The 140,091-nt window shown below is 43.4% G+C and overlaps 3 protein-coding genes across 5 annotated transcripts in view; 2 read left to right on the top strand and 1 right to left on the bottom strand.

Moving 5' to 3' along the window:
• kctd17 (potassium channel tetramerization domain containing 17) overlaps nt 1-5,469 on the bottom strand; it is a gene marked incomplete at its 3' end in the record, with an annotated part of 24,212 nt that extends 18,743 nt beyond the window's left edge. The window contains exon 1 of the mRNA XM_083635361.1: nt 5,103-5,469. Within this exon, the coding sequence (XP_083491487.1) occupies nt 5,103-5,462 (360 nt within the window). The remainder of the gene's footprint in view (nt 1-5,102) is intronic.
• A 1,252-nt stretch (nt 5,470-6,721) lies between these two features.
• cby1 (chibby 1, beta catenin antagonist) lies at nt 6,722-13,409 on the top strand. 3 transcript variants are annotated; one of them, XM_083636331.1, is made up of 6 exons: nt 6,722-6,801; nt 7,365-7,551; nt 8,636-8,737; nt 9,948-10,053; nt 11,912-12,024; nt 12,187-13,409. In XM_083636331.1, the coding sequence occupies exons 2-6, from the start codon at nt 7,525-7,527 to the stop codon at nt 12,265-12,267; spliced, it is 429 nt and encodes a 142-aa protein (XP_083492457.1). In that variant the 5' UTR covers nt 6,722-6,801; nt 7,365-7,524; the 3' UTR covers nt 12,268-13,409. The 3 variants fall into 3 exon arrangements, with proteins under 3 accessions (XP_083492457.1, XP_083492458.1, XP_083492456.1); XM_083636332.1 differs by lacking the exon at nt 7,365-7,551 and having other exon boundaries at nt 6,744-6,801; XM_083636330.1 differs by lacking the exons at nt 6,722-6,801; nt 7,365-7,551 and adding an exon at nt 8,148-8,327.
• Nucleotides 13,410-42,446: 29,037 nt separating this feature from the next.
• LOC310774867 (E3 ubiquitin-protein ligase rnf213-alpha-like) lies at nt 42,447-118,433 on the top strand (the record flags this gene model as incomplete). Its single annotated transcript, XM_083634992.1, is given in 56 exon segments — nt 42,447-42,526; nt 43,009-43,215; nt 43,836-44,028; nt 45,260-45,352; nt 45,443-45,565; nt 46,952-47,141; nt 48,009-48,182; nt 49,136-49,288; nt 51,535-52,154; nt 55,073-55,232; nt 55,324-55,541; nt 55,870-56,007; nt 57,155-57,316; nt 60,941-62,225; nt 64,194-64,378; nt 64,533-64,676; nt 66,580-70,164; nt 71,200-71,330; nt 71,573-71,668; nt 71,815-71,936; nt 72,645-72,756; nt 72,758-72,800; nt 75,627-75,777; nt 75,902-76,037; nt 77,994-78,185; nt 81,822-81,952; nt 85,406-85,566; nt 87,385-87,588; nt 88,586-88,773; nt 90,073-90,193; nt 90,462-90,562; nt 90,661-90,840; nt 93,032-93,177; nt 93,343-93,445; nt 96,321-96,435; nt 97,231-97,438; nt 97,747-97,937; nt 99,463-99,585; nt 100,542-100,652; nt 100,997-101,239; nt 101,576-101,663; nt 101,963-101,997; nt 102,166-102,266; nt 102,896-103,052; nt 104,034-104,208; nt 104,719-104,807; nt 106,249-106,500; nt 107,066-107,195; nt 107,379-107,459; nt 107,648-107,828; nt 108,014-108,215; nt 109,910-109,987; nt 112,677-112,874; nt 114,160-114,249; nt 115,490-115,668; nt 116,293-118,433. Coding segments are annotated over 56 exon segments (13,212 nt in total). The 3' UTR covers nt 116,450-118,433.
• Nucleotides 118,434-140,091: the final 21,658 nt, after the last annotated feature.

The raw sequence follows: 140,091 nt of genomic DNA on the forward strand, positions 1-140,091 counted from the left end.
AAAGAGACTAGACAGATCAAATTTGTACGTGAGGGAGAAAAGATTAGACCAATTAAGGTCAGGCACAAGTTAGGGCAGCTAAGTGTAGGTGGAGCCTGGGAAATGAGGGTTGACTTGAATGAACAGCTAGTCATCCCAGCATATATAGTTAGCACCCGGCTACGTCCGGACTTGTTACTGTGGTCTGAGGTAGAGAAGAGAGTTTATTTTATCGAACTCACAGTCCCGTGGGAAGATCGAGTTGAGGAGGCTTATGAGCGCAAGAAAGCTAGGTATGCTGAAATGGCAGCAGAGGCAGAGCAGCGAGGTTGGAGGGCTCGAGTGCGGCCTGTAGAGGTGGGCTGCCGTGGTTTTGTGGCAAAGTCCGTTATTGCCTTACTAACTGAGTTGGGCATTCGGGGACGGAGCCTGAAACTTGCGGTTAGCAACATGTCTCAGGCAGCAGAACGAGCAAGTGAATGGCTGTGGATAAGGAGGAAACATGCTAGCTGGGGAGCTCGCTAAGGTCAGATTGATTGTTTGTTGTTGGTCATGATTAACGGTCCGCATCAACAGGGCTGAATCATTGACGGTGGTGGTGTAGTTAGGGATTGTTTGTTGTTGGTCATGATTAACGGTCCGCATCAACAGGGCTGAATCATTGACAGTGGTGGTGTAGTTAGGGATTGTTTGTTGTTGGTCATGATTAACGGTCCGCATCAACAGGGCTGAATCATTGACAGTGGTGGTGTAGTCAGGAATGTCATACCGAACCGACCTGGATAGCTAGGCTTAGATAGTGAGGTAATATGCAGTTGTGCGGTGGTAGCATGGAGGGGGGTGTTTCCAGGACGCTGGATTACACCGTTAAGCCTTCTTGAGGTGTCGTGGGCCTAACTTAACGAAACGTCGGTGAAGGAAGGTGCCCACTTGAAAACCCCAATGACATGCTTCATACTGCTGTTGGCTAGGGTAGGTAACTGGTGATTTGTGTCTTGTTTATTAGTTTGTTAGCCTGTTAGCTTGTTTTATTCTGGATTGGGCTTCTAAATGTGTTTTTCCTCGGATTTTGGCACAAGGGATAGTAACATCTTGTCCTGTGTATTAATTAATAAAATATAAGACTTGTATTGTATTTCATTATTGTATTGTATTTGGACCCCAGGAAGATTAGCTGGTGCCACAAGCATCAGCTAATGGGGATCCTTTAAAAAATAAAAAAAATAAAAATAAACATCTCTTATATTTTGACATTCTGAGTGAGAGCAGAATTAACTCAAGAGTTTGATGTGTATGCATGTCGTGTTAAAGTTGTCTGAACTGTCGCAGTTTTTAAATTGTAAACACGGTCGGCTGGCTAGAGTCAGACGCTCAAACTCAGGCTCCATAGGGTTCCATTGCCGTTGCCACCCAGTGACGCAGTTTGTTTACCAAAATGGCATGCTGCTGGGCTGATCCCTCGTATTCAGCATATTTCCAATGAAACGTGACCACATAGCACACAATGCAAAATGCAGTGTAGAGGCTGACAATCTTCTGAGTAGGGCTGTCACTTTTCCTTCAAATATATTCAAACACCCCCCCATGATACATTTATGTAGTCGCTGCTATACAGTTTCCCGACACAAGGTGGCTGGGCCGTTGCGATGCAGGTTACATTTACAACAGGACAGCTCTGCATGAGAGGCAGCACCAGCAGGAGCAGGCCGCTAGAGTAATATCACTACCAATATTGAATGCTGCAAAACAAATAAGATCCAAGATTCAAGAGTAATTTAAAGCTATAGTGAGTAAACAAACATGTTCCAAACGAGGAATTTGTCTTTGTGTGGAGTATGCAGCGCAGCGATCACAGAGATAACAAAAACAAAAATAGCAAAAGATGAAGCAGACAGTAGACAATCTTCAAATTATAAATTATTATAAAGTGCAAAGTAAGTAAGTAAGTATATATACACATATAGTGGAGTGGAGTCAATGTAAATATTCATGTAATACGTCTATGTAAAATGTCCAGTCCTTGGGGGGGGTCTCCGTGGGATAATGTCCATGTAAAATGACCTTATAGCTGCAACTAATGTTAGCTGCAACTAATGTTAGCTGCGGCAGAATTACTGACAGATTTGTGTCCACTGGGCCGTTTCAGGGTTTTCTCCCTCGTCTCGCAGCGCAGGGAGAAATTGCAGTGAACACTTTTTGGCAGAAGATCAGCTTTCACGGGCTAACGTCTAAAAGGGGCGATAGCTAGACAGAGAATTTCATTTCATGCCAAATTAGCCAATCCCTTCGGCCAGGTTGGTGCAACTCCACCTTTTGTTTTGCAGCCACAGGCCCCACACACACACACACACACACACACACACACACACACACACACACACACACACACACACAGGCGTGCATTTCCTCATGACACAGTCACACGATTCAGAGGGATAGCAGACAAATATTGAGGGAAAACTATACAGTATGTTCCCTTAGGGTTCAAGTGATAACCTACGAGATAAAAAGACTAGTGCACAATAAAGTCACTATAGTCACTATTCAGTGCCACAGACATACTATGAGTGTGAAAAAGATAAAGTCCTTAATGATCTTTAGTTTGGTCAGGTTGGGGCAATTCCCCCTTTTTTCCACTTTTTTATATTGAAATTTAATATATCACAATACAAACATGTGACAATGTGTATCGGGTGGGGGGGGGGGGGGGGGGGGGGGGGGGGGGGGCGAAAAATGAATCGCTAGATTAGCTACCTTTTATTCTGCCGTAGTAATCACAAATGAGATTTGACACGCTCTCCATTGAAACTATATAGCCTATTATTGACACTTGTTTTGTCAGAAAATAGTGCTGACAGAGGGTTTGATCTCAAATGTTGCAGCAACACCCCCTTCTTAAAGCCACAGAAGTGCACTTCATTGTGAAAAAGTTTAAGTATTCCGCCATTCCAGCCATTGTGGCAGGAGGATACAATACAAATACCCCACCAACACTTCACCATAGCATAGCATGCATAGCCTATTAGCCCCCATCACCCTGGGTGACTCCCCAGTCAACACTGTGGAGTCCTTCCGCTTCCTGGGACCCATCCTCAGCAATGACCTAAAATGGGAGCTGAACATCAGAGCTCTCACCAAGAAGGCACAGCAGAGGATGCACTTTGTGCGGCAGCTTTAGAAATTAAAAGTGTCAAAGGCAACGATGCTACACTTCTACACATCCATCGTTGAGTCCATCCTCAACTCCTCCTCCATCACCCTCTGGTATGCTGCTGCCACTCTCAAGGACATTAACATCCGCTGTGCTGAGAAGGTGATCATCGGATGCAACCTGCCATCCCTTCAGGACCTGCGTGCAGGCTCCAAGTTGTGGCGGACGCAGAAGTATATTTCAGCCTTTAAACTGTAACTCATATTTAATGTAATGCCTATTTAACTCGGACTGTAAATTCATATGTAATGCCTACTGAACACTCCTACTCGTGTATATGTTGTATATATTGGGCATCACCCTGCAGTGTCCCACAAGCAACTCCAGAGGGTGATACAGTAATGATGACAGCTTTTTAATCCCTTCTGGACATCTTGTTCTGATCAATTAGATTTCCTATCCAGTTGTATTTAGGCTACTAGGAAATAAATAGATGCACTGTCTGACATATAAATCTTGGCTGCTGAGGTGCTTCTCTAGGCTACATTATTCTGATGTGATTTGTGAGTTTTACAGTCAAATACATAAACATTTATTTATATGAATCAATATAGTGCACATGAGAAGCAAGTAAACTATCATGTTATATGCTCAACCAATCTGGAAAAATGCTTTCTTCAATAGGCTACTAACGCATTAACAGACCAGAAGGTTAAAAAAAAGTGTTCAGAGAAAGCATATATTTTTCTCAAATACCCATTTACTGGGGAGTTTATAGCTGAAAAGCTATATTAGTTCATTGTTAAAGTCGAACTGAACCTGTTCGTCACGTGCATAAGTGCATGAGTCCGTTTCAGACTGAAAACATAGTTTGTCTAAGATGACAGGTTGAGAGGCGGGTCATAGTATCATGTCAATGATTTTATTTGACAATTCTGGGGACTGGATTGGGCTTTGGCCAATTCTGGCGTGTTCCGCCTCCAAATCGAGTGGGATTCAGTGTGTTGTGGCGCTCCCTTCGGGAAGAGCCTTTTGACAGGAGGTGTGGAGCTCAGTGAGCCGCAGGCAGCCAGCTGCCTTCGTGTTGTCGAGTGGAGAGTGCAGCACGTCGGCCTGGAATCTCCGAAGTGCGACCCCTGACAACCAAGCTCTCGGATGCACGTGCCATTATCGCTGCTATAACGATACGATATCCCTGGAATGCACGTTTTAACGAGCCAGTTACATTTCTTTGCATTCTTAGAGATTATAGTTTTTGTTTTTTGTTCATGTTTCTAACAATTGGCCAAGTTAGTAGTTAGTTTATGGGATAGGAATTCTGCCAGATGACAGGCACTAGGCCCATTTTCTACTTCATTTGGAAGAGAACATTATCCAGAAATGAAGATTGACAGCTGCATGTCGTGATATGATTGGTTGAAATGGGGTAGGAATTTGATAGTACTAGGTGACGTCAGCAAACTGTACATTACCGTTATCAATGAAATCTTGAAAAATGAACTTTTGATGTGAAAAAGTGTGAAAAACGAAAGAAATTAGATTCTTGTGATTTGGTTTGCATACATTATTAAATAGGTGCACACTGCATACCCAGGTATTTGAACTAAAAGAAAAGAAATTTCATTTTTGGGTTCAGCTCGACTTTAATTAAGCACTGCAAACTTTAAGTATCAATCTAAATGCTTTATTGAAACAATCTAAGTTATGATTTACTACCACTGGCACCCCACCCCGCCCTCGGGCCCGTGGTGGTAGTGGCCCGGAGCGGGTCCCCTGCTGCGGGGGGCGTCCCTTATTTTTCTGCATGAAAGGTGGCAACCCGATGTTAAGTAAGTCCCTACCTACTACTAGGCTACTACCTACCTAGTATAGGAAAAGGGTATTAAATATCATGGTGACTTTTCCTCCACAAAACAGCGACAGCTCTGGTGTTGTCTGTGGCAGGCAGGCAGGCGGAAGGACAGCCTCTTACCGTGTCTGAGTGCAGGGTGTCCTGTTGCTGGCAGAGTCGATAGAGGAACGATGTCTGCTCTTTCAGTAGGGTTTGCCGCGTGGTGAGGAACACCGTGCCGCCCACGTTCAACCGAACCCACTTCCCGTTCTCCGGCCTGGCGGGGTGGATGACCGAGCCGTTCACGTTCCCCCCGGCGGGGACGGGGTGGAGGACAGAGCCGTTACCGATGCTCTGCGTCCCCGCCGGCCCGCCGGGTTCACTCGGGCTGGCGGTGGCCGTGGTCTCAGCCACCTCGCTGTCTTTGTTGTTGTTATTGTTGTTGTTATTGTTGTTGTGGCCGTGGACGACCGGTTTCCGCTGGTCGTCCGCCGTTTCCATTTGGAGGTAGCCGGTGGAAACGGGTTGACGACGAGCGAGCCGAGCGCGCCTCGAGTCCAAGGCAAGCGGATAAAGTGGAATAAATAAATGGAAAGCTGGATAAAGTGAGCGCTATGCAGGAATGTATTACTTCCGGTCAGGATTTTTCAAAGTAAAAGCAATCATTAAAACTCGATGAAATACCATACACATACACAACACAAATTTAACAGGCATAATTAATAACATTGCCATTTAGGGTTTCCGAAATTTAGGGTTTCCAGAACGAAATATATGAGTTCACGTAGGGCCTACTGGGGGCAACTTTATAATGGGACCCTATGGAGCCAGCCTTCAGTGTCTCACTCCATCAGGTTGTGCTTTTTAATCAACTAGGCACCACCACCTACTAGAGCAGAAGGGTTAATCGCTTCTCGACAGAGTGGTTTGAAAGCTCGATGCTGCTCATAAATGCCTGTTTTTATCCAAATTCTGTGCTGGTGACATTATTTTTTACCGAGCTTTCGACCAGAGTGGCGCTGTTGAGCGCTGTGACGGCTGAGTTCTAACCCGGAAAAAATAATATCACCAGCACAGAATTCTGATAAAAAGAGGCATTTATGAGCGGCATCAAGCTTTCAACCCCCTCCGTCGAGAAGCAATGAACCCTTCTGCTCTAGTGGCTTTTGCTCCACTATTGCTTTGAAATTTGCTTATCCAAACGTCAAAAGCTTCCACCCCAGATGGGACTCGAACCCACAATCCCTGGCTTAGGAGGCCAGTGCCTTATCCATTAGGCCACTGGGGCTGCTGCGACACATTTGGAGTCAAGTCCCCTTAATAGTGAAACACAGAGACATGAAAAATCTAAACTTTGATGTAGGCTATGTTGTACTTTCAGTTCAGCTCGCCACGTCATCTTTGAGGATACATATCAAATAGCATTCTAATGTGTCTAATGAGGTATAATGTTGTAAAAACCAAGCACTGGTTAGTAGTGTAAACAAAACGGACGAGTGACGCGATCACCATGGTGATGTGTCGACGTCTCATGGGCGAGCCCACCGTTTCTCCTCAGTAGGGGGGTTTATTTTAAACTACAGCGAGTTTCAGTGCTAAACTTCACACACGACACTCTAAATTGAGTAGCTACATGCTGACGTAACATTAATATTTTCCTAAACGCTTATCATCGAAGTTCCCCTCTCAACTGATTCATCTGAAGCCATGCCATTTTTCGGAAAGCTGTCTGTTTTTAGTCGAATAGGAATTTCGCACTTGCGCAGTAACAAGCATGGTAATGTAAAGAAAAGAAAAGCCACACAGCCACCAGTAGTTTTAACAAATAGTCTTTATGGAGGTAAATATAGCGTTATATAATGTATTTGAGTGACTACTAACTACTAACGTTAGTTAACCCATCAGCCGTCAATTTCAATTTCATGTCAGCTATGGTTAGTAGTACGCTAGAGTTAGCTAAGTAACGTTAGCATTAGCTTGCTAATAACCCTCCTTAAACTGGAGTGTGACGTTAACGTGAGTGCAGCAAATGTTAAACAAGTTTTACTAACCTATAGTTACAAACTGCCCTTTTCACTTCACATTGAAACTCGACCAGAGATGGCTTAGACTTGGACTTGAGTCGCACTTTATTAGACACACACACACACACACAGTGACTTGAGACTCGTCCTGAAAGACTTGAGACTTGACTTCAATGACTTGGACTTGAGGTTTGGGACTTGTGAACAATCTTTATTATTATTATTATTTTTTTTTTTTTTATTATTATTATTATTATTTTGGTACATTAACATTAAGGAAATGTCTACTAATGTCATCTAATCAATGCGGATACTGTAGCCTATTCTAATAGATGGATACAGTACATGCTTTGACTTCTTTCTTTTTTTTTTACTGCAGTGTTCTAAGCAGACTGAATGTCATCCAGCAGATGGTGGAATGCTCATCCATAAGAGACTAAAGGCTTGACCTGACTTGTGAAAGACTTGAGACTTGACATGGACTTGCAAAAAAACTTGATCTTGACTTGTATGCATCTCTGGAAGATACAGAGGTGTGAATGAGGATGAAAGAATTTGTGAATATTGTGAGTTGAATGAAGTGGAGAACAAAATTAATTTCATATATTTCTGTGTCAGTCACGATTTGTGAAGGTAGTGGTGTCATCAGTGATGTCACTTGAGCAATTGTGATGTCATTAGTGATGTCACTTCCTGGCTGAGGCTATAAGTGGTGGGAGTATAAGCAAAGACAATGGGATTTCAAGCAAGACGGCCCAACTTCAACTCACTTCCTGTCATTTTGTCATGTGGGTTTTGCCCATGGTTTCGGCAGGTCTGAGTCTATTGGAGTCACGTGACAATTTAGGAGACTTGCTGCTACCATGTGTTAGAATTGGCGGAGCCCCATCTATAGTAATATAATATCTATGGTATAAAAGAAAAGGTAGTTTCTCCAGAGTCTCCACCCTAGTAATCGAGCGTTTGTAGCGCGCAAGATTTCTAGTAAAAAAAAAAAGGTTTCTATTTTTTACTTAGATTTGATAGGCATTGAAAATGGAGCTCTAATGGAATATCTTTTTGATGATGTGTTTGCTTTTTCTGAATATATCTCTAAAGCATGGAACAGGAGGAAACAAAATAACATGCATAATAAATAATAACAAATCGCTTTAGATTTGTGTTTTGTTTCTTGTGCCTAGGCCAGCGGTTCCCAGCCTTTTCCGACTCATGACCACTTGAAAATCATAAACATGTTCATGGCCCATATCCGACTGTAAGCCGAGTGGTGCGTTTCCAGAGCTCTTCTTTGAATGATATGAGGAGCTGTCCATCAGCACCACACAGAAATCAGAAACTAAAAGTGAGAGGTTGTCTCCAATAGGATGATTAACAAATAACTCATTACAAATTATACAAATTAAATAATGTATCATTCAACCATGGCGCTATGCACTCACATAGCGTGGCCCGCCTAGGGCGTGCTGTGGATGTATTTATGTATTTATTTATATTTGTTTTATGGTTGGATGATGCTTATGCTTGGTTGATGTCTATTGTGCTGTTAGATGATGGTGTGTTAACATGCCATAATGTTTTGCATTGTTGTTATTATAATAATAATGTGTTTAGATTAGCCAATTGAATTAAGATGTGCCTTCTCTTATTTAGGAATTTAAAAGATCACTGAAGATGCCGCTGTTTGTTGGAAACACGTTCAGTCCGAAGAAGACCCCTCCTCGCAAATCTGCATCCCTGTCCAACCTTCACACGGTGAGTGCATGGGTGGCAGAGCTCAGTCTACAGACTAATTTCAGTCTGTTTTAACCCTTAATATAATTGATGCAACTGTGCTTTACTCTTAATGTCACTGACTCTTCCTTGACATTCATGTTGAGAGTATCAGAGGACTTTGAAATTGATGATGCATAAAAAAAGCACAAATTTGTGCATACAAATTTACCAGAATACAGGAATGAAGTATCTGAGTCTGACACTCAAAACCTCATGGGGAGGACCACCAGACCCCCCCTCCCCCACTTGACTGGTGTCCCGTGTGTATGGGGCCGCTGGCAAGGTATCCCTTATTTTTCCACACTAGCTAAATAAACCTGTGCAGTGTACAGAGTGTAAATGGTGCATTCTCAGCACGTCTAGTTTCGCTTGCCAGACTATCTCCATTCAGGAGAGAGTCTGGCTGCTCTTACTCTCACTCTGGTATAACAGGAAAAAGGGCTCTGTTATCTTTACAACCATCCACCAAATGTACCAAGCAGGCCTGCTTTATTGCACAATCGAAATCTTCGTCAAAACTTGCCATTTTCAGCATGTAGCAATGCTAGCTTGCTAGCTAGCGTTGTTGTTTCACAGTGGCGGAGGTTAGAACCTGCCTGCTTCCAGGCAGTCAGACTACTGCACAGCGCAGAGGCTGCCTGCAGTACTACACAAATAAAAAGCTCAGCTGATGTAGATGCAGCCAATTGGGCTCTGGAGCTTTTTGCCATTTTTCACCATAAATGTTCATAAAGTGGCACTTATTGAAACCTACTAACCTGCTTGTAGGCATCAAAAGAAATTAATTTATTGATGAAATAAAACTTTAAATTGTAAAAAACTTCCCAGAGCTTCTCTGCTGCGTTCTGCCTCCGCTTATGCCGAAATTAATGCTGGGATATGTGCCTTGCCAAGTTGACACAAGTCACCAACCAGAGCATCCTCGGTAAAGTGGGCATGTCAAGAACACATCCGGGAATTTTAAGCGTTCTTGGCGAAATGTGAACTTTGCATTGGAACAGCGACTGATGACCTCTCACTGACACAAGAACGCAAGAACACACAAGAACCCTTATTGAGAAACGGCCATGTTACTGGTATTATCGTACAGCTGCTTTACTTCCTGCTTTTACCACCTCAAAAGGGTTGCTGTGAAATGGGTCCAGAGTAGGATGTTTTGAACTTCTGGTCTTTTTCTTTCTGGCTTTAGTTGGATCGTTCAATGAGGGAAGTGGAGCTGGGCCTGGAGTATGGCGCTCCGGTGATGAACATTGGAGGCCAGAGCTTGAAGTTTGAGGAGGGACAGTGGATAGCAGGTAAAGTCTTTCACAAGTCTGAATACAGACCAACGCAGCAGCTCCTTCCACACTGTCAATGCACAGCACTTCACCAATTTGCTGCTGGTCTATAGCTCACTAGTGATAGGATAAGGGTCTATAGCTCACTAGTGATAGGATAAGGGTCTATAGCTCACTAGTGAGAAGGGTCTATAGCTCACTAGTGAGAAGGGTCTATAGATCACTAGTGAGAAGGGTCTATAGCTCACTAGTGAGAAGGGTCTATAGATCACTAGTGAGAATGGTCTATAGATCACTAGTGAGAAGGGTCTATATAGCTCACTAGTGAGAATGATCTATAGATCACTAGTGAGAAGGGTCTATAGATCACTAGTGAGAAGGGTCTATAGCTCACTAGTGAGCAGTGGCGGACTGCATAATCGGGCACGTCGGGCAAATGCCCGGTGGCCTGGCCTGGCCTGGCCTGGCCTGGCAAAAAAAAAAAAATTTTTTTTTTTTTTTTTTTTTTTGCAAGCCAGGCCAGGCCACTCACTGAACAGCAGGCCAGGCGCCGCCTACTGGTTTACTAGTGGTTTTATTACTTTATTCAGGTTTAAAGTGGGTGCATCTCATTGTAAAATTGGACTTGGCCCAAATTGGGCTTCAAACGGCCCAAATTGGGCTTCAAACGGCCCAAATCGGGCTTCAAACAGCCCAAATCTGGCTTTAAACGACCCAAATCTGGCTTCAAACGGCCCAAATTGGGCTTCAAACGGCCCAAATTGAGCTTCAAACGCCCCAAATTTTCCGCCGCCGCCCTTCGGACGCCGGCACGCGCGTCGGTATCGGCCTGGCCTGCTTGGTATCTAATGCCCGGCCTGAATTATGATCCCAGTCCGCCCCTGCTAGTGAGAAGGGTCTATAGCTCACTAGTGAGAAGGGTCTATAGATCACTAGTGAGAAGGGTCTATAGCTCACTAGTGAGAAGGGTCTATAGCTCACTAGTGAATAGTCAAGTGATGCAAAACGAGGCTTTCTGAAGCAATTCACCTTTTTCACTTACACCTAATTCACCCATTTTGTGTCTAAATGGCAGGAAGTAACACAGGTGCAAGCAAAACATTAATGAGGTTTTCCAACTTCCAATCCATTTGGCCCCTGTTAATGTTTTGCTTGCAATGATGGTAGCTTTCTGTTCAATTGCATTTAAAAAGGGTTCACTACTTGAGGGTTTCGAACAAAGTACTCAACACACAATACTCTAGTGTCACCTGGTGGTTGAAATAAGGAACAAAGTGTAGCAAAGTGAACCAGACAAAATAGTAACAGCTGTCTGTATAGTGCACGGAGTGCACTGTTGCCCTCACACACGGGAGACCCAGGTTCAATTCCATGTAGGTGGAAATGCAGTGTGCACGAGCACGAGGCGGGTTAGGCAGAAGTCATTCAGTGAAACATATTGAAACGACTGTATTTTGCCATCATGGACTGTGTTGCACAAGCACACAGATTTGTTTGGCGTCTGTTTCAAACATTAATTCAAGTGAAAGTGTTATTTAGGCAAATTGTAATATGACAATCTTGTTAGGATCAATTCAAAACAGGGCTGCTCATCCTTTCTGGCTCGGTCATGATTCATGATACATAAATCAGTTTACGCAATCTAATAATGACAACACTATACATGCTAATACTATGATCTGTTCATTCACCAATACGTTTCACATGTGACAAAGCGGGTACTCTGCACATGCAAGCAGTCGTGTGTGTGTGTGTGTGTGTGTGTGTGTGTGTGTGTGTGTGTGTGTGTGTGTGTGTGTGCGTGTGCGTGTGCGTGTGTGTGTGTGTCTGTGTGTGTGAATAAAGCAGCTCACAGCTCTCTGTCTTGTTGCAACAGACTCTGCTGGACGCCTGTCTGGAAAGGAAGTACAGCAGCTGAAGAAGAGAAACATGCAGCTAGAGGAGGAGAACAACCTTCTCAAACTGAAAGTTGAACTTCTGTTGGACATGGTGAGCCCTCAGCAGATAATTATTGTCAGAAAATATCCTTTATCTGTGATATTAAAGTCGTATTGCTATCGCTCTTGGTCAAACCTTAAAATATAAATGTAAAATGTAATTCGGTGTCTTACCAAAGCTACGAATAACTGATGTTTGCTTTGTTTTGTCTAGTTGACAGAGACGACAGCAGAGTCTCACCTGATGGAGAGAGAACTGGACGAGATGAAGAATGACCATCAGAGGAAAACATGACAGCTCTGATCAGCTCTACATCTGTGGCACCTGTTTTTTATACATTCACCAATAATTAAGAGTGAATGTTGAGTAGTACAAAGTCTTAAGATGAAGAACTTATATAGGGCCATATATATTACCTGTAATATGCTATTTTTGTAATGCGTAAAGGTAAAAAAGAAATGGCGTCAAACACCAAAAAGCAATTGGATCCTCTCAAATAATCTAACTTTAGTGGCATAATGTAAATTATGTGTAAGTTTACATCTCCTTCGTGTAGCCTAGTTAGTTATTGTATGATATATTTGATCTTTTATTTAATTATTTTATTTTATTAGTTTTTTTTATGTTTGATGTTTGATGTTTCTTGTTTGATAAATCAAGATGCTATTGAAACCCAGGTCTGGTGAATGGGTTCCAGACTTCAGGCTGTCATTGCGTGATTGCAGTGATTGCAAAGTATTAAAGCAGCTACGAGCAACTTTTTCGATTGTTATTAAACAGTATAATTACAATATTGATGCATCACATCTTACCTATAATAGTAGCTGAGACCAAAGCCGTGTGTATCTGAGATTGCTCCCTTAGGTGATTATTAACTCTGTGTCTGTCTAAACTCGCGTCAACAGGGGGCTCTCTAGAGAGACCGGACCGGGTAACCCGGAAGTGAAACGCAGCTGCCTGCCTACGCCGTTTGCGCTGCCTAGCAACATAACATAAACAATGTGAACGCCACGCATACTCTCGGGAACATCTCTCGTTATATTCTAACAGGTTTTTTGGAAGTTATTTTGTGGTTATGGCCGAAGTGGCTGCTGCAAACTGTTTCATTTCACTTCCTGATCTGCCCTGGCTACAGACAGACTAACACTGGCCGATTCACTCGGGGTTCAAGCGAGACTACTCTGCGTTGGTCTCGTCGACTATTAGAGGTAAGATGTGATGCATTGATATTAAATTTATACTGTTTAATAACAATCGAAAAAGTTGCTCGTAGCTGCTTTAAAAGTGACAATTTGATGTATGATTATGTTAGTTTTTCCAATTAATTTTGGTCCATTAAAATGTAATTTTGGGCCTTTAAAATGTAATGTAATTCCTACACGTTCAACTGATTTGGATGTAAATACCCTCAAATTAAAGTCTGCCGTTAAAGCACATCTTGTTTCACTTCAAGTCCATTGTGGTGGTGTACAGAGCCAAAATTATGTAGATTGTGTCCAATGTCCAAATATGGACCTAGACTATGGCTGGGTTTCCCAAAAGCTTCTTTGCGCTAAGAAGCTAATTCAACCCTTCTTAAGGCCCCCTTAAGAAGCAAACGCGTTTCCCAATTGCTTCTTTACGAAGGCATGCGTTTCCCAAAAGCTTCTTAGCGCTAAGAAGCTTCTTTGACACTTCTTAAGGCTCCCGTAAGAAGCCAACGAAGCCAACGCGTTTCCCGATTGCTTCTTAGCCTAAAATTATCTTCCAATTATCCTCCGTTAAGAAGGCTGCGTTTCCCAAAAGCTTCTTAGCGCTAAGATGATCTTTCGTTAAGAAGGGTCTGGAGCCTTCTTAACACCTTCTTAATGACGAAACACTGGCAGATCCAGCCGCATCAGGCAAAAGGAGATACTTGTGTCCACTGTTCCTCTTGTTTTTTTCCCTTTTTCCTTTCTTTCATGCACCCTTTAGTGTTTAAAATTGGGGAACACTTGAAAATCTCCCCTGTATGTATGGTTACTTGTGTTTTAAATGTTTTACTGTAGGCTATATTTCTCTAATCAGAATGGATTCCTTTTATAATGTTGTGGATTTATATAGCACCTTTCACAGAACCCAAGGTCGCTTAAATTCTGTAGTGTTTCTCTGTTTTGTTGTATGCTGTGTATATAAAGCAATTTGAACTGCAGTCCATGTCTGAAATAAATAATGTTTAATAAAGTTTAACATGACCATGATTAGGTGTTAACAGTGTTTCTCAACCACTGAGTCGTGGCCCACTGCTGGGCTCAGAGTGCCATCAAGTGAGCCGCTCCAGTTAAGATGCTTCTCAAGAGCCTTCTATTTTTTTTATTTTTCTCGACTGTTAAGAAGGCGTTTGGGAAACACTTCTTTGGAGCCTTCTTAACTCCTTAAGAAGCTTCTTAACTCTTAAGAAGCTTCTTTGTTGGGAAACTCAGCCTATGTCAGTGCTGGTGACCAGCATCTTGTTCTCCACTGATTCACTGAGACACTAGGGGGCAGCAGGAACACACAAAGGCATCACCAACCCAGTTTCAGAGTCCCACAGCTATTGGTGTCAGAGGAATAGCAGAGATGAAACTGGTGAAACTAGTATGAAAATTCAATCCACATGGGTGACTGATCCCATAATGTTCCCTAAACTGAACCAGGATCAGTTTAAGCTCTATGGTCTAAATGGTCTGGATCTCTCTTTTTTCTTTCTCTTTTTTCTTTCTCTCTTTTTTTTTAACATAAACTCGTTTTACCCCCCTTTAAGATCATAACGCAACATAATTATATTTCTGATGCGCCAGGACCTCGAATATCCATTTTTTCAGATTTTAATTTTTTGTCATGAATCAATGCCATTGGTCACCCTTCACGTCTCTGTGTGGTTTACCAGAGCCGTATTCAAACGAGCTTGTGAGTAAATCTCGTAACGCCATTCGCCCTCAATCTGTCAGTCAAACCTCGAAATTCGTCCCCTACCTCCGTCTGTACCCCCCCCCCCCACGCAGGACAGTAAACCCGGAAAAGTCACATGGCAGAGTGCTGTGTAATTCTGATATCGTTTTGACTAATCCTGGCTTCCTCTGACGTTACTAGTACTAGTACTACTTTCAAGATTCAAGATTCAAGATTTTTATTTTGTCACTCCATGGTACAAGTATCACGTGTGAAATTCTTGTGCTGTGGACTCCGTTTACAACATAGTACAAATATAACAGGGCATATGAGTGCAAAAACAGCAAGAGACACAACAACAATAAGGCAGTAGGCTATAGTGATAAGACAAGTCAGAGACAGAGACTACTACTACTAACTGATCAGGATTACTGTTTCTTCTTTAGGGAGATGAAATGCAGTGTGACATGAAGTTGGTTATTTGCTATACACAAGTCGGACAGAAAATGTCAAGTAGCCACACCTTTTCCAGTAAATAGAAAATGAAAGTAGATGCATGGCCCAGTATAAAATGTGCTCGACTCAGTGCAGATTTCCAGTATCGACAATGCTGTGAAGAGAAAGGTGCAAACAAGGTAGGTCATCGATCTAATTAATTGATAAGATGATCTTTCATCTTCTGAATGATCATCATATTGGATGATGTATTTACTATTTTTATAATACTTTATGACAGAGGACAACAACAGCTAGGTCTACTGCAGAGGTGCTGACCATGACAATCGTAGCATCAATGCAAATAAGTGTGCGAGTTCTGGCACGGTATTACAATATGATTTGCTGTGATACCTGTAGTACCCTATATAGTAGCCTTGTAAAATGTATTATAGGACTAGTTTTTATCTTCTTGTTATAAAAGAAACATTGAATTGCCAAGAGGGGGTGATATGGAAAGAGGGAGCTCTATTGGATTGATACTTTATACACTTCAGCCTACAGGCCTCTGAGGATTTTGATTTGAGTGTTATGCTGTAATCCAGGATGTTTTCTTTTTTTATTTTCTAGTGTAGAATTTGGGGTCTCCATAGCTCTTTGTACTATTTTTGAGAATTTCTCCTATAGATCTGGGGATCTCTGATTTATGATGGCTTAAGCCTGATCTCTCTCAAAGCCCCATTTACTGCAATTAAATTATTTGATGTGTATGTATAATACTCCTCTATGGTGTTTCCTGATTGTAGCCTACGTTATTTTTTTGTTCACTGTGTTCCAACCCCTGTTGTTGTTTTTTGTATTTGGTCTGTTCAGTACTAAAAACTACAAAACTTAAGAGACTACATTTCCCAGGTGATGGGGCATCTCCCACCCTGTCGTTCACAGGTGTTCTGCATACAGCCAATGATTAGAGTGGGGCTGACTGTCTCTTTATCTCCTACCTGTTGTATCATGTATGCTCTGATGAAGGTCGTAAGAGACCAAAAGCGCATAAAGTGAGTCTTTTGCACACATTTAAGTGTGTGGATTATTTTCTCTACGTACTCATGACTAAGCCGGGTGGAGCGGTAGTTTTTCCTGCATCTTCTTGTTTAAAAAAAAAGCTACAGCAATGGCTTTCCATTATGTTAAGACAGTTGGTCTACTATAATCATTACCCTGTAGTGCAGGGGTGTCAAACATGTGGCCCAGGGACCAGATCTGGCCCCCCAAAGGGTCCAATCTGGCCCAAAGGATGACTTTGCAAAGCGTGAAAATTGTACTGAGAAGTCCTTCAATCCAATGTGATGCACTTGTGAAGGCTAAGAGATACCAGGTTTCAGGAGCAAGTGAAATATTAAGTTTCCTATTCATGTTATCTGTATTAATCACTAAATAGTCAGCTATTTTCATTACCTTTGCTTGACTATAGAGAATTGCACAGTAGCCATCAATTGTAATCAGGGGTGTAGTGATAAATACAGAGGTGGGTAAACTATCCAAGGTGAGTAGTTTACCTACCTTGTTTGCCCTCATTGATTGATACAGTTGATCTGAAAATAGGTGAGTAAACTCTGTGCCTCATTTAAAATGGGTGGGTAAATTGTGTTTACTTGCGTTTACCCTCCACTACAACCCTGATTGTAATGCACAGTACAGACATATTTGATCATGTGCTTGATGGTAGCTGAGATAACCCTACGTGTTGTAGGGTTGTACCTGTCATTCTTTACACTAAGATAAACTGGAAAATGTTGAGGGTTTGATTTATAGGTTATTATTGATTATTGATTTTCATTGTCTGGCCCACTTGACACCAAATTGGGTCGCATGTGGCCCGTGGACTAAAATGAGTTTGACACCCCTGCTGTAGTGTAAATAAAGTCCATTAATGTAAGCTACTATAAAATAAAGAAGTGGAGGAATACTGCTTTTTAATAATGTAATATTTTAAACAGGCACATCGACATGTTTTGCCCCGAGTGTGGGTATGAAGTGGAAAAGTCAGATAAATTCTGCCGTGACTGTGGCTTCAGGTTATCTGCCAAGACCAAATTATCCACCCAAGGTAAGTTTCCTGCCGAAGTTAACGATGATCACAATGTTTGACAGAAATGATTGTTCATTGTATCATTTTTGTGGACATTTTGATCCAGACAAGTTGGTATTTTGTTATTCACCTTATGTTCCAACACAGGGGTCAGCCATTTACTTCCTATTGTGTTTACACTTCCTGTGACAGTACAGTACTAGTGACCAGGTAAAACAGACAGTGTGTTGAACAGGAAGTCATAACACAACTGGGTCAAGTGGGCGATCAAGTCCTCCACTGGCTCATGCCAAATTGATCTTTAACTTGAATGTTTGTTGCCAACTGAATAAAGTGACAACAAAAGCATATCACTACTTTATAATGGATAGGAGGGTACAGGATCCATAGCTACATTATACATAGCTACATTATACATTTTTGAATGTTATCCCATCATACGTATTGTAGATTATGACTTCTACATATAGTGAATTCTCAACCAGTTGCCATCCGTTTTGCCACCAATGCCCCTTACAGAACACATCACTGCACACTGTACTCCATGGTAAACTGGCCGCCCCTTGAATCCAGGCGCAAAATACACTGGCTTACCCTGGTTTACAAATCACTCGTAGGCCTCACTCCCCCCTATCTTGTACACCTATTGGAACGCTCAACTCCCACTTACAGCACTCGCACTGCCACCCACATTCTTCTGAAGGTCCCCAAAGCTCACACATCTCTGGGTCGCTCCTCCTTCCAGTTTGCTGCAGCCGATGACTGGAACAAATTACAAAAAACCCTGAAGATGGAGAGCTTTGTCTCCATCCGTTCCTTCAATGACCTTGTTACTAACACTATGGCACACACCTGTCATTGCTCCTCATGATGTTGTCCGTGCTGCCCCTTCTCTCTGATTCCCTTGTATTCACTGTTGGTCTTCTTCCTCTTTTAAAGTGTAGATATTGTTGTCGTCCTGTGTGCTAGCATACTATGCCAGTACACAGTTTAAATATATACATATAGTATGTGTATTGTTCTGTCTGTTCTGTCTATTTGTCTGTGATGGCCTGCTTGTGGTCTGTGCTGAATGTAATTGTTTCTTGTCCTATCTCTGTGTCACTTTTATGCTTTTATTTTTCCCCCAACCCCCTTCCCCTCAGGAGGTATTTTTTTGCCTCCCACCAGGCCGTTATTGAAAATAAGAATTTGTTCTTAATTAACTTGCCTGATTAAATAAAGGTTGATGATGATGATGTCATGTGCATACAATAAAATCTGTTGCAGAGAAAAACAGTTAAAAGTTCATTTATAAAAGCTCTCTTTACAGCAGTATGATGTAAAGCTATCATCAGCTGTTTTGATCATGTCTTATATACTGATATGCTATCTTATCTTGCCTTCGTCATAAAGCTTTCTCATTATGCAACCACAACGCAGCAGGATCATGTTTAACCAGGAGAGGATAAGTCACAGGAGTCTCATTTTTCCTGTCATTCTGTAATATTAGAGTTTCGAGCAGTGCTTCTCAAAGGAACCCCAGGGGTCCTTAAAGGGGTTCCAGGGCTCCCCAGAAAAAAAGGGGAATTATTTATTTTCACTATAATTCCATCCATAAGTAACGCAGTGACAGAATGTATGACTGTTTTGGTCATGGAACACTTTCTGTTATAAAACATTTAAAAGCTAAAATCTTATCAGATGGGGAGCCTGCAACAAAATATTATCAGATGGGGGTACATAGTCTAATTTGTGTCAGTTTATGGGTCCTTGATGTGAAAAAGTTTGAGAACCATGTTTAGAGACAGACACAACATGGTATACAAATGTAGCCTATCATTCAAGGTCTTTAGTTTTATTCCTAATTTGTCACATATTGTTATCAGATGTGACCACCTCAGCACATCAAGCCTCAGTCACTGGTGAGGGGAGGCACCAAAGAGAGGATGAAGACCAGTGTCCACCCCACAAAGACTCTACAGAACCAGAAGACAATGCCCTGAAAAAGGTGAAATTGCAAAAAAGAGAGTTTAATGATTTCTTCTGCTCAGTGAAACTATAATTATAAGCTTTCGATTTCTATTTCTTCTTTACCCACTATGACACAGCATAGTGGTTTAACCACTATGACACAGCATAGTGGTTTAATCAGAAATCGAAAGAGAGAGGGAACATTCCATTCTAGTGTGGTGTTCTTTCACAATCATTTACAAGCCACTTACCATTACCACAATACAAGTTTACACTAACGTCCAGTTATACAAGCAGTCTGTTATCTAGGGCAGTAATCAAGGTCATAAAGAAAGGGAACAAGTTTCTCTTGGAATCCCCGTGTTTTCCAGCTAAAGCACATTATTATTGGATGATTAATACAAACATATCTCAGAGGCAGAGCTGTGCTGGAGGCCAAAATAATCTCTTTGGTTGAGTTAAACCTCAGTGGGTGGAGACAAAGAACCCCCCCCCCCCCCCAAGCTAAAAAGCCAAGTGAAAAAGACAAGAGGCAACAGAGGAGGAAGCTAATATTATTAAGCTTAGAATAAAGCCTAAGCCAAAATAAAATAAAATAAAATAAACTGAGTGTCTATTCGTACTCGGGTGTAAATAGCGTCTGCCGTGTGGCTATCCGATTTACACTGCCTATTTACAAGCACACCTTTACAGCGGTGGAGGCTCGGAGCTGCGAGGCAGGGCAGTGCAGCCTATTATATGCGCACACTACATCAATGTATCTGTAATATAGTTCATCTTCAGCAGTTGCAAGCATTTTTTTATTAGATGACTCAATAATTACCTTTGCGAGACAAAGATACATAAAACCAATATGCACAGCTCTCTCTTAGCGTTACTGCAGTGCTGGCTGTGCATGCTACAGTACACTTGTAAAATTTGAGGCCCTCAACGATTCTTGGAGATTAAAGTTTGAATAAAATAAATTGTGTTTCGTTCAATAAACTGTCACAACTCACAGTTGGATGTGACACATTGGAAAGAACAAGTGAAAAATCATATTACTTGCCGCTGATAATGACACAGCTATATATTCAGGGTGCCAATTGTAACTTCAGTGAACAGATGGCTCACCAAGTTACAGTGCAGCACTACCATGCTGGAGGTCTGGGTTTGATTCCAGGTTGTGGATTTTTTCTTCATTTTATTGTTTTTTAATCTAGCATAAATAGTTAATCTGGACATAGTCTCTCCCCAGACTCAAATATTACATTTAATCGCTGCGCTCCGCATACTGCATAAGTGAGTCTGTGCCACTTCACAGCCACTACTGGTTTTTGAAGACGAGTTGAAATTGAATGAACCCAGCGAGCACAAAACGTTTTTTCAACGTTGATTTTTAGTTGAAATCTGGGTGATATTGGGTTTGAACGTCTAAGACCTAATTTCACCCTCTTTTCAACCGGCTAAAATGCGATTACAACGTCAACGTGTAAAAAAACACAATTTGGTTCATCATATTGTTAAAACATTTGTTGTAGCTTGGAATAGAGGCAATATTGATAGTGTGTGGATTGGCATTTGTCCATTTTATTGTGTAACTGAGCGTTGAAATCTGGTCTATACGAAAACTACATTTCAACGCATTTTATGTCACATGAAATATCATAAATATGGGACTATATAGGCTATGTGGTGCCAGCAAAAAGCTTCCAGGACACAACTATGGTTAATAGTTTAGCGCAATACTATAAAATAATGAATTCAGTTCCTGCCGCAACGTGCATGCGCAAGTACTTAATTGCTAGCTATACTAACCGTGACTGACTAGACTAGACCAAAGCAAGTCTGCACCGGTCTGCACCAAGTGCGGAACGCTATGTTATTGTAACAGCTGTATACAAGGCTCTGTGTACCTCCTCAGTCTCTGGTGTTAAATGAAGTAACCTCTGAAGCCATAGGCTACAGCCTATAGACAACACACACACACACAACATAATTTTAGTCTGTTACATTAATATAATAGTCTCGTACACATCACATAAAATAACTTAACTCCCGATCGTCGACAATCATGTAGTCTACAAGTTGTGTGCGAGATAGAGTATATATGTGCCCAGCTCTCTATAGAGTATAAGGAAATGTATAGCTCAGCGTGTGCGCTGCTGAATTTTTAATTTAAGAACCTGGTGAAATATGGTCTAAATCTGAACGTTCAATAAACGTCTGCAAATAGTGGGTGAAAACACTTTCACTTTCAAACCTTCCTTGCACGTTTTTTCAACGTTGACCCTAAACGTTTTTTAAACGTCTTTTCAACCGAAAAATGCTCGCTGGGAATGACAGGTCGTAGCACCGATGAGAGCGGCTCGAAAAATGGGCTGCGCCTCCCGTCGTCTGATCGCAAAGTCCTTATTGATTGGGGAAGACTGAATCCACCACTGCCTTATCACTGGCCAACTGAACGGTTCCCTCCCATAACCAGCCGGCTGAGGGAAAGTGTCCCAGACCCAGTGTACATAGTGTATCAGACCCAGAGAGAGATCTGCAGCATGCAGTAACGTAGTGTATCAGACCCAGAGAGAGATCTGCAGCATGCAGTAACGTAGTGTATCAGACCCAGAGAGAGATCTGCAGCATGCAGTAACGTAGTGTATCAGACCCAGAGAGAGATCTGCAGCATGCAGTAACATATAGTGTATCAGCCCCAGAGAGAGATCTGCAGCATGCAGTAACATAGTGTATCAGACCCAGAGAGAGATCTGCAGCATGCAGTAATGTAGTGTATCAGACCCAGAGAGAGATCTGCAGCATGCAGTAATGTAGTGTATCAGCCCCAGAGAGAGATCTGCAGCATGCAGTAACATATAGTGTATCAGCCCCAGAGAGAGATCTGCAGCATGCAGTAACGTAGTGTATCAGACCCAGAGAGAGATCTACAGCATGCAGTAATGTAGTGTATCAGACCCAGAGAGAGATCTGCAGCATGCAGTAACATAGTGTATCAGACCCAGAGAGAAATCTGCAAAACATAGTGTATCAGACCCAGAGATCTGCAGCATGCAGTAACATAGTGTATCAGACCCAGAGAGAGATCTGCAGCATGCATTAACATAGTGTATCAGACCCAGAGAGAGATCTGCAGCATGCAGTAACATAGTCTACTCTAGTGCCTCTTCAAATTCAGCGTTTGTTTTGGTCAGAGGCAGAGACTTGATGACAGGAGAGAGGAGCGGAGGAGAGGGGGAGAAAGGGAGAGAAATAGTATAGAAAGTCTGAGCCTCCGTAGCAGTGTGATAGTGGTCAAATCAAGTTCGGAGTGGCGGACCTTATGAAAATCGAAGTGGCGGGATTTCTGAGTGGCAATATTTCTGAGTGCCTATATTTCTGAGTGGCGGAACGTCGGAGTGGCAGCACGTCGGAATGGCGGCATGTAACCAGTTAGGTCGCTAGCTACTGACCTTCATTGGCATTCATATTGTTTATTCATATTAGCTCTTTCTTTGCTATTCAAGTTCAGAACAGCTCTGCCAACTCTTAAAATAGAATTTAGAGCTTGTGTAACCAAAGCTACAATGTGTCAAGCTAACTGTCTTGACTAATTTCAGGGGCAGTTAGGGGACTTGGATGGTGCAGCCAGAGAAGGTGCTCCACCACAGGACCCGCCAGACAACACTGCCAATCCAGCTACAGTGGAAACCAGTGCCACGCCATCATTTCCCCAACAGACGCTCTCAGACGGGCAGTTAGTCACAACCAGGAAGCCACAAGTCGCAGAGCGTAGGACGGAGGAAGAGAGGTTACTTGGTGCAGCAGCTGCATGCCACCCTGACAGTAACCCTCAGCCATGCGCCGTAGCCCCTGGATCAAACCTTTCCTCCTCACCATCCTCTGTCACACCTCCCTGTGAAGAACCAGAGCAGCAGACCAGGGCTCCAACAGACACAGATGCAGTTGACAGTCCTGATACAGAGCAGGTTCCTGCTGAAAAGCAAAGTAACAGTCAGTCTGAATGTCCGAATAACCCTGCGTCACCAACGCCAACCAAAGAAAACAGTTCTACTGCACCGGAGTTGCCAAAGCAAAGACCCGAAGAATGTGACTCAGTGGCAAAGCAGCCTTCCTCTGAAATACTAGATAGCGATAAGAAGACACAGCTGTCCAGGAAGCCAGAAGATGACAATCAAACCATAAATGAACAGCAGTCATTCACTAAACAGACTGCCAGCAATGAAGGTCCAGCTGCAGGAGATAAGATTGGTCACTCAAATGAGCCAAATGCTAAACAACCAGAGCATACTCCTATCCCAACTTCATCAATACAGGAGACAGCCAAAAACACACAGGTAGGTCAGACTACAGTAACATCTCATATATATATTTTTAATCCTTAATACTGTCAATTGTGCCTGTCCCCTTTTTTGAGTGGTCCTGAAGTAATTTCCCCATTTCTCCATAAACATTTCAGAAAATCCCAATACAAAGAATTTTAAACTTTTGAACTGTCCCACACAGCTGCCTGTTGGCAAGGGTACAAGACTGTACATAAAGTATTAAGAGGGAAATGAACTACTCATTAATGATGACATTCATTCCCTGAAGATTTGAGGTATTCCCCAGGAACGCAGGAATAAAAGACAATAGAGATCCAAAGTTACCCCCACTTCTCGGTTAGGCATGCGAACCAAGGGATTTCATCCGCCATTTTATTTTCCATAGACATTTCATAAAATGCTTATAAAAATAGCTTTACTTGGTCAAACCAAGCTATTCAGCTATATTTACACTCAGGAGAGACTATATAACAGTTCGGTCCGACCAACTACAAAGAAACCCCTCAAAAATCAAAATGTATTTTTGTTCCTTCAATTGAATGTCTGAGCTTCACTGTGCAGAATGTCTGTGCTGAGTTTGACAGTAGACACTGTTAACACCATCGTCTGCTGAAAGTGGAAAGTTTCGCTGAGCTCACTGAAAAGGTGATTTTCAACAAGCATGATTCGTGACATCACGAATCCTGGAGCCAATCACTGTGCAGTATTCAGCAGTTAAAGCCCCAACACATTCTCTATCCCAAACTCGTCATATACTGCAGATCGGTCAGGAACCCTTCTTGTCGTCACTTTGTCACGTGTTGGGAGATTGTGTTGAAAGCCAGTATTGTCTCATAGTCTCTCCCCAGACTCAAATATTATGTTGAATCGCTGCGCTCTGCATACTGCATAAGTGAGTCTGTGCCACTTCACAGCCACTACTGGTTTTTGAAGGCGGGTTGAAATTGAATGAATGACAGGTCGTAGCACCGATGAGAGCGGTTCGAAAAATGGGCTGCGCCTCCCGTGTCGTCTGATCGCAAAGCCCTTGATTGATTGGAGAAGACTGAATCCACCACTGGCCAATCACTGGCCAACTGAACGGTTCCCTCCCATAAAAAGCCGGCTGAGGGGAAGCGTCCAAGACCCAGTGTACATAGTGTATCAAACCCAGAGAGAGATCTGCAGCATGCAGTAACATAGTGTAACAGACCCAGAGAGAGATCTGCAGCATGCAGTAACGTAGTGTATCAGACCCAGAGAGAGATCTGCAGCATGCAGTAACATAGTGTAACAGACCCAGAGAGAGATCTGCAGCATGCAGTAACATAGTGTATCAGACCCAGAGAGAGATCTGCAGCATGCAGTAACATAGTGCTTATTTTGGGGGTCGGCAAAACTCCGATGGTGAAATAAGTTTGCTTGTCACACAATAAATCACACTCGTTTGACTTAAGAGTATGTTGTATCCTTCACATTCGCTCATGGGCTGCAGTGCAGAGTAGTATCCAGGCAGCGTCAAGCCAGCGTAATAAACACAGCCGATTTGCCCCCTCCCCTCTCTACTCGAGAGAGGCCAGTCCTTCAGTCCTCCGCACTTCGCAGCAGCCCGACACAGGACAGACACAGCGAGAATGGTAGCGGCTTGCAACCCGCCCAACGCTTGTATGTATGTAGAGAAAGCAAATGCACGAAGCGAAATGTGGAAGTAGTTTGCTTTGATGTGTGCGAATGATTAGATGATGCACACTGGAAGTGAACATTAAGCAACGTGTGTACACCTCGCCCATGAGAGAAGGACCGGCAAATGACTGGACCCGTTTCACACTTGTGTCCCTTATCGCGGCATACCGCTCTTCTGACTGGCTTGAAACTGGTGAAATGTCCGCGATGACGGGGGAACGCTTATACCGAAAAACAACTTTCACACATTAAGGCATTAGACCGCTTTCCGGTCATTTAGCGGTAAAAAGCGCATGTGTGAAAACGGCTATAGTGTAACAGACCCAGAGAGAGCTCTGCAGCATGCAGTAACATAGTGTATCAGACCCAGAGAGAGATCTGCAGCATGCAGTAACATAGTGTAATAGACCCAGAGAGACTCTGCAGCATGCAGTATAGTGTATCAGACCCAGAGAGAGATCTGCAGCATGCAGTAACATAGTGTAACAGACCCAGAGAGAGCTCTGCAGCATGCAGTAACATAGTGTAGTGCCTCTTCAAATTCAGCGTTTGTTTTGGTCAGAGGCAGAGCCTTGATGACAGGAGAGAGGAGCGCAGGAGAGGGGGAGAAAGGGAGAGAAATAGCATAGAAAGGTCCGAGCTTCCGTAGCAGTGTGATAGGGGGTACGAATAGCATTTGCCACGCGGCACTGCTATTCATACCGGGTACGAATAGACACTCCGAATAAAAATCGAGCTATAAATATAGCTTATCTAGGACGTTAGCTAATTAGCCTAGCTGATCTTCCAACTTCAAACTAGCGCCATAGTAGCCTATACTGTAGTTAGGTCGCTAGCTACTGACCTTCATTGACATTCATATTGTTTATTCATATTAGTCCTTTCTTTGCTATTCAAGTTCAGAACAGCTCTGCCAACTCTTAAAATAAAAATTAGAGCTTGTGTAACCAAAGCTACAATGTGTCAAGCTAACTGTCTTGACTAATTTCAGGGGCAGTTAGGGGACTCGGATGGTGCAGCCAGAGAAGGTGCTCCACCACAGGACCCGCCAGACAACACTGCCAATCCAGCTACAGTGGAAACCAGTGCCACGCCATCATTCCCCCAACAGACGCTCTCAGACGGGCAGTTAGTCACAACCAGGAAGCCACAAGTCGCAAAGCGTAGGACGGAGGAAGAGAGATTACTTGGTGCAGCAGCTGCATGCCACCCTGACAGTAACCCTCAGCCATGCGCCGTAGCCCCTGGATCAAACCTTTCCTCCTCACCGTCCTCTGTCACACCTTCCTGTGAAAAACCAGAGCAGCAGACCAGGGCTCCAACAGATGCAGTTGACAGTCCTGATACAGAGCAGGTTCCTGCTGAAAAGCAAAGTAACAGTCAGTCTGAATGTCCGAATAACCCTGCGTCACCAACGCCAACCAAAGAAAACAGTTCTACTGCACCGGAGTTGCCAAAGCAAAGAACCGACTCAAATCAGCCAAATGCTAAACAAACAGAGCATACTCCTATCCCAACTTCATCAATACAGGAGACAGCCCAAAACACACAGGTAGGTCAGACTACAGCAACATCTCATATATATATATTTTTAATCCTTAATACTGTCAATTGTGCCTGTCCCCTTTTTTGAGCGGTCCTGAAGTAATTTCCCCATTTCTCCATAAACATTTCAGAAAATCCCAATACAAAGAATTTTAAATTTTTGAACTGTCCGACACAGCTGCCTGTTGGCAAGGGTACAAGACTGTACATAAAGTATTAAGAGGGAAATGAACTACTCATTAATGATGACATTCATTCCCTGAAGATTTGAGGTATTCCCCAGGAACGCAGGAATAAAAGACAATAGAGATCCAAAGTCACCCCCACTTCTCGGTTAGGCATGCGAACCAAGGGATTTCATCCGCCATTTTATTTTCCATAGACATTTCATAAAATGCTTATAAAAATAGCTTTACTTGGTCAAACCAAGCTATTCAGCTATATTTACACTCAAGAGAGACTATATAACAGTTTGTTCCGACCAACTACAAAGAAACCCCTCAAAAATCAAAATGTATTTTTGTTCCTTCAATTGAATATCTGAGCTTCACTGTGCAGAATGTCTGTGCAGAGTTTGACAGTAGACACTGTTAACACCATCGTCTGCTGAAAGTGGAAAGTTTCGCTGAGCTCACTGAAAAGGCGATTTTCAACAAGCATGATTCGTGACATCACGAATCCTGGAGCCAATCACTGCAGTATTCAGCAGTTAAAGCCCCAACACATTCTCACTCCCAAACTCATCATATACTGCAGATTGGTCAGGAACCCTTCTTGTCGTCATTTTGTCACGAGTTGGGAGTGAGATTGTGTTGAAAGCCAGTATTGTGATTGGCTAGTTAGGTTCTAGATCACTCTAATTGTTTGCTTTGGATTTTTTAATGAGGCAGAAGTAGCGGAAGTCATTTTAAGGATTTTAACAAGAAGATAATTTAACACATTCACTGCCAGACGTTTTTTTTTTACTGTAGTTAGCTTCTGCCAGAGGGGTTTTTTGAGGATTCTGGCTCATCTTTCAAGACCCGAGGATTCTTTTCTGCTAAGATTTTGTGAACACACAATATCTCAAAAGAACTAATATAATGTGTGCTTTCTCTGTCTAAAAGAGTTAGTTTGTAGAGTTAGTAGTTATGTAAGCATTAGCAGTTGAATACAGCATGGTTTCAGCGTCAGAAAAAATATTCAGAGATAAACGGCTTTTTGTGAAATTCGATAGAACAGTCACTTTAACCATTCATTTTTGGCTCTCTCTCTCTCTCCCTCCCCCTCTCGCTCTCTCTCTCTCTCTCTCCCTCCCTCTCGCTCTCCCTCCCTCTCTCTCTCTCTCTCTCTCCCTCCCTCTCGCTCTCCCTCCCTCTCTCTCTCTCTCCCGGAGACGCACTAGGTTTAATCCTAGTGAGAGGGGGAGAGGGAGAGAGAGAGAGAGAGAGAGAGAGAGGGAGGGAGGGAGGGAGAGAGAGAGAGAGAGAGAGAGAGAGAGAGAGAGAGGGAGAGAGCGAGAGGGAGAGTTGCTTCCAACTCCTCCCTCCGTGGGCGTTCTTCTTGGCTGCAGCGGCCGTCACAAGCTTGTCACCAGTCTCACTGCTTTGCTGCTGTCCTGTGCCTGTCTGCGCGGCCGCTGTTTGAGGAAGTCTGGATGGACTCCCTCGCTTCTTGGAGTTTTGGTTGAGAGAAGCTTTTGCGATTCTGGTCATATTTATGCTGCGTGTTTCAAAGTGTGTTCCATCCGTGATCTATTATGCAAATTTGCAATCCCGCACTGCCAGCAATCATCGCGAAAACGAAAGCGTTTTCGCCAATCCATTTTCATGAGAATGGCTTCGTCACACTGCTTTTTGCTTGCCTTCCTCCTTCCTTGTCGCCACTTAGTGGGTCGGTGGAATGGGTTGTACACGTTGTACACGTCCAATACTTATATAAGAGATGTAAAAGGGTTAGATGCACATCCCACCGTCAAAAAAAAAAAATCAATTTTTTTTTGACGTATTAATACGTCAGTGGCAGTGAACGTGTTAACCTTTTTTGTAGGAAAAACCATCAGACACAAATTATTATTATTCAAAGTAGAGTATTTCATATACATCTTGAACCATGACTTTAGGGCTTCTTTAAGCTTTGGTCCGAGTGAAATGTTGTATGGTCTCTTGCACGCCTGAACCGTTCCCCAGACCATCTTTTCAAGTGGACCCGGGCATGGTTCACGCAATGTTCACACTAATCAAACGAACCAGACTTTGGGGTCAGAGTGGGGTCAAGTGTGCTCGGAAACGGCCCCTGGGTCCCTGATGGGAAACCACGCTAACATGATCATTTGTTGCGCGCGGCTTGAAATCCTCTTTAAATTATAAAATCCACTTTAAATCCGCTTTAAGTTTAAAAAAGCATCGTTTCAGGCACCGGTACCATTTTAAAAGTATAATTTTAATATCGGAAAAATATGAAACGATACCCATCCCTAGTAAGCATACCATACTCTGTTAAAACCATAAACCGTTAAGGATATTCACTAGCAAGGACCACACAAACAACCAGGAACGTTTGACCATTTATTTGAATGGATAATGAGCTCCGTCTCGGCGGAGTATATGGGCTCCATCTCGGTGGAGCGTGGGATCCGTCTCGGTGGATCGTCAGCGGTTTGGGGAGGTCCGGCGGGGTCCGGCCTACTTCCGGTCTCCGGGGAGTCCAGCAGTCGAGCGGCTTCGACAGACCCCTTACTTCTAGTTACCTATACAGGAAGACAGAATGAGGAGGAGACAGAGAAATGGAGGAGAGAGAACACAAGAGGGTGGGGGAGAGGGGCGCAGAAGCGAGAGCCAAGAGGAGACAACGGGCCAGGTTCACCTGGGGAGGCGTGGCTTGTGAAGGCCTGATTGATTGCGTGGTCCTGCTCCCGAAACTCGCTTAATAAGCTTCCATTAAAGGAGAATTTCGTTTTTTTACACCACGGTCCTCATTTCCAGCTTAAAATATGATGTTTTACTCACCGAAATATGTTTGGCTTCATTCGGATGCCCACGGAAGATTTTGAGCTCCGAGTAGTCTCCTCAAACAGGCTATAACGAGAGCCTGCGGCGAGTGCGGGGCATGCTGCACACGCTCTCTAAATGACACTTTTTCTGTCAGATCACGGTTCATTATGGTTGTAAATATAATTATTTAGCTAATAGCTAGAAGCTAAGCTAACAACAACACAACAGTCAACGTTGATCTGCCCCGGATGGGGTTACAGTGCGTATCTTACCCCTTCTGTTTCCTCTGAAGAAGTGTGGTTTCACAGAGCCGCAGGCTCTCGTTATAGCCTGTTTGAGGAGACTACTCGGAGCTCAAAATCTTCCGTGGGCATCCGAATGAAGCCAAACATATTTCGGTGAGTAAAACATCATATTTTAAGCTGGAAATGAGGACCGTGGTGTAAAAAACCGAAATTCTCCTTTAATCAAAGAAATTAATGGGAACCTGATGTTAACTCATTGAGTGCCAGCCACTTTTGGAGAACGGACGCTCCCAGTGCCAGAGTTTCAGAGCGTTTTCAGTGATTTCTCGAGGCCCACAGAATATTGTGTGATATTACTCTGTAAACACTGAACACACACAAAGAACGATGAGACTCTATTCTATCATCTGCAAAAAAAAGTTTATTGATCCCATTTTCCGTTCTTTAGTTATGAGCCGGAGAAGATAGCTTGATTCATCCAAAAACAGTAATTTTTTCCTAGAAGCTGAGATAATTGGCCTTTTGTGAAATTAAACATTTCAAGCACATCACTGACTCTGAAGCTAATCTTTTCTAATGTAGTCACACCTCAAAAATAATTTCCTTCAATAAAACAGTTTAGGCCAGGGAATTTTGTTTGGCAGAATAATATTTTTAGCTGCAACCATATATATATGGTTATTTTAGCTGGCCCCTGCGTGCGTTGCTGGTTGCAGCTTCTTGCTGCTGGTGGGCATCGGATATTCTGGCTTGCGTTTGCCAACCCTGTCCTGCTGCCTGGGTCTGTCTGGGTGTTGTGTGGCTGTGTGCTGCTCTCCCCCCCCCCCCCCCCCGCCCCGCCTCGCCTCGCCTCAACTGCACACTCCTCCCTGTATGGGAGGTGGCTCTCTGCTGAGTTTGCTCTGACTGCACTGTGAAGGGTGCGCGGCGACATCCAGCTTTTTCCGCGTGTGTTTGTCACCGGCTACTACTGTATGCTTCCAGTTGAGAATAATAACGATGATCATGCGAATGGGCTGTCGCAGCAGTGGAGGACCTCAATTGTGGGAGCAGATTGGCTGCTGCCTGTTGCAGGCACATCTAACGTTAAAACGCTTCATGCATATCGATGCATACGGATGCGATGTGATTTCCGTTTCCTCAATGACTTATTCTCTGTTTTTCTCTGCCTTTCTGTTAACCTGGAGAGCACTGTCGCCACCTAAGGGTTCTGTAAAATAGGTTATAGACCTCCAATAGCTATAATATTTGTACAGGAGAGGCAGAAGGCTTTGATCGACGCCCCACCGTCAAAAAACGCAATTGACGAACATGTCCGTCCTTGGCACTCTACGTTACTAATTGAAATGACGAACATGTCCGTCCATGGCATTCAATGAGTTAAGAGCCAATTGCTGATGCCTTTGTTTTTTCCCCGCTTCAACAACATGTAACTTGTTCACAGGCTGCTGATACTAAAACAGATGGAAAAGCAAACACACAGCTGGCAAATAAACCAGTTCAGCAAACAGTTACAGGTGGTGCAGTCTCCAGTTCACTAACCTCCTCATCATCACCTGCCAGTCAGAGCAATGTGGAGAAGGACCGTCTGGTGGCAGCAAATATCATTACCAGATCTGAGCAACCTCAAGCACCACAGGCGTAAGTTCAATATTAACCCTCAGTTCACCCTTCATTTGACAGGTCCCTAACAACATATGAACTATTTGTAATTAGACATGAGCACCAATGGAATTACTGTGTAATTACTGTGTAATTGCGCATGCCAGGCAATTAGCAGTTAGCCTAAGGAAACGCCCCAATAAACGTATATAAGCGTAGCAGACCAGGTGGCGTGTGTACTTCTTCCTGCCCAGTTTAGATGAAACCACGCCCCGAACTGAACTAATTTGATTGGTCGCCACAACTGCTTCTTCCCGCCCTGCAAGCTAGCCACTCCTCCAAACTCATACGTCGAGGCGAGGCGCGCACACACTAGGGATGCCACGGTGTGAACATCTTCACACCGAATAATAAGAACGTGACCTCACCGGTATTACCGGTTACACCGGGAAATGTAAACAATAGGATTGTTAGTTCCTACTAGTGCATGTTGTTCCCGGGAACAATAACAGTGAGACACCAGTCGGGTATCCATAGCAGCAGCTAGACTAGAGCGAACGTTACATTATATGTATGTTGATAATACAAGTTTTAAAGTAAGTAAGCAAGAGTCTATGCTTTAACCGTCCATTCTGTAGGTTCTTAGAGACAAGACGCACGCTGCTGCTGTTTAAAGTACTAACGTTAGCATGGACATTCACAGTCATACAACACTGGCTGCATCACAACTCATGGCTGCATCTGAGTCGAGACAACTTTTCAGACGCCCGTGGAGACAATCTTTCTCAAAAGAAACTAACGTTAGCGACACGCCTGGAGACTTTTTCTGACATGGGATTAACAATACCAGCAAGCAGCAGTAAGCATGACTGAATGTTGGTAAATCCTCCATCCCGCTAGCGTTGATGCTAAGTTAGCATCGACTTTTCGCTGTGGAAAAAAAGGCACATTTCCAGAGATGGCCCGCAGTGACAACAGTATGCACACGCATGCAGGCTTAGCTAAGGGTCTTACCTACATGTGTATGAGGAGGGCATCATTTGTGTTCATAAGATGCATAGCGTTAACTAACGTTAGTCGGTGGTCTAACCATAACAGCGGAGCCACACTGCAGCCGAGAGGGAGCGCTTATAATTTACACCGGCGCACGCTGAAACTGCAGAGTTTTCCTTTCAATTCTTCCTCCATAAAAACAAAAGGTGTTACCGGTGGGCACGTTATGTAATCGGTGTATGTCTCGCCACCGGGTAACACCGGTAACACCGAATACCGCGACAAGCCTAGCACATGCACACACCGCTTCCCCCTCATTCCCGTCAGGGTCCTCGGGCACCACTGACAACAAACTAGTGTAAACAGCCGAGGCGACCCCGCTGCACCCCGAACGCCCCTCTTGACAGCCAGGCAGGCACCGGTCACAGAGAACTCTTTCCCCGAAGGCAAGTGTGTTTTCCACGTTTCTTCTTCCCCTGGAGTGCGGCTTGGAGTACTAGGAGTGGGCAACGGCTCGGGTGCTGCATGGCCTCGCCTGCCCTATTGGCGCATGCGGGTGTGTGTTGCTCACAAAATGTTATTGCCCTTAACACATTGACTGCCAGCCCTTTTTTCAATGCTGTAGGTAGGTTCTGCCAGTTTTTTTTTTGAGGATTCTGGCTCATTTTACAAGAGCCGAGGATTCTTTTCTGTTAAGACTTCGTGAACACCAATCATCTAAAAAGAACTAATAGAATGTGTGCTTTCTCTGTCTAAAAGAGTTAGTTTGTAGAGTTAGTAGTTATGTAAGCATTAGCAGTTGAATACAGCATGGTTTCAGCGTCAGAAAAATTATTCCGAGATAAACGGCTTTTTGTGAAATTCGATAGAACAGTCACTTTAACCATTCATTTTTGGCATCAGTAAGAGTCAGACATCTAAACAATAGTTTTGAACAGTAATTTCCTCCATAACAGCAGGAAACCCCCCTCTGCTTCCAACTCCTCCCTCCGTGTGTGTTCTCCTCCTGCCTCCCTGGCTCTCCAGCGGGCATGTCACAACGAAGTTGCTGCTGCCTGGCTGCTGCCTGTTTGCGCGTCCGCTGTTTGAGGAAGTCTGGGTGGACTCGCTCGTTTCGTGGAGTTTTGGTTGAGAGCTTTGATGCGATTCTGGTCATATTTATGCTGCGTGTTTCAAAGTGTGCATCCAATCTATTCTTGGAACCCCCCACCGTTGCCACCGCTGTGCATCAGCGCGAAAGTGAAAGCGTTTTCGCCATCAATTTTACAGTATGAGAACGGCTTCGTCGCGCTTTTCCCTCCAGTTTTGGGTCGCCTCTTTCTACTGTGGAGAGACATGTCGACACTCAGTGGGTCGGTAAAATAGATTATACACATTCAATACCTCCAATTCTGGTGTAGGAGACGTAAAAGGGGTTGATCGATGTCCCACCGTCAAAAAAAAAAAATGTTTATGTAAGCCGAGATATCTCGTCCTTGGCACTCAACGGTTGGATTATGTAAGCCGAGATATCTCGTCCTTGGCACTCAACGTGTTAAGTTTACGTGTGTGTGTGTGTGTGTGTTTGCCCCCTTATGACATCACTAATGACATCAGTCTTATGACATCACTGATAATGTCATCAGTGATGTCACAATGCCTCCTTATGTGTGTGTGCCCCCTTATGACATCACTGGTGACATCATCAGTGATGTCTGTGTGTGTGTGTGTGTGTGTGTGTGTGTGTGTGTGTGTGTGTGTGTGTGTCATCACTTATGGGACCCAAACTTTAAACAAACAATTGCTCCCTTTTATAAGAAGAAGATAGATAGATAGATAGATAGATAAGAGTATGTTTTTGTGTGTGGATGCATTTATCAAACGTGCTTTACACATGAATATGAATGCAATTAATTTTAGGATGGATGACCCCAGTGGGAATTGAACCCCTAACCCTTGCAGAGTTGGTGCCTGGCTCTACCCACTGAGTACACAGAACAAACTATACAAAGCACTTTATTCCTGGCCCAGTAATGCTACGGCATACAAAACATTTTACCGTTGCATTTTTTGTTATTCTATAAAGAAACAAGCGCAAAGTTGCTATAGAGAGGCAAAGTGACTGCTTACTTCCAGCACTGTAGCCTACCAGAGATTTTCATCCGCCATTTATTTTCCCATCGACATTTCGGAAAATAATTATAAAAATAGTTTTACTTCATCAAACCAAGCGGTTCAGCTATATTTAGAATCGGGAGAGACATTTCACTCTGACCAAAACAAAAAACAACAACACAGAAAAATGTTGTTCTTTAAATCTGCGATTTTTTACGTTTTGGTCAGAGTGAAATGTTATGTGGTCTCTCCTGTTTCTAAATCTGTACCGTTTGGTATGACAAAGTAAAACTATTTTTATCAGCTTTTTACGAAATGTCTATGGGAAAATAAATGGCGGATGAAAGTCTCTGGTACAGTGCTGAAGCAGGAAGTGACGTTCCACTTTGGCTCTCTATAGCTGCCTGCGACCAGAAATGTGAATTGAACTTTTTGTGGACCGACCAACCGACCAACTGACAAGCAAAAGAGCTGCTGGTCGCAGCAAAAAATACAAAACTGACATTTGTTTATGCTTCTATTTAGCACACATACTCCTAGCAGTGAATGTGTGACGGTGTACTTCCATGCTGTCACATCCAAAGATCTCAATCTGAATCCATTAAAGGACTCAATTGTCCTTAAATCTGGAGACTTGTGTGGAAACTGGGACACAGGCTTGAACATGACCTTCTCTAAGTATGGCTTCTTTAATCTTTAATAATACAAATATGAATGCTTCCTATTACAAAACAGTTTAAAAAAGTGAAATCAAATTCCAATAATTTTTTGTCTCGTGTTATTTTTAAATTTCAATATTAAACCACATATGAATTAATACCAGAATGATTATTGTCACTCAGTGGATGTTTTGTTGCATAACTGCATATCCCACCTCTAGTAATAATTGTTTGTGTTGCACAGGTCTCTGGGGGACAACAGATTCCTTGTTGAAGGACAGCTCGAGATTCCTAAAAGCAGAATTCATAGCAGCATACCTTACAAATATGTTTACAAGCATGGTGGTAACTCTTATGGGGACTATGAGGTCATCTACCAGGAAGATGGGAATCAATTTGTCAACAGGTGTCTGTCCATCAAGCAGGAGCTTTTAACACATGAAGGTATTCTACAATCAGTTCTCTACGCTGGTACTCAGCAACAACTTTGCATTATGCTTATAGAAGAATGCAGACTGATGATGATTCCCACAGTTCATTGTCTTTGGTCTAAACTGGAGCGGAAAAATTCAAGTGGTTGCATCTTTGTATTTGGCTCATTTACATTTAGGTTCACACAGCCCAATTGACCTATCGCTAAGTCCCACCCCGAACGCAGACGAGCAGATCACAGCACGTGCAGCTCCACAATACACTCGGACAGCCTGAGCCTAGAGCTCCATAGAGGAGCAGAAGAAATCGGGATTCTCCTCTGGTTTTATGGTGTTTCATACAGATATAAGTAGAACAAAATGGTCAAACGATGTGCATGGAGGTAAATGCAACATTACGAGGTATCCTGGGAGGCCAGGCAATGGATAATATTAAACTAGTAAACGTAGATCCACTCACATCCACAATGCTGCTGTTTTGGACGTTAAATCTGCAATCGTGGTGACAGCGAGATGAGTCTTCTCCCTCATTTGCCTTCCATGATCCAAAGGTATCATGAAAGCATGGTATTCAGAAAGTCGGCAAAAGAAAATGCTGAATTATGCGAGTTTCCAGCCATTACGTTATGCGTGTAACGATTAAAACATCGCCAGACACCCGTCAAACCCTAAAACGAGGGAATTAAACGCATACCCCGAATGAGGTACGCGTGAGGTAGTCTAAAGAGAAAACATCCAGGAGGAAAACATGGTCTATAGGCTATGCCTCTGCTGATCTGCTACACACCAACACCCCATGCGTGCGTGCCATTGTCTCGCTATGAAAAACATCTACGCTATTAATTTAAAGTTTCTTGATTATACAGAAGTAGGTCAATTCTGGATGTCAGTCGCCTGTTATCCCCACTAGTTATCTTGCGGTCTTCCTCCGTTAAAAGTGCATGTTTTTGAATGGAATTTGGTTAAAGATTCACTAAAGCCGTTTCCATGCACTTATCACATTTATTTTTATCGATAGCTTTAAATGTTGTACATTGCCCTCCATGGCATAGTGAAGTACGTTATGATGGCTTCTAGATGAGGCCTCAAAAAGTTGTTTAGAGCCTCTTGGGATATAACCTTGACAGTGACAGCTGCCATTTATTCTAGTCAGCATGCCCTGTGTTTGTCCGAGTGAGCATCGGGGGTGGGGCTTAGCGATAGGTCAATTACAAGCGGGCTTGGAAACGAATGTCACATGACTCACAATTAGTTCATTTATTGGACAGATTTTCAGAGTAATCCTGCAGATTAGAGATTTTACTGTGAAAAACATAAATCTGACATGGGAAGGGAATATTGAACCCTTTTTCATGTTCCCATTAGGGTGCCATATTGAGCCCTGGGAACATTGAGCCCTGGGAACATTGAGCCCTGGGAACATTAAGCTGACCCCCATCACTAGACATAATTTTATTGATGAGGAACTGTATCGGTCTGTGTTTTGTGGTTGTTTCATGTAGTTGTTTGCATGACATTCTCACTCCTAACCTCACACTTAGAGGACTGAGACTCGCATTTCAGACGTGTTTGCCACCCTGTTGTATAGAGACATCAGCAAGTTATGTGAATAGTCTGACATTAATGCAGTGTAACAATTAATGTATCTTCATTAAATTTGTGCAACTGTTGGATTTTCAAGGGGAGTGGCACCAATATGATGACGTGATCTATCCAGAACGAAAGGAAAGTTGGTGGAAATTCTGGGATAAAACCAACACAGCTGTAATCAAAGGGAGACAACTAGCTGGAGGGGTGATGCTGAGAACCATCTTTGATTTCCTTACATCCTGGAATAAACCAAATGTGGAGAACTTCTTTGTCCTTCTACAACAGTTCTTTCATACATACAGCAATCCCCTTCTTCATGATGGCAGGGAAAGACGGTGGGGGTTACTATATGGTGAAGACAAGGTAAATATGAAGGGTTATATTCCAAAATTCAATATATCCAGTCATTTTGATAGAGTAGACGTCATTTTCTACAATATATGTCATAATGTGCTCATGGTAAAAAGAAGTAAAAAAGTCTCCTAAAAATGACCGATGTCTAATCTAAAGAATCTAACATGTTATGACAACTCAAAGTTGAGTCTTGGATATCCAGACATTAACAGCTTCTATTATTTTTCCAGGTGAAAATCCTGCTGCAAGATTTTCTTGATCAACACATCTTTCACAAATCCAGAAAAAACCCTCAAGTCTTCTTACCTGCTCTGCATGCAGGGGTTATCGCCCTGCTTATTTACAACAAGTATCTGCGAGCGAGCATCACAGATCAACTACCTAAACTATGTGATCTTCTATGCCTGCCTAATAAACCACAACACCATTTCATCACTGAGTGGAAAAACTTCACAAGTCCTTTACCAGATCATAAGGGGTAATTAATCTATTTTTATATGGCACTTTTCAAAATCCAGACTGAAGTGTATCATGCTTTGTAGTAGTTAACTAAGGGGAAAATGTTGCCCTTACAACTTGAATCCTCAGGTGTGTCTGGGTAGTGAGAGGTAAAAGCACTCGCCCACCACTGCGGAGACCCGGGTTCAATTCCTGGTAGTGGTGCTTCCGGCTAGGTCAGACATTCCTACAGTCAGTGGCCAATTGTGTCTGGTGGGGTATGAGTTCTGGTCGCTGCACTGTACCTCCTCTAGTCGGTCGGGGAGCCTCTTCGGGGGCGAAGGGAACTAGGGGGAGCAGCCGGTGAAATTCCTCACTGTCGGGTAACCTCGCGTCACCAAGCTCTTCTCGGGGAGAAGAGCCATTTTCTTTTAATTACACCTCTCTGCTGTTTGCGGCCTAGAGCCTGCCCTAGACCGGAAACAAGCACCGGAAACTAAGGGGCCCTTTACACGAGGACAGTCTCTGGAAGAAACGACACAATAGCGTTTCCTTCACACCTTTTCCTTCACACCTTCTCCCCGTTTACATGAGCGCTGTTGAATTTTTAAAACGCCGTAATGTACATGCCAGGTCGCTAGGTGGCATTGTGATGGTCAACGGGGCGTTGCTCGTCACTCCACGGACGCTTCTACATGACGTCATTTCGTAATCGTCTTTCTGGGTTTTAGACACGGAAGTAGATTACGGCTACCGTAGTCATTTTTAGACTTGCCAAAAAGCTGTTTTCATGCTAAAAAAAACAAACTGTTTTAAAGTTGTAATATTCTTCGGGTGAGAACGTTACATAGATGTGACCAGTTTATCAGAATAAGCCTATTTGGAAATCTTTAACGAGCAGCGAGGTTCGGGAGCGCTGGCTGTGCTGACACTGTCTACTGTGTAGGCTGCAGTGAGAAAACACTGTCGATGTGCTTGCCTAACGTTAAATGCCGACCGGGTACAGCCATCGGCTCCTCGCAGCAGCAGTAACGCTCGTTATGAACATGTAACTGAAGTCGGCCGCAGTGTAGCTTAATTCTGAATGTTGCCAAGCCTGTGTCGCGTGTGCAGGCACGTCAGAGTTTCTGGGAAGACTATCATTTCTAACCGATTACATGGAGCGCTCAGCGGGAAGCGTCACCAACAATTCCACTCTAGAGGGTGGTTTCAAAATGTGTCGTTTCCTAAGCGCGAATTCGCCGTTGCCGTCTTAACGGGAGGCACTAACGATAAAATAATTCCCCGTTTCCATAGGAAACCGTCCTCGTGTAAAGTGCCCCTAAATAAGAAAGTAAAACAACAAAACAAAAGAAGGACGTACCGAACGTCCGATTGTGACAATTAATGTTAACAAGATAACAAACATAATGTTTACGATTTTGTCTCATCGCATCCTCTTTCACCGTTTTGACCGGTGTCAGGCGATGCCATATTGCATGAACGTTTTGTTTTATGTACTATACAACTTGTGTTGTTGTGTTGTGTTGTTCTCGTTATCCTTATCAGGCTCTAGCTAACGTAACCTCGCGTCAAGCTAACGGCTACACAGAGGATCTTTTAGTGCACATGTTTCCGGTAGACTGTTTCCGACTGTTTCCGTTCCTTGGTTTACGCCCCCAGGTCCAGAAGCGGTGGAAACCGCTCCAGACTACTGTTGGGTGAAAAGTAGCGGCTGGCGACTGCACTTGGGACTGGGACACATGGGACTGGGACAGGATATTTCGCCAAGTACAATTGGGGAGAAAACGAAAAACATCTTGAATGTTTAGTTGTGCCATGGCAGAGATCTCCGGTTCTAAGTCTGAATTATTCAATTTACCGCCAAGCTGGTTGCAGTTAATCATGATTTAGCATGACGTAGATCCTTGTTGATTATGGAATAGTAAGTGTTCCACTCCAGAGTACATCTGCAACAGATGGATAATATGGAAAATTTGGATCTAGATCTTAGTACAGCAGCAGATATGTACTCGTAAAACCTGGGTTGTAGGACAACCCCAACGTTTTACTTCGTTTCGAACTTTGGAATCTCACATTATGCCATCTATCCACCCAACCTCACTGCGTGTGACCCTGAGACCCGAGGCTGGCAACGGAGCACATGGCCTCAGCCCATGGCAACCGTAGGAGTGACTTAAGGAACTACCACCTGGCGGTTGACAACACAGCGTGCACAAAGGGCGCGCTGGCCACATCAAGGCTATAGAACCTAATGAAAGTGTGGTGGGTAGACCATGAGGCAGCCGCACACATGTCTTCCACTGACACACCACGCAACAACGCCCAGGACGTCGCGACACCTCGTGTGGAATGGGCCTTAATACCCTCCGGGGAAACCTTCCCCGCGGCAGAGTATGCCAAAGCAATGGCCTCCACTATCCAGTGCGACAAGCACTCCTTGGACAGTGCTCCACCCAGGACCCGTGGCCCAAAGCAAACCAGCAACTGGTTACAGGTGCGTAGCGCGAGTGTCCTGCCCACGTAGGCGAGGATCGCACGCACCGGACAAAGCATGTTCAAGTGTCGCTCCTCCGAGTTGAAAGGAGGGGGACAAAAGGCAGCCAGGTTCACGACCATAGATCTGAAGCTGGCGTTGATATTTTTAGGCTGGTAGGTGGGGTTAGGCCGAAGCGTAACCCTTCGCTCGTCATCAGCAAATACCAAGCAAGACTGTTGGACCGACAGGGCAGTCAAGTCGCCAACCCTTTTGCCCAGAAGACATGGCTAACAAGAGCGCAGTCTTCAGGGACAGGAACTTCAGGTCCACAGTTTCCAAGGGCTCGAACGGGGAACCTGAGAGACCCTCCAACACCGTGACCAAGTCCCACTTAGGGAAGACATTGCGTACCCGCAGCCGCAGCCTGCGCGCCCCTTTCATAAACCGGGAGACCAACAGGACGTTTCCCTTCGATCTCCATGTGAGAGGCCGACAAGGCCGCTACATAAACCTTAAGGGACTGAGGGGGTTGGCCCGCATCATACAGGCTCTGCAGGAAACAGAGGATGGGCTGAATGCCACAACTCACTGGATCCTCGTTACGATCCGTGCACCAATGAGAGAAGACTCTCCACTTGTAAGCGTACTGAGAGCACATGGACGTAGCCCTAGCACTCTGGATCGCGTGCACCATGCTCATGGGCAACCCTTGAGCTAGCAGGTGCTCCCATTCAGGGACCAAACCGCCAACTTCCATCCGGAAGGGCCGGAGTGGAGTATTCCGCCCTTCGCTTGCGACAGGAGGTCCTTCCGGCACAGCAGCGGCCACGGCGGCCCTACCAACAGCGAGATGAGGTCCGCAAACCAGATCTGCTGCGGCCACTGCGGCGCCACGAGGATGAGTCGCAGGCCCTGCTCCCTCACTCTGTCCAGGACAGACTGGATCAGGGGGAGGGGCCTAAGGGAGGGTTGTCGTTTTCAACAGAGAACCACAGGGGGCAGTGCGTTGCTACTTGGTTCAAGGTTCTCGGCCATACACTGCCCTGCTTGTTCAAGTAGGAGAAGGCGGCTATGTTGTCCGAGCGAATCAAGACGTGGTGCCCACGTATCTGATGCCGGAAGTGGCATAGAGCCAGGCGAACAGCTTCCAGCTCTAGCATGTTTATGTGGCGAAGCTCCCGGGCTTCCCCCCGGCCGTTTGCCGAGAGGCCATCGCACACCGTGCCGCAGCCCCAGAGGAAGGCGCTGGTGCAAATTACATGCATGAATGGAACGGGTCCCACTTGCACACCCATGGAGAGCCAGCAAGGGTCCGTCCACACGCGCAGTCGGGCCACATCCGTCAAAGTCACCCTGCTATGCTGGTGCTCGCCCGGGTCCAGGCGGTGACTGAGGAACCATCTGAAACGGACGCATGTGCAGCTGCTCCAATGAGAGTACGGCAACAGCCATGTGCCCCAGCAGCACGATTTCGCACTGTTGATACCAGGTGTATCGCCCCCTTGGCCAGGAGGGTAGAGACCTCCTCCTGAAGCATAGTCGCGGAGCCCTCGTTCCTGTTGAGCGCACGGATCCCGTCGAAGGCGGGTGGGGGCCCCGTGAACTGCAGCGCATAGCCCCTCCGGATGGTGCGAAGCAAACACGGGGTAGGGGCGCACAGCTGCTTCCAAGCAGAGATCCTGCTGGATAACGATGGTCTCGCGTAGGACGATGGTGCGGCATTCGTGCCCATGCCATCGGCTACTTCCAAGGAGATCACAGGGGCGAGACCCGGTGTCGGGACGGGGGTGGGGCAGGTGGGGGAGAATGCGTCTAAAGAAACATCAGACTGCTAATCTCCCCCGGGCCATTTCCAGTAGTCTTTAGCAGGGATCTCATTTCCTCATTCGGGGTCAGTGTCACCAACTCTCGTCAAGTCAGTACACAGGCCAGCCGGCAGGAAAGTCTCGCGGGACTTGACGAGGACGCTCAAAAACGCTGCGGAGAACATTGGGTGAGTCGTCAGATAATAATTAATGTGAGGAGAGGGCTCCAGGTAAAAAAAAAACTAAATTCTCCTCTAAAGAAACACAGTACTCGAGCCAAATTCAACAATTTCGAAAATGTCATCTCTTGCCACCAGGGGGTGCACCGGGCTTCCCGCGCCATTGGTTATATTGTACTCCATGGTTATGACTGACTCCAGCCTCAGTCCACTCCCTCTGAATCTCCGCCAAATTTTTTAATCGTCTGTTTTTATACTTTATTTGTGTAAACATCTTGAGCTAAACACTGATTCCTCCACTGCTGTAGTGTTGCAGATGCAGTTGAGATGCTTTGTAACTACGCTAGACAAGGCAACATTGAGAAGTGGGTCTTGGTCATCCCTCTGATTCATCTACTGAGAGGAGACAGCAAGCCGTTTGAGCCAGTTCCACCTGTCCTGAATCCACAGTTTGACTCCTGGACAGGAAGTAAAGGACGCAAAGGAGCAGATGTCTACAGGGACCATAATGCTAGGTATGTCACAAAAAAAGGGATTCTGGATGAGAAAATAACACAAAAACAAATATTTATTTAGCTATTTATTTATTTGACAGACGTGGACACATGGGGAACCTTTTTGAAATATGTATAACAGACAAATTGTCAAAAGATAATGCATTTAAAGTTGCACTAAGCAACTGTACTCACTGGCAGCCCTAAAGAACAGCAAGAGACAACTGTTTGGACTTCAATATCCATGAATTCTGTAATGTGTCAACAGCAAAGTGCACACAGAATGCTACTTATCAGCCAGTCTGTGGTGCTTTCTACCAAAGGATAGGGTACAAAAGGGACAAGAGCAAAAGATCTAAGAGTCCAGCTCTGTGTGTTTAGTGAGGCAAGTGCCAATAGGATGTGATGCGATGCAATGTCTCAAATAGTGAGGGATGATATTTTCTGTTGCAGCCCCACTTCTTGATTTAAATGGAAAAGATGGGTGTATTTTTACCGTTTGTACATGACAATCTTGCACAGTGCAGCTTTGAATGCAGTGTGCAGTTTGATCATCAAGTAGCCTTTCAGAGTATTAAACACTTATTTATTTACTTATTTTGTTACTTTTCCTTACACAAATCGACCTGACTCTGAATTAGGAGTCTGATAAAGATGATGAAAGAGAATGCACACTTGGCAGACATTGATCGTCTACTTGTGCACTCCTGGATGTCTCTGTTGAGTCTGGATGATCTAATGAGCTTCATATCCAGTGTGCGGGTAGAGATCTTGGACATTCTTCATCACATGCTGTTCAATCTCAAATCTGGAATCACTTACTGCAACTATGTGGTACGTATCCTTGTCAACCCAACTTGTACAACTTGCTTGAATCCTAGTCTTTTTTTAAGTGGTAACTTGGGAAAGCATATCTCTCCCCTGTTGAACTGGCAACACTACATATTTTGAAGTGCTCTTGTGGTGTTCTGATTTCTTTTACAGGCTGTAAAAGAGTTGGTATTGTTTCTTATCAAAAGAGAAAATCATCACAAAGACAGGTAAAATAAAACCCTACTAAATCTACCACTGATTCGGTATATCTATACTAATTTCAACCATTTCAAATTGGTGATTGTTTTTGCAAAAACACTTGAGATAATGTCATTTCTTTTTTGTAGATATGACGACAACTATGGAGAGTTTTGCTTAAAAGCTGCAGTGAAACTCCTTAGTATCATCTGTCGCCACACGACAGACTCAGACCGCTATGAAATGCCACTTCACTTCCTTGATCTGGTCTGTCTGATTTCCGGGGAATATGACTGTGCTAATTCCCAGGTGAGGCCCATCAGTTCAGACAGTCTGTTTGACAGCCTACCCTCATACCAAAGCATATAGTGAGGTGCTTTTACTGCTTTAGATGATTTGGACCACAGCCATAGCTCCATACTTGTTCCAACAGTATATTGTGTACAGAAAAGAATTAGTACAACCTAAATCGATACCTATAGATATTGTGAATTGGTCATTATTGGTTATTTTTCTCCACCAAAAATTTGACATGTTGTCAGAAAAATGTCTCTAGACATCTTCCCATAAACAACATTCCTCAGTGAAAGCAAGGCACAATTGATTTTTAGTGAGGAATGCTTTAAATTCTAACCAAGATTTACAAAATCAAATGACAAATGTAAAATGTTTTCATCAAAAACAAGTGTTTGGTGATGAATAATAATCAGTTAACATTCTAAATATTGAGCTGTCCATAATTTTTTTTATTATTGTTATTCCAGTCAAGAGAGAAAGTCCGTGAAGAGGCAATTGGGGAATCGTTGAAAACAATGAAGGAATGGCGGAGAAAAACATTCAAAAACGAATTGCTGAATGTATGGTCTGACACACAGTTTGCCTCAGCAAATGAAATTGAGGTAAGACTTTTGACAGTAATGAATAATTGTCTTGTTGCACATATAAAATAGCGTTTTTGATCTCATATTGGAGTTTTGATGTGGCTCAAGCTTTGACAATTCCTACTTAGACCTTCTGTGGAAAACAAACTATTGAACATCTTTGTGCACTTTAGGTATGGGATAAGTTAATCTCATTCTCCTTCAATCACAATGACCTCACCTGGAGAAACACCTTCAAAGATGACTTTGAAGGAAAACTCAAAAAGGTAAGATGGGCTTGTGCTCGTCTGAACATGCCTTAAATGTGCACATTCTACCTCCAAACTATTAAGAGCATATGGATTATTGTGTTCTAGGAAACTCCAATGGCTCAAATTGGAATCTACTGTGCCAATATGGAAGAACTGAGCAAGACAAAACCTTTGTTATCCAACTCGGTAGAGAAATGTGCCTTAGAGGCAGTTGCTGCTGTTTGTCAGGTAATTTTTTTTATGAACACTCCAGCACAAATTCAACATGGCGACTTAATAAAAATTGAAACAGTGTCTGGTTCGACTGCGCCTCATTCAATGGAAAGGAATTGCTTCAAAATGTCCCCATTCGATGGGGTGGAGTTGTACAATCTCTACAACCCAGTTTCCCTGGGGTTGTACAGATTACTTGCAAAACCCCATTTAATGGGTAGGATTCAGGGGTTGTACAGATTACTTGCAAAACCTCATTTAATGGATAGGATTCTCCATTGGCTCTTCTCTCAACCACCCTGCCCACCTCTGCAGGCATGGGGAGGTTCTGCTTGGACCCCTGTGTCCTTAGGTTTAGGCATGGGGGATGGGAGAGGTTAGGGTTAGGGGTGGGAGAGGTTAGGTTTAGGCATGGGGGGTGGGAGAGGTTAGGTTTAGGGTTAGGGGTGGGAGAGGTTAGGTTTAGGCATGGGGGGTGGGAGAGGTTAGGTTTAGGCATGGGGGGTGGGAGAGGTTAGGGTTAGGGGTGGGAGAGGTTAGGTTTAGGCATGGGGGATGGGAGAGGTTAGGTTTAGGCATGGGGGTGGGAGAGGTTAGGGTCTGGGTTAGGATTAGGCATGGGGCATGGGAGAGGCTCGGAGGGGTCTCCGGAGACGACCCCCGAGGGTCTCGAACCCTCCGTTCGGCCCCCAGACCCTCCGTTCGGCCCGCAGACCCCCCGAAGCGACCCCAGGACCTCCACAGGGTCCTGCGGCCCACCCAGGCCTCGGAGACCTCAGGTTTATCCATTGAATGGGGTTTTGCAAGTAATCTCTACAACCCAGAGGAACTGGGTTGTAGAGATTGTACAACTCCACCCCATAGAATGGGGACATTTTGAAGCAATTCCTTTCCCTTCAATGAGGTGATTCATAGTAGATCGGGTGGCGCTCTATACTGTGCATGCTGACGTGCTTGTAAACACAAAACAAGTGTTAGGGACAATGAATGTTATCTGCTTAGGAAATGGCAGCCTGACTCTCAAAAGAATGAACTTAAATTGCAACACGTACAAATTCTAAAACGTTGTTGTTCATTAAAAAAAAAGCATACAACACCATGGAGCACAATACTGTACAATTTGTTGAGTTCATACTACAGTTCAGTTGCTGGTGTATGCGTCAACAGCCCAGTTGCTCCATGTATATCGGACTGAATGAACCGTTCAGGCAGGCAAGCAGGGCTAACTTTTGCTCAAAAGACAATATAAATATAAGTGATTAATTTGTTCAGTTTGTTCAGCAGGTTTGTTAACAATGTATGAGCTAGCAGCTCAGTCGTTGCATCAGATGTGTCAGACTGAACAAGGAAATGATTTTGATTCATTCGTCATGTCTCCTATTTCATCATTTTTCTGTTTAGGATAAATCTGGGAAATCTGTCTCTGCTCTGTTGAACAAACATGATATAAGCAAGTTTGGGAAACTGATGTCTGCGATTGTACTGAAGTCATGGCCCACTGATGCCAATGGACTCTACGTTGAAGGAGAGGAGTTTGTGATGGAGTACCTTCTAAACTGGCCCATGGCCAAAGCTATCTTCCAAATGACAGGTGCAAATGTTCATCTACTATATACTGTATTCCATAGACTAAGTTGCGTTTCTCCCCCCTGTTTAAGTTTTATGTACCCTATATAGAAACATGCTGTTATTTCAGTTAGCGAGTTATTTTCAAAACAGATAGCCGACGTTTAGGCTTGCATATGGCAGCATGGTGCTGCAGCTGTACCTGGTACTGAATGGAGCGGAGGCTAGATAATTAAAACACATCACGTCGGTTCAGTTTGCTTTTGGTGGTTGTAAATAGAACTTTCGGCCGTAAATGTATTTTCTCCATTGTATCAATCCACAGGATGGAAACGACAGAGAAATTAAGTTTCAGTCAATGAGAGAAAGAGAGGGAGAGAGTGAGAGAGCTACAGTATATGGCTTGAGCAGGAAGACAGACAAAATAATCAGTTTTTTATTTTTTTAACTTAATGATCATGACCATAGGCACCCAATTATGTTTCTGCCTGTGGGTGCGCGTGCTATATATCCTCCAGGTGCTATATATATATATATATATATATATATATATATATATATATATATATATATATATATATATGTGGGGGGGCATTTTCACCTTTATTAGACCTTTATTAGACAGAGAAAGACTGGTAGAGAGGAGGTGACATGTAACAAAGGTTCAGGGAACACACACACACACACACACACACACACACACACACACACACACACACACACACACACACACAGGTATATGTTTAAAATTTGATTTTGTTTGGATGACTTTGTATACCACTAGCCCTGCCTCACCCTACACATCTATAGTATATTTCTACTACTGTTCTACTCTGATATTGCCTCGTAGTTGAAACGTTTTGTTCATCTTTGCACATCGCTTGTTTTCCAGGTGCAAGACAAAAACTGATGGACAACTTGGTGGATGATGCTCAACTCAGAATGACTGTGGCGAGTTCAGCATTCAAATCTGTGTCAGAGAAGTTCCTAAATGGCAACATCCAAATTAAAATTCTAAACCAAATCCTCCAGAATGACCGTCAATTTGTGGAGTTTCTGAAGATAGGTAAATATGACTCAGTATTCTTTGTCGGGTCAGTAAGCTGAATAGTTCTATATTTAGCTCCTGGCACCAGTTTTGTCAACTAGTTCAGGTGGACTAGGATCCAGTTCAAGATGAAGTGAAATGTTTAACCCTTTTGCCTGTTTCCAGCTTTGTTGAATTTAGTGCTGACTGTTCCTCCTCCTCCTCCTTGTCCTCAATCATCTTCTTATACTTCTTAAAACTACTCCAATCTACACAAATAGAGTACCGCAGGAATGAGTCCACAAGTAGCACTTCGGTTCGTAAGGGAAAAAGGCTATCGGATTTTAGAATGGGGATTTCGATTAAATGCATGAAATAAGGTGTGTGGTTAACAAAAGTTTATGGGCGTGGTAATTTGTGTCCAGCAGGATAATCTGCACATACAGTACGTGGACCACTTTTATGACTTTGGAAGCGTAAATGCGTTGTTTTAAAAATGAGATTTTTAGAAACTTAACATAAACTTTTGTTATATATTTTATATATGTATATATATATTGTTTATATACATATTTACGTTTACGTTTGCTTCACTGCAATGGTCAATTCAGAAGTCCGTCAAAACATGCAGGGGGGCAGGAAACTTTGCTCACCAGCCACTTTATTAGGTACATCTCTTCTGATACACTGCTTAGGTACACCTTACCTAAGCAGGTTTGGCTGTGGTTAGTCCTTGGATGGGAGACCACCTAGTCCTAGAGGCTTAAACCTCTTTCATGGCCGATTGAGGCTATATTTTTAACTGTCTTCTCTTTCTCCCTGTGATATGTTCTATTCTGTCTTATTCATTGATATTGTCTGTTATGTGTTTCGTATTTTGTTTACTATGTACATTGTCAAGCATCTTTGAATATTATCTAGAAAAGTGCTATACAAATATGTCTTATGATGGTGATGAGGATTTTGTAATTATTTATCTTTTTTCATCCTAGATGGCTTGTGTGATGATGGTCGTTGTAAAGATGACAAAAACATGAGAAGATTACTGAAACTAAGAAAAGAGGAAGCAGAAGCTGTCCGCACTGATAAGGAGCTGGTCAAGGGTCTTCTACAGATCTGCCAGGAGCTTCCAAAACATGTCAGAGGTAAGTAGCCTTTGCACATTGTGAGAGTGAAATTATGTTTAAAACATTTTATGCCTCTACCGGCGATAGCCATGGCCGGAGGCATTATGTTTTCGGGTCATCTGTATGTCCATCCCATTCCTTCTTTTTTCGACTTCTCTGCAAGCCGTTTGCAACCCACCTCCACCCCAGCTCCTCCTTTCATGCTGTGTCTGACTTAAACAATGGCATTTCTGTTGTCATTGTTGTTTGTTCTGTTCTGTACCTGGGGGTCTTTGCTGCTGCTCTTTCTGCCTTAGGCTTTCCATGTAAGCGCATGGAAGGGCAGGGAGCTCCCAGAAGCTGCTGCTGCTCTCCTCCTAGAACAGAGCCATACCGCCAATTTATGAATATTGAATATGATAGCTATAAAGTTATTTTTTTGTCCTGACAGAATTTGATTTTGGTGGTCAAAGGCAAAGATGTTTTTTTTCTCTCTCTCTCTCCCCCCCCCATAACTCAATAATTCATACACTAATTATGACATAATTTCACACAAATGTCCTATTGGATAAAATTACATTTTATCTCCAAAAGTTCAAAGGTCAATTTCACTGTGACATAATGTTTTGCTTACCATTGTAGCTGAGAATACAATCTCAGGTCTTGGATTTGCAGACACCAAAATCCTTTAATTTGATCGAATAATCACATTACTTATATTGATTTGGAATAGCAATGCGTCAAGTTCCAAGCGCAGCCACTCTTAACTCATTGAGTGCCAATGACGTCGAACGACGTCAAATAAAATAGTAACGTAGAGTGCCAATGACGTCTAAAGACGGCAAATGCGTTTTTTGGCGGTGGGACGTGGATCAAAGCCTCATGCATCTCCTGTAAAAAATATTGGAGCTATTGAAGGTGTATAACCTATTTTACGGACCCATTAGGTGGCGACAGTGCTCTCCAGATTAGAGAAAGTTGAGGAAAAACAGCAGAAAAAGCCGTGATGAAAGAGAAACCGATGCATGAGCCAGAGCGGCACAGATTGCTCTGGCTGGAGCTAACGTTAGCTGCGAACAGCAGCCAATCCGCTCCCACAACTGAGCCCCTCTGTCTCTGCTGCGATAGTTTCTCCACACGATTAGCCGCCAGAAAAGAAAACCAAAGCCAAACCATTCTCATGAGAATGGTTTGGCTTTTCGGTGTCGCGCTGGGAGCCGGCGCACAAGGCGGAGCGCTGCGAAAATAGACTCTGGGTGCAGCGCACTTTGAAACGCGCAGCAGAAAGCCTAGAATCGGACGCAGCTTCATCCCAGCTCACAACCGAAACCCCAGAAACGCAGACGAACTCAGCGAGCCCGATCCAGACTCCCCCGACGAGCGGCCGCCATCCGAACGTGGATCCGCAGGCAGCAGAGCCTGCCATAGCAGGCAGCAGAGACTCGCCTGACACACGCAGCAGAGCGAGCAGAGCCACCAGAGACACTCCCACGGAGGAGGAGTTTGGAGTTGAGGGGGGTGGGGGTGCTGTTTTATTGAAGGAAATTGCTGTTCAGATGTTTCAGGTCAGAAAATATTAGCTTCAGAGTCAGTGATTTGCTTGAAATGCTTCATTTCACAAAAGGCTCATTATCTCAGCTTCTAGATGGAAACGTCTGTTTTTGGTGAAATCAACCTATCTTCTCCGGCTGATAACTAAAGAACGGAAAATGATATCAATAAACTTTTTTTTACTGATGATAGAAGAGAGTCTCATCGTTCTTTGGGCGTGTTCGGTGTTTACATAGTAATATCACACAATATTCTGTGGGCCTCGAGAAATCACTGAAAACGCTCTGAAACTCTGGCACTGGGAGCATCCGTTTTCCAAAAGTGGCTGGCACTCAATGAGTTAAAGGGAATGAGAGATGACACTCTGATTGGTTGAGTTCATTTAATGCCCAAAACGCACATCTCAATATTTCTGCTACATAAGCCAGCCCATTTTAGCTTTGTGCAGCGTGCAAGAGGCATTTTGCGAGCCACGGAGAGGACTTGGGCCTCCAATTGCGCCTGGCGCTATTTTGCACAGCGACACCACTGTGAGGAAATGCAGATGATATGGGTCGTAGAATGCAACTTGACTTGATGGTGGAGGCATCTAACTGCGAATTGGTTGTTTTATTATTTTCTCTTTTTTTCTTTTTTCTCCCAAAACCATGCCTATAAGAATTATGTTTATTTCTTGAATGATTTTGATGTGTGTGTTCTCACTATATTTTTCTTAACGTCATTTTGATCCACAGTTGACTTAAAGGGGTTGGACAAAAAACTTCAAAATAACATTGAGATGATGACCCTGGATGAGTTCATGGAGGTCAACAGACTTGACGGACAGACCTCTGCTGTAACTGGGTTGGTCACGTACTTCAACCTTAGTGACGAGACACGACAGATGGCATCTGAATTACATTCCATTAAGGAGAGCTTAATCTTCCAAATGTGCTGGGCAAACCAAATGGATGAGCTTTTAAGAGACCAACCGGACACAGAAGACACAGAGCAGCTCTACGGAAATGAAGAAATCTACACTCTAGATCTGATCTACAGCAAAATATTCCAGAGCTGCTACAACAACTACACTGGGCTCTATAATGCCTTGAGGAGTGGAGATCTATCACTCGACGAAGTAGACAGCATCTTTGAGGTCTACAAAGGAAGCTATGGTGACATGGCGAAAGATTTGGAGATCATGTGCAGGATCAATCCATCTGATAACAAAAGATGGATCAGGTGGAGGATCCTGCAGATCGAACAATACCACGATCTTCATCTTGCAGTGGAATCTGCCGGGATCATCATGACTATCAAGGAGACGATATGTCCAGATGGAGACTTCAAAGTACTGCAGAAATTGCTAGAAATGGTGAGTTGTGAAACAGTACTGCACATGACATTTAAACCTGTTGACCTGAGGCCTATACCACGAAGCAAGACTAGTGGCTTAGCGAGGTAACTCCAGGTTGGTTTAACCCTAGGTTTGCCATGCTACAACGCTAGTTAACTTCTTACCGAGATAGATCACCATAACAACTTATCCTCTATGGCTAACCTGCTCTGTAGCAGGTTAAGTTCAGAGGATCATATCAAAACCCATGAAAGACTCACCTTACCTTACCAATCAGCTCTCTGGAAACAGCGAGTCGCCATTCATATAGGATCCCCATATGAAAAATAGATTGCATTCAAATGAAAAAAGAAGAAGAAAAAAAAGTCTCCTCTTGAATTAATCGAGGACTGAAGCCTTGCACTTGTTGCAGGCTACATAATTAAATTAAGCCTTACCACTTTGAATTATGTTTTTATATTTATTCATTTTTATGCTCCCAAGTAGGCTAGATAGTAGGTTTGAACCCGCCGATCGATTGCAGCTGAACGGTGTGTGGAGAAATATCACTAAACCGGCATAAAAAGGTTACATAAACGTCTCCAAAGCGCACTAAGGTGCCGTGTGCGCAATGGAGCTGAGGCTGACGTTGGGTTGGACATGGTCATACATGCCAGAATAGCCCACTACATCTAAGCAATTTGATGTGGGATCGGCTCGCCTGCACACAGATTATTCATATCTACTCCTGCATTGCACTGTGTTGCTTTTGGCCTGTATGATGTGATTGAACTTCATATTATTTCCAGCATAGTCAATGAAATACGGAGATATGCGACTCTGCTGTCAATATATGTGACCACAAAATAGGCTATTTAGGCTATCTATTTATTTATATAGGCTATCAATGAAATATATGCCTGCACCGTGTCGATTCAGTTCAGCAGCCTTTATTTTATTAGCATTATTATTATTTTTATTGATAGCCTATTATAGGAATTATTCCATCAGTGCGACCAAACACATCATGAGATCATTATTATTCATTGAGCCTAAATGGTCTAAATACGAAATTTAGACTAAGATAGATTACACATTACTTCCACTCGCAAAAAAGACATGCAGGTTTTATTGAGTTTATTGAGAGGGTATTGAGCTGCTGTAGGACTATGTGGAGGCAGAAACCGCTCTTCAAAGAAATGACTGATGTGAATAAAAGTGGTAACTTTAGACAGTCATTCGGGAACAGACTAATAATATCCAACGCGGATTTTGATTCTGACATACAGTAAAGCTTCACTTTGATTTGCACTTTGAATGAATGAGGAAATAGGTGTCTGGCGCTGTAGAAGCTGGAGCAGTCCATATTGCATTGTGATTAAATAGTTGTTAAAAACCACGCCTCTTTCGTGTGCACAAGCATTTTCATGTGCACGCGCTCTCAGCAGGATTAGAAAAACCTGGATCAATTTACCAAGTTGAAAACCAGAGTCATGGTATGGGTTAGCTAGATTGCAATGATCTGGTTAAGCCAAACCAGATCATTCGTGGTATGGGCCTCTGCATGGTGGTAATGTTGTACGTTTATTATTGATTATGGACAGAGAAGGCAGAATTTCCCAGAGACGCTCTCCTCTTTTTGGAAATACAGTATTTTCGGAAAGTAGAGGGCGGTGAAACAGAAAAATCTTCTATGGTAACAATTTATTTGGATACTCCACCTACAGAGAACAGAACATTGCAACAGCTATACATGTAGTTGACATTCTCCAATTTAACTGTTTCCCTTTTGTCTGTCTATCTGTAGTTGTTTAACAGATTCTGTTTGGTTCCTGTTCCACACACCTGGTTCTCGCATGCGTTCCATAACACACAGAATACTTATTGTGAGGTTACAGAGGCGAATGTATTCTGATATACTGTTAACGAACATTACAGCAAGTTCATATACTCAGCTTGTAGGGGGCTGTAACAGAGATAAAAGCGCTGGACCAGGGGCCCATACCACGAATGTAGGATAAGCAGATCTTAGTGATGGGAATTACGACTCTTTGAAGGGAGCCGGATCTTATGGCTCCGTTCCTTTCTGAGAGCCGTTCAAAATAGCAGAGCCTCGTTCCTTTTTTTTTCCTTTTTTCTTTTTTAGGGCCACTAGCCTACTGTTTATCTGCAAAATCACTAGGATAATGATACGGTACGATTTGGATCAGATTTGATCTTAGACCCACCACTATTTCATTTAGCATCTGTGGACTGCAGCAGCATTAAATTACTCATAGTATGTCCAGACCTAATGTAAATGATCTGCATTGTAAACATGACACAAGGTGACACCATATCCATCTGCGCTTAGTCAGTGAATTTACTTCTTCTATGAAATGTGTTGTGTAAATAAAGTTGGCTTTCCTTGAATGCAATTCATGCAACACTTCGTTGCTCAGAAAGTCAGCAGATGCACTCCACGGCGTAGCCCGTTTTGATATTAAGCTGAGTCCGCCCACCCAGGCCAGTTACAGCATGCGCCGGTAGCAATTAACGAGCGCACCTTATCCTCCCTGCTCAGTGGGCTAGCAGAGGGAGGGAGGGAGGTCTAACCTGTGTGTGTGGTGGGGAGCGGCAGGCAGTGAAATTTAGGCACAACATTAAAATGAACGGCTCTCAAGTAGGACTCGGTTCCCTTCGTTCACAGCATAGAGCCGTTCAATAGATTAGGATCGTTCGCGAATGTCACATCACCAGCAGATCCAGGATCTGTCCCTTGATCTGGTTTGGCTTAACCAGATCATTGCAATAGACCCTTTTCACGGGGGCCATTTTGTGTTGAAAAGACAGAATAAACACAGGTGCAAGCAAAACACTAATGTTCTTGCATGAGGGCCATTGTGCTTTTACAAAGCTTTGTGAATTGAAAATAGAATCATATACTCAGTCATTTGTTTACACCCCCCCCCCCCCAGAATGCAGCTGACTTTAAGAAGAGGAGTCTAAATTACATTGATAAGACCTTGATGGAGACCAAAAACATTCTTAAGGACATTACAGATGATCGCAGGGAATGCCTTCAGGACCTGAGTCTGAGCAAAAACTTTGTCCTGTGGCTTAAAGAAGCACTTGAAGGTAAATATAATTTGATTATTAAGACGTACACAGAAGCGTTACATAGCACTAGCCAATCAGCAATGAATGATACAAAATGCTGTCATTGCAGGTATCAATGAGCTGAAAGTGTTTGTTGACCTGGCATCCATCTCTGCTGGAGAAAATGACCTGGATGTGGATCGAGTGGCCTGTTTCCATGATGCTGTCCTTGGTTACTCTTCCGTGCTTTACGGACTTGAGATCAACTCTGACTTCCAAGCCTTCAACGAGTCACTAACGAAATTGTGGAAAGCACTTGAAAATGACAAGAATATACCAAAGAAGCTGGTTAGATTCCATCCTTTGTTACAGTTGTTGCATCTCTGCCGACTAAAACGACAACATTATTCTTTTCAATCAACATTTTACACCTCATCTGGGTAAAAGGAGTAACTTATGAAGGCAGCTACAGTAGTTACTTAGTTTGCCATGCATGCTAAAATGCCTAACCTTTCAATTTCAACAAGTCATTTCAGCAATGTATTTCATTAGTCATTTGCAGAAAACAAAGAAAATGTGAGATTATTTTTCAATGCCAGCAACCTCTCCCGTTCGAATTCCCATATTATACATTGATCGACCTCTGACCTCTGGTGTGTTTGGTCTGTGATTACAGCGGGACACCGCACGCCATCTGGAGTGGTTGAAAACAGTCAAGGAAAGTCATGGATCCGTGGAACTTTCATCTCTGTCCTTGGCTACATCCATCAATGATAGAGGAATTTACATCATCAAGGCACAAAACCACAAAAAGGTATGATAAATAAGATTGAAATTTTACTTCCGTGAGTTATTGACATAGAGAAGATGTATATATCCTTAGCCTTAACTCCCCCAGTATAGACTCTGTCACTCAGTTAACATTGTAGAAAAGGATCCATAGAGGGACCAGTGGCCCGTCCATGGGGGAGAATTCGATGACTGCATACGACTGCAGTAGGACCCAGGGGTAGGGTGACCAGACATTGCTGTTTTCCAGTGTATCTTGTCTATACAGATGGTGCCGACAGACCGCAGTGCCGACAGTCCGCAATGCCGATAGCCGCGAGGCGGTATGCAGCGTGTCGGGGGACCGGCTGGAGCTAACCTCTCCTAGCCCCCACTCCTAAACCCAACCTCTCCCACCCCCCATGCCTATCCCGCAGACCCTAACCCTAAACCTAACCTCTCCCACCCCCCACGCCTAAACCTAACCTCCCCCAGACCCTAACCCTAAACCTAACCTCTCCCACCCCCCACGCCTAAACCTAACGTTGGCATTGCGGGCTGTCGCACTGCGGGTGGTCGGCATAGCGGGTGGACACCATACAGATTGTACTCCAAAAACTCTGGTGACCTTAACCCAGGTTGCCAATGCAATCAGTAGAGCTATCAGGGCAATTTCATCTCATTTAGTTAGCTAGATAGATGTGTGTGCTTTTGTCAGCCCCGTCTCCATCAGTGTCTGTCAAGCAGATCAAACCAATCAATCAATATTAAGGTTAAAATAGGGATGCATGATAGTGGATTTTTTTTTGCCAATATCCGATATTCCAGTATTTTCCAACTCTTTTGGCCGATTGCCGATGTGATATATGCATTCATATATCAAGTCTCTCCTGTAGTGGAATTAACACATTATTATGCCTACTCTTATCATGCTGGCCCACTGGCAGATAAATACAATGCTTTTCAAAATGGACACATTCACTTGGCAAAAGTGGGAGTGGCTAGGTGATGTGAGTGGTGCGAGCGGGTGTGGTGTCATAAGGCTGAATGGCCAGCACTGTGCCATGGGATTAAAGGTTATTGCACTTGTTTTGTATTATGTGTGTGTATGTGTGTATGTATTACTTGGTCAAAATTAACTTAAAAACATACTAATGTGCTCCATATCATATCTATTATGTTTCTCTCAATAGCTCAATTTAGAGACTTCCCTGATGCTGCAAATTCAGGAAGGACATGAGGAAAACATGATGCGCACCTATGAATTAGAAGAGCTGAAGGAGTTACAAAATAAACTCATGCTTATGTCTGGAAGAGGCGAGCAAAATCAGTGTGAAGTAGACCGCTTTGCTGAGGTATCGTAGATTGTCTTTCAAATTAGATTTTTTTTTGCTGCGCATGTGTGTGTGTGTGTGTGTGTGTGTGTGTGTGTGTGTGTGTGTGTGTGTACAGACATAGGAAGGAACTAAGTACAAATACTTTGTTACTGTACTGAAGTAGGTTTTTCAGGCATCTGTACTTTACTGAGTATTTCTTTTTCTGACAACTTTGCACTTTTATTCCCTACTTTTGAAAACAAAAATCTGTACTTCCTACACCTTACATTTTCAAAAGAGGCTAGTTACTTTAGTTTTAATGTCCGACAGACAAAACAATGTAACGTTTGTCTCTCTCGTCTCGCTCTCTTTTATGTCCACCTGTTTTGTGGAAATATCACACAAATTATTAATCAGTCTTTATATACCTTAAAACATGTTTGGGGGGGATCTTTTAAGTTGAATAGTATTAGAATTATATTAATATGAGACGAGTTTAAGTTAGCTTTGCACAGAAACAGCCGGTAGAAATACTTTCATACGTTATTACATTTCAGAGCCTGTACTTTTTTTAAACTTTTACTTGAGTTGAATCAGTACTTCTACTTTTCCAGTCTCTTTTACACAAGTAACTACTATGCGTGTACTTTTCCTGTGTGTGTGTGTGTGTGTGTGTGTGTGTGTGTGTGTGTGTGTGTGTGTGTGTGTGTGTGTGTGACAATAGAAATCAATAAGTCTTGGGGCCCTATCTTCGCAAAAGCGGTAATTTAGCGTTTGCGCTCATTTAACGCCGGGCACAATGCAAATTAAGGGGCGTGCACAAGCGCATGTCTGTTATAATTGTACTGGACATAAGCGTGCCACATGTCAAACCAGGCGTTTCAGTCCAAAAATGTGGGGATAGATGGCATTATCCTATCATCAGCAGCGCGCAATTACTTTGCACTAAGAGCTTTTAAAAGCACTACTTACTCGCTAAATACCCCGCTGCGCTTGAGCGCACCATAATCTCCGTGCTGCGCAGCGCAGTGCAGAGTAAAATTCCTTTTGGATATGTCATTACGCACAGACGTGCCATGCCAGGACATCAAATTCTGCTGCTAAAAGTAGCAGATAATTCAGTGAGGCAATCAACTATAACTCACTGAGAAACCTTTATCACATCACAAAGAGGGAAATTAATTGAGAAAACTTGTTGGACAATGGACAGGAGTGAGTCCACTCTATTACGCATGGAGAGAATTACAGCATATTGCATGCCTCGCACAAACAGCGATTGCGAGACGGGAACCTGATTGATTTTATTCATGTAATGCCCAGGCATTGCCTGGCCACACCTGTGAATAATTCTAGTGCTTATGACCGCCCAAATCCCGCTTGCACTAGCATTTTGGGGGCGCAGATGATTTGGCACGGCTCTAATTTGCGCCTGCGGCAGGTGCCGAGAATCCCCGCCGAGAATTGCATCCCCACCATATTTCGGGGCTGTTTTAACTTAGAAAACAGGGAGGCCACGTCTACCCAGACAATTATATTACTTTTAAACGGTTACATTTCTGTATAAATCATTACAATATGCTCCCGTGAGGTGGGGATGCGTTTAGCTGCTCAGTCCCTCCAGGATTTCGCAGAGTCATAAATGCTTGATTTTGCGGCTGCTTTTCTCAAAATTTGCGATGCAATTTGCGACATTTTATTTGTTTTTTTTGCGGTAAAATTGCGGGAACTGGCAAAAATTGCGGAGTTGAGGAAAAAAATGCGATTTAATTTTTTTATTTTTAATTAAATTTTTTCTTTTCCTCCATCGTTTCTCTTATCCTTTCTTCCTCATCCTCAATAATGCTATTATCACTTTGCCTTTTCTCATACTTTTTGCTTAGTGCTTTATATATTTCCTCTTATCGTTATAGGGGGTACGGTGGCGCAGTCGGTAGCGCTGTCGCCTCGCAGTTGGAAGGTCCTGGGTTCGATTCTCGCCTGGGACACTGTGAGCGCTGTGGTTGTGTTCCCCCCCATATCCTCAGTGCCTACTGCCCAGGTGGGTTATCTCGTCGTAGGGCCTTTCTCTCTGTGTGGAGTTTGCATGTTCTCCCCGTACCCCCCCAGGGGGTTCCTCCGTATATAATGTAACCCCCCCACTAAAAACATGCAGAAGATCAGATCGTCATCGTCATCCGACCAGTGACGACAACATCCGAAGTTGGTCCCCGGGCCCTGTACGAGAAAGCGACCACTGCTCCTGGCCTGCCCCTCGGAGGAAAGGACATGCCTGGATGGGTTAAATGCAGAGGACACTTTTCACCGGCCACCGTCAGCATGAGTGTGTTGTGGCCGCATGCATGTATTGTGGTGTTCGTGTGACAATAAAAGACGGGCTTGTCCGTTACGAGAGTTGTTTTTTAATTTCCTCTTCATGCCTTCCCTGTCCTCCTCATCCCTTCCTTGTTCCTTGTTCCTTGTTAAATATTCAAACAACTAGACCCTAAGCTAAATATGCCACACGCTTCCTTGTTCCTTGTTAAATATTCAAACAACTAGACCCTAAGCTAAATATGCCACACACTTCCTTGTTCCTTGTTAAATATTCAAACAACTAGACCCTAAGCTAAATATGTCACCTGTGTGTGTGTGTGTGTGTGTGTGTGTGTGTGTGTACAAATGCTTCGCGCTAGCAAAGTGGCTGTCCAGTGACGATTTCCGTTTGTGTTCCTCCACGACAGTGTTGCACGGAGTGCAAATTAGTTTGCCTCCACTTTCATGCGAAACATTTGGTAATTGTGTAAGGGTCAGAAATGCACGGCTCAGAAATGCACGGCTTCACTCCCACTCGGGCTATGGGGCTGGCCCTTTAGCTCGAGTGGTTAAGGTGTTGCGCAGTGCATGGTGCTGAGCCAGGGGTCCCAGGTTCGTATCCGCTCGGACGTTACAATTGTTTTGCGGTTATTTTTGTTGGCAAATGTGAGGGGTTTGCCCTCCTCATCGCAATGCGATGACGTGTTACATTACGTCCCATACTCTCGTCACTTCCTATTGTTGTCCCTCGTTCCCACAGCAACCAGGCAAGATGACAGCGCACACATATCTCAAACCCAGGTAAACATGCGGCATTTTACTAACTTTTTGCGGCCAAATCGCGGGAATTTTGAAAAATTGCAAGCCCCCGCAAATATCGCAGAGTTTGGTTGAATTTGCATTAATTATTGCGATCGCAAAATCGCAATTTCCTGGAGGGACTGGCTGCTGCCAGGCGGGGGTGCAAAACTCAGCATAAGACCTGTGGGGCAGACTGCTATCTTCCCTGCCTTAAGGCACGTGCATTCGCGCAAACAGGTGCGCAAGCGCAAATAGGGGATATCGCCTGTACCAAGATAGGGGATATCGCCTGTACCAAGATAGGGCCCTTGGACTTTCTCGTGTTAGCCTCGATTGTATTTTAACCAGGTGCATTTCATTTTACTGTATCTTCTTTTAAAACTATCCAAATAAATCAAATCAAATTGCACATAAATAAAATAAATAGCCTACTGATATAAATATTATGTAGCCAATATTTTTAGCTATTGAAGTTTTAGTAATTGTTCTATATCCAATTAGCCAATTTGTTTGATTTGCTGCCATTTTTACTTGCCATGTAATCTCCCTTTCTGTCTTCCTTAACTTCAGGTTTTTGACAATGTCCAAAGACTTGGCACGGCATTTGTAGACCTCTATGCTGCAGGGAACCCACTATTCAGGTGTTGGGAAGCTAAGATTTATTGCAAACCGCAGAGTGACCATTGTATTATCATGGAATTCAACTTTTGCAAGACCCTACATCACCTGAAAGTATGCGGAAACCTAGTTGAACAACTACCAGTACTGTCAAAGAAGATGGAATTGTTTCTAAATGATTGGCAAAACTTCATGGACAAACAGAGATCTGACCACTACTACCTTAACTACTTCACAGCAGAACAGATAGTCTACCTGTGCAGTGTTTTGACTCCGACAAATGTGAATGAAGAAATAGAGGACAAAGCTTTGATGATGCTCTCTTTCATTAAACAAGACTGCACATCATCAGATGTGTGGAGCACATGGACAAGGTTTAACAACCAATTTGATCCTGACAGTCGGAAGAATGAAGACATCCAATTTCAAAGTCTTTTTCATCGCCAGGATGACAGGGATATGCCTTCAGCTTGTGAGAGCCAAGCTACAGTTGATGATCCAGCCGACCAGGTAGACCAGGCTGTTGGTTTGAGAGAACTAGAAGAGTTGTGGAATGACTACATGAAGAATGTGGGAATCGTTTTCCATGACTTTTTGGATGTAAGGAGTTTAGCAGTTCTATTAGAAATGATGACACATGTCACACAAGACCAAACTCAAGATGAATGGGAGGAACCAGTGCTCTCAGAGACACAAGATAATTCAGTCCGAAGAAAACTCCCAAAAGGCCTCTTCTCTAGTCAACCTAATCTTATAATCTGCCCACATGATGAGATCCTGGCTTCAAGTATCTGCTTGTACATGACCAGTGATTATGAGCAGTTGCCCAGCTATGATGAAGTTCTCCTGTGTACTCCTGAAACGCCCTATGAGCAAGTAGAGCTTTTCCTGAGGAGATGTCTCACACCAGGTTACCATGGCCAGAAGATTTACACAATACTCTACGCAGACCAGCTAACCTATGATGTTAGCTGTGCAATGGAGAAGTGTTTTCAGAAACTGAGTTCCCTGCAAAAACACCAATACAGGCTAGTGATCTACTGCAGCTCGGACAGAGAACACACTTACATTCCCACTGCATTTAGTCAGTTCAAAAGAGACTATGTACCACAAGAGCCTTTGGAAAGGATTGAGAAGTACTTGTCCAGACATTACTCTGTCCCTTCAGATCACAACAGCACTGTGTTCAAAGGTGGACAATCTGTCGGGATTGTTTATTCCAGACGAGCAGGAGTTGGTGAGTCCTAGTTTTTCCACTTCATTCAGTATCACCTTAACACCCTGTAGCCCAATTTGAAGTAATTACTGTGTAATTATCAACCAAGCTTACTAAAGAAAAACGCTTCCAACAAAAATGATGCACTGTTAATGGCCTAAGATCTCTCGTTCTTCAAGCACAACTTGTTTAATTAAATTACCCTCACTTCCGTGAGAGGTAGTGATGTGACATTCGCGAACGGTCCGAATCTATTGAGCTTTGGTACGAATGGAGGGAACCGAGTCCTACTTGAGAGCCGTTCATTTTATCTTTGTGCCCAAATTTCCACCACACACACAGGGTAGACCCTTCCCTCCCTCCACTAGTCCGCTGAGCAGGGAGGATTAGTGCACTCGTTAATTGCTACCGGCGCAGGCTGTAACTGGCCTGGGTGGGCAGACTTAGCTTAACAAAATGGGTTACGCCACGGAGTGGATCTGCCGACTTTCTGAGCAGCCAAATGTTGCATTCAAGGCAAGGCAACTTTATTTACACAACACATTTCAAACAGAGATAGTACATTCACTGACGAAGCAGATGGATGGCTTCACCATGTGTTATGTTTACAGATCATTGACATTAGATCTGGCAATATGAGTAATTTAAGTAAGTGCTGCTAAAGTCCACAGATGCTAAATTAAACTATATTGGTGGGATGTCTAAGATCGAATCTGCTCCAAATCTTACCAGATTATTATCCTAGTGATTATTTTTGCAGATAAACAGTAGCCCCCACCCACAAAAAAAAACATGAATGAGGAGCCGCTATTTTAAACAGCTCTCAGAAAGGAACGGAGCCATAAGATCTGGCATCCCCGTAATTCCCATCACTAGTGAGAGGAGTCTGGCTGCATGGAAACAGGCTGCTGGCATAAGCCCTCCCCTGCTCTACAGCTGCTCTCCCATTGGAGGCGACCATTTCAGTCGCTGCTGGCATTTCCGCTCCCTGCTTACAAGCTCTGTCATTGGCTTGGACCATGTCAATCAGAGCAGCTTCCGCTCCCTCCTCCCTGTGTGTTGCTGTAAATAGTCCCCCACAATGCTAACTAGCTAGCAAGCTAACGGCAGAAACCTACACGCTAGCTCGTTGCTACAAGTTTAATTGTTGGACCTATTTTCCAAGGGCACTGCTGCTAAGCGCCGCCCATCACTATTTCAGAATGGTGACCAGCGCTGCCAGACTCCTCTCACGGAAGTGAGGGAAGGCTGGCAAGCGAGGCTAGTGCTTTACTAGTCTCGCTGGCCAGCCTCCTCTCCCTTCCGTCTGAGGAGTCTGGCGCCACGGAAACAGGCAACAGGGATAAACCCTCCCCTGCTCTACAGCTGCTCTCCCATTGGAGCGACTGTTTCGGTGGCAGCCGGATGTCCGCTCCCGGCTTATTACAAACTCTGTCATTGGCTCTGACCATGTCAGTCAGAGCGGCTTCCGCTCCCTCCTCCCTGTGTGTCGCTGTAAATAGTGCCCTGCCGCCTCAGTGAAAACTACAACGCTAACTAGCTAGCAAGCTAACGGCAGAAACATAGACGCTAGCTCGTTGCTACACGCTGAAAACGGCAAGTTGGATTGTTGAAAACTATTTTCCAAGGGCACTGCCGCTAAGCGCCGCCCATCACAATCCCACTATGGAGACCTGCGCTGCCAGACTCCTCGGACGGAAGGGAGAGGAGGCTGGCCAGCAAGACTAATGCTTTACCAACCAAGCTATAAGCTCAAATGATGCAGTAATCAGCCTCATAGACTCTTTGTAGCTGTGTCCTGCATCTGCACATGCATATAGTGTTGAAACATTTGAGACATGCTGACTAAGCTAATGGTGTAACAACATTTCTGCGTACTGAAATAGCTCTCCAGTTTATTCCACTCCATGATTTAGGTTGCAAACAATACGGAAGAACATTATTTTCATTAACTAATAAGAACACAACCATTTTGATACCCTCATACAGGCAAGTCCTTATATGTACAAAGGTTGTACGAAAAGCTGCGGGGAAGTGTTGAACAAGGAACTGCATTTAAAAAGTGCATTCGACTAACTGAACATGAGATTGATGACCACAAGATTCTCCGGTCTTTGTACCAGACGCCAAGAGACAAAGATCACAAGCTGTTTCACTTTGATGTCACATCTTCGGTAAGGAGTCTTTGCATAACCCTGATAGTGAAACTTATTTGATGCTTTAACACTGTGGTTCTCAGCAAACCCTTGAGATGTGCACATTTGTTTTGTACAATAGTAGTTCTAAAATATAGCCTAAATAATTTGTAATAATACAAATATGATCCAGGTGCGGAAAGGCTTGAATGAATTCCTATTCAAGCTGTTCTTTCTACGGTACCTGATGGACTCTGATGGACTGATGTGGCACTGTAACCAGAAACACTTGTATGTCATCGAGTTACTAGAATCCATGCATGAGCAGCCCATATCTGTAAGTTGATATTTATGTTGTCCATTAATGTCAAGTTTCTATTCATCTTTTTCATCCTACATTGTATGAACCCTGAATGATCCCCTCTAATGATAAAGAAAGCTTTAGGGTTAGAAAGGAGGAGAGGAATAGCCTACATTGCGAAAGGAGAGATTTACTGAAATGTGATTAGTATCCCAGCAAAAGCTAAATTTTCCTAAGTTGTTGAGTTAAATCAAAATGATAGGAGTTTGGATCTGGTACTAGACAGATTCGACAGTTTTGACCATGACAATGAACCCTTGATCTTCTTGGCCATGACAATGAATCCTTGATCTTAGACCTTGGAGCCACATGACGTAAGACCTGAAAAGCCTAGAGATTGTATATGGACTTAAGAGGTCCAATATATAAGATGGCTGATATGGTCCCATTTCCTAGCCTAGCTCCAGCATGCTGAACCAGTAGGTGTGACAAAGATGACTGGCTAATACCAGTAGGCCTATACTGTGCAGGGATTTGATTTGTAATAATCTAAAGGGATAGTTCAGATTTTTTGAAGGGGGTTGTATGAGGTAGTCAGTGCATTACCTACAGTAGATGGCAGTCGGCACGCCCCCAGTTTGGAGTACTACCAGCACAGAAGCAAAGCTATTCTTATTTGTATTTTATTTAACCTTTATTTAACCAGGAAAGTCACATTGAGATTAAAAATCTCTTTTTCAAGAGAGACCTGGCCAAGACAGGCAGCAGCACAAAGGAATACAAAAGTTGCATAAAAAAAAACAAAAAAAAACATATAACACAAATTACACTAGACAAGCAGTATAAGAGCCAGAAAGCAACCTACTGTAGCAGCGCAAGCCAGAGCATCCATAAGAGACTATTAGGGCGAATCAAAACATCTGCAGGCCATTGAGTCAACCTCTAGTCTCTTCATGAGGCATTTAAAAACATCCAGCGATACAAACTGCAAGTTTCAGCTCATTCTGTAGCATGTTCCAAGCAGATGGAGCAGAATACCTAAAAGCTCTCTTTCCCATTTATGTACGAACATTGGGAACATACAACATAAATACATAAATAAGAGGGGAGGAGACCGATAATTGCCTTGTAGATCAATATATACCAATGCACAAGTCTACGGGTGGCAATGTACTGCTGTGAGAGGGGCTGGCAGCAAAACCTATTTAGCCACCTAAAAGAAGGCTCACCTAAACCCCCCTCTCCCCCCCAAAAAAAAACAAAACCAACAAAAAACAGAACAGGAATATGGAGAAAAAGGTGATCTAAATGTTGTTCAACACCTGTGACATCACTTCTTGCTGGACGTTCTGCTGGGGCTGACATCACAGGTGTACAGTTCCATTTCAGGAATAGTGTTATTCACTGAAGTTTACAAAAATGAGTCTAGATGCAGCTGTGTGTGATTTAACCCCTCCCCCCCCATCCCATTGTTATATACACCTCCCAAATATTAATGCAATGTGGTCTCCACCCTGCACCAGTGCACCATGCTCTTTAAGTTTATGCTGTACTGTATGCTGAATATTTTCACTGCTTTACCTTACCGTCAGACACCCCTTTCCTTTGGCACTATATACATGTTCTCAACCACAGAACTGTAGAAACAGCTTGTCTGCGGTGTAATGCAGTGCACGGCAATTTTTTTATTTTTTTTTAGGTGGCTAAAATATGTTTTGCTCCCTCCTGCCCCCATCCATATATCAGTACATTGCTTTGCTTCTGTGCTAGTACTAATTTCTGCTTCTCCAAACTGGGGACATGCCAACCACAATCTACTATAGGTCACTGACTATCGATTAAGTACCTCATACAATGCCAATTCAAAACTATCTGACGGAGAACAAAGACTTGATTTTACAAACAATGCTAAACTTGATGGATCTCTTTCTATTTTCAGGGACAAAAGGAAAACTTTGCATTCTTTGAGATCTTCCCAAAGGTGTTGTGTCGCCCACCAAAGGAGGTTATGGCATTGGAAATGAGAAGAGCACACAACCCTGACCTTGATAGTGATGACCCCCTCATGGATGACCAGTGTTTCAGGAGTGAATCCTATCAAAGACCATACCAATACCTAACACGTTTTCACAATGGTGCCAATCTTGACACGTTCACTTACCATGGCATTGAAGGGACTCATGCAGAGTGCCTTCAAATCCTCTTTATCTACTGTGGCATAATTGATCCATCGTGGGCAGAGCTGCGAAACTTTGCCTGGTTCCTTAATCTTCAGTTGCAAGACTGTGAGAATTCAGACTTCTGCAAATTCGAGTTTGTCGGAGACACTCTGCATGGGTTCAAAAACTTTATGGTTGAATTCATGATCTTGATGTCCAAAGACTTTGCCACACCGTCACTCTGCATTGCTGACCAGAGCCCTGGGAGGCAACAAATAGACATCAATGGGCTTAATGAAAGAGACTTGGCCCCATTCCTCATCAGAAAAAGGTGGGAATCTGAACCACATCCATACATCTTCTTCAATGATGACCGCACGTCCATGACTTTCATTGGGTTTCACCTGCAGACCAATGACCAGGATGGAGTTGATGCCATTAATCCTTCCACAAGAGAAGTGATCAAGGAAAACATAATGACTCAACAACTGTACAGAGGCTTAAGACTTCAGAGAGTTCCTTTCAATGTGGAGTTTGATCAACTCCCTCGAGATGAAAAGATTGAGCATTTGTGCAGTGTGCTTGGTATCAAGTGGCCAACAGATCCTGATGAAACTTATGAACTCACCACTGATAATATACTCAAAATGATGGCGATCCATATGAGATTTAGGTGTGGCATCCCGGTCATCATTATGGGTGAGACAGGGTGTGGTAAGACAAGGCTAATCAAGTTCATGTGTGAGTTGAGAAGGTGTGGCGCGCCTACAGAAAACATGAAACTGGTCAAGGTTCATGGAGGCACAACATCAGAAATGATTTATGTGAAAGTGCAGGATGCAGAAACTCTTGCAACTACCAATAAGGAGGAACATGGATTTGACTCTGTTCTTTTCTTTGACGAGGCAAACACAACTGATGCCATCAGCAGCATCAAGGAGATCCTTTGTGATAACACTGTGCAAGGACAACAACTTGCCTCACAAACAGGACTGCAGATTATTGCTGCATGCAACCCCTACAGGAAGCACACAGACACGATGATTGAAAGGCTGGAGTCATCTGGATTGGGATACCGGGTTAGGGCTGAGGAGACTGAAGACAGACTTGGATCCATACCTCTCCGCCAGCTGGTCTATCGTGTCCAAGTCTTACCTCCTAGCATGATTCCTCTTGTTTGGGACTTTGGGCAGCTCAATGACTCCACAGAGCAACTGTACATTGAACAAATAGTGCAAAGACAGCTGAATACCAACTTGATAGACAAGAGTTATGTCAGAATGATAACTGAGGTGTTGTCCTCATCTCAAAAATTCATGAGGGAGAGGAAAGATGAATGCAGCTTTGTCAGTCTCCGGGATGTTGAACGTTGCATGCAAGTGTTTGTATGGTTCCACAAAAACCATCCCAAGTTTGCAGAGGAATTGAAAGCATTTAATCAGAAGCAATCCCAGAGGCAAAAAAACAGAAATGAACAACTCCTTTCACCTGCAAGTGACAGAGTTATCTGGTCACTGTTAATGGCCACTGGAGTGTGCTATCAATCCTGCTTGGAGACCAAAGGGCAATATCAGAATACCATCAGTCAAATCCTTCGTGGTGAATACAGACCTGAGAGAGTACGGCAGGAAATTCAACTCATGCAGGACCTTCTGCTCAGTGGTGTTCCAATGGGTGAAACAATAGCCAGAAATGAGGCTTTGAAAGAGAATGTCTTCATGATGGTAATCTGTATTGAGCTTAGAATTCCCTTGTTTATCGTTGGGAAGCCTGGGAGCTCCAAATCTCTGTCCAAAACACTGGTGGCAGATGCAATGCAGGGCCCTGCATCACATTCTGAACTTTACAAGAGACTGAAGCAGATTCATCTGGTGTCTTTCCAGTGCAGCCCTCACTCGACTCCGGACGGCATCATCAACACATTCAAACAATGTGCCCGCTTTCAAGAAAGCAAAAACTTAAATGAGTACATCTCAGTAGTAGTTCTTGATGAGATTGGATTGGCTGAAGATTCCCCTAAAATGCCATTGAAAACCCTGCATCCATTACTGGAAGAAGGCTGCATTGATGATGAGCCACTACCTCACAAAAGGGTTGGATTCATTGGAATTTCAAATTGGGCATTGGACCCTGCCAAGATGAATCGTGGAATATTTGTGTCCCGTGGAGATCCAAACCAGCTTGAGCTCATCAAAAGTGCAAAGGGTATATGCTCGTCTGATGTCAAGATTCGTGACAAGATCAAACACCTCTTTGAGCCCTTTGCAACTGCATATATGACAATATGCAAAGAAGGCAGAGGCTTCTTTGGTTTGCGGGATTTCTACAGCCTTGTCAAGATGGTATTTTCGATTACCAAAGCCTCCAACCAGAGCCCTACTGCAGATCAAATCGCTGGAGCAGTCCTGAGAAACTTCAGTGGAGGGGATGATGTGAATGTAATGAGCATATTCAGCGAAGAGCTTAGGGATGATTTCACAAATGGCAGCATCAATGCTTTTGATTTGGTCAAGCAAAGTATCTCTCCAGATTGCCAAGTACAAGATAGCCGGTACCTTCTAGTCCTCACAAAAAACTATGCAGCTCTTCAGATTCTCCAAGAGATGTTCCTCTCTGACAAAATACATCCAGAGATCATCTTTGGGTCAAGTTTCCCCAAGGATCAAGAGTACACTCAGATTTGCAGGAACATCAACCGTATCAAGGTCTGCATGGAGACAGGACAGACAGTTGTGCTACTGAACCTCCAGAATCTCTACGAAAGTCTGTATGATGCTCTCAACCAATACTATGTGACCCTAGGAGGTCAAAAGTATGTTGATCTTGGATTAGGAACCCATCGTGTGAAGTGCAGGGTTCACAAGAACTTCAGGCTTATTGTCATTGAAGACAAAGAGGTGGTCTACAAGCAATTTCCAATTCCATTGATTAACAGGTTGGAGAAACATTACCTTGACATCAACACCGTCCTCGGTAATGAGCAGAAGGACATTGTCACAGAACTACAGAAATGGGTCAATGATTTTGTCTCTGCAAGCAGTCAACATCCCATGACAAAACAATATGTACCCAGTGATGTCTTCATCGGCTACCACTCAGACACATGCTCCTCTGTTGTCCTGCAAGTAACAGAAAAACTGAGTGATGAAGCAGATGCTCAGAATGTTCTCAACAAAGCTAAGAACATTCTGCTTCACTGTGCAACTCCAGACTCAGTTGTTCGTTTGGATAACTCCAGATTGCCTGATGATGAAAGAGAACATTTGGTGCAAGAGTATGTTAAAGGAGAGATGCACAGATCACTGGGCGACTTCATTGTCTCTCACACACAGCAGGCAGAACAGTCCCACTTCTATTTCACAGAGGTAATTTTATCTACTATTCTGTCAAATCTTAAATCCACCCTAAAATAGCTATTAGTATTCCTGTGATCTTGCATTCCTGGATTCATTTTGTCGTTTGATGTGTTTTTCTATTATCTGTGTATGATTGGCCAAACATAGATGATGTGACATGTCTTGTTGAGATTTTTCCAGCGTAGCCACAATGGAATTTTTTCTCAATCACAAACATCATGTTTTGATCATAATCAAAGAGCAAGGGCTTCTTTCTAGAGTTGGTATTCTGTAGCTACCGATAATCAACAATCGTGCAATTTCTCCACCCACAGTAGTCGCCTCAAAACACCCAAATGTAACGTACAACACGTGTTGTGTTTTACGTTAAGAAGTGATAAGGAACTTACGCACATCCACTTCTTGGTGCTGAGCCAAACTGTAATACAGAAAATCCAACTAGAACAAGGGCTCGCGACACAGTTTCTTTTTTGCTCCCGTGGACAACATTTAATTTAGACAGAGACAAACAGTTTCGATCCGATATGGATCTTTGTCAGTGTCATGTGTCAGGGGGCATGACTGTCCCTTTTTGTTGACTGCAAACGTGTTCCGCCAGTTTATATGGGAAACAAGCATGCATGCATGAAAAACAAACAAAAAACAGTTTCTTCACAAGTTATTGAAGGTGGGGAAAAAAAACAAATATCCACTGAATATGCAGTATCAAACTCAGGTCACGTACAACGGTACAACCCACAGCTGAATGTTGAGGTTCACACCCATTCTCAGGTGTTGTCAAGACATTCTGGGAAATGTAGAAAATCACTACCTAAAATAGAAGCATATGAGTAAGGCTGTGGAAAAGTGGGTACAACAAAATGGTCAATTACGTGTGACATAGATGTAACATTCATCGCAAAATAACTCCTGGAATGCATTGAATATCACAGACTGGTGATGATATATAACAGTGTAAGATCCAAGGGTGGGTTTTTCCTTTAAGAATGGCAAACTAGAAATTAGGCAGGTGTATTTTTTTAACCATTTTGCTTTTTCGTGAAGGTTACAACATTTTCCAGGCTACTGACTGCAGCAGACACCCAACAACTGCAGTGTGTGATAAAGCTTGACGACATCAAGCTGTTATCACTGCATCAATTTGACACAGAGTACTCCTTCCTCAAGAAAATCAGGTGTGTAGATACAGTATAAAGGGCATGTTGTGTTTATATTTTTCTTACTAAATTCTAAACTCACATGCTTATGGTTAGCCTTTCTGGTCAAATGCACATTGATGAAATTGATTCATGGCGCATATTGAGTAGGTGTGGGTTTACAGTGACCTATACATTTAGTCAAATCTATATAATTTTCCAATAGCAAAGCAAATCGGTTAAACAAAGTGGATAACATCATGCCTATGTCTTGATATCAGGGAATTTCTTGGCTCAACACAAGCAGACAAAGTGCTTATCATCCAAACAGACTATGATGAGGACCCACACAGTAGGAATATTCTTTCATCAGCCAAGTAAGTGAGAGGAATTGTTCTAATATGTATAGCTGTCTGACGATAATCACATAATCAGTTTACTTTTTGTCTTCACGTGACAAGATTGTGTCCGCTCAAATGTGATATTTATTTTCTTCCACTTACACAATGTATGCATTCCTCAGGTACTCCTGCATCAACGAAATAAGCAAATGGGCCACTAGTGACAGCACAAAGACGTTTGTGTACTTTGTCACCAAGCTTCCACGAATTGAGGGTGGAACCTCCTATGTTGGATTTCAAGGTGGTGAGTGCTGCTGGTAATCATTGGTGAACATTATGTACAGTATGCAATATTATGAGCAAAAGCAACTTTCAATGGACACCTGGCCAAGGAGGAAAAAAGTGGCATAAACCAAACCAAAATTACCAAAAGCACATAAAGCAAATTACAATCTCACCACCCTATAATTGGAAAGCGGGATGGTGCGGCACACAATTGCTTAACTGCAGTTGAGTAGGTGAGTGCGGGCGAGGCTGCACAGCAGCTGAGCTGCATATGCGAGTCTGCGACCTCGAGGGAAAACCGAGGTACGGTAGAAATTAGCGATGAGGCGGAGGAGGGGAAGGAGGACAAGTAGGGGGCGGCTGTGGCTCAGGAGGTAGAGCGCGTCGTCCACTAACCAGAAGGTCGGTGGTTCGATCCCCGGCTCCTCCAGTCCGCATGTCGAAGTGTCCTTGGGCAAGACACTGAACCCCAAATTGCTCCCGATGGCTGTGCTAGCAGCTAGCCGCCTTCGGTGTGTGAATGGGTGAATGTAGGCACATTGTAAAGCGCTTTGGATAAAAGCGCTATATAAATGCAGTCCATTTACCATTTACCATTTACAAGTAGGCTAGAAAGGAACGCAGCATGCTCAGTTTCTAGTCAATGAATCATTAAATCTGTTTAAACCGCTAAGAGAGCTCCTCATTACGGCTCTAAGTTTTCATGGCCTCTTGTCTCTTTCTGAAGGTCCTTGGAGGTCAGTTCACATAGATGATCTCAGAAGATCTAAAGAGTTTGTATCTGATGTTCATTCCTTGAAAAATCTACGGATAAGTGAACTTTTTGAAGAGCCGCCTGAAGGTAATTCACCATAAACAGATTGTACCAGAACAAAATAAATGTGTATATTTTAAAATGCTACAAAAAAATCACCTTTACTTTTCTTTCTTTTACAAGTCATGGAGACAGATGACACTGATCAAGTAAGTTTAATTCAGGAACCATATTCACAAACTTTTGATGATGATCACCAGTCAGATCACTGAAATACAGTTAACTGATTTCTGAGGCATGGTTCCATCAACACAAGTCCAGCAGTTTAACGTTTGCAACAACAACAAAAAATCATATCAAATACAATTCTGTGAACAAATAGAGAGATGCCTAGATATTATGGTTGGGCTAGTCCGACTTCACGGAAGCAGGCTCCGGGTATAAGCTCTGCCATTTGGTACCGACCATTTCAATCGGCAGCAGACGAAAATCCCTTTCCGCTCCCTGCAAGCTCTGTCATTGTCTCCGACCCGCTCTGACTGACCGGCTGCGACCAATTATGGATTTCCTGTGTGACGAATCTGTTGATCTCAAATGCCTCCATCGCTGTGAAACAACAACAACAATGCTAGCTTGTTGCTACATGCTGAAAATGGCAAGTTCTGATAACAATAGTGCAACAGACAATGGACAAACATGACAGAGACACACAGGGATAGGTGGGGGGGGGCTTAAAAGAAGGCAGAGGAGAAGAGATTGGTCTTGAGGCGGGATTGAAGAACTGTGAGGGACTCTGATTCTCTGATGTCAGGGGGGAGGGAGTTCCAGAGCCTGGGAGCTGTACTGGAGAAGGATCTGTCACTGAAATTGCAGAGGTTGGACTTAGGGGTGGAGAGCAGGCCAGCTGAGGTGGATCTGAGGGACCGGGAGAGGAGGTCTGTGAGATATGGCATTGATGCAGTTGGTGAAGGGCTTTGTATGTGATGAGTGATGACCAGTATTGTGTAGTTGATCAGATAGGAGACAGGAAGCCAGCGGAACTGTTTTAAGACTGTGGTGATGTGGTGCCAGGATTTGGTGTGGATGAGGAGTCAGGCGGCTGCGTTCTGGACCAGTTGGAGTCTATTGATGAGGCTGGTGCTGATGCCATGGAGGAGTGAGTTGCAGTAATTGAGACGGGAGGAGATGAAGGCGCAGATGAGTGTTTTGGCAGCAGGATGTGCAAGGATTGTGGGGATATTGTGGTGATGGAAGAATTCGATTTGACAATTTGACGGATGCGGATCACGCGGTGAGTGTGGGGTTGTTGAGTTTGCTGAGGGTGGATTTGGAGCTGAGGTAGATCTGGGTGTCATTGGCATAGCAGTGGAAGTTGAGGTTGAAATGGTGGAGGATCTGACCAGAGGATGTAGATGATGAAGAGTAGTGGGCAGTACAGAACCTTGGGGGACATCTTGTGTGACTGTGGAGGGGACAGAGGAGTGATTATGGAGGGAAATTAAGTGAAAACGGTTGGAGAGGTCTTTGAGATCTGGCTATGGTTATGGCCACTGACCTAAAAAAATATGGACAGAGCTAGCCCATTGATTTTGGGCTCCGGTTTTGAGTGGTGGCCGTCGCCATCTTGATTTTTTGTCAGCAGAGTGGGAGGGAATGGGTTGAGTCCTTGTGCAGCTCACGTGAGATGAGGGGTCCCAGAGCTGCAGCTCCGCGTGCTATTGATACATGATCAGCAAAGCTGCACGATCACTGGACAGGCGACCTGTCAATCACCTCCTTTTCTATCGTCTATTTTACTCCAAATGGGTGAGTTATATAAAAAGTGACCCCCATATAATAGTTGTTATGAAAAGGTGAAATTAGCTACATATATATAGACCTAAACTGTGTTTTGGACCAGGCTGTAAAGATGCTTAATCACTGTTACAAAGTTGGTCATTTGAACATGGGGTGAACGGGAACGACGGGACTTCTGAGCCCTGCCACAAGTGGCCGTTAATTACAGCTTTCAGGGTTACTTCCTGGTCCGTGTGGGAAAACCTTGTGCCTTGCCCACTGGTTATGGCTCACGGTATCGAAGGCTGGACTTGAGGAGGATGAGAATGTTGAGGGATCCGGTGTTAGCAGAGGTCCTGGCTCACACAAAAGGGGGGCTCTGACGTGCCAGCATATATCACACTGGTGGTGGAGGCTATCATCCTGGCCTATGAGAGATGCATGGACTGAGGCCTTCTAAGGGCCTGCGGGCCCATTCCACCAGAGGTATGGCCACCTCATGGTCCCTGTTTCAAGGGGTCGCCATGAGGGACATATGGCATCCCCACATACTTTCATGAGGTTTTACTGTCTAGATGTCACAGAGCCTTCATTGGCTCATTCTGTCCTTAGTGTGGGGTCATGCTAATTGTGTGTGCTGAAGTCCACAGGGAGGGTTTGGGGATTCTGACCCGTGCACAGGTCGGGGTCATGTGGGCTTCGGCGCATGCAATCCGGGAGTGGTCCATATCTCCCATAGGGTGAGATACCGAATGAGAGATTGAAAAAGAATGTAAGGTTACTTGACGTAACCCCGATTCTTTGATATCTCGAGTGAGGTATCTCACATCACTGTCTTTCATGCAAGGTAGGGTACGTGAAAGAAATCACTTGAGAATGACGGGAAGGGATGCTGCGGCCCCTTATATAAGGGGACGGTCCGTCCCAGTCATCTGAAAGATGATTGGTCTGCCGGTTGGCACACATGGCGTCATTGGAGCTTCAATGATCAGGTCACGCCGAGGGGCATTCCCATAGGGTCAGGGTGAGATACCTCACTCGAGATATCAAGGAACCGGGGTTACGTTAACTAACCATACATTACATACATACATACATTGTATTTGGAAGAGGGTATCCAATTATCAGTTTACTTTTCAGTATCCTATCAGTGCCATGATTGGACTATGATGCTTTCAGGTTTTGGCAGATGTGTTTGACACAACGGATCTCATGAGGAGTTGTGTGCAGAGTGCAGTGAGCATGCTCAGCGATGTGGCAGACAGTGGAGAGCTCAGCACCAGGAGAGTTGAGAACCTGCTCACACTTCTAGATGGAAGCGAGACACAAGGTTGGAAATTCAGTTATTCAGCATCACATTTAGATAGGCCTTATCATCTTATACACATTTATGTACAATGCATTGGAAATGTATTTCACTGAAAAAAACATTGTGATTAATGTTTTGCTTTAAGCTGTGTTTGTGAACATTGTGAGGAAACGTCTACACTCGCTGTTGGAGGACTATGAGGCCAATGTCTCCTATCCAAAAAACTGGGTTCTCAGGGAGGCGTCAAATGTCAATTCACTTCAAGAAGGGGGAACGTTCATGTAGGTCTCTACTTGATATTGCTTAACTTATAGCCTCAATCTAGACTTTATATGATCTTATAATTTTTTGCTATATTAAATTTGGCATACATTGCTGGACAGTTTTTTCCCCATGAAAAAGTAGCAGTAACACTTTATAATAACGTTAAATCGTAAGTAATTTATAAGCCTGTGGGTAATGATGAACTAACCATTTACAAAACATGAATATACATTTGTAGATGATTAATAAATGTTATGTTAACATATATAAATGTGTTGTAAGTCATCTATAAACCTTTAGTATGAAGCATTTCTCACTTGTTGTAAAAGATGTGTAAATACTTTACAATTCATTTACAAGGCTTCCTGCATCCCCTAATATAAATTGTAAACCATTCATCACACATAAGTTACATACAAGGGGGTAGCTCTGTTCGTCAAAATTGAAGCCAATGCGGAAGTGGCCTCCTTGCCTGCAGGGGGCGACCCATTGGTTTGTGAACTTCTGTTTTTAAGCCTCAAGTATGGCCTCAGTAAACACTTTCCTAATGAGTTTATGGTCTCAATCGCTAGTTTCATCTTGTAGTTGCAGACTATGTTTAGGGGCGTGATTGACGGGTCGCTTGTCCATTGATCGCACAGCTCGCTGATCACGGACCAATAGCAGGCCGTGCTCTGTGGGAAACCTCGTGTCGAGATCCAAGATGGCAATGGCCAAAATGCCATACGTGAGGCGTCAAAATAGGAAGTCCACAAACCAATGGATCGCCCCCTGCAGGCCATTGGAAAGAATGCAGGTTTAAGTGCACTTCTGCATTGGCTTAAATTTTGACAGAGCTACCCCTTTGTACTGTGGCGTTACTTTTTTGATCCCGTTTGAATTGTGCCAGGGGGTACACATGTTAAATTTTGTCAATTTAAAAGATAACCAAGTCACAGTTTGTCCTGAAACTGAAACGTAAGGTTTAGTTTTGTCAATCAACATCTTGTGTTGCACATTATATGTCACACCAACAACAATGAATTGGTGGGAGAGACATCACTTACACGACTGGTTGTGCGTAGTCTTTCTGATTTATAACTTATAGTGCCACAGTTTTACCACAAACTGCCACTTCCTCGACTTGCAGTTATCTTTTACATTGACAAACATGTACTGTGTACTCCCGTGGCACAATTCAAACGGGATCAAAAAGGTAGCGTATCGCTCCGTTCACCACCATTCATATTTTTCCGCATGCTGGTGCCCTGAGAAAGACAAGACGTGATGTTCACTTTGGCTCTCTATGTAACACATTTATGTGTGATGAATGGTTGACTCTTTACATTAGGGGATGCAGAGAGCCTTGTAAATGAATTGTAAATGATTTATGCATAATTTATATAACAGGTGAGGAACCTTTAATTTACTAAAGGTTTATAGATGACTTACAACACATTTGTGATGTTAACATAACATTTATTAATAATCTACAAATGTATTATTTAGAATAGTTCATCTATAAAGGCCAGTTAGGCAATGTTTGTACCTGACATGTTTCGGCTGCTGTTTCTGCAGTCTTCATCAGAGGTGTCACGTGATGTTGGTGTGACGTCATCTATGGTGTGGTTATATGGAGTTTTTCCATCCCACCTGAAGTGGTGGGATGACCGTGCCCCTGGCGTGTGCCAGGGCGGGGCGTTGCAGGACTGTGTCTGTGTCTTTGACTGTGTATATTCATGTGTAGTAAGTGCTTAGTTCAGGCTTATAAATGACACGACTGAACGTTATTATAAAGTGTTACCAAAGTAGCATTTTAGCAGCATTCATAACCCATCATTCATAAATTAAAACACAAGTCTATTTTATTTTAGCTGTTTAGCTGTCAATTATTGCCAGTCCAGAGAATGTGGTTCATCTATAACACCATGCTGTTGATGTCACACTGATCCTAAAGGTTGCTTGTGAATAGTTATTAAGAATATTTCTCACAGACATACCCTCTGGAGGAAAATCCAAGCAGTTGTCACACCACTCCTTGCTAACTTGGTCTCAGTCATTGATCGGGATTGCAATTTGGACCTCCTGATGGATGGTGAGGTGGACATGGAGATCAGGAAACTTTGGCTTGAGATATTCGCCCGCAAAGACATGCTTGCTGTGCCTCATGTGGGGATGGAAAGCAAGTAAGTAACTAATGTGTGATCATGGTGCGTGCCTAGAACTGTAGCTAGAACCAACATATTGTTGCCATTCAATTGCATTGACTTGTTAGACTGGTAAAGCATCCAGTCACGTGAACTCACATTCTGTTTCATCTGGCCTCCAGCCTGGGGCGGGCATTTTCAGAAATTACAAAGTCCACTAGCCAATCATGGACCTGCCTTGCAGTTGACATCATAACCGGACAATCAGAGACGGCGCTGGCAAAATAGTAATAATGTCAACGTTAGTCGAGTTTACACAGCTGTAAATGCAGTTATTGCAGAAATAGACCCAATAACAGCAATTAAACAAGAACATGAGTATGTACCAGTGGGGTTTCTCAGCGGGTGGATTTGGATTTGACTGGATCTGATACTGATTGGCTGAAGGACTGGATTTGGCGATGCTGATTGGCTGAAGAGTTGTCTGTCAAGGCAAGTACTCACACCCACTGCTTGGAGACAAGACTGATACGTACAGCGAAACAGAATGTGAGATCACGAATCGGGATCGTTTTAACCAGGCTATTTCCTTGCATCTTGATTGTGTCCGAATCCTGGAGTGAATCTTGACAACATACCATTAATATTGTCATGTTTTGCATTATATGGTAGTGTGACTTGAGTGAAGATTTTAATTGTTTGAGACTTGACTTGATGTATGAAGAGAAGACTTGAGCCTTGACTTGGTGACTTTGGACTCAACTCTGACTTGTAGGCTACTTTGATGACTTGAATAGGTTTCTAAAGTCTTGACTTGAGATCTTGTGTTTGTGTAGCTAAATGACTTTGATTGAAAGTGATGAGATTTGTTCCAGCAGACTGAATTTAAATTCAGTTTTCTGAATTTATATGGATGATTGAATTTATTGAAGTTGAAACTGATTATGGGGCAGTGGTGGCCCAACGATTGGAGAAGCGAGCTTGTGAACGGTTAGGTCTTCTGTTCAATTCCCGGGACCGGCAGGATAAATCTGGCTGGGGAAAGTGAAAAGGCAGCACTTGCCCCTTCCTCATTACCACAACTGAGGTGCCCTTGAGCAAGGCCCTTAACTCCAACTGCTCCAGTGGAGCTGATCAGTGGCCAGCAGATCAGAATGTGGTTGTACTGGTCAGCTTCCATGTGTGAATGTGAACAGGGCACTCCTGAAAAAGAAAGCATTGCTATCAGTGAGACTCCCCCTGTATAAATAAAAGTTAAATAAATAAATAAATAAATATATATACCGTAAATTCCGGACTATAAGCCGTGGCTTTTTTCCCGTTTTTTGGCCCCTGCGGCTTATATAACGGTGCGTCTTATCTATGGATTTTTTCAGAAAAAAAAAAAAAAAATACAAATAAAATCTCTCTTTTTTAGCACTCTTTCTAACTATAAATCCACTTCTGTTTTAATTTCCTCTCTTGCCCTCTTTTCACCACACCGCGGACACTGTGTGCACTGTAAAAATAAACAACGGTGGTGTTGTGTTATGTTGTTTTGTTGAAATGTTACGGTAATACGGTAAATGGGAGCTTCCTCAAACAGCCATCTCTTTCCCGACAATCCCCTCTGTGCGTGACCACTTACATATGGTAATTACGGTAAGCAAACGGCCACTCGGCCATCAACTCCCTCCCCCGACTACCAGGAGAAAATCACAAACTTCGGCGAATTCACACAAAGGAAGATCAAGGAATATTCCATCGAACCGGAGCAGATCATAAATATGGATGAAGTGCCTTTGACGTTCGACCTGCCACTCACTCGGACTGTTAACAAGAAGCGCCCTGGAGGATTCTTTCACCAAAAAAAAGCTTTGCTCGTTCTCGACAGCATGAGAACGAGCAGTAGAAGCAACACTCTCACTTACCATGGGGAAGGTACGCAGAAATTCACACGACGCAGCTTTCAAGTTGAAAGCAGTCAATCTCGCATTAAAAGAGGGAAACAGAGCAGCCGCGCGTAACCTGGGCATCGATGAGTCAATGGTGAGGCGTTGGACGGTGCAGCAGGAGGAACTGTCTCAGCACGGAATATTATAGGAGTGTGAAAACATCCACAATCACCAACGGGTTCCAAAACGCTGGACTGCTGCGGGATGAAGAGGATGACGCCGCCACAGCTGGCGCTGAGGGCCGTCAGAGGCTTCAGAGGCTGTTCGATGCCGACAGTGATGAAGAGGAGTTCGTTGGTTTTGAGTGACAATGAAGGAGAGAGGAGAGTGGTTGACGAAGCCACCCTGAACCTGTTCGTTTCCGACACTGAAGATGAGGACTTTGGTGGTTTCAGTACGCAGGAAGAAGAGGAAGACGAGGATTAGTGACTTGACTTCTCTGGTTACAGGTTTGCTGCACATATAGCCTATTGTTGTGTGATTTTGTCTGGGGATTAGTGACCTGACTTTTGTTTTGTTTTGTTGAAATGTTAATAAATGGGAGCTTCCCCAAACAGCCATCGCTTTCCCGACATTCCTCTCTGTGCACGAACCCTTTCATATGGTAATTAAACATCAAAACACCCGCGGCTTATAGACCGGTGCGGCTTATAGAAGAAAAAAATTGTCAATTTTGGTCCCGCGGCTTATAGACCGGTGCGTCTTATAGTCCGGAATTTACGGTATATATATATATATATATATATATATATATATATATATATATATATATATATATATACAGTATATGCAACTCATGATGCTTTTACCAAGTTTTTATCTTATTAAAACCATATGCATTAAATCCTAGATATTTATTTTTCTTTAAGATATTAAATTGATACTGTTTTGTTCTGACTTGAATTCTGTTCTACCATTTTGGGGTGCTTTCTCACTGGCGCCCCGGTACTGTTCCCGAGCACACTTGTCCCCAAATTGACCCCAGTTTCGGAACATTTAACAAGTGTGAACGTTGCGTTCCGTTCCGTGCCCGGGCGCGCAACAGGGAACTGTGACAGGATCCACTTGAAAAGGTGGTCTGGGGAGCGCTTTGGCGTGCCCAGGCACGGAACACTTGCCAGTGTGAACATTGTGTACCGGTCTGAACCACATAGACAACAAACGGGCGACGGACGGAATGGAACGAAAGCGATCGTTCCCAGTGAGAAAGCAGCCTTAAGGTCTTTGCACACAGTCTGATTGTTTTCGTATGTGTGTTTTTTAATCCGTCATCTGAAAACACAGACGGGTCCCAGCTCGCAAAAATCTATTGGCTGATGCGAAAAACGCAGAAAATCGAACCTCGTCCGAAAACTTAAATGACGGACGTAATTGTTGGACTCGGTGTGTCAATGATGATTGACACAAATGAGGTCGTATTCTTTTTTTTTGGTGTGTTAATTTCGGACGAAAATACAAACTTGGTGTGCAAAAGCCTTTAGACTTGACACTTGACATTAGTGTCATGGACTTGGAAATCTACATTTAGAATTTTGACTTGACTTGAGACTTGTAGCCTACCTCAAGACTTGATACTGAATTGGGAGTTGTGCAAAGTTTACTTGGTCGCCTCTGGTAAATGCTAATGAATCACAGAGCCAACTTGGAATTATTCAGGATAGATTACTAGTAAACCAAAGGATGTCATCTTCCCCTTTTGTAAAATCAGATTCAAAATGTCTTCATCCTGTCTCTTACACAGCTCCAAGGTCTTTGTGGTACAAAGCCATGTCACTGCTGGCACCACCATGCGCTGTGCCATGCCGTTCAGCTGGTGGATCAAAGACTACCTGGATCTGCTGATGATGCAAACTCTGAAACATGAAAGTAATTGTAAGGAATTTTTATATAGAAATATGGATTTTAGATAGAAATATGGATTTTGATATCCCTATTGATTCATCAGTAATTTATATTACTTTAATAAGTAATCTATATTACTCCTGCCGTCGGTCACAGGTAAATCAGAGTCAGTTCTAAAGGAAGGAGATCTTTAATCGACTGATATTATTATAACAAGCACTGAACACGTGTTTAACTTCAAAACAGAATGCGTTTATTTAATCCACAAAATAGTAAAATCACAGTATTATGCATAACACCTTGTTCGATTGAGGTAAGAAAGGAGGAGAAAAGTGAAAAGGAAGGGAATAATATATTCAAAGAAAGCCTAGTTTAAACCTAACCTAATTAAATACATATTCTAATTCAATAGGTGATTATTCTAAGTTAATCTTCACAGTGATGGGCAAGCTACTTGGAAAATGTAGTAAGCTAAGCTATCAGTTACTCTCGATTTAAATATAGCTAAACTACATTGAAGCTATCCCCAGAGAAATGTAGCAAGCTAAGCTACGAGCAACATGGCAAAAGCAGCTTGCTACATCAAAGCTACTTTTTTCTCACATTGAATCAACTTCATGTCAAAGAACAACTTTCCACCAAACAAATAGGCAGGCAAAAAAAAATCTCATTTTGATTGTTTATTATATTATAAAACACACTGAAACTCTCACTGGCACAATATTCAAAAACAGACAATAAAACCTGAACGTCTTCTTCATCACTACCAGTGGCTCAGCCATCTTTCAAAGTTCGTTGCTGAAGCGACTTCGCCAGCACATGACATATTTTGCCCTACCCTTAACCAATCATCAGTCTTCATTGCCTAAACCCAACCCAATCAGAGGCAGAGTAGTGCTCTTGCTGCAAGAGAGGTAAGGATGCTAAAAAGCAAGGATCAGACAACAACACTTGTGGTCAGTCATAATGGAAATGGAAGTGCTTTATTGGCTACACAGACACACTTGACATAATATGCAATGTCTCCTCCTGTTTATTCCAAACCGCAGCAGAAATCTCCATTGCGTGCTGTGCTCATGGATTTTCTCTGGCAAGTAGCTTGTAGCTTTTGCGAGAAGCTACAAGCTACGTGGGTCTATAAATAGCTTAGCTACTGAAAAAGCTACTTGGTTCAAAAGTAGTGAAGCTACCACCAAGCTACTGAGAAATGTAGTTAAGCTATGTAGCTTCGCTACTTGTAGCAAGCTACTGCCCAACACTGAATCTTCACAGCACTCTCAAAATTGGCAGAAAGGCGTGTGGTCACTTTGCCTGTCTGAGAGTCGAGGGTTCTCTCCCTCTGTTCGTCTGCGGGAGAACGGCCTTCCCTGGCTCGGCTGGGATCCCACCGGAAGGCAGGAGCTGCCATGGCAACGAAGGGTGGCCGTGTCTGCTGTTGGACGGGCAGGCGAGGGGTCTCAAAACCGGCTGGTTGTTGGTTCAATTGTCTTTTAATGGTCCTCTTGGTTAAAGGATCTCATCCCGTCGAAACAGGGAATCGCCTCTGGTAATGGCAATTATAGAAGGGATAATCAAAAATTGATTTAAGCTTCGCCTATCAAAAATAAAGCAACAAAAGGTATCTAATCTCACTATATTTAGTTCGATGAGCTCCAGACTATCGCTTGCTTCCGTTTGTCGAGTCAATACTGTTTGAATGGAGCTTGGTTGTCCACATGCCTGTTCTCGGGAAGCGGTCTCATGGTCATGGGACCTGACACGGCTTTCCTCCGTCAGGGCCAAGGGATCCAAAAATCATATTAGTGGGTTGGTTATCAAGCCCAAAAGCTCCTCAAATCAGACGCTTAATGTCCATCAGTGTTCTGTTGCTCTGCTGTCAAGTGACTGACTGCATATAAAATTGGCCAGACTATCACGCCTCTTGACTGGGTGGTAGTCATATCATCGCCTTCAAAAGCATGGCATCTTTTGAGGCCTAAAAGTAAGGACTACATCTTGAATTCTTGAGTTCTAAAAAGTCCTTGTTGTTTCAAAGTTCTTCTTTCGTCTGCCCAAATCTGTTAGAGAGCAGCCAGCCACAGTTTTTACTTCCTCCTGTCAGGAGCAAGGGGCAGGGAGACGCCCCTTTCAACATGGCCCTGCCTTCTATTGCATTCAGATAAGGGTATGGGTTTAGTCTAGAACTCAACTAAACTATGTACTTCTTTTACAAGCTTATTATTTCTTGACATCACTCTTGGTGTGAGAAAACAAAATATAGATGGAAAAGATAAAGGTAAATAGACTAGATAGATAGCAAAATAGATATAGACAAGCATTGGTCTTGTTACACAGGATGGCCCAAGAAAGATTTATGACTGTTTATCCAGGGACCAGCGGCGAGAAAACATGTACCTCTTTCCCTTAAAACTTATCACATGCTTAAAACATCTCATCAAATGACTTCATGGCCATGACACTTTCAGAATTACATCACACACATTATTCTGATTGTTTTGAAATCAAACATGTGTGGTGTATCTTTATATTTAAGGAATAAACCAAAACTATTTCTGGAAAACATATCTTTACCAAATCTTGTATACGTGTACGTAACACAAACATATCTAATGAAACCACTTATCTCGGGTGAATTAAAAAGAGTTACCCTAGATTCGATAACATGTCAACACTGTTAGATCTACGGTAACTAATTAAATGATTGTCACACACACATTAACACACTATACATTCCTACTCAAGAAGTATGTAATACTAATTAACTTGACAAAGTATAGAATCATGAGGTTTGTTAATTCCATTTTTGAGCCACACACGAAAAGACCACGACAGTGAATGTCTACTGGCTCTTCTTTAAAAAGGAATGTGAAGTGGTTTATAGCCTTTGACCCCCCACTTCCATTCGATGACCTTTGGTTTAAGGAGGAAGATGGGACCGTGTTGTACATTTACAAAGCATTATTAAACATACCCATGATTTATATAGATCAATGTGGGTTGCAATTCGGAGAATATTGATACCAAACACTCCATGAGTTGCGCGTACGGTACACAAGTTCCTAAACTGTTTGCTTCCAGACTCCGTGCATGGGCATGACTGTTTTGCTTCAAGAGTCCTGTCCGGGGTCCCGTCCGTGTGACCTGTGAACTAAATCTCCGCCAACGGACAGAACGGACATTGACGAAACACACTCGTCAACAGTTAGAAATCACTCCTTTGGTATTTCCAGACAGGCTGGCGCCTTGGGCCCTGTTTGGCTCCCTCCAGATGCAAGGCGCAGCCAGAGGTCAGACCTCTGGAGAGGAGAGATCTGTACATTAAATATTCAATATTTAATGCACGTTACTAGATGATTTTCGCTACATAATTAAGGATGAGTCTCATGTTTGAATGCTTTTTATGATGCAAGCTATGTAACTGAAACCTGTCTCTTACATTGACCCCTAACACATCAGTGGTCCTGTCAAAACATTATTTTCCAGATCATACACATGGCCATTTTGAAGATCTCTTTCGGAATCTCCCACTTGTCCTTTACATGGATGAAATGGTGAATGATAAAATGAGGAAGGAATTTTTCCAAAGGTACCTGCAGGATTTTGTCTCCATGACAATGAAAGTGACAACAGATGAAGAATTAAGGGTAAGCATTTATTTATAATGGCAAACAAAGCCTGTTTTCAAGGCTAAATTCACAAGTTAAATTATCAACATGGTAAATATTTTGACTGCTGATAGTTGAGGATTGCTGATTAATCACAATCCTAAAATGAAATAAAAAATTAAATTAAACCTCTCATAGTCAATCCTGGCAAGTGTCAATGGATTTAGAAATGATGCCTTGCAGAACAAAACAGAAAATGGGGCCTAATATTATTTATTTAGTATCCCCCCAATGACATAAACACAGAAAATGAACCGTCTACTCAGCTGCTTTTGTCACTTAACATGGATTATATTATAATCTCTGATAAAGCTCAGATATTTTTAATCTGCATTTTTAGGGACACAATTAACATTTATCAACCATGTTCAGGGTGTTACATCACCTGAAAGGCCGCTATAACCGTTTGAGAGACAACAAAAAAAGCTGATGGGAATGTCTCAGAAAAGAGAGAGAAAGAAAAGATAAAAAAAAAGTGTAGAAAAGGTAACCCTTTAAGTTATTTTCTTTAATGCCGACAACACCAGTTTAGTCTAGGGAATCTGTGAGAAAAAATGACCCAACCTTAAACTAATTGCAACAGAAATGATTTGTGTTGTATTCAGCTCTTGAAAGCTTCCAATTTAACATACTGAAAATCCCAGAAAATCCCAGTAGTGGAACATTGTCAAAATTGCCATTGTCTCCACTTCAGGGACAGCTTGGAAAGGGGATTTCCATACAGAGCGCCATTAGAAATGCATTCAGGGTCTGGAGAGGGCAGTTTTTACAGACGAGGAAATCCGTAGCAATCTTTTGGAGTAGCCTATAGCTTATAATTAGCAACTCAATTAACATTCTCAGCCATAATATGATGGCTGGTCAAACAGTAGCATATTGAGCATGATTTTTTCAGTTTACCCATGATTTTTTCAGTTTAAAAAGTGGGGGGACAGAATTAAGGTTTTGAAAAGTGGGGGGGACATGTCCCCCCTGTCCCCAGTGGAAAATTCGCCCCTGTCGCTACCAGATTTTGCTGAGGGCCGAACGGCGCCAGCGCGAAAAATTTGGGGCATTTGAAGCCAGGTTTAGAGGAATAACTCATTTTAAATTAACAGTTGTGATGTCATTATTCAGTCTTAACCACCAATATTTGATCCTTTTCTCACTCACTCCTATGTCACCACCTGCTCTCAGGGCTTGAAATTAACTTTTTTGACCACCTGCCAATATGGCTGCTATTAGAGTTACCAGCCAATTAGAATTTCCACTAGCCAAAATGTTTTTCTTGAAATTAACCTAGAACATGAGTGGGTTAATTTAAGCATAAGTATCAGTAAGTGGCCCGGGATTCTCAAAGCCTGTGTTGAGGGTCACACAAACAAAAATGCACTCTTGAAGCTAAATAAATCCAAAACAAATAAATTTCTACTTCAATGTAGCCTTTTAGTCATAAAGATTATTGAAAGATATTCCATATTCCAGACTGAAATGCTATAACAGAAGTGGAGTATTGGCCAGAATGACATGAACATTTGGACACTTATTCAGCGGGTATCTTGCATGTTGCGTTAAGGTGCACTGTAAAAAAAAAAAGAATTGCAATTCCGTTGCATGTGCAAGTTGAGTATGACTGCTATAGATGATCTGTTAAACATCTACAGACGAAGCTGTATAGATGAATTGTTGAATGTCAACTAATAAGCTGTCGAAATGTTACTAATAGGAGACTATCTGTATGCGGACTATCCAAGTAAAGTGTTACCATATACAGTAAGGTACTTACAACATTTGAATATTTTGCATGACTCTCCACAGCTTTTCCGTGAAGCCCTGAACAGCTGCGTTAATGACCTACAGAGAAGAAGTAACAGCGAAGAAAGTCCCTCTCTTCCTCACATCCACAGAGCCTACCATTTCTATCACAGTCGTCTACAGAACCTCTCGCGGATGATTTCCCTTCAGCCTCAAGTGGTTTCTCCTTTGCTCAGGAACCAACATGTTAGAGACTATCCAGAGATGGTAAACAATTCTAAACTCAAGCAACTTTGAGATTTGATTCAAGGTGAAACCAAATGTTTTGCAAAAGTGAAATCTGAATACAGATCCATCCTTCAATTTGTTCTGTCTTAGGATAAAGAGGCCTACATGATGATGTTGATATTTCTATGTATGCGTCATGCACCTTAGCACCCTGCACACATGTTCTTTCATGGTACACACATCACACTGCACCTGTAAACATTCCCTAAACTTAGGGGACACGGTGGCGCAGTGGTTGCCTTGTCACTTCACAGCAAGAAGGTCCTGGGTTTCATTCTCGCCTGGAACGCTGTGTGTGTGTGAGGGTGTGTCCCCCTTCCCATGTCCTCAGTGCCCACTGCCCATGGGCTCGTCAAAAAGGGCCTTTCTGTGTGGAGTTTGCATGTGGGTTCCCTCCAGTCCAGATACGAATCCACGCTAAAAACATGCAAAAATAATGATAATAAAAAGAAAAATCCCTAAAACTCAAGCATCAGGCATGCAGATGATTTTTATTTTTTCCCTATGCTTTAGTGTAACACAGAGAGAGACTCTGCTCTTTCTCAAACCTATTTGGTGATACAGGAAGGAGTTCTGCAGCACTCTAAAACCCATTATTTCATGGATAGATCAAAAGAACAATTTCGACCATGCTGAGGTCTTCAAGGCAACACACCAAAACTGTATGGAGAAAGATGGTGGAAAGGGGAAGAACCATTTCCAAAATGCATCAGGGTTGTTTACAATATTGTCTTTTGAACTAGACCTGAATAAAAAGAAAAGAAAAGTGTGAATAGTACCTTGGAATCCACAGAAACCCAAACCAAACGGAACCATCAACAACCTCTACTTTCACACACCAGAACCCAATAGAAGCACTATCTATCCTCTATTCGTTTAATTTGTGCTATTGTGATATTCATTCTAGGACTTTGTTCATAGGATGCCTCTAAATTGACAAAAGTATTGAACACCTTGAAATCTGTATCTCCTCTAGGTTTTGGATGTCCATGCAGCAATGGCATGTGTTGAATGCCTGGAGCCGCCTCCATTAGATACTGATCCTCATTGCCAGGACTGGCTGAAGCAGGTGAAGAGGCTGCAAGGCTCCATGGAGCTGATCTGCTCCCAACATAACACCAGACTATATGGAGAGCGATGCAAAGAAAGACTGCACAATATCCGGTAAAGGGCTGTTTTGGTGTTTTTGCAGAAGAGTGGAATTGAAACACTCAACCCCATATCCACTACAGATGTTTTACTGTGATATGATATGACATGCACCATTCAAGAGTATTGTCTGTGATACCAACTTTTTTTTTTTGCCGACCAGTTGAAATACTGAGATCAACTGAATGTCTCATGCAGCAAGCAATAACGATGGAGCAATTGCCTGCATGCAATTGCCTGCAATATGTAGTGTAAGCCATGCAAATTGAGATGACACACAATGCACTAACGGTCTGAAACTATGAAAGGAGGCGTGAATAATTTGACAAAGAGTTTGTCTGCGGTTATGAAGGAGCTACCTTCACATGATAAGCGATCTTCTCTCACCGTGAGGTAGATTGGAGGAAGGTCAGCGGTAAGTAGGTCAAAGTTTATTCACCTTATGTAGAAGAGACAGTCTGGCTTGAGAGACTAACAGGAAGTGTAAACACAATCGGAACCGATTGTGTTTCCTGTGGCAGAGCTTATGCCCGCAGCCTGCTTCCAGTGAGTCACTAGCTTTGACCAGAGATGATCTCTGGTTTGACCGGGTGAACAGGAAGTCATAACACAAACGGATCAAGTGGGCGGAGCTACATAAGGTGAATACAATTTGAACTTAGCGCAGCGCACGGTGGTAAATTCGAGTGTTGCGTGACTGTGACATGCAGGGTAGCATTGCCACATAGGAGGCACCACAGAACGGCACAGCGGGCCAGAGCTGATCATGCGGGGGTGGCTTTAGGGTTCGAGGGCACATTTAGTTCATAACTGAAGTGTAAAAAAGTGCCCTCCTAACACAAAGTGTTAAAGTGTTGTAATAGAGAGGCAAAGTGACCACCTACTTCCTGCTTCAGCACTGTACCAGAGATTTTCATCTGCCATTTATTTTCCCATGAACATTTCATAAAATGCTTAGAAAAATTGTTTTACTTGGTCAAACCAAAGTAAAACAATGGTTCAGCTATATTTAGAATCGGGAGAGACCATAGAACATTTCACTTGGACCAAAAAAAAAAAAAAACACATCGAACAAATAGTTTCTTTAAACCCGCATTTTCTTTTGCATTTTTGTGAAATGTGAAATGTTATGCAATCTCTCCTGTTTCTAAATATATTGGTACCGTTTGGTTTGAACAAGTACAATTATTTTTATACGCATTTTACGAAATGTCTATGGGAAATTAAATGGCGGATGAAAATCTCTGGTACAGCGCTGAAGCAGAAAATGACGTTCCATTTTGGCTCTCTGTTGTCTGTGATAATATCATGTAGAAATGGCTGGAAGCGCATCTACACCCTCTCATTGTTTGTGGAACACATGCTGCTGGGTTTTGATCATGAAGAGAAGCAGCTGAGGAACCTGGTCCTTGATCACATTCACACCTTAGGCAGGGTGAGTTGATTTTTAATGCTGTATTCTCTTTTAATTTAATCTAGGGATATATTCAGTGGAGTTTAGTGTTGTATGTTGTATGTATGTATGTATGTATGTATATATATATATATATATATATATATAATTTATGCAAAAACAATATTTACTAATACCCATGTTATGCCCACTCATGCTGTATTTGCGGTCAAACTTTTACCTATAGTCTGTCAAAATATCACTGCATTATTATAATCTCATATACTATATTTTTGTCATTATGTCTAAGGTTCTGGGGGGAAACTCTGATTTAAAATCAGAGAAAGCTTTTCAAGCTGTCATCAAGTTACTGAAGTCTTGCAAGCAAGGAGCAAGCGAACGGCTTTGCAAGTAAGAGCCTATGCCTTTCTATTTATTTAAATCACATACTGAAGAACGTTCTTTAGCTGTGTTTGTATTTGAAACAACTTGCTCACATTCTGATAAAGGTTTGGACTCCAGTGTGTGGTGTGCCTGAGAGAACCTCAGGATCCAGTACAGCTGCCCTGCCTTCATGTCTGCTGCTCAGCCTGCATTAGAGGAAACCTTGATGCAGGACACACTTCCTGTCCCATGTGCAGACAACAGATCCCACAGGACTTTATGCCAGAAGTCTCTGAAGTTGTCAGGTGTGATTTCTTTTTGTTTGTGATGCTTCCCTCCAGGCGGAATTATCTTTTCTCTTGGTGTCAACCAAGTGGAATTGTTAATTAATTCTACTTCCAACTCCAATTCTGCCCCCCACCCCTCCACCTGAGCACCTATAATGTGCTAGCACACTTATACCACTTTCAAACCAACGGCCAGGGTTGGACCAGGGTTACTGGACCCATGTTACCCTTATTTTGTCAATTCACACCAAGTCAGTCAACACGAGTTAATCCCTCATCAAGACAATTCAGATAGGACCCAGGTCACGAACCCGGAGAGATGCATAAGGCCGGATTCACACAGGATCAGGCACTCTGCATTGGGCCACCCCGCGCTCAATGGGCGTGTGCGTGAAAAACACACGGCGAGATAGAGAGCTCAGGATGATCCAACTTTGGGGGGATGCAGCCCTACGTCACGCTGCAGCTGGCCAATCTAGACGCCACACACACACACACAGCTCTGCTCTGTTTGACTCATCTCTTCTCTCTCTCTCTCAAAAGTCGCAACTGTATATCTGTTCTTCACAATAAAAATCCTCCGATTAGTTTGTCAATGGAAGCCTGCCTGCCTCAGCACTCAGCAGAAATGTTTCAACCCGTTTCAACATGCTCCATACGAGTGAAAGTGATCAGCATGAAATAGCAGATATCAATCAGAAACTAAACTAAAAAAGAGAAAAATTAAACTAAAGCTTGGGATTGGAAGGTCGTAGAGAGTCGGGATTTGCGGGGTGTGTAGGTGGAGTGGCTAGGGGGTGTGGATGGTGGGAAGGGGCTGGGCGTGGTGAGGGAAAGGGGTGGGGTTAGATAAAAGGGGCCATAGATAGGGATAGGAAGGTCGTAGAGGGTGGGGGTTCAAGGGGTGGGTTGTGGGAGGGGCATGATCAGTAAGGGGCGGGGGTAGGGAAAAAGGGATCGGAAAGTCGAGAGTCAAGGTTCGAGGGGTGGGTAGAGGGAGTGGATATGGGCCTTTGGGTGGTGGGAAGGACCGTGGTGAGGGGTGGGGATAGGGGATAGGGGCCATAGCTAGGGATAGGAAGGTCATAGAGAGTCGGGGCTCGAGGGGTGGGTAGAGGGAGTGGTTGGGGGGATGTGGGTGGTTTTGGGGTAGGGGTAGGACCATTTCCCATGTTGAAAACAGTTAGCTGTGTTGTTGAGGTACTCCCAAACATTCCCTAAAGTGCCATAAGGCTGAATGGCCACACCACTGCGCTGCGGTATTTCTAGTTGTATGCTTTCTCAATACTGTAGAGTTATTGCCTATAATCCCTCCCTCTGTCTGCTCAATACTCAATGATGATTAATCTCTATCTCTCAACTTAAAGCATAGACTATTGCTGGCAGGTTACTTACATCAGCGAAAAAGACCATACTGACACTGTGGTTTAATCCCAATCTTCCTTTAATTCAACACTGGACAGCACTCTACCAGAATATAGCATCTCTTGAGAGTAGAACAGCATGACTCAATAGAGCCAACCCTACTACCATGCATGCAGACATGGTCAAATATAGCTGCAGCCATAACGGACTATTATACCTCAAAAGAAGGTAGTCCCTTATCCCTCATCCCAATCTTCCACACTCTCCCTATAACCAGCAATATTGGACCTGGAGCGCGCCAACTTTTGAGATTTGTACAAATAGTCATATACTATTGGGTGGTTCTCAATGTCCTTAATCATTTTTGCTTGTGGGGACCCCTGGTTTGGTCCACCTTTTGACCGTGGACCCCCATTAGCCTTAGTTGTTCACAATTTCTCCACTCACTGATGGCACGAGTCACGACTGATGATGTCACTCACTGATGACAGCGGTATCACTGCTGACGTCACATCTACTGAAGTGGCGTCATTCACAGATGTCACCATTCAACGGTGGCATCTCTGATGGCGTCACGACTGCTTAAATGACATCACGGATGACGTCATCGCTGATGACATCACAATTGCTGACTGTTATCAGTGATCTATGACCTCACTACTGCCTGTGACATCATCGGTGATCTGTGACATCAGTTCTGTGACATCACTATAGTGAGTCCCCTGTGGTCCCCTGATTTCACATTTACCTTATTTTGTTTGGACAAAAAATGCTGCACAAAAATTAAATGAAAAAAAGAGACAAACAACAGTCATTTCTAACCTGTTTTTTTGTGACTCTGAAGGGCTTCTATCAAGAAAAACACAGAATTCAGCCGGCGTTGCAATGGTTTCTTCATAGACCTGGTCTCCACTGTCTGCTTCAAGGACAACACCCCACCAACAGGGGGGGTCATCACTCACCTGTTGTCCTATCTGATTGTTGAGACAGGTACCACTTCCTACTCCATCATAACACATAGCTAACAGTAGAAGCCCTCATGCTTTATTTAAGATAAAGATTTGATACTGTAAATATAGTCATTTTAAATGTTTATTTTAAGGTGTCTTATGTCCCATTTTACTATTATTGATGTTATGTCAACTTTTACACCAGAACATAATCAGATTCACACCAAGGATCTGTCACCCTTCGATGAGTCCCTGGACAAGAACCCGGTGGTGCGATCTGTGATTCTCAAACTGCTGCTGAAGTTCAGGTACAATCAAAGATGAATAGAACAGCTATTGAATTCCTGTCTGGTCTTATCAATTCATATTTATATGTATGTTATATGGCAGTTTATGTTCTATTTCATCATATTCACTCGGTGACTCACTATGGGAGTGCATCCTGCTGCGACCTGACAGGAAGGTACTACTATATCACTACGCCAATCTTGATTGGTTGGTGAAGCGTATCACTCCGCCTTGCCAAGGGGGGCCAGGCCCACCACGCCACCCCTTATCAGGGTGAGCGATGGGTGCATCCTGTACACTAATTTTCCATTCTTCTCCCTCCCGCACTTGAACAAGGTGTCCTCCAAGGATCCACACCAGTTCTGTTACCAATTATTGAATGATCATAGAAATGTTACGTTCATGAGAGGGAGAGAGAGAGAGACAAACAGAGAGAGGGAGAGAGAGAGAGACAAACAGAGAGAGGGAGAGAGAGAGAGACAAACAGAGAGAGGGAGAGAGAGAGAGAGAGACGCATCGGTAACCAGCGACCAGACTGGAGCAGTGCACGTTCTCAGTCTCAGTATTAGCAGATATATATGACTTACATGATTGGACATTCATGCACACACAGGAAAAAGGTGAGAAACAAATCAAATAATCAGAGGAAAAGTCTGTTGAATCTTGCAGCGGTGCCGGACAAGGCGAATATCAGCACTCACTCACGTCTGATGCTTAAAGGTAATGTATATTATGCAACTATTAAATAAAAAAACTTTCCCCTCAAAACGATCACTTCTGGCCCATATAATAGTGTGGCAGTGTGTTTATGTTGAGAGACGCTGCGCCCTGTGTGTATTTTCGTGGTGGGACATTGTTTTGCTGTGTTCTGTGTTTATGTGGTCGAGCGAGGCTGTGTTTAGGTGAAGAGAGAGCGCCCGTAAACTGTTGAAACGCAGCGATTAAACTTTTTTTCTGATAGTTTCGCAGCGGTTATTTTAAAAGGTAACAAATAAACAGATACATACCTCCAAATCATCAATGTGAGCTCCAAACAGCTCGCAAAATGCTTTGGTGAGAAACTCCATTACCTGGTTTTAGCGCACGCTGACTCTGCTGTTGTGATGCCATCCACTCTCAGAACATATTAGCGGTGCTATTGGCTGGGCTGTTGCGCTGTGTGGGTGATGTTATTGGCTGAGCATTGTACACTACACAATGTATCCACCCAAATATGTCCCAGCACAGCCAAACAAAATGTAAACCACTAAAATCAGGCAGGGGCCAGCGTCTGACCACAAACACACTGCCACAGTATTTAGAGTTGTGTTAGATGATTGATGTTTTTGCGGGGAAACTTTTCTATAAGGATAAAAACATTTTTTAATGAAATAGTTGTATAGCATACCTTTAATTGGCATGGGTGTGCGCGTGCAGAGACTTTTATTACAAAAACTAACCAAAAGTCTTTATCAATTAACAAGTCCGAGTCATTGTCTCCAACTTCCGAGTCCGAATGCATGAATGCTCATGGACTCAAGTATTGACTCATCAGTGCCTCAAGTCCAAGTCCAGTGACGAGTCCTGAAAATTGGACTCTAGTCAGACTTGAGTCCGAGTCCTGGACTCGAGTACTACAACACTGATTGGGTGGCCATGATTGAAGAAAGGCCTATGTGGGAATTTAGCCAGGGCACCGGAGTTACACCCCCCCAGGGCACCGGGGTTACACCCCTACTCTTGCGAAGTGTGTCGATGGGCTCTATAATGACCACAGAGAGTCAGGACCTCGGTTCAATGTCTCATCCAAAGGACGGTGCTCATTTACAGCCAGGACAGTCTCTGTCTCTGCCTTGGGGCATTGGAGATATATTATTCATGAAACCAGAGGAAAGAGCACCTCCTACTGGTCCGCCTACACCTCTTCCAGAACCATGGTCTCCCATCCGAGGACTAACAAAAGTCAGCCCTGCTTCGCTTCCCCAGCGTGCATCTCCTCTCTCAAGGCGACACATGTATCAGGGGTCGTGCAAACAGGGGCAGACCTGTTGTTCAGGGGTGGCTTGATTTACGGGGAATGGACTCTACACCCCGACCTCGTGGAAAATACATAGACTGGCTACGGCCGAGCCACAATGGATCTTTTCACGTCAAGAATACGTAGTGTCCATACACAGCCTGGATGCTCCCGTGGGCATAGACGCACTAGCGAATGCCTGGCCGCACAATCTGCTTCTTCCAGCTGGTCCTAATTCCCCCTGCGGTCATGCACTCATTGCTGCTGTCTTTGGCCTCAGGCAAGAGAGTTAGCGATTTACAAGCACTCTCGGTCCAGCCCCCGTGCATGCACAGCTGGAGGATGTGAGGGTGACATTGAAGCCCAATACAGACTTTCAGTTCAGTTCAGTTATACAGTAGTTCCACTGGAGCTCAGACCTTTACTGCTTTGGATTATGAGTAGTTTTCATTTGCAACAAGATGGCTGTTCTTATACTTGCCTTGTACTATATTGTATGTATTGGATAAAATAAACACATCTTTTAACACCTTAACATATTTTATGATAGCCTACATCAAACCGATGTACAGTAGATTAAGTTCTGTTACCAACACAGAGTTGCTTTAAGCCTATCAGTAAACAGCAAATGCTCTATGCGCATATGCATAAGAGGTAGAACTCAGGCGATACACTGAAGTTGTTACGAGCAAAGAGCCAACAATGAGATAAGTGAACCTGGAGCACTTTGTCACACTGCACAGGTGAAGCGAACCACAATGGGGACTTGGAAGTGAACTGAACTCAGACCCCCTCCTGAGGGGAACTCAGACCTAAGAGGTCTGAGTTCACTTGGAGGGCTGAAAGGGACCAAGTGTGATCAGGCCCTTAATTGAATACCCTGCTCTACTGTGTTTCAGCTTTGATGAAGTCAAGGAATATTTGCAATGGCATTTATCATCTGTTGAAGACAGCAGAATTGTGGATGAGGGAGATAAAGCAGAGCTCTATGCCTTGTACATCAACTGCCTGGAGGTAAAGTCTCTTTCATTCTTTAACCCCTAAAAGCCAAAGCACTGTCATACTGTTTCATGAAGGCATACAGAGACTTTCATCCATAAATAAGCTTTATGTAAGTTTTATGGTTACACCTAAGTCCATGGCACACCAATCAAGCATTCTCCAACAACTGCTGGTTATGATAAGCGGAAAGCTACGTGGTGGTTATTAAGATATTAGGAAGTTCATGCCTGGGCTAATCACTAAGCCCCTACCAATAGTTCACTTCTCTCATTAGCCTTCCAGCCCTTTTAACAATATTACAATCTCTTTCCCTGAGTGTGGTTTACTCACTTGCAGTATGTGTTTGTAAGTTATCTTTCCTATCAGGTGTGACAGGTGAGTTACAGGTCATTGTCTCCTTGGGGACTGCCCCCTAGTCCGACACCTCACGAGACCGACACCTCATGGTTTTGGGTTAGGGTCTGGGGGAGGTTAGGTTTAGGTGTGGGGGTGGGAGAGGTTAGGTTTTGGGTTAGGGTCTGGGGGAGGTTAGGTTTAGGGTTAGTGAAAAACGGGGAATATAGAACCCGGGGAACATAGAACCCGGGGAACATAGACATGATCCCCTGTCCAATGCCTCTTTTTTCGGACTCGTGAGGTGTCGGACTCGTGAGGTATCGGACTAGTGCCATGGCACCGTCTCCTTGTTGTTAATTACCCGCTGCCTGGCTTGATGTGGCGTTGTGGACACGGTTGGCCAAGTACAATTGGGGGGAAATGGGGGGGAAATCTGAAGGGGGGGAGAATAAACACTTATTTTCTGTCCAGGACTCCATGTGGGAGAAAATGCCCCCGGAAGGCAACAAGGCAGAAGAGCTGCAGCCATTTTTCAATGAAGAGACACAGTTCTTGCGCCACTTCCTGACCGCAGCCGCCCAGCCTCCTGCACCAGTGTCTATTCAACACCTGCAGCATGTTGCAAGACTGCGTCTGTCCCTCACCATCGCCGCCCATCTGATCAGTGACATGCTGTTTGGTGAGAGCTGCTGCTTTATTTAGATATGAAATGTATGTTATACAGTAGTGTGACATGTTTACACTGCAGTTTGTTGGCATATTTAAATTTTACTTTTTTTTTTGCTATTGCCACCCCACAGTAAGTGTAAGGTAATGAATGACAGAGTGGGGAATGAATGTGTGTGTTTTTTTTAAGATACTACAGTATTTTGGAATGAAAACCTTAAACTATGTATATTGTCAATATCAGGAATTTTGTTCCAAAATGAGACATCCAGTCAGTATTAGAAAAAATTAAGACTCTCCTGGTGTATGTTGCTCCGCCAGAGAACAACGTCCCAGATGGAGCTGAAGAATTCCTGAACGCTGTTGTTGGGTTTTGTGAGCAGAGTGGGAACGACTGGTACCGTGTTTACCTGATCCGCAAGCTCAGCGGCTCGCGGGGCATTGAGTTCATTCAAACGCTGGTGAAGGAACCGGAGTTCAGCTGGCTTTTCCCTGCAGAGATCCGTCAGCAGGTACACAGCCATTCAGTCATGATCAAACCTACTAGCATTTAGTACCCAACCCTCAGATTAATATCCACTAGTGCAGTGCCTGTTTTCCAGTTCGAAGTCGATCGGACGGACAGGCCTGGAGCCGAGTGCACCAGCTGGGCGTAAAAAAGTCGGTCTTAACTGTTACGCCAGTCTTAGCTACGCCCGACTTTGTGATTTGAATTTACACCGAGTGCACCAAGCCTGACTTACCACGGTCGTAGCTGCGCCCGGTCTTCAGGCTGCGGATGTGCGCGTCCACGTGAATACATGCTTGTTGCCAAGCAACACACTTCTCTCAGACCAGCTCGAGACAGCTGACAGACAGCTCCAACTCATCTCAAACTTATAGTTGTATTCAAACCATAGAAACGTTCTCACAGCTAAATTTAACAGTGCCAACACAAATAAACAGAAGCAAGATGCATGGAATTTGATCACAAGTGCAATAATGAATGCGATGGCGGACTGCGGGAAGTCAGGAAGAAATGGAAAGATCTTCCGATGCATCAGCTTTTAAAAACCCGCCAACAAGCGGAGGTCCTGCGCCCAAAACGTCCATTTACAGCACATATCGATCAATATTTTTTGAAAAGATTCCCCTGCATCACAGGACTGAATGGCATTGACAGGACAGAGCTGTCAGTTCCGACAGCGCACATCAAGATGAGACAGCTGTCAGTACGTCTTGGGTGTAACTTTTACGCCTGTTCCATACCAGACGTAACATTTACACAAAGGCGCAATGCATACAGGGCTTAAGACTACATGGTGCACTAGTCATGAAATTAAGTTAGTCATAACTTTGAGTTCTAAGTCGAACGTAACGTTACACCTAGGCATATGCCCAGCTGGTGCACTCGGCTCCAGGAGATACGTGAAAGCTGTGATCTTATTGGTTGAATTGCACGGAATTCAACACTGCACTTTCTCAGGTTCCCATGGGTACATCTACCCATTCCCTTTCCCCCATTCATACATCATGAGCAAACCACTTTTCACAACCCCCCCGATTGGTGCAGTACCCGGTAGTGCAGTGCCCGTTCCCCTCCCCCTTGACATCACTGATGTCGCAATGAAAATGTTAAATATCGCTGTAGCTCCCCCCATGGGCACATTTCTTAAAAAAATCTCACATTGCACTCGGTCACGTCCCCCTATAGTGCACTCCCCAAGTTTGAAGTCGATCTGACCAATGGTCCTCGAGATACCCAAAGGACAGACAGAGAGACAGACACTGCTAGAAGGTTTCAGTAGATAGTATATTTCTCTTGATGGTCGGAGGTGCCTTGTAGGGGAATGGCCACATGGCAGCTAATGCCAGTTCCACACATAGAACGTTCCTCATAACATTAGAATGACCTTACTTGATCCTAAGATACATAGTTTGCATTTGGGATCATCGAGGCCACAGGGTGGGAGCCACCAGGATAACTCATCCTTAACATCCATGTGTTTTTGGGTCAATTGGAAAATGTCTTTTCCTAAACCAACACTGTATTAACAGAATGAAGATGGAGGCCACATGGACCAGTATCTTGTGTATGAAGAGGATTACAAGGCGGTGCGTGATGCTGTTGCCAAGGCAGTGGTGGAGGGCAATGTTGAGGAGATAGAGGAAGTATGCGAGGTATTTTAATTTCATTTACCAAGCTTCCTACTGCTGCAAGTAAGCATGCGTTATCCTTTCATATCCTTGATCCATTCCTTCAACAGTGGCTGGTGCGTAGACATGTCGGTGACCCTGCAATACTGTTCCTCCACTCTGGAAACATTTATAATTAACTGTCAACCCTGTTATTCCCTCCGTGAATTATCTTCAATCATTCTGGTCAGCGTATACTCATCCTCGGCAACTTTAATCAAGGGAAATTAACCCAGGAACTCCCCAATAAATACCATCAGATGATCAAATGTCCAGCTCTAGGAGAAAACACTGTGTAAAAAAACTGAGTAACACTGTTTCCATACAGATCACCAGCATTAGTTTGTTGTTTATAACGTGGCTGGCTATATTTCGAATGTTCTCCATCTATCTATCTCTGATACACTGAAAATACCGGGAGGCGGGCCATAGCGACTCTGTCGATGATTTGATTTGACAGTTCTGGGCGTTGGCCAATCCTGGCGTGTTCCACCCCCAAATCGATTGTGTTCTGGCGCAAAGCGAGTGGGTTCCAGGACAAATCAGGCTCGAGCCAACTACGTTATCTTTGGAGCAGCGCAGTAAATACAATATTCCTGGAATGCGAGTTTATCTAAACAGTTACATGTCCTCTGCATTCTACATCAAATGAAGACATTACCGTTTTATTTTGTATGTTACATACTTATTGGCCAAGTTATGTTAGTTTATGAGCTAGGAATTCTGCCAGGGTAAGGAAGGGAGTATAGGCGGCCATCTTGCCTGCAGAGTTTTCAAATCAAGTAGAATACCGTTTTGCAAGAAATCTGGAGGGGTCAGTCCCCCTTTAATGGTTTATCAACACTCCACATTTGTTTCCCTAAACTTGATATATTCACAGCAGCGACATTGTTCAAATTCTCTGAAACAATTGCTCATTGTTTTGTTTCAACTTGTTTTAGAAATGTACAGCTCCGCCAAGGAAACGGACACTGTTGATCCTCCTGGCACTTTTCAGAGAGGTCACAACTCTGTACAGATCTGCCAACACAGGGCTCCATCCCACCACCGAGGTAAGAACAGTGAAGAAAAACATGTAGGTAGAAACCGATGAACATACTCTGTCAAAACTCTTCAGTAGAGAAAAGATCATCATTATCACTAATCTCAGTCAGATAAACATACAGGTAGGACTATATTCATAAACACAAGTTGTGCCCACTAAGAAGAATGAAAGAGATAAATTAATCCCTTATGGTGTTGAATCTTGCGGCAGGGTGGCACAGTGGTTAGCACTGTTGCCTCACAGCAAGAAGGTCATGGGTTTGAATCCCGGTCCACCCCAAGTCCAGTATGACAAATCACATCATACTGCAACCCTCAATCAAATGAGTTTTTTGTGTGTGTCTTCCATCAGCGATGCGAAGCATTTGGAGAGCTCATCCAGGGCTCAAGGTACCTGCATCACAGAGAAGTGAGGGATTTTGCTGTGGCCTTGGTCCACAACAGGTTGGGGACTATGAGCGTCCGGCCTGATCACAGTATTGCGGACAACACACTGATAGAGCTGATGATCCACCTGGCTGCTGTGCTGCTCACTGGGACTCACAATCTGCTGACGCCTCTCCAGCAGCTTGGCCTGTCTCCCAACAATATGCTGGTAAACACTGCTCATGTTCTCTAGAAGAGAGAGCGCTTCACACACTGTAAACCGCTCTACAACTGAATCACAGCTGTGCTGAAATGCGGATTTTTCAGCCCTCTATGTGGTGTGATTTTGCCAAAGTGTGGTACAGTATATGATATGACGGACTGTAGTCTATATGAAGCGTTTCACTCCAACATTGTATTGCTCAATCTTTAAAGAATACCACAAATTATATATTCTACCATTTTTGTAAACAAAGGTCTTAAATTTACTCAGCTTCAATAAAAATCCATGATAAATGTTACTTTCATGCCAACTTGTCATTTCTCGTTTTATTCAACCCAACAGCGGGCCTTTATACCCACAATGCCTGATGACATGCTGGCTGTTGCCCAGTCAGTCTTCCAGCAAGCCTATGGGCGCCTCACTTGGTATGGTAAGTATTATACGGTATATATTTAAACTAGGATTGTCATGGTTTGCAGGAGCAACTTGATGCATAAATTGATTCTTACGGTGCAAACACACCAGCTTGATTGAGCTCGAGCAGGAGCCTGGCCAGTCACACCAGACGCGCTTTGCTTTGCTCCGCTCGAGATACCCGAAGGACAGACAGAGAGACAGAGACAGATGCTAGTCAAATTATAGCTAGGATACTTGATTCTTAGTTGAGTTTATTTTCTGTAGCAGGTGATGCAAGCTTACTTTAACTGGCTGTTTTGTTTGTCTCTGCAGTGTGTCCAAACAATCACCCATGTTTTGTTGGTGAGGTAAGTTAATGCTACTTGTTATTTCTTTTCATTTGGTTATGGGTTAGGGTTTAGTCTGTCAGACTGCATGCTTTTAGGTCCAGTTGATTTATTTGTAGTGAAATGCAGAAGTGACGAAGAGAAAGCAGTCTGACAGACTGAGCCAACTGATCTGATGTGGTTTTGCAGTGCGGCCTGCCCACGCAGAGAGGCAGGTGTCTGGAGTGTAGAGCGGAGGTTGGAGGAGACAATCATGCAGCCTTGCCTGGATTCAAGCCCATACAACAGCAGTAAGTATCATTCATGGTCAAGCTACAATGGAGGTACAGTAGCTGTGTTGCATCCCCGATGGCAGCAACTGCAGAGCGTCCAGCATCAGGATTGACCTAAAGTGCCGCTCGCACTCATTCCATATTGTGAAGGAGGGAAAAGGACAAGGTGACAGTGGTGGAAAACTGCAGAATTATTTAGCATATTCAGTAGCCTACATGTAAATCCTGAGAAATGTTTACATTCAAATAGACTTTCTGGTGATTTGGTTGATAACCATCCGTATAGTCAACAACGATACAAGCTTCAATTCCTTGGTCACTAACAAGTGTCAGAGGTCATAGAACCCAGACAACAGATGTGACTGGGAAATAAGAAATATTATTGGATCATAATGGAGGATATAGGGAAGTGCGATAGGAAGACACAAAACATGGATAAAGAGCTTTCTATTTCTTTAGCCTACATATACATATACATACAGTAGGTACTGTATATACACGTGTGTGTGTGTGTGTGTGTGTGTGTGTGTGTGTGTGTGTGTGTGTGTGTGTGTGAGAATGCCAAATGAACCAAGCTGCTGCCAAATGTTAAAAAAAAAAAACTACTCCCCAGCATTGTATACTGACTGACCTATCTGTTGTTTTAGGGGAGATCGCACAAGGCCTGGCCACATCCTGGGAGACCCTCAGAGGAGAAGCAACCCGGACACCCTGGACACCAAAAACATGTCGCTCACCCCCTTCACTCTGGTCAGGCTGCTCACACATTTGACGATGCTGCTGGGAGCCTCAAAGGAGGCCCAGGTAAGCTAATGAACATAACTTTCAAAAATGAGATATCCACTATAGTGTTGTCATGATGAACGATGTTCCTGGTAGGCATAGGGTATTGTAGTCCATGGAGGTGTTGTTAGCCCCACATCAGAATATTATGTTCTTTTCATTGTTTATTCATTGTTTGCTCTTGCCTATGGTGACAGTAGTGTGTCCAGTAGAATCCAATAGAGTACCGCAGGAATGAGTCCGGAAGTAACACTTTAGTAACACACAGGGGTTTGTAAGAAGTAACACTTTAGTAACACACAGGGGTTTGTAAGAAGTAACACTTTAGTAACACACAGGGGTTTGTAAGAAGTAACACTTTAGTAACACACAGGGGTTTGTAAGAAGTAACACTTTAGTAACACACAGGGGTTTGTAAGAAGTAACACTTTAGTAACACACAGGGGTTCGTAAGAAGTAACACTTTAGTAACACACAGGGGTTTGTAAGGGGAAAAGTGAATGTGCTTTTAGAATGGGGATTTTCGGTTAAATGCATGAAATGAGGTCTGTGGTTAACAAAAGTTTATGGGAGTGGTAATTTGTGTTTAGCAAGATAATCTTCACAAACGTGGACCACTTTTATGACTTTTAAAGCATAAATGTGTGTTTTTTAACGCGATGTCCACTTTGAAAAATAAATAAATAAAACAAACATCTCTGATATTTTGTCTGGTATATGTATGTATCTATCTATCTGTCAACATGTAATGCCTGTTGAGCATTACAAAAGCCTTGCTTTATAGAGAATAACTTTTGTTTTAAGTGCAGCGGCCGAGCTGCGTATGCGAGCACAGGGTGGGCGAGGCCGCTAGCGAGCCCACGCAGCGAGATGCCGTGGTATAAAGAGGATCCAGGCTGTCTGCTCCTGAATATAACATTGCGACTGAATTGCAGAGCACTTTTCAAACCCGACAGTCAGATTGTCTGACCAGACCTCTCTGCCTTCTCTCTATCACTTTAGTCTGTCCAGCAGATGATCCAGCCGCCTGTCCAGGATGTTCACTTGTTTCTCGCCCAACACCTACTGAAGGACGTGGATCAGCTGACCCAGGCCCTGGGGAGAGGAGCCGATGACACTGTTACTGCTGTCCACTTGATGCTCAGATCCTTGCTGGAACCAGTGCAGGCCAATCAATGTAAGCCCGCTACCTATTCCAGTCACTTAACATATAGGGCTCTATTTTCCTGCCTCGGGAAAATAGCAACATGGCTTTACGCCCAGAAATGCGCTTTACGCGAAATAGGCGTGGCGCAGTGGCAGAATAGGCCAGAATGGGCGTTTCAGCCATAAATACCGGCCTAATGATATCTTCCCTCCCGGCGTTAATTTAGCGATTTGCGCTTTTGAAAACCAGGCCTTAGTCAGTGCACAGCTTCTGCTCTGCTGATCTCAGTTTGTCCCCCTCTCTCTCTCTCTCTCACTCCCTCGCTCAGACAGGCACAACACAAGTCTGATAGAAAAAAGAAGTTGTTATACCGTACATAGTATAACAACATGACAGTTTTTTCTAACATGACAGTTTTGAGCCCGTGACATTCAGAGGCTGTTGCATCATCCTACCTGTGCAGTGAAGGCGAGAGAAAGATGATCAATTTCTACATTTGCATTTCATCTCAACATTTTCTGTTTTCTTGACTTTGTCTAGCTGGCTTTGATCCATACCTATCAACCAAAGCATCCAGAAACACCTGGGACACATTTGTTGCTGCAGAAATCATAACTCCTCAGCTGAAGGTAAGTATCGGCTGCCGTCTGCAATATATTTTTACACTGTCACAATTCCCCACTTGAATTCTTGTAAAGCATTGGTGATGTGTATATACTGTATGGGAGAATTGTCAATGTACACATGTATTGACCACTACATGTATACATTGACAGTTTTACTGACCGGAAGGTCGTCGGTTCAATCCCCGGGACTGGCAGGATAAATCTGGGTGGGGAAAGTGAAAAGGCAGTGCTTGCCCCTCCCTCATTACCACCACTGAGGTGCCCTTGAGCAAAGCCCTTTACCCCAACCGCTCCAGTGGAGCTGCTCAGTGGCCAGCAGATCCGACTGTGGTTGTACTGGTCAGCTTCCAGGTGTGAATATGTGTGAATGTGAACAGGCCGCTCCTGAAAAAGAGAGCATTGCTCCCAGTGAGACTCCCCCTGTATGAATAACGCTGGGGGGGGGGGGGGGGGGGGTGCATTACCGCATGCTGTGGTATGTGTACACATGCACAGGTCAATTTGCATATTTACTGATGATGTGGTCCATGTACTGTATAGATCAGGGGTGTCAAGCATGCGGCCCGGGGGCCAGATCCGGCCCCCCAAAGGGTCCAATCCGGCGTGCCAGGTTTCAGGAGCAAGTTAAATATTAAGTTTCCTATTCATGTTATCTGTATTAATCACTAAATAGTCAGTTATTTTCATTACCTTTGCTTGACTATAGAGAATTGCACAGTTGCCATCAATTATAATCAGGGCTGTAGTGATAAATACAGAGGGGGGTAAACTATCCATGGTGAGGAGTTTACCCACCTTGTTTGCCCTCATTGATTGATACAGTTGGTCTGAAAATAGGTGAGTAAACTATCTGCATCATTTCAAAGGGGCGGGTAAATTGCGTTTATCCTCCACTACACCATGATTGTAATGCACAGTACAGACAGTAGGTAATGTGCTTGATGGTAGCTGAGATAACCCTACGTGAGAACGTGTTCTTCAATGTACCTGTAATTCTTTACACTAAGATAAACTGGAACATTTTGAGGTTTTGTCATTTATAGGTTATTATTGATTATTGATTTTCATAGTCTGGCCCACTTGACACAAAATTGGGTCGCATGTGGCCCGTGGACTAAAATGAGATTGACACCCCTGGACACATTTGTACATCGGTACATTTACCAGCGATGTGGTACATGTACAAATAGCTTGCCAGAAATTCCACTTAGCCCGGTTTATCTGCACATGGCATGGTCACTTGTACCAATTTACCAGTATAAATGTGTACATTGACCGTTTTTCCACTTAAACAGTAACATCTTGTTGAATGGTTTATTGTTTCACATCTGCATGCCTAAAAGCTAAAACCTGCTAATCTCAATGCCAGTTTACCTACTGGTATCATTAAATGTCGTGCAGTCCCCCAGGTCTGAATGTAAATTTGGTGTTTATGCCATGTCAGGATCTCGAACGACTCCTAAGGGAGGTCAACGCCACCATCAGGAATGACTCCAGGGTGGCTTCTAACTTCATGATGCGGGTGACTTCTGGTGATGACTGTCCCTTCCTGACCTCCCTGCCTCGGGGCTCTCACGTCCACAGCTCGGCCGTGTGGAGCTGCAGGGAGAGGCTGTCCTTGCTCAGCCTCACGCACATTGTGGAGCATAGTGACCAAAAGGAGACGCTGCCTCTGCTCTGGAAGTTCCTGCAGAAGGTGAACATCAGCAGAGAGATCGCTCGCTAGCATGTTGCGTTGTCAAAGCGGAATTAGCTATGAAGCTATGATTTCAACCCATGACCGATTCCTACAAACACAAGGAATTGCCACAACATCAACAGAACTCTGACACAGTTTATGGAAAAAATAAGCGAAATATACGGAAATTATACAGAAAGGAGTAGGGAGAGTGGAGTAAGATGAGCCCATTTTTACTTAGGTTGTCCTCAAAGTGAGGGAAAAAATAGATAGAAATACAATGAAAACACCGACCCTTATTTCATGATGTTTTCTATCTACTGAAGTTATCAGAATGCATCTACAGTATGAAAAAGGGCCTTTAAAATATGACTCCTTAAAAAAAGTGCTCCTGTGGCTCAACTTGCGCCAGGCTAGGGGTAATTTGATCCTACTGTTTTTACCACCCTTGTTTATGTATCTTTATGTATGTATTATGTAAAGTCAGAAATCTCACAGCAGTAAACCATATTCTGCTCAGTTTGTGTTACAAAGCAGTGAAATTCGTACTTATTACCTGATGATTTGTGTTTGCCTTTTTCAGGAGACTGAATTTCGTCAGGTTAAGTTCCTTCCAGATATCCTGACCCTACAGAAGAACTTGGTGAGAAAGTTCCAAAATGCATCTGAGCAGATACTGGGCTCAATTGGAGAGTTCATTGAGAAACAGACAGGTACAACTGGTATCATGAGCAATACGTACAGTAGATCTAATTTTGTATCATACTTTATGCACTTGGTGGGCCAAATTTGCATTCTTGGAATTGTTCCATTTGTTCCTCATTTAAACCAAAATGATTCAGATAAAGTGAACATATATAAAGTCAATGTTTTCTCATTGAGTTTTCTTGTGACAGCACCAATGAGGATGTGGTATGAAAAATACATCCATATCTTCCTGAACACATGGAACCTGCTCAGAGTGTCTGTAACCAGCAGTGAGTAAAGCAGTTACCCCCTTCTTTTCCTCATTAAAAGCCTGCCATTCACTCATACTGAATACAATCATTTCTCCTTAATACTACATTCACCCCTGTGTATGGTACATTCAAATGCACCAACAAAAATTAATGCTTACTTTCTCGTTGTACTCGAAATAAGGTCTTGTTTCCTTTCCTGCCTGCAGGTGAGATGAAAATCCCGGAGGAGTTTTGCAGTGAGGATTTGAACCTGAGCAGCGACCTGCAGTACCTGCTGCCCAGGCGGAAGGGGCCGGGCCTGTGTGCCACGGCGCTGGTCAGCCACCTGGTGGCGCTACACAACGAACTGGTGTACGCTGTGGACAGCCACACCGGAGAGGACAGCAGGTACATCGCATACAGGGAGCTACGTAGACAGCTCAGCTGTGCTTCTTCAGCATCAGCATGCAAAATACTGTAGTGATAATACTGCTTTTGTCATTTGCTCTTTTTTTTTTGTCTTAAAGAAAGTATTAAAAAAGTAAGAGTCCATATTTTAATTGTCTGGTCTCTGATCTTTAATGCTGCAGCAGGTACCAGGTGAGCGTGGCAGATGTGACGGAGCTGCATGTGATCCGCTATGAGGTGGAGAAGGACCTGCTACCTCTGGTTTTATCCAACTGCCAGTACAGCATGCAGCGCGGCCATGAGGCGATCTCGGAATACGACCTGCCCAGGATCCAGCAGCACATCCTCACCCGCTTCCTGCAAGGAAAACCCTTGATCACCCGCACAGTGAGTCCCCACCACTTAGCCTGATTCAAGGAGAGGGACGCATCATGCATGGATAGTGAACGGACAAATTCACACTTAACCATGCCTTTACTGTAAGGAAAGGTGTTGGGAAGAAACCAGGAGAAACAGAGTAGCTAGTTTACTGAAATTGTTTAGATACCCAGTTTCTCATCATGCTTTGTGCTACACTGAGCACTAGACACCCCACTACCCTAATTTAAATTAAAAATTGTATTGTTAAATATTGTATATTACAATATTACAAGATACGTTGCAGTTGGACAAGCTATTGTTACTGTTGGGACAGTTACAGCAAAATAACAACAGACAAAAATAAATTAATAAATAATCATTCAAAATAAATATGTACTTTATATCGTCACATTTCTATCTGTGCCAAATGTACTGTGTTTCTCTGTGTATCATAGATCATGTTAACCCACCCCAAATTTAACCAGTCCCTCAGAAATACATAGGCATTAATGTGAATATGAGTATATGATTACATTAGCCTTTGGCCACCCCCCCCCCCCCCCCCCATTGCAAGATGTCTTTAAAAAACCTATTGACAATACTATTGGAAATGTCAAAAATCACATCCATACAACCTCAGAATATATTTCCTTACTTTTATTAATGTAATAACCTAATAATTACACTTGTATCTCCAAACCTTTCTAATTTCTTCATATTCAATATTTCGTTATAAACATTGTTCTAGACTATTACCAACACCAGGGGGAAATGACGATGAATGTGATGACGTTTTGACTGGCAGGTAATTAGACAGATGGGCATGGCAAATATGATTTTTATGTGGAAGGATAGCATTCAATTATATTTGTTAATACTACACTAAATATAGTTATCTATCATCATCATCATCAGTATATAAATGGGAGCTGTTTGTTTCTCTGTCCCACTGTGATTGTCCCACTTTGATGTCATAAATCCCACTATGACATCATCCATGATGTCGTAAATCCCACTGGGACATCATCACTGATGTCATAAATCCCAGTGATGTCATAAATCCCACTGTGACATCATCAGTGATGTCATAAATCCCACTGATGACACAATCAGTGATGTCATAAATTTGACATCATCAGTGATGCTGGTCTCATTGGCCACACAGCAGCCGAGCTGCGGGCAAGGCTGTGCAGCGGCCGAGCTGCGAATGCGAGCTGCAGGGCCAGCTTGGCGAGCTGCAGGATGGGTGAGCCTGCATAGCAGGCGAGCCTAGGAATTGAGCGCGCAAGCGCGCTAGTATATATAAAATTGAGTATGTCGGTAATGTTTGTTTCTTTGTTTCAAGTTCTGTGTTCGGCCACAGCTATGCCGTTTTACGTGCGATCGGGCTGAAACTTTCAGGGTGTGTAAAGAGCACCCGTGCGGATGTCCTGACAGAGCCGGATCTTTTAATTAGGGCAGATTAATTGCCCTAAGGCTGATTGCCCTAAGGCTGAGACTATAGTTCAGTGATGATGTCATCAGTGATGATGTCATCAGTGATGATAAACTGCTTTGTATGCAGTAAGCACACCTACATGGTTTTCAACTGATTCATAGCATCTACAGTCATATTTGACTTGCAGTCCTTGTCACAGTTGCTCCAAATTTCGCTGGATTAAAATCCCAGCTAAATGCCTGAAATGTGCATGAAATGCTCTGTCTCTGTCTGCTTTATTCAGGGTGTTCCTACTCTGGTCAGCACACTTGAGAGAGACCACGAAACCATTTTCAAAGCTGTTAAAGGAAAAGTGCACCAGGTAAATTAATACCCGTACCAGTTATAGTAAACATAATGAATCATTTTCTTTTCTCTCAGGTTTCTCTGAAATAATTATATTTTGTGTAACCAATATACATGCTTTTGGAGTGGTATGTGAAGGATTCTGGTCAAAATCTCCACATTTGAGACCAATCTGTTACAATTTTACAAACTCCTATCATTCAGCATATCAGCATAAGTGCCCTCTATGGGTTCAAACCTGCTTTTTGTTTTGCCCTCAAATGAATTGGTACATCGTTACGTCACGGTGGTTTTTCACATGAGCACTTTCCCAATGTGTTTTTTTTTTTTTTCATGTGATCGTTACTGTAGAGCTAGAGCCAGAGAGTTGCAACATCTCCATTCACTCCAATGCACCCGTTTTTAGCGCGAGCCTTTTAACACATTGGGTGCCAGCCATGTTTTCATTCCTGTAGGTAAGTTGTGCCAGGGGTGTTTTTGACGATTCTGGCTCATTTTAGAACAGCCGAGGATTATTTTCTGTTAAGAATTCATGAACATCAATCATCTAAAAATAACTAATAGAATGTGTGCTTTCTCTGTCTAAAAGAGTTAGTTTGCAGAGTTAGTAGTTATGTAGATATTAGCCGTTGAGTACAGCATGGTTTCAGCGTCTGGAAATTTATTCAGAGATAAATGGCTTTTTGTGAAACAGTCACTTTAACCATTCATTTTTGGCATCAGTAAGACCGTCAGACATTCTAAACAATAGTTTTGAACAGTAATTTCCTCCATAACAACAGGAAACACCCCTCTCATTCAAACTCCTCCCTCCGTGTGTCTTCTCCTCCTTCCTCCTGGCTTCAGCGGGCGTGTCAGAAGCGCGTTGTGCTGCCTGCCTGTCTGTCTGCGTGCCTGCCTGCCTGCTTGCCTGTCGGGCAAGACGAGTCTGAAATGGATATGGATTACTGTAAAATCGCGTCGCCATTTCCTTGAATGGCTTGCTTCCGCGGTGTGTGTGTGTGTGTGTGTGTGTGTGTGTGTGTGTGTGTGTGTGTGTGTGTGTGTGTGTGTGTGTGTGTGTGTGTGTGTGTGTGTGTGTGTGTGTGTGTTCGCGCGTTGCTGCGCGGCTCTGGGGGGAAGGGATCTCTGTCCGTTCTGTGTGTGTGTGTCCGGGCGAGGCGGCTGCTTTTGTGGCTTTTGGGTCCCGTGGCTGTGACTTCTCTCGGTCTCTGTCGCCACTTAGTGGTCGGTAAAATAGATTACACACATGCTCTTGCTGCAAATACTTATCTCGAAGATGTAAAAGGGGTTGATTGATGTCCCACTGTCAAAAAAAAAAAATCTTTATGTAAGACGAGTTAGTCCGTCCTTGGCACTTAAGCGCTGGATTATGTAAGACGAATTAGTCCGTCTCTGGCACTTAATGTGTTAACAGCGCAAGGCATTGTGGCAAAACCGTTTCCATACACGTTTTCCATCAGCGTTGGTTAGTTGTTTATAACGTGGCTATATTTATAACGTGCTCTATCTCTGATACACTGTCATGCAAAAAAAAGAAAAGGGGATTGGGAGGCAGGCCATAGAGTCTCTGTCGATGATTTGATTTGACAGTTCTGGGCAATGGCATTGGTGTTGGCCAATCCTGGCGTGTTCCACCCCTAAATCGAGTGGGTTCTGGCCAAGCCCCCAGGAATAGCGCTGGGCTGTGAAGCCATTTGAACATGGTGGCGAAGCTCTGTATTGCAAGACACGTGACACCATGCAGCCCAGAAAGGAAAATTCCCATCGACTTGCATGGGGACCCCAGCAGCTGTTAAACCCAGGGGAATTTTTTCCGGGTGTCACTCAAAGTATAAAAGGACTCTTTGAATTATCAAATAATTTTTTATGGGGCATTTTTTCTTCAGAAGCCACTAAGAGCTGTATACGGGTGTATCTTCTTCATCTACATCTACATCCATGGGTGGGAGGGGTGGGAGACATCATGGAATACGTCATGGCACACATGCGCACTTCGCCTTGGACCGCATGGTCAGGAAGTAAAACCAGGAAGAAAAACCCCCCATGATGGCTTCATGCGCCAGTGAGCAGCCTCCGTCCTAATGCATGGGTGGGCGTGGCTCGTACCCTATCCAGTTTTTTTAATACATCCATGGTTCTGGCCGAGTGGGTTCCAGGATGAACAGGTTCTCTGAGGCACAAGCCAGTTACGTTATCTTTAGAGCAGCGCAGTAAATACAATATTCCTGGAATGCGAGTTTAACGAACCAGTTACATCATCCTCTGCATTCTACATCAAATGAAGACATTACTGTTTGTTTTATTTTGTATGTTACATACTTATTGGCTGTTATTAGTTAGTTTATAGGCTAGACATTCTGCCAGAGTACAAGGGACTATAGGTGGCCATCTTCCCTGCAGAATTTTCAAATCAAGTAGAATACCGTTTTGCCAGAAATCAGGGGGGTAAATGCCCCTTTAAATAATAATATTCAGTAGTCAGTTGTACTTTAATCCAGGAACCATTTTGTCAGGGGACACTTTTTTCTTTCTTCCAAATAGCAGGTATCTCGTAAACCCTTCAGATATTTATTTATGTTTAAACTGTATTCATTTTACAGTTATGCACATGTATTGTATATAACTCTATATCGTTTTCTGTTCTATGAACTCCTGTCCATTTACCAGTTTAGGCTTCACTGATGTTTGGTTCTTACCCTCAGGAGCGTCTGTCCTATCTGAGCCGAAATGCCGTGTCCAGAGAGCTGGACTCCTGCAGTGAGGTGTGTGAGGCCCTCAAGGCCCTGGAGCTGCTGCTGGGCTTCCTCTCCATGACCGGCGGGAGTCCCACAATGCCGCTGGTCAGTTACCTCCAGGACACGTTGAAGATGGCCGACCAGACCGACCTTCACATCCTAAAGGTGAAAATATCCACAGCGTCGGTGTCTGGAGGGCCCCTCAAGGTTCCTCAATGGGGCTGGAAGGTCTGGAAACTTTGACCTCCAATGTGTGATCATCATAACAACCATGGATATGAACAAAATCAATTATTCTTCCTGAGAAGTATGATTAATGCTTTATTCCTTTGATGGTGGCATGAGGTGTACTATGAAATTATATAATAGATTGTATGTCTAAAAAGTTAGTAAACTGACTTTAGGTTGGTTTACGCCCCACTGTATCCCTGGTTATAGACCCACTGTCATTTCACGTATAATTTTGTTGTGAAAAATAATCTTCAGTGAGATGTGGCCCAGTTGAGCCATATTCCTCACTCACAATCAGCACACAGCATTTTCAGCATTAAACAACATATTTAATATAGTCAACCAGTGGACAAATGAAACATGCAAATAGTAGACATATTTTCCCCAACCACAACCAGTGACGTAGATCCACCCTTGGAGCAGTCCCATTCATTGTCAACGTCGCCCCTTAGTGGCACAAAGTCAACATTACAGTAGGGGGAAGAAGTAGCTGTAAAATTCAGGGAGATTTTTTCTGGGTGTCACTCAAAGTCAAAAACTGACTCTTTGAGTTATCATGTTTTAAATGATGAGTCCATTTTTCTTCAGAAGCCACCCAGAGCTGTTTTCTGGAGCGCCCTCTCGCTATGGAGCAGTCTCCGTCTGTCCGTCCATCCATCTGTTAGTCATGCCATGTAAGTGGACGCGAAAAACAGTTTCTGGGCTGCAGGGCGTCACGTGACTTGAAATATCGAGTCTATCGAAATAGAATTTGCTTCAAGGCTGAGACCTGAGGCTGGGGGCCTAGCTGGTTCACAGCCACAAGTTCTGATCGGTTTATCTGAACTCTGCAGGTTGGCTTGTTCTTGTCCAGGTGAGAAAAATGACCTTTTAACTCTGGTGGCACCAAACAACAAAGATGTCGGGTGGGGGGGTGTTATTACGCCTTATAGAGAAATACATATTCACAGTTTTAGAGACATTCAAGGTCAGTCTCTCACAAGAGAACTGCAGTGTGCTTCATTAAATCCAACCAACAACTAGAAACCACGCCAAAATCCAACCCCCACTGTAGGTTTTACAGAATGTGTTTTGTGTGGTGTGTGTGTGTGTGTGTGTGTGTGTGTGTGTGTGTGTGTGTGTGTGTGTGTGTGTGTGTGTGTGTGTGTGTGTGTGCGTGCGCCTGCCTGCCTGCGTGTAACAGACTGCTGACTGTGCTCGTGTGCTGTTGTCTCTGCAGGCTCTGGGCCGCTGCAGTCTGAAACACTGTGTTTCTCTGTGGCAACTCCTGTCCTCCCTCAAGTCTGAAAGCATGCTGCGTCTCAGGAGGGTAAGTGCACGTTCACACCATACGCCAATCCCACGCTGAAGCTACGCAGTTTCATTTCGGCGTCCTTGTTAACAGGCGAGTCCGTTCACACCAGCCGCATGCCACGCCACGCTAAGGCTACACTGAACCGATAGTTTCAGCTTCTGTTCTATTTTCCAAGCGTGCAGTGCACAGCAGCCGACGTGCCAGGCATGAAGTCAATGCAAGTTGTGTGTGTGTGTGTGTGTGTGTGTGTGTGTGTGTGTGTGTGTGTGTGTGTGTGTGTGTGTGTGTGTGTGTGGTGGGGGCGGAGGAGCAGCTCTGAGCCAGGCGCTGGGACTTGTTTCTGGTGTGACCGCTTTAGCGTGGCACTCAGCATCACTCAGCTTCAGCGCGGCTTGAGCTTTGCGTTGGCGTATGGTGTGAGCCATTGAATGTTAAATGTGTTTGGTCTGGGCTGTAGTGTCATGTCCATCCAGATGTGGAAGTTCTCTCTCACAGACTTGATATCCAACTTCACCTAAGACAAAATAACGACAATGATAAATTCTGAATTTCATCACATTTGGCTCAAACGTCCACTTGGACTCAAGGATGAACTGATTACATTTTTTTATCCCCAAGGGGATAAATAAAGGATAACTTAACTTAACTTTTAACTTATTTTGGTGCTCAAAGGTCAAAGTTCAAGGTCACTGTGACCTCACAAACATCATTTTCAAGCTCGTTGACGCGTTATCTCAGGAACGTCCTGACTGAATTTGGTCACATTTGGCTCAAAACGTCCACTTTGACTCAAGGATGAACTGAATAAATTTTTGTGGTCAAAGGTCAAGGTCACTGTGACCTCACGAACGCCATTTTCAAGCTTGTTAACGCAATATCTCAGTAACGCCTTGATGAAATTTCTTCACATTTGGCTCAAACGTCAAAGTCTAGACAGACATGGATGTCAACTGCTCACTTGTTTGCGGAGGCATATATCCGGTTGTTCTAGTTTCATATTACGACTCAATGTTTGTCAGTTGAACAAGCCATGATGTGTCTTTGTGTGCGGCTTTCCTCTTGTGCTGCACTGTAAGACGGCACCTCACCAATAGGTGTGTTTCTGTCTCTTCTTTTCTTACAACATAATATATCCGAGATTACATTGGAGTGTTTTATATCATCAATACTGAATATGATAAAATGTTAAAGGAACTTTAGTTTGAATTTAGGACCCAGCTGGGTGATATTTAGCGTATGCCTCTCTTTAATACAGGATCCGTTCTCGGGGCATCCAGCGGAGTACCAGGAGCCGCTGACGGAGGAGGACAAGCAGCAGCTGAAGGGCTTTGTGTCCAAGAGGAACATGGACGTATGGCTGCTTGAGATGCACGAGTTCCTCCTGTTGAGCCTGGGCAGCCCGCAGGCCGCCGAAACCTACAAACCAACCTGGAGGTAGAGCTGCCCAGCTGCTTCAGAAACACACATACTTCACACGTTCTCTCTCATATGGAAAGAAACTCATACAATCCGTTCTTTAGATCATACACACATTACAGGGAAAAGAAATGTACTTAAAAATACAGCCGTCTTAGCCTAAATCACAAAGTTTTTCTCCATCCGCACTGACTGAGCGGCTGCATATTCTCCCTGTTTGTCCAAATTAAATGTTGCTGTCAGTTTGCTCACTGGTGGGAAATGGGAAGGGAACACTTTGTGACACTTAAATGCTGCATTCTCAGTCGGGTTAAACTCAAATAAGCCTCAAGTAAACCTGCCACAGAGCAGGTTAGTTTGACAACATAAGTTAGTAAGTTGTATACTTAGTCTGATCTTGGTTTTTGGGACAGAAAATCTAGCATTGGAGGAAAGAAATGGACATTTAGTTGAATCTGCTAATACCTGCCATTTCCGGAAAACTAAAAACAGGCTGATTGAAATAAGTATACAGTAAAACACCACAAGCGGCTTACTTGCCATTTAGAGCCACCAGTGTGACGTTTCCCTTGAGTGGACATGGGGGAAGTCAAGAGTGTTGAGATTCACTCTGTCTTCTGTCTGTCTGTCTGTCCTCTTCAGTGTGAAGGAAGCTGTGTCCGCCTACATGGACCTCAAAGAAGCCGAGGTTCCTGCTGATGTGGAAGCCGCCTTCCCAGAAAGAATCCTGCTGTCTCAGATCGTGGAGACGTGGAAATACGCCGTGACCACCAAACACGAGTGGATGACGGCGATGTGAGCCATCAGAGAGATTTGAGTTCAGAGATTGAAGGGAATCATTTCTCAGCAGGCTCATCATCAAACCAAAGAAGTCTGATTCTAATGTCTGATTGTTGTTTTTCCACTAATGATTTTTTAATGAAAGATTAAAAAAGACAAGAAAAATCAAGTATACCACTTCTGGATTGGAGAACTTGGATAAACCTGAATGCACAATACTTTGAAGGTACAATCTACTTGATGTTTCCAATGAGCCATGTGAAGAAGATGATTACAATTATTGATGACTTACTGCCAAACCTCATCTGAATATAACCTCTCCACAGGCTCTGCTCAGGAAAATACTCTGCGTGCCTATAATATTTTTTGTTGTCTGTTGACTTAATGGCTTAAGTTATCCAGAACTCTGCAGCTAGACTTTTCACCAAAATGAGGACGCGAGAGCAGATCACTCCGGTTTTAACAGCATTGCTCATAATACAAAAGCTCTGCTTTGGACAGGCCTTCATTACAGAATCCCTCAAGCTCCTACTGCTGGTCTACAAACCAAACCACTCAGAAGAAGATTATGGATGCAGCCTTTTTTTTTAGGCTAACTGCTCCTACACGGTGGATCATCCGGCCAAAGAATATTAGAGAGGCTTGTAAGCATTTTCAAACAACTGCTAAAAAAACATATATCTTCAACATAGATTTACGTAGCCTTCATTTTAACTTTATTTTTTTAATCTTTTACTATTGATTTGATTATTTTAAAGAACTTGCACAAGTGAGCCTTATGTGTGTTAGATAGATGACAGGGCTCCTATTCACAAAACATCTTAAGGCTAAAGTAGCTCCTAACTTGCTGATTTAGGAGAAACTCTTAAAAATAATGGGCATGCCAGTCCTAATTTTAGGACTCCTAAATCCTTTGTCTCTAAAAGAGTGTTTCACCGAGCGTTTTAGCGCTAAAACCAGCTCCTAAGTCTGTAACAAGTAGTCAAGAGGACTCCCAAGTCCCAAAGAGCAAATCACGAACAATCTAAATGGCTGCTGCCGGCAATCCGCCTCGTAATGAATGAATTTCTTTATTTTTAAAACAGGGACAGTATACAAGAACATTAACCCTATAAAATAGGGAGAGATGTCATACCAGGTTATAGCAAAAATGCTATTTTTCACCCGTAGTCCCTGGGCAGGTAAATACTACAAGCTTAAAACTAATTGGGTCAACATTTTATAAACATTTAATGATACTGAGCTTATAAAAAGGTATCGCCTTAATCGCCATGGTATTATGATCATAGTGCTCGTCAAGTATGTACATTTTCATATAATCTGTGATTATATATTGCAAGGTTAATTTAAGATGTGTAAATACATTTGTCTCATTTTTGTATCGGCTAAATACATTTAATGATACAAAATAAAACATTGCGGTCTAGCGTAGTTGAAAGGAATTGGCCTAATAATCTGTGGCAGTTTGTCGCTTGTACCAGCCCTTCTCACACATTGGTGGTTCTGGACATGGATGAGAAAGCCGCATTTATTTGCAGGCATATTTTTTGCTTATTTGTTTTTTGAAGTTATCCAAACTCCTTATTCTTTGTTTTATGTTAAATAAATCAGTTGACACGTAGCCTACATTTTTATTTTAAAATCTTTATTTGAATTATTATTATTATTCATTATTATTATTTTGGCAACATGATACATCCTACCAGGGTCGTTATAGTTTTGTATTTTTCATCATTTGTTTTTCATCATTTGTTAAAAAAAAATATTTTAAAATCTTTATTTGAATTATTATTATTATTCATTATCATTATTTTGGCAACATGATACATCCTACCAGGGTCGTTATAGTTTTGTATTTTTCATCATTTGTTATTTTTATTCTGTACTTAATTTTTGTTTTCAATTCTGTTTAGTTTCAGTTTGTTTCCAGAGTGGGTCCAAACACAACACTTTGTGAAGGCAGTTGACTCTGTCATGTAGGCATCGCAGTCTCAATAAACATATGCACCAATGCCTCATGCTTGTTGTTTTGACAAATTTGACCAAATTGACAAAGACTAAAATAAAAACAAGACATCTTCTGTATATTTTAATTTTAATTTGTTTTATAAGTACACAATATAATTTGTTAGTTTATTTCTAAAGTCTAGTTTTTGTTTTTATTTCAGTTGACTAAAATGTTTTTTTTCCACACCTAGTCTTAGTTTTTAGTTTATGTTCACTATAATGTTGCCTCCTACAGTATTTATATGATGACTTCACTGACCGAGATCCAAGACATGAAGCATGACATCATACACACTTAACAAAGCGACAGGATCAGATGGCATGTCTGCATTTCTTTTAAAATTATTTGCTGAGGAACTCGCACCTGCCTGGCATCGTCTTTTCCAGCTCTCCATAGATACACACACGGTGCCAGAGCTCTGGAAAAAAATCCATTATAATCCCAGTTCCTAAAAAGTCCCGCCCCCAACAGAATAATGATTACAGGCCAGTGGCCTTAACCTCTAACGTGATGAAATCACTGGAAAGGATCATAACAGAAGAGCTCCGTAGGGAGGTGGAGCCATCCTTAGACCAGTACCAGTTTGCCTATACAAGGAATCGCAGCACGAGCGATGCGATTCACATTATTGCACTTTATTTTGAAGCACCTTGAGAGTCCTGTTGCATGTGCCAGACTGCTTTTTATTGATTTGTTCTGCTTTTAATACAATCCATCCAGACATCCTTCTCAAAAAATTAGTTCAGTTAGACGTTAATCCTTTTTTAATCAAGTGGTACTTTTCCTTTTTATCTAACAGGCCACAACAGGTGAAATTTAATTCAGTGCTTTCTGATACAACTGTAAACCGTACCGGGGCCCCTCAGGGATCTGTCACTTCCTCCTTGTTGTTTACTTTATACACAAATGATTGTGTCAGCTCCCAGCCCAACCAATTTGCAGTAAAATTCTCTGATGACACTAACTGTTATCCTCAGTCTACTCACAAGCAACTCTAACATCAGTAGCCATACAGCTGGAGTGGACAGGTTTGTGGGCTGCTGTGATGAGCATCACCTACAGATTAATGTGCGTAAGACTGAGGAGATTGTGGTGGATCCCAGGTCAATTGGGGACCACAGCACGGTTGCCATACATGGCCATGACATCAAGCAGGTCACCTCCTACAAGTACCCAGGGGTCCACTTTGATAGGGATCTTAACTGGCACACGCACGTGACAAGTGTCTGTGCAAGAATCCATCAGCGCCTCCATTTTCTTTGTAGTCTCAGAGTTTTTGGTGTCTGTAGGAACATTATGTTGATTTTGTAGGCCGGCGACGGCCTCTTAGGGTTTGTCTGCTCATTCTGTCACAGATTCTGTCATGGATTTACAAGCCGATTTGGCTGATAACGGATTTATTAAGGCACTGTTCTCGCTTTAGATCCGGTACCTGCAAAAAGCACAGTGCATAGTTAACTGCTAATAAGTTAATAACAAACCATTCATTAAGCTTAATGAAGTAACAAAACCAGCTAGTAAAGGTGGTTATAAAGTGCTTATAAATGTCTTATAAGCTACCAATAAATATGTTAATAATGCGATTATTAACACTTATATAGTATTATTAACATAATAATAGTGTTAATAAGCACCTTTTAAGAGCCTTATTACCTATTAATTAACGGTTATTAATAGAACCTTAATATAAAGCGTTACCCATCTTTTTTATAGGGCAATGTTTCTCGTACAGTTCAAGTAGTGTGGTTAGAAAGGCATCATAGGATTTATTTGGATCATCATTTGCATATACTTCATTCCAAGTTTGGTTCCTGAGGTCCACCTTGAGAGCAGTGATGGCTTCTGGTGTTTTGTGTCGGAGCAACTTACAAAATTGATACTACTTACTTTTTTTGTTTTGAAGAAGTGATGAAAGATGGCAAAGACAGGAAGGTGATCAGTGATGTCATTTATCAGTAACCCAGACGTTATTTCGGTTTCAGGTGTATTTGTAAATATGTTACTGTATCTATGACAGGTATGTCAGTGCTGGTGACCAGCCATCTTGTTCTCCACTGATTCGCTGAGCCACTAGGGGGCAGCAGGAACACACAAATGCATCACCTGTGCTTGTGGAGGGCAGCAGACAATGCAACACATCATCGAAGCTTGCCCTCTACAAAGACTTGAAGGAGGACTAGTCACCCTCCATACAACAGATCAGGAGGCAACTGCTTGGCTTAAGGGTAAGGACCTTGCATTCGCTAAATAAAAAAATCACCAACCCAGTTTCAGAGTCCCACAGCGATTGGTGTCAGAGGAATAGCAGAGATGAAACTGATGAAACTAGTATGAAAATCCAATCCACATGGGTGACTGATCCGATAATGTTCCCTAAACTGAACCAGGATCAGTTTCAGCTCTATGGTTTAAATCAGCGATACTCAACTTGCTTTGCCCGGGGGCCACTTTCGTGAAATTATAGGAGGCCAGGGGTCAGTTAATAAACAAACAATATAACTTTTTCTGAAGCAGATTGTAGGTTTTTGGGGTGTCAGCCAGGGTTTAGTTTGACAATGTTGTCCACACCGGATAGATTTCACATTAGTTTGTATTGTGAATTAGATTCTATAATTCACAATAAAAACTAACGTGAAAGTATTAGAAAATGGTCGGGGGGCCACTCTGCACCCTGTCGCGGGCTGCATCTGGCCCCCGGGCCACAAGTTGAGTATCATTGGTCTAAATGGTCTGGATCTCTCTCTCTTTTTTCTTTCTCTCTCACTTTTTTTTATATAAACTCGTTTTACCCCCCTTTAAGATCATAACGCAACATAATTATATTTCTGATGTATATGTTTTTGTAGATGTCACAGTAAGTAGTATCAAGCTCATACAAGATGTCATTATGGTATTTTAAGGGGGGGAAGCAAAATGTTAAATTAGAACCTATATAGGGAATAGGTTTCTCTTTGAGTTGCATACAAATTAAGCAGGCTAGTATATGGAGAGAGAGAGAAAATAAATTCAATATTATTATATATTATTCAATATAACTTAACTTAACTTAACTTGGTTGAAAACTAACTGATTACACTGCTGGGAAGCTATGGAATTTATTTGGCAATATAAAATAGCTATAGAGAATATTGCACTAGCTTCTACAGTAGAAAATAGGGGTAAATGGAGCTAGAAATAACCTTAATACATTTGTGTTTATATTGGTGCCTTATGATGATGACTTACTCAAGGCTTATAGTTTACCCGTCTTAATTGAAAGCCTTTTTACAAGGACCTTGTGATGTGGTGAGCGAGGAAATCCTGTCTCTAATGGGAACCGCCCTCAGCGCCCTGTTAGCAACATATGTACGTCTATCTGATCATCATCCATGTAAGAGACTCCAGACACATACACATACACACACACACACACACACACACACACACACCCACACACACACCCACACCCACACACACACACACACACACACACACACACACACACACACACACACACACACACACACACACAGCACACCCCCACATTCCTCTTCTGCATGGGCACAGCTGTTGAATCCCAACGTTTGGCTGCAGCTGCTGACTCCTGTGAAACAGCAGCTGACTGTAACGCCTACTCTAACACCCCACCGTGCACGCACACACACACACACTGCCCCCAGAGGTTAAAGATGTTTTTGTTTTGTTTTGTTTTGTTTAACCAGATTGTTAATGAAGTGGCTTGGTTAAGGTTTACAAACTGACATCTGGAACCAGTGCTGAAACTTGTCAGGTCCAACATTGGGCTAGCTATGGTCATACAGTGAGTTCAGTTGGCTGAGATATGTTTAACCTTTCTGGTCCAGAATAGGGCTAGCTGTGGTTGGCTGAAATGTGGCTATGTCATGGGCCATATGTGGCCCGTGTTCTGGCTACCAGATCATCATTCATTGCTGTAAGTGGACTGTGTGGCCCGTCACTGGGCCAGAACAATTTTGCTATATGGCTTATTTCTATGCAAACAATGTCAAAAGAAATAGAACAAAGTGCTCTGAATAGTCGAAAAACATCACCACAACAACAGCTCTACTTGCTCTAAAATGCTCGTCTGAGGTTTCAACCCTTTTCCTTTGCTCTTTATATATATATAGATAGATGATCAGAGATATAGATGATCAGATATACATTAGTATATATCATATATATATATATATATATATATATATATATATATATATATATATATATATATATATATATGTGTGTGTGTGTGTGTATATAACTGGGTTTATATTATTTTTTGCTCGCAGTGTTGATGCTCAAGGAATTAAATCTGAATCTACTGCTGCACTCACAATGGATAAGAACGTCAACTGAAATGCCTTTAACCTAAATGTAAAGCAAGAGGGGAGGTTTCCGGCTGGGTGTTAACAGAGACAGGAAGTGGAGGTGCCTTGCCCAAGAATGTCTCTGCTCTCTGGCCCCGCCCACAGGAAATGCCTGTCCAGCCCGGGTGAGTCTGCACCGGATGAAAAAGAAGTGTGCAGTGAGCGAGAGAGAGAGACGGGTAGAGGAAAGGATGGAGGGGAGTTTGAAGGAGAAGGCCAGTTCAGATCAACAGACGTGTGATGTTTTCCTGGTGATGTGGTCTGGGGGTAGAGGTCACGACCCATCGAGGGCCGCAGACTAAACACTGTACACAAGTGAGTCATTTTCTGGAGGAATACACCAGAAGATCTGCACACAAAATGTTCCCATATTAGAGCGTCTGGGTAGTGCAGTGGTTGATTGCATAGCTACCAACACAAGGGTAGCAGGTTCGAGCCCCCGTGTTACGTCTGCGTTGGTCGGGCATCCATACTGGCATGATTGACTGTGTCTGTGGTGGTAAGCAGGATTAAGGTTATGTGTGTTTTATATACTTGGCGACATTTTTATTTGCTCAAATTTTGCTGGGTGGTCAATAACAAATTGTTATATGGTGTACCAAACTCAGAACACATTTATTATTGGTTTCCAGGGACTAGAGCAGGGGTTCCCAAACTTTTCCATCCAAGTACCACTACGTACCAAACCAAATTTCCCAGGGACCACTTCCACTACGTATACCAACCCCCCCAACCCAATTTGCTGATTTAACCATGCAATAGCAGTAGAAAGGCTAAGTAATATAAAGCTACTAGCTGGTTCAAAATGGACACACACACACACACACACACACACACACACACACACACACACACACACACACACACACACACACACACACACACACACACACACAACACCTGCCAACATTAGGCTGTGAAAAAGATGACACCTTTGAAAATGTGTTTTCTTTTTACCTTCCTGACAAACTAGCATGACATGGTTGGTACAAATCGATTCCTTATGTTTTCTAGTTTCATATGATACCAGAAACTGCACTCTGGCTTTAAAACTGAGCCTGCTGCAGCCTCTGAAAGTAAATGTTCAAAATTGTGATGTTTCCCAAATATCACGATATTTCAGAAAATCGGCCGAATCTGGCAACTGCTCAGGGTTAATGTGTATGTAGAAACTGTTGTCTGTAAAAAAAGAAAAAAAAAGAAAAAAAGAAATTTCTTTGGTGGTCCACGGACCACAGTTTGGGAACCAATGGACTAGAGAGGATGGGTCAAATGATGAATTTCCCCATGGGGATAAATAAAGGATAACTTAACAATAATGAGGAAGTAGGTCTTCCTGCAAACAGAATCACCATCTTAAATAAGCATAAACTGTGGTAGAAAGTCATGTGACATCACACACCTGTTGCCAGGTGACAATCATAATACATGAATACAATACAAATGCAATTCAAGAGCAGAGTTAGATTGACATGCATTGATATTGTATACCGTATATCTCCAATCTATCAAAAACTTCAAGCCAAAAAGGTTGAGAAGCACTGATAGGTCAGTATCCTATGGCTTGTAGAGAAATGTAACCCCTAAAGCAAGTGGTATACAGTATAGAATCTCCTGTAGGTTCTCTCTCTACAACATCCGCAAAATCCGTCCCTTTCTCACAAGAGAAGCGACTCAACTCCTGGTCCAGTCTCTTGTCTCCTCCCGCCTGGACTACTGCAACGTGCTCCTGGCCGGCCTACCTGCCACCGACATCCGACCGCTTCAGCTCATTCAGAACGCTGCCTGCAGCCCGTCTGGTATTCAACCAACCCAAATTCTCTCACGTCACTCCCCTCTTCCAGGAGCTCCACTGGCTTCCCATCTCGGCCCGCATCAAATTCAAGACACTGGTACTGGCCTACAGGGCAGTACACCAGTCAGCTCCCCTGTACCTGCAATCCATGGTCAGGTTCCAAACCTCTCAGCGCTCCCTTCGCTCCTCCACCAGTGCAGGTCGCCTCGCCCCTCCTTCGCTACGGGGGCTCAAAAGTCGCTCATCCCGATCTCGACTCTTCTCGTCCCTGGCACCTCAATGGTGGAACGAGCTTCCACCTTCGGTCAGGACAGCTGAATCACTGCCGATCTTTCGGAAAAGACTAAAGACACACCTTTTCAGGCTCCATCTGGGCCCTTCTTGATCTAACTTCGTTCTCTCTCTCTCTTTCTTAAAAAAAAAAAAATTATACTAACCTAAACTTGTACCACTAACCTAAACTTGTACCACTGTTCCTTCAGAAGTTGTAGTTGTCATAGACTTTGCCCCTTTCGGAACTGCTAACATAGCTTACGCTACTACGCAGTCCCTTATTAGTACACCGCCGATGTAGCGGAAACAGGTCGCTCCGTCTGCAAAATTGTTCTAACTACTCGATAAAGTTTCGCAAATGAAATTTCAAATGTACTTACGGGCCGAAAAGGGTTGTGTGAACCTCCGCGGATGATGTAGAAACACTAGCGACACTAATAAACATGTTTAATCCCTCACTGAACCCCAGGTCTAATTTCTTCAAAATGAATCAGCTAGAAACACTCGTCTTCTTCTGCGCTGCTGTCATGGGTGGTGCGCAAAGCAACCATAGCGCTCGCTATCACTTCCGGCCCCTGGCGGCCGGAAGTGGCACTTTTGTAGTCTTTTGTAGTTTTTTGTAAGATGCGCGCAGAAGAGTTTTGGAAGCGCAGGCAGGCTTCGTGTTCGCGATGTCGGAGCATACATGCAGCAATTGCAAAGAACAAATTAAAATAAAAACGAAAGGATTCAACAGAACATCGCTTAAATCATTATCCAGTCCGGCCACAGCTAGATTCTGTTGTGTTCTCATCTCAGCACTCTTTTTATCAATGGAATACATTTTCTTGATAAAAGGTGCTCAAACCAATTCACAAGGTCTATTCTAACAAATGATTTATACACTGCCCGTTCTTGTAGAAATAATATTTTGAATATTTTTGACAAACCAGCAGTATGTAGATTGAGAACAAAATTCTTCAAATATCCAGTTCCACCCAAAACAAAAGAAATTCACTACAAAATAATGAATGACTTCTACCCTTCCAGTGAATTTTGAAGATTAAGATTTGGATTTGAGAGCAATGAGTGTATATTCTGTAAAGGTGATATTGAAACAACTGAGCATCTTTTTGTTTCATGTTCTCACACCCAACTGTTCTGGAAATAATTCGTCGATTGGTTACATGGAAAAAACACAGTAATGCCTGTTCTTGATTATAATAGTATTGTTTTTGGTGTAATATTAGAAGACAAAAAATTGGACCTAATGATCAATGTGTTACTAATCTTAGCTAAATTCTTTATTCATAAGGGCAAATATATCAAAACTCCACCCATCTTTACCTGCTACTTTAATGAAACCCAACTCTACATGAAGTCCCTGAAATTTATTAAATCGAATTTTACCAAAGCCCTCTATTTATCTTTAACAAGTCTCTAGCCATCTTATGTTTTATTTATTTTAAATTGTTTTTGTTTTTTGTTTTTTTTCGTGTTTCCCCCTGTCTGTCCTGTATTATGTGTGAATGTGCTGCCTTGTGTCTGTTCATGCTTGTCGAAGTTGTATACACTTGTGATGATTGCCTTACAGTTGTAAATTAAAAGTCAATGGTTAAAAAAACAAAAACAAAAAAAACAAAAAAAAACATAGCGCTCGCTATCACTTCCGGCCCCTGGCGGTCGGAACCGCTATATCAATCACATTACACATGAAGTCAGAAGCCCTCACCACGTGATAATGGATGTCGACAGGTTAATTGAAGAGGTGTCACCTTTTCCATTAAAAGTGGAACAAAAGGCAATTTTAAAAGCATTGGTATACCGCAAAAATGTATTTGCTGTCCTGCCAACTGGATATGGGAAAAGTGCCTGCTTTGGTCTTTTTGGAAATTTAATGGACAAGGTAATAAGCCTGATTTTTACTACTATTTCCCTACTGATGATTACTTTGAAGTACTACTTGAATAATATTGTTGTAAAGTAACTAAACTCTACAATCTGTCATGACTTTGCCAATGTTTTTAATGTCATGTGTTTCTTACAAAAAACTACAAAAGACTACAAAAGTGCCACTTCCGGCCGCCAGGGGCCGGAAGTGATAGCGAGCGCTATGGTTGCTTTGCGCACCACCCATGACAGCAGCGCAGAAGAAGACGAGTGTTTCTAGCTGATTCATTTTGAAGAAATTAGACCTGGGGTTCAGTGAGGGATTAAACATGTTTATTAGTGTCGCTAGTGTTTCTACATCATCCGCGGAGGTTCACACAACCCTTTTCGGCCCGTAAGTAGGCTACATTTGAAATTTCATTTGCGAAACTTTATCGAGTAGTTAGAACAATTTTGCAGACGGAGCGACCTGTTTCCGCTACATCGGCGGTGTACTAATAAGGGACTGCGTAGTAGTGTAAGCTATGTTAGCAGTTCCGAAAGGGGCAATCATAGACTGTACTCCATAGTTGATTGCTCTATTGCTGACAAAAATGTGTTATTGTAAGTCGCTTTGGATAAAAGCGTCTGCCAAATGACGTAATGTAAATGTAAATGTAGAATCTATTTTCACACATTTTCTATAATCGACTATAGATTAAAGAAAACACCAGCAAAAACAACAAAGTGCCAATTTATAAAAAAAAGTACCCAATGTATGTATCCAAAAGTAAAAGTAGTAGAAGTAGTAAAAGTAGTTTCAATCAGGAGACACTACTATTTAGTTAACAATGATTTATGAACAGGAGCAATGATTTATTTACATGTGAACAATTATTTAGAATAAACAATGATTATGACATGTTCAATTATTATGACATGTTCAATTATTATGACTTATTATGACATGTTCAATTATTATGACATGTTCAATTATTATGACATGTTCAAAGTCTTTATTATGACATGTTCAAAGTCTTTATTATGACATGTTCAAAGTCTTTATTATGACATGTTCAAAGTCTTTATTATGACATGTTCAAAGTCTTTGGCGATTAGACTCCATCACGACGTTATCACGATGTCGTGCTGACGTCACCATGATTATGAAGGCTGTAGTGAAGCTGTGAGTAGAATAGGATATCCCCCTGTGGAGTCTAGACCTGGCGGTGGTGGTGGTGAACTCTGAGAACTGAAAAGAGCTTCTGGAGATCTCAGACCTGGAGGAGAATGGGGTGGAGGAGGGTTGCAGCAATCGCACTGAAATGACAGCAGACAGCTGAGAAGAGAACAGCTTTCAAAGGTTGCCGATAAGGCTGAGATTGGCTGAATGGGAAGATGTGGCTGACTGTGATTGGTTTAGCAAAAGCGCTAACACCCCCCTATCAGCTGAATGCAGGGCAGCTGAAAGAGAGAGGGGAATGGGTGAGTGAGAAACAAAGGTTATTTCTGAACTTTCGCTATTCCATTTGAGAAGCATAATTTTCAGCAGGAGGCATGTGCAAGAAAAGACTTTGGGCCCTATCTCCCCAAAAGCGCTAATTTAGCATTTGCGCTCGTTTAACGCCGTGCGCAATGCAAATTGGGGGCGGACACAAGCGCATGCCTGTGATAATTGTACTGGGCATTGGCTGCCACATGCCAAAGCAGGCGTTTCAGCGCTAAAATGTGGTGATAGATGGCATTATGCTATCGTCAGCAGCGCGCAATTACTTTGCGCTAAGAGCTTTGAAAAGGACCTTTTATGCGCAAATACCTCGCTGCACTGCAGCGCACCGTAATCTCCGTGCAGCTCAGCGCAGTGCCATAAAGAATTCCTTTTGGATATGTCATTATGCACAGCCTTGCCACGCCAATACATCAAATTATGCTGCTAAAATTGGGTATTAGCAGATAATTCAGTGAGGCAATCAACTATAACTCACTGAGAAACTTTTATCACATCGCAAAGAGGGAAATTAATTGAGAAAACTAGTTGGACAATGGACATAGGCTATTTACCTTCATAACCCGGAGGGTCGTTGGCACCACAGATGATCTGTCAATAAGCTCTCTCTGTCCTCACACGAGTGAGTACACTCTATTACGCATGGAGAGAATTACAGCATATTGCATGCCTCGCGCAAACAGCCATTGCGAGTCTGATTGGTTTTGATTGACGTAATGCCCAGGATTGCCTGGCCACGCCTGTGAATAATTCTGGTAGTTAAGACCGCCCAAATCCCGTTTGCGCAGGCATTTGGGTGCGCAGATGATTTTGGCATGGCTCTAATTTGCGTCTGCGACACGTGCCGTGAACGTTTCTGCATGCCCGCCGAGAATTGCATCCCCAACATATTTCGGGGCTGTTTTAACTTAGAAATCAGGGAGGTCACATCTACCAGACAATTATATCACTTTTAAACAGTTACATTTCTGTATAAATCATTACAATATGCTCCCATGAGGTGGGGATACTGCTGGCGCTGGGGTGCAAAACTCGCCATAACACCTGGACACTGGCGCAAGGCGGACTGCTATCTTCCCTGCCTTAAGGCACGCGCAAACAGGTGCGCATTTGCGCAAGCGCTAATAGGGAATATCGCCTGTCAGAAGATAGGGCCCAAGAGAACAAAGCTGAAATCTTAGAAATTATCACTTTAAACTCAGAACTAAAAAAGTAAGTAAAAAAAATAAAAATAAAAAAGTGACCCTAATCATCTTCGGTAGTATTAAATTGGGTCTGGTGTAAAAAAGATAGAAATTTCAGGCGACCCTATTTGAATTCCAGGCGACCCCACTTAGGGTCGCAACCCTAAGGTTGGGAAGTGAACCACTGCTCGAACCCCCTTAAGATGTGGGCTATCAGCTGGCTGTGGCGTCATATGCTGGCTGGTTCTGTGAGAGCTCGTCCCCCTTGCCTCTCTCTGTCATTACATTACACCCTGAATACTTTCCACTGCTGCGTGAAGCCACTCATCTAATTATACAACTTTGTAAATACTTCCAGATATCTTTGGTTGGACTATTGCAGCGTCTTTCCAGGCTCACATGTAAAAGGTTATGAGTAGCCAAGGGATGATCAGTCTGTGCAGCCTCAGTTTCCACCTAATACACGACTGAGGAGATGGCAATGAGCCAAGTGAAGCTGGATGCCTCAAACTGTCAAACTGAGGACATTGTTTTTGTCTTTCTTTTTATGGTCACAAAGGGTCTTTCCATGCAAATTCAATGCATGTTGCATGCACTACTATTTAGTTAACAATGATTTATTAAAGGTCCAATCCGTAAGTTCTAACTATTATTGACACTGGTGGCCGTTAGAGCAACTGCAGGCAGCATGTACATGAGCTGGCGCGCGTGCACCATACTCGCACGTGCCCAAGCAGCTGCCTGGCAACAGCAGCGGTGTTGGTTGCTTTGTAACGGTAGCCGTAAAAAGTCACTTGAAAACAGCAACCTGGACAATTTATCGGCCTGGTCAGCCTCGAGATGGACGGGAAGGATTCTGGATGAATTAGCGGACGTTATTGTGGCATGTTTGGTCCTGTTTTGGCTTGAACTGCGGGGGAGTGGATACTCACGTTAGCATGAGCCAGGAAATAGCCTGATCCCCCTATATTATACGATACAGTCTCATGCCTGGGGCTGATGTGAGCTGGACGCGACCAAACTGAAGAGTCAACCATGTTCCATACGCCTAACAGTAGTAAAGTTAGGCACATTTACGACTGTTAGCCACACAAGACGGTAATGTTATTAGTTGAGCTTCTGGGTGGTAATTGATTAACTATATTAGTTAGCCGCGTTCAGCATCAAACTAACGTTATAATAACACAACAAGCTAGCTGATGCTAATAATGTGCTGTTAGCTGAACGCAACCAAATGGAACAGATCTGTTACTGCAGTCAGGCAACTAATGTTCCGTGATCATAACGGTAGTAACGTTAGGCATATTTACGACTGTTGCATTATCCACACAAGACAGTAATGTTATTAGGGTGGTAAATCCATTAGCTCTGCCTCTGCATTAGCAACGTTATCTATACCTGGCCAAAACCACATTATCACAGCAGCTAATACAAGAAGGTCCCTCCATGAACCGAAAACACAGCCGCGACTCTAGTTTCCCCCCGACGTCGGTCCCATTGCTGCTGTTTGGCCAGACGGGCGTCACTAGATAAATCTTTCTTTCTTTTTAGAACTGTGTGGACTTTTTACTGGATTCTGTGTTGTTGGTTGTTTGCTGACATTCACTACATTAGCTCATGAATGTAACGTTAGCCTGTGTTAGCCTTCTTCTTCATTGGTGTATTTCTGGCCGGAGTGGAGCCAGTAGGCTACAAGAGGCAGGCTCATGAACGCGCAGAACGTCACATCCGCCAAATTTTCTGGCAAATCTCTACCCGTGAGGAGCAGAATTCTGCAGCCATAGTTTTGGAATGGGTGAATGCAGAGAGACGCGGCTGGGCTAATTTTTTAAGTTAGGTAACGGAGCATTCACTCATTGGTAATAAAAAACACTTTGTCAAGATTTATTTCCCCCCCAAACTTACGGATTGGATCTTTTAACATGAGCAATGATTTATTTACAACAATGCATGATTATGAATAAACAATGATTATGAAATGTTCAATAATTATGAGAGGATGAATAAAGAGAGAGAGAGAGAGAGAGAGAAGGCCTGTATGCGTGGCTCCTCTGTGGCGTGAGTTTCAGGCTGAGCCAAACTTTTTCCATCCAGATATGTACAGTATACCCACAGTCTGACTGCTGCCTCTGCCAGCAGTTCCCAGTGGAGATGCCACACACACACATGCAAACTTCACATAGAAAGGCCCTCCCGATGAGATAGCCCACCTGGGCAGTGGGCACTGAAGACATGGGAGGAACACACCCTCAGCGCCCAGAGTGTCCCAGGCAGGAATCAAACCCAGGACCTTCTAGCTGTGAGGCGACAGCGCTACCACTGCGCCACCGTGCCCCCCCTATATAACATCAGCTCTATAACATCAGACTAACATCAGCTCTATAAGATCAGGTTAGGGTTAGGGTTACATCAGACTATATAAGGAGAGCTGCTGTGGTTGTCTCTCTCGTTCCTTCTATTTGTCCCTTGGCTCCGCCCCTTCCATCCCTCTTCTCCTCCTGTTCCCCCCTCCTCCCTCTCTTCCCGTTGGCCGGGGCTGAAGAATGCTACCCAGTGGTGGCCGGGCATCGGGCCATGAGGAGACAGGCAATCACTGTAACAGAAACAAGACGGAGAGAGAGAGAGACAGAGAGAGAGAGAGAGAGAGAGAGACAGACAGACAGACAGACAGACAGACAGAAAGTCAGACAGAGAGTGAGACAGACAGACAGACAGGCAGACAGACAGACAGACAGACAGACAGACAGACTGACTGACAGACAGAGAGTGAGACAGACAGACAGACAGACAGACAGGCAGGCAGACAGACAGACAGACAGACAGACAGACAGACAGACAGACAGACAGACAGACAGACTGACAGACAGAGAGTGAGACAGACAGACAGACAGACAGACAGACAGACAGACAGACTGACAGAGAGTGAGACAGAGAGATAGACACAGTCAGATCCATGCAGGCTGAAAGGCTTTTGATCGCTAAAAGGCTTGACAATCATGACATCATGGCGTGTGCTTTTACTCACAGATGGCAGGGATGGGCGGCAGGGGAGGGGCCTGTGGGCGGCGGGGGAGGGGCCTGTCCAACATCTAAAAGACCTTAAATGTCAATGACAACTTTGACCAAGTCATTTGTTTTGATTGGCTCTCTTGCATTATGCTTTAGTGATTATTTTAGACATGATGCTGCTGCCTGCTCTCACAGAGTCACTGCGCGTTTCTGATAGGGCAGGGCAGGCGGCAACTCTCTGCGTGGTTTGGGGCAGACCTGAGGCAGGACTGAACCATTTTATGAAAATTGAAGGGGAGGGGGGTGGATTTTTTTTTAATACAATAAAATAAAATAATTAGTTTTATTAGTACATTGTGAATAAAATATATCTATTAATGATAGGTTAATAATTTAATACCGCAGACATTTCTCTTCAGAGTCTTCCGTTTTTTTAGGGCCCTGGTCAGGGCCCCTGTCAGTCAAGGGCCCTTGGAATCATCCCCCTTTTCCTCCCCTTTACTGGGCCATGTACGTTATTTTTTCGGAAGGGGGATAGCAAAAGTAATATAGTAAAGTAACGTGTAATGTAACTAATTACTTTTGAAACAAAGTAATAAATAAAGTAATGTTATTACTTTTTAAAGGAGTACTCAGCAATAAGTAACTACACTTCCTGAGTAACTTGCTCAACACTGCTCAGGTCAGATGAAAGACGCAGGCTCTGGATGATCCATGGCTTTATGAGAGGCTGAGAAACCAGGGAAAGGAAGGAAAAGAGGTGGAGGAAGGGAGCGGCTGTTTCTGCTATTTACAGAGCTGGAGGTATATGACGGGGGGGGGCAGTAGTGTAGAAGGGCTAGACCAATATATCAGCAAACTGATATTTGCCTTTTATTAAATAATAGATATCAATCGTGTCTACCTTCAATATGATGGAGGTTCCTCCCTGACCACAGCCAGCTAAAAAGCCTGGTGACAATTTGTTATCTTGAAACATTTGATTCTCTTGAAACATTTGAGTGTAGTCTCAGACTAATTTCAATCATGTAGACCAGTGATACTCAACCCGAGGCTCTAGAGCAGTGATACTCAACCCGAGGCTCTAGAGCAGTGATACTCAACCTGAGGCTCTAGAGCAGTGATACTCAACCTGAGGCTCTAGAGCAGTGATACTCAACCCGAGGCTCTAGAGCAGTGATACTCAACCTGGCGTTCTAGAGCAGCGATACTCAACCCGGGGCTCTAGAGCAGAGATACTCAACCCGAGGCTCTAGAGCAGTGATACTCAACCCGAGGCTCTAGAGCAGTGATACTCAACCCGAGAGCAGTGATACTCAACCCGAGGCTCTAGAGCAGTGATACTCAACCTAGGGTTCTAGAGCAGTGATACTCAACCTGAGGCTCTAGAGCAGGGATACTCAACCTGAGGCTCTAGAGCAGTGATACTCAACCTGGTGTTCTAGAGCAGTGATACTCACCCGGAGGCTCTAGAGCAGTGATACTCAACCCGAGGCTCTAGAGCAGTGATACTCAACCTGAGGCTCTAGAGCAGTGATACTCAACCTGGGGTTCTAGAGCAGTGATACTCAACCGGAGGCTCTAGAGCAGTGATACTCAACCCGAGGCTCTAGAACAGTGATACTCAACCTAAGGCTCTAGAGCAGTGATACTCAACTTGGGGTTCTAGAGCAGTGATACTCAACCTGAGGCTCTAGAACAGTGATACTCAACCTGGGGTTCTAGAGCAGTGATACTCAACCCGAGGCTGTAGAGCAGTGATACTCAACCCGAGGCTCTAGAGCAGTGATACTCAACCCTGAGGCTCTAGAGCAGTGATGCTCAAGCCGAGGCTCTAGAGCAGTGATACTCAACCTGGGGTTCTAGAGCAGTGATACTCAACCTGAGGCTCTAGAGCAGTGATACTCAACCCGAGGCTCTAGAGCCACATGTGGCTCCTTTATGGGTAGTTGTGGCTCTTTTAAGTCCTACTTGAAATAAATAAATAAATAAATAAATAAATAAATTAAATAAATAAATAAACATCTAAGAATATGGGAGGAAAGGGACTTTTTGGGATTTTTGCAATGATTTTTTTTGTCAATGTGGCTCTTGAGTATTGAGTACCACTGATGTAGACTATTAAGTCATTCCTCCCTATTCATTCAGCTATCCACGCTCAGTCTCATTTATACCCCTTCATATCCAATCACAGTTATCCACACTCTCCCACGCTATCAATAGCCAATGATTTCAAAACATCTCCTTCCCTCACTTTGCCGTTTGAAGGGCTTGTATTTTAGTCCATGGTTTGCTTCTTACCGGTTTGCTGTCACTCCGCAGTAACATGCCGTTCCCGTGTTCCGGTCGTTTTGCCCCACCTCCTCCGCTATTTCTATTCTATGAATTTCTGACGCCCTTCCCTCCTCATCACTGGAGGAGCGTCATCCTGGAGCCGTACGCCAAACCTTCATCTTGTTTTATTGTATCATTCAAGTTTATTGTGGACTTTCATTCTAGTCTCTCATGATTGAATCCTGGTCATCACCTACAAAGCCTGACTGAGGCTCATTAAAATGTCATCCACAGTGCACACAAAGTACATTTCAGTGAGCTTCAGTCAGCTTGTACAGGACCATGTCCCCATTGACCTTGCATTCGGTTTTGCCCAACTTTCCAGAGCTACTATGAGGAACAGCATGGATTGTGCTGAGAAAGAACTCTAATAATAATAATAATGGCTTTAATTTATATAGCACACTTTAAAATGTAAAACAAATCTCAAGGTGCTTTACAGTAGCTAAAAGACAAGATAAAAACAAGCTAAAAACAGCTAAAAACTCAGAGCCAGTAAAAAGCAGAGCAGAACAGGTGGGTCTTAAGGTTCGTTTTAAAAACAGCGAGGGATTCAGAGGCCCGAACAGTTCCTGGGAGCTGGTTCCACAGGCGTGGCCCCAGAGTGGAGAAGGCTTGGTCACCCATTGTTGCCAGCTTGGTGCAGGGGACAACAAGCAGGTTGAGGGTGTCGGATCTGAGTGACCGGGAGGGGGGCTTGGGGGGGAGGAGTTCCCGAAGGTAGGTGGGACCAGTGTGGTTGACCGCCTTGTAGACCAGGAGGAGGAGTTCGAAGGTGATGCGTTGGTTGATGGGGAGCCAGTGGAGTAAGTGGAGGACAGGGGTGATGTGTTCTGACTTCCAGGTTCTGGTAAGAACCCGGGCGGCACAGTTCTGAACATATTGCAGTCTCTGGATGGATTTGGTGGGGAGGCCTGCAAGCAGGGAGTTGCAGTAGTCAATGCGGGAGGAGACGAATGCGTGGACCAGTTTTTCTGCGCCGGCTTGGGGTAGGAGGGGTCTGAGCTTTGAGATGTTCCGGAGATGGTAGAATGAGGTTTGGCAGATGGATTTGATGTGGGCGTCAAATGACAGTGTTTGGTCAAGTTTGACACCCAGGCTGGTGACCAGTGAGGAGAGGGGAGTGTCCGTCTGTTTTGTTTGGTGAGGTGTACCGATGAGGATGGCTTCTGTTTTACTGCCGTTGAGCTGGAGGGAGCTGTTGCTCATCCAGTGGCGGATGTCATTGAGGCATTTGGTGGCCCGGGCTTGAATCAGATGGATGTCAGGGGGTTTGAAAGTAGATTTGGGTGTCATCGGCGTAGCAGTGGAAGTTGATGTTGTGGCTCTTCAGTATCTTCCCCAGGGGGAGCATGTACACCAGGAAGAGCAGGGGCCCCAGGACTGATCCCTGTGGGACACCACAGGCTCCAGTGCAGCTACCAATCAACATCATCATTGGTAAATAGCAAATAAGGTTAGAGTTTAACAAATGTAAACTATCCGTTTAAGGAGCTGTTAATAATTTCCTCAGTCCTTCATCAGCTATTGGAAGCTTCAGTCACAAATATATTGGCTTTTACAAATTAAACCCTAGTATAATGTGTTTGTGTTTGTGTGGATGTGTGCGGATGTGTACGCATACATATGTTTTTTTGTACCTGCATTGTGTGTGTGTGTGTGTGTGTGTGTGTGTGGGGGGGGGGGTTTCTTGTGTTTATAATTATGAAGAACAAATGTCCTCACAAGGATAGAAAGACTAGGGAAATCCTCCAGAGGGTGAGGCATTAATGGGGACATTTGACTACTTCTTCAAAGGGAAACGTTTAGGGTTACGTCTTGGGTTTAGGATTCAAATGATGATTAGGATATTAGCTTTAGGATATTAGCTTTATAGGGCTAAAGGCAAAGTTACTCATCTCGTGGTGAGGGAGTGAATGCAGTCAAGACAAGTGCAAGTACAGTCAAACAAATGTGTGTGTCTGTGTGTGTGTGTGTGTGTGTGTGTGTGTGTGTGTGTGTGTGTGTGTGTGTGTGTGTGTGTGTGTGTGTGTGTGTGTGTGTGTGTGTGTGAGTGAGAGAGAGTGAGCAGGAACATGAGTTTTTTTCTTGTGACTTTCTGTCTTTGTGTGTATCTTAGTGCAGGTTAGTGTGTGTGTGTGTGTGTGTGTGTGTGTGTGTGTGTGTGTGTGTGTGTGTGTGTGTGTGTGTGTGTGTGTGTGTGTGTGTGTGTGTGTGTGTGTGTGTTCCGTCTTCCTGTTTTAGCCTTACAATAGCCCATTGTCCCGTCTCCCCGACCGCCACGCTTCCTGCAAGGTCAGAATTCACGGAAATAAGCGCACAGTCCAAACAAACAGCGACGGCTGCAGCTCTCAAAGCCGCCCGGCTCCATGCTCGCTTCCACGCAGAGAGCCAAGCTGGCAGCAACGTTCCTGCCAGGAAGCTAATCAGCGTCACACACCCCAGGCTGATGTAAGAAAGAGGCCACATTTATCCATGTATGAGCATGTATGTATGCGTGTGAATATGGATGGATGGGGTCTGAAAAATGGGTGCCTTTGTTACTATTATTATTCCAGCTAAACGGTATCGGTTGTTCATATGTCTTTGAAAGGCAGCTGTGCAAGGCTAACGTTAGCATTACTAACATTAGCACTTTAGCTAATATATATATATAGGCTATATATATATAAGATTTTTGTGTAAATTTGGTGATGGTATGAAATTGAAGATTAAAAACAAACAAAACAATTAGTAAACTCGGAAATGTATTTATAAATGTATATGATAAGTGTAGTTCTGTGATGCATACATGTTTTTGTCTTTTCTCTTTTTTATGGTGAGGGGGTATGTTACAGTTCGCTACCCTCTCTCTGAGTTATGCCGCTATAGTTGTTTATATGTATATATCTGTTTCTATTTTGATGGCTGTCATGAAGAGAAAGGGGTTGGCTCAGGAATTGAGGTCACAGGCTAGTATTTAATAAGCCTGGAGGTCACAGGCTGGTATTTAATAAGCCTGGAGGTCACAGGCTAGTATTTAATAAGCCTGTAGGTCACAGGTTGGTATTTAATAAGCCTGGAGGTCACAGGTTAGTATTTAATAAGCCTGGAGGTCACAGGCTGGTATTTAATAAGCCTGGAGGTCACAGGCTGGTATTTAATAAGCCTGGAGGTCACAGGCTGGTATTTAATAAGCCTGGAGGTCACAGGCTGGTATTTAATAAGCCTGGAGGTCACAGGCTAGTATTTAATAAGCCTGGAGGTCACAGGCTGGTATTTAATAAGCCTGGAGGTCACAGGCTAGTATTTAATAAGCCCGGAGGTCACAGGCTAGTATTTAATAAGCCTGGAGGTCACAGGCTAGTATTTAATAAGCCTGGAGGTCACAGGCTAGTATTTAATAAGCCTGGAGGTCACAGGCTAGTATTTAATAAGCCTGGAGGTCACAGGCTGGTATTTAATAAGCCTGGAGGTCACAGGCTGGTATTTAATAAGCCTGGAGGTCACAGGCTGGTATTTAATAAGCCTGGAGGTCACAGGCTAGTATTTAATAAGCCCGGAGGTCACAGGCTAGTATCTAATAAGCCTGGAGGTCACAGGCTGGTATTTAATAAGCCTGGAGGTCACAGGCTAGTATTTAATAAGCCTGGAGGTCACAGGCTAGTATTTAATAGGCCTGGAGGTCACAGGCTAGTATTTAATAAGCCCGGAGGTCACAGGTTAGTATTTAATAAGCCTGGAGGTCACAGGCTAGTATTTAATAGGCCTGGAGGTCACAGGCTAGTATTTAATAAGCCCGGAGGTCACAGGTTAGTATTTAATAAGCCTGGAGGTCACAGGCTAGTATTTAATAAGCCTGGAGGTCACAGGCTGGTATTTAATAAGCCTGGAGGTCACAGGCTAGTATTTAATAAGCCTGGAGGTCACAGGCTAGTATTTAATAAGCCTGGAGGTCACAGGCTAGTATTTAATAGGCCTGGAGGTCACAGGCTAGTATTTAATAAGCCCGGAGGTCACAGGTTAGTATTTAATAAGCCTGGAGGTCACAGGCTAGTATTTAATAAGCCTGGAGGTCACAGGCTAGTATTTAATAAGCCCGGGGGTCACAGGTTAGTATTTAATAAGCCCGGAGGTCACAGGCTAGTATTTAATAAGCCCGGAGGTCACAGGCTGGTATTTAATAAGCCTGGAGGTCACAGGCTAGTATTTAATAAGCCCGTAGGTCACAGGTTGGTATTTAATAAGCCTGGAGGTCACAGGTTAGTATTTAAGAAGCCTGGAGGTCACAGGCTGGTATTTAATAAGCCTGGAGGTCACAGGCTAGTATTTAATAAGCCCGGAGGTCACAGGCTGGTATTTAATAAGCCTGGAGGTCACAGGCTAGTATTTAATAAGCCTGGAGGTCACAGGCTAGTATTTAATAAGCCTGGAGGTCACAGGCTAGTATTTAATAAGCCTGGAGGTCACAGGCTAGTATTTAATAAGCCTGGAGGTCACAGGCTGGTATTTAATAAGCCTGGAAGTGGCTATCTCACTCTCTTGAGATCTCCGCAGAAGAGGAGCGAGACAGCGGCTCACGCCCTTTTTGTCTTTCTTTTTGTGTCACGTCATTTACCAGTTTGTCCATTTACCAGTTTCGTAAAGCGTCTAAATAACCAGAAGTGGAGTCTACCGACCTCCACTCATCTCACCTGCCTGAGCTGTCCGAGGGAGATCACCTCAACACAACACCTGGGTCCGACTACGCTAGACTTCCCAGGCGAGCCATATACTCATTCTCTTTGATGACAGCCATATCTCCTTTCATGTTGCAGAGTTGCGGTGCCATTTGGCCCCTAGACTCCAGCTTGAAAACCAAAAGTGTAACAATTGACTCACACAGCTTGCGATATGTGGCACAGAGAGAAATCCATCCGCAGCTTGCTTTATGCACAGCGAGTTCACCTCAAAATGATCTTCAACTCCCCAGGATATTTTCATGCATCCACAGTACATCCTCTCGTAATAATGCATGCACGTGGAATATGACGGTTTTTCGGTCTTGGAGAACACTTGGATTGCCAGTTTCTACGTTGTCTGTATATTTGGGTGAGCTCTTGTCTTTCTTCCTTTTGATCTTCTTAACGACCATCGATTTTTGTTTCGATGTTTCATTCATCATACAGTAGCCTCTATAACCTACACCTATAACCTACTTAATAGGAGGAGCTGGGTGGAAATGTAATTTGGGCCTATTTTAATACAACTTGTCTTAAATTGTGCTGAGATGGGATTATTTTCCTGGTGACCGGCATCATTTTAATTTGTCGGACTTTGATTAATTATAACGGTCAAAGTCCGGTAATTACCGGATAACG

Source organism: Poromitra crassiceps (assembly GCF_964638095.1).
Source record: "Poromitra crassiceps genome assembly, chromosome: 4".
NCBI classification, from domain to species: domain Eukaryota; kingdom Metazoa; phylum Chordata; class Actinopteri; order Beryciformes; family Melamphaidae; genus Poromitra; species Poromitra crassiceps.

Excerpts from the sequence above, each read along its gene's own strand:
- cby1 (XM_083636330.1), top strand. The coding sequence starts at position 8,283 with ATGAGGAGCTGTCCATCAGCACCACACAGAAATCAGAAACTAAAA. Across the intron at positions 8,328-8,635 it reads ACAGAAATCAGAAACTAAAA|GAATTTAAAAGATCACTGAA; the intron begins GTGAGAGGTTGT and ends TCTCTTATTTAG. Across the intron at positions 12,025-12,186 it reads TTGAACTTCTGTTGGACATG|TTGACAGAGACGACAGCAGA; the intron begins GTGAGCCCTCAG and ends TGTTTTGTCTAG.